The sequence below is a fragment of the Cyrtonyx montezumae genome, unplaced genomic scaffold, assembly GCF_038088225.1.
Source record: "Cyrtonyx montezumae isolate F1298 unplaced genomic scaffold, pur_monq_1.0 scaffold_3, whole genome shotgun sequence".
Taxonomy (NCBI): Eukaryota; Metazoa; Chordata; class Aves; order Galliformes; family Odontophoridae; genus Cyrtonyx; species Cyrtonyx montezumae.
Window position 1 is genome coordinate 52,936,844 of NW_027072034.1, and position 142,318 is coordinate 53,079,161.

Below are 142,318 nucleotides of genomic sequence, written 5' to 3' on the forward strand. Positions count from 1 at the left end.
TTCATGGTTTGTTTCCATAAAGCCCAATGCATTATGCATTATCTCATTCAAAGGTAAATAGTGGATACACACATGGATGAAAGATTAAATCCTGGAAATTCTAAACAATTGGCAGGAGGCATAACCATGGCAAATTGATTCTGCTACCCCTCTGCAAAAAAGAAATGAAAGAATATTTGTGCATTTTTTAAATGACATGTAAGATTTTAAGACATGTGGGGCTTGGTTTCTTTGATTCTTCTTCTTATTTTTTTTTAATGAAAGTACACAGTGATTATCAGAAAGTTCCTTGAGTTCAGAAGATTATTTTAAAACAAAACCTGTGTCAACTTCTCTCACTGCCCATCTACAGCATTACCGCTCTAAGTACCTGAATAACAATGACTGTATACATCACAGCAATAGTGCAGAGCGGCAAACAGTGGGGCAAAGAACTCCATGCAGAAAAGAAAACAGTCCTTAAAGAAAACTGTTTTGCCACAAATAAAAAGGTTAATTTAAATACGTAGGTGGTCTTGCTTGATTGGTTGGTTTTGTGTCAACCCTGACCCTACAGTAACCTCAGTCTTCCTGATCAAAGGGATTATGCTGCAGGCTCCGGGGCTGTGTTTGTAGTCTCTGTGCATTTCCTCTCATGAAGCGGTAGTTTGCTGTCTGAGGACGTCAACACTCTTTCTGCCCTTCATCTGGACTCGAAGGGGTTTAAGGTGTCGATGTGCAGCCTGATGGCTTAAGTCATTATTTTCTGTCCCGTGTCCCAACCTGGCAGCAGGAAAACCAGTCAGTGACAGCAGCATCCACAGAGAAAGAAAGGGGCTCTGAGCACACCAGGTATCAACACTGCTCCACCTGCACAGATTTGATGTGAAGTTGATCAAACAGGCAATTTTGGTAGCTGTGCTTCTTCTCTACCCAAATGTTGAGTGCACCCAGTGCACAGCGCTAAGAATAATCACTGTAACAAAAGGCTCTGCCGCTACCCGTGTTAGCCAGTACAGTAGCAATTCCATTTCGTGGCCACTGGGGCCAGGCAAGCCTTTTTATTCTGTTGCTGTTCTCCAGACTGCGTGTAAGCACGCGTATGCGTATAGGTGTGTACACGAGCTCATGTTGGCTGGAGGGAGGTGCAGATCCACTACTAGAGCCACTGTGCTTCCCTGTAGGCAGGTACTTGCACGTGGCCAGGCCACCTGCAGTCTAATTCACCCTGCATCTCACCTGATGCCATCCTTCCCGTCCCTAAATAAAGGAGCTGGGCAGCAGCAAGGCACTGAGAACCAGCTCCAGGTCACACTAGATGTTAAGCGGGCTTATTCCCCCCGTGCTCTCCCATACTGTCCCATCTGCACAAGCTGGCATTCACACCCTTGCTTCCTGTTGATCACACGTACCTCAGTGACCTCGCTGATTGCATTCATCAACCAGCCAAAGCTCTAAATGTCTCCAGACAGCACTTATTCCAATTCCATAGTGTTACTCCAGAAAAAAATTCTCAGCTCCTCTCTAGATAGCAGTGGTACCAAACACATTCACAACAAAATAAGGCCACTGCTAATAAAGTAACCTTACTGAGGATGGATTCACACCTAGCTGTACCCTATGCCCTTTCAGTTTGCTCAAGAAGGCATGTGGCTTCTCTGTTCCTGTCTAAACACACAGGAAACCGTCCAGCTGCATGATCTGACACTCTACATTTGAGCAGCATCTCCACTGCTTCATCCTGCCGCTGCAGAGCAGGCAGCGAGCACGCACCTGCAGCTCCGGTTTTGCCTCTTGTTGAGGTCACCAGTTTGTCATCCGCAGCCCTGAACACTGCACAGCAAGGAGAAGCACGTCTGCGAGTGCATTCCTGCAGAAGAGGGGAAATGCAGGGTGGAGCAGTAACCAGCAGCTGACACTGTTTGCCACGCACTTGCTCACCACGAGGCTCAGGACGCTGCCCGCTCCTTGAATGTTTCCTTGATTACTTATTCCCAGCATACTCACACACACAAACGCCTAGAAGGATGGGCTACCAGGGAAACAATAGCATTTCTCCCACTCACAGCTGTGTGACATTTGTTTTTGTTTCTCCAGGTGGCTTTTCTGTGCTAGCAGAACATCTCACTCCTCAGATTTTGGCTTCTGTTGGCTCTTCTTGTCAGTGTTGGACACAGCCATCAGTAGACACAGTTCAGAGCAATCACAGAGGAAGGTCAGAGAAATGCCCCTTTTCCCTCTGCTTGCTTTTTCCATCTGGAAGCTGTCAGCAAGGCCTCATACATCCCTCTCTTTGAATTCGTACAAAGATGGAGTTTGAACCTCTTCAGACCTTTAGTACCTAATAATAACTGGAACACTGGTCACATCTCAGCCCACAGAGTGGGTCTGTTCTTTGCAGATTTTTCTTATGCGTCGTGGTAACTGTGTCAGAACTCAAGGCAGTCCCACTGGTGTTCAGGTTTCATCTGCCATTCCCAGAGGATTTCATTACTCCCGCAGAACCTTTTTTCCTAGCAAGATTTCACATCACCAGGTAAGTTCCTCCGTTGTCTGCAAGCACCAGAGTCTCATGTCCCGCAGCTGCTAAAAGAATAAAGTGGCAGAGTGATGGGGTCTGTCTGGTCGTTGTACTGTCACTGCATTCATTTTTGAGCCAGTATCCTTCTCATTGAAAAATGTTTTTTTTTATCCATCGTCCCAGAATGATTGTTGAATTCAGTGTGGACTTCCCAAATTGCTTTCCTGGAAAAAAAATATCATGATTATATTCACAAAGCTGAGAGGAAGACAGCCACTTTTTATTCACTCATAAAGGATGTGGGAGTCCTGGGTTTAATTTCCTCCTCTGCCTGGGGGAACTAGAACCAGCATCACTTATCTCCCAAGAGAATGCCATAAAGTTGTGCTGTGCTGCATACTAAGGTGGGTTGTTCTTACTCCCCACCACTTATGTGTCCTGATCTGTGCAGAAGGTCTTCCCAACCCTAGTAGAGACACTCATGGACACGATTCATCTGGCTTCCCCAATCAGTTCTAATGAGTATTGCACTATTAAGGAATGTGAAAGTGCCATTGGCAGAGTCTCTCCCAGGATACCCCTGCTCTCATAAGTGTGGTATTCTCTTGGAAGAGCAAAGGTAGACAGGGATGCAGAAGAGGGCATTAAGCACCCTACACAAGCACTATATCAGGCAAACACATGTACTAAAGTTCACAGAGGTAAGAAAGTGAAGCTCAGTCTGCTGAAGAAATTTGGAGAAGTCAGCACAAGTTAAAGATAGGAAGACCAAATTAGTTCTATCAGAAAGTATTCCTAATATTAACCAAGGACTGTGATTAGGTCAGGCCTGATGTACAAGATAAATGCCAAAATCAATAGACCAAAACTTGTGTGCCAGGAGCTAAACCCAACCAGTGACTGGTGGCACATTTGTCATCCTCTGGGGTACATCCATTTTGATACTGATACTAGAATAGGTGGACAGAAAGGAGAAATGCTGACAGTTGTCGTTGTCAACTTGAAAACCTAAGTCTCCGCTGTGGCAGTGTTGGCATTTACTTACTTGATCTGTCCAGACCTCCTGGTGAGTTTCTGGTGAGGAGATACGTGGAAGTCATTGCTTGTCCACCAATTTCAGCTCAGTCTTGGAAACCCACTTGGAAGAAAAGATTTGGGGTCCTGAAGTCACCCTTCTCTCAGTTACTTCGCAGTCTTTTCACATGCTTCTCTGCTTTTTCTTTCTTTTACCTTCCTTTTAATCAAACTATCCTAGATAGGAGGCTACAGATTGTACAGCATGGCTGTGAACTGCAATCAAGGAGACAACTAAAAGCAATGTCTAAATGAGACAGACGCTGGTATAAATCCCCTTGATCACAGAGGGGCTGATAAGGCCATGTGTTGTGCTTGTCTTTTTCTAGCAGTGAGGCTGCAAGTAAAAGTCAACACATGAAGAGGAAGTCATATTTTTTTGTCTTTGCTCTCCTTTTGTCTCCCCGCCTGCATATGTGTGTCTCAAAGCGAGCAGAGCGGAATCCCAAAATGAGTAGCAACAACAGATCGAGTCTATCTCAGTGAGTGTCTGTCTTTCCCCAAAAACAGTGAGTGCTGCTATGAACTTAAAGGGAGGTAAGCATTGCTTAGCTGATGACAGCTAAGGGAAGAGGAGTAATGGACACTTTTAAAGCATAAAGTCTCATTTTTCAAGTGCTTAAACTATTTTTCCTCCTTTTTTTTGTGTATCTTTAATTAAAGGTTAAAGGACTTCTATCAGTGATTGTTTGCCACGGTAACCAAGTAGGCTGAGGTCTCCATATTCAAAACCCCAAATCTTTTTATGTGTTTAATGTTGCAGAGTGTCTGGGTCATGCTAGCATCTTCCACTCATTGAGCCCATTCCTTCCCCTGAACTGAACAGCACTGCGCCCTACTGGCGGGGACACCAGACTAGAGGCACAGCCTCTCCGCTCCGCTCTCCCCCTGTGAATGGGAACCCTTCCTCTCACTTCTCTTTCAGATGTTTGAATGTTTCATTTTGAATTAAATGCAATTTTCATTATGAAATACGGCTATTTCGTTGCACTTTTTCAGTGAGAGAAATAAAACCTAACCAAACTCATCTGTTCCGACTGCAGTGATGTTGTCTTCTTTCCTGCTGAACCCAATAGCACTTATTCACACCTTGCTGCTATTTTTAAGAGTGGGGCCCAGCTGTATAGCATTCAGAGACACCGCTAAGACTTCAACAGCCGAGTACACATCATAGTACATTCTGGTTAGAGAAATGACTGGCAGTCATTTTTGCAATGAGTGCTGTCTGTATCGATGCATGTGTGCGTATTTATTACATTAGTCACCTCCGCTACTAGAATGACTTGCAATTAAGATTGCTGTAGTACCTGAAATGTCACATTGCTTGCCTTCCTTCGGAGAGGGGCACTGCCTTAACCAGATAAAGCAAAGAGAGACACATGAGGGCATGACCAGACTTACCCTTATAACCACATTAGAATAGCTAGAAATGTTACCACTTCTCAGCAGAGAAGTATCTTATAGCTGAGACAGAATCGCTGGCCACATGTATGCTCTCAGCCTCTTGTACTGCAAAGCAAGATGAGTTTCAGATGCTAAAGGAACTAAGCCATTTTATTTTGCGTTTGCCATACATGCCCATACGATTCTCACATCTTTGCTGAGAGATGATGATCTCCAGCCACAGTGGCACACATTTCCTACATTCTTGTAGTGTGACACAAAGCATCATCTAAGCATAAGCTGATAAGCAAACAAAGCAATTAGCATAGGAGTACCCACCTGGCTGATGTGCTGCATCCGTTCGCTTGTGCTCAGAGGTTGGTATGAGCTTACATTTTATCTCACCTGAAGCGTGGAGCCAGGATCTCCCCCTCCAGCAGGTTGTGGCATGTGGCCGCTGCTTGGGCTTCCCAGGAACTCCAGAAGGTCACTAAGGATCACAGTGCAGGGCACCAATGCTTCCCCTCTCTTTGGCTGTTCTGCAGATCTTCCATTGCCTTCTCACCAGCAGAACAGTCCTGGTCTTTGTTCACGGTGCCCTTTCCTTCATACAGCACAGAAAAACAATTTGATCACTTACTGTCAGTGGACAGCATTGAAATCTGAATATTGGGATGGCTACACGGAATAGACAAGCCATCCAGCTTACCCTTTTGCTCTTCTAAACTAATCAAATAGATAGTCAAACTGGCACAAAAATACAGTGTTCTGTGTGTGTTTCTTTTCCACAAGGTCCATTTGCTTATGTCAATCAGCTCAAAAAAAGATCAAAACCAAGTTTCTGTGTATGTGGGTCTCCAGGAGAGGAAAAGGCATTGAGTGTGTTTCCTGCTATCTTTTTTCCTTTAAAACATTTTTATTTCATGAATTACTCTTGCCACAAAAGTTTTCATAGTAAATGTAGAGGAAAGAACGTGATTACCTGCTTTGAAGGTCGCCATACTTACCGATTTGTACAGGATCTCATCTGCCAGGTGCTGGAAGAACTCCTGTGGAACTACACTGAAGAACCCAAGCCAAAGGTTTGGACCATTTTTCTGAAGGTAGTACTTAGGGTGACTTATGCACTAGTTCAGGCTGCTATGTTGGTTTTGGATAAGACAAAATACTCTTTTTTTTTTTTTTTTTCAAGATTAAATTGTCTTGTCAGTTCCCTGAAGGCCTGCTCTGCAGGGCTCTATGGCCAGCTTCACTACCGTTTTAAAACAACCTTCCAAACGCTCACTGGCTTTCACGTACCTTTTATTTTGTAGTATAAAGTTTGGTTGGTTGGTTTTTGGGTTTGTTGTTTTTTTTTTTTTGTGGCTGTGGAAGTCCTTAGTGAATGTCAGTGGTACTGTCTGAAAACACCTGACTAAGTAGGAACCATCTAACCCTTGGGAGCTATTGACTGCTGCCTCCAAGGGCGTAATTAGCAAGTGGCAGAACTTGCCATGCAGGTCATGTTTTACAAGATCTCACAGTATCGGTATTGATTATGATTAGATTAGATTGGATTGATGGTAAATGCTTATTTATGAGATTTTCAGGCAAATAGTGAATATCTTGTCATGAGCATCACCAAGTATGCTTTTCACACAACTTCAGAATGAGTTATAAACTTCACATATGCATGTGTATAATACGAGAGAGAGGGCTAGCCATGGAAAAGCCAGGATCCTGTATTTAATACCTTATGAGCTAAAGGCACAAATGAGTTCAACATGCTAAGAGATAATTTTACAATAAAAAGAGTAGCTTATGAAAACCCCTACTCTGTGTATGCCTGTTGGTGGCACGTATGTGGAAGATGGCAGCAAATACAATTGGGCTGGCACACCGTGTGTTATTGCCTTGACACTGATTCTAAGGAGATTTTCACAAACTTGCACAAGGGGGAATTTTATTTTTCAGTCCTTCAAAGCATGTCAGTGGTTTTCTGAATCCTTATAACTCCATGCATCTGTTAGACAATTCCCATTTTATTCTGAGACGGTCTTGCTGTTCAAATCAGGGAGCTTTCTACCCATTAGATGTGCTGGAGCATCCACAGCATCTGCATGCAGCTGCGGACATGATGGAGGACCTAACAGACACCATGCCTTTGTAAAGCTGCTGCTAAAGGGAATTCTGAAGTATCTCATATATCTCTTCTTGCCTACGGTTAGGCAGCTGAATCCTACCCATTTTTTATTTTCATTTCCACTTGGGTTTCCTCATGTTTTCTTTTCCCTCCCTTTTCTTATTCCAGCTTCTTCAGCAACGAAGTGGGAAAGGATATCTCTTAATTTTAGAAGGAATCAGAACTGTGAAAAGTCTTACCACAAAATAATTTATTTGGCTTAAAGTGACTTGCACCTTTGTGTTTTAACCTTTTTTTCTGGTTCTCACAACACCAGTGCAGGCTGGAGCCTCCTCAGTGGCCTGCAAGACAAGACAGAGAGCCACGAGCACTGATGCTGTTACTGACTTCCTGCATGGCCTTGGTAGCCCCACTTCATCTTCAGTGGGACAGCAGAACAAAACCCAGTAGAGTTGCTCGAAGATCTGAAGTATTTTAAGTGCAGGTCCTCCTATCTGCCTGTAAGAATTATTTCAAAACCTCATGTAAGAGAAGAGCTGGTTTCACTGGCAAATGAGCATAGAAAATGGGAGTAGAAATTGCCCTTCTAGCAAGAAAGACAGCAGATCTTCAGACTGTGAAGTCTGTGGGTGTTTGTGTGTGTATGTGTGCAGCAGGGGATGAAGCAATAATTTACTGCTTTCCAAAAAGCAGCAGATGGATCTAACTGCCTTGGTATTGAAAGCACGCAGTCCCAGAGTCATCCATTTGGCTAAGCCCTCTTTCCAGCCATGGCTCAAGGTGAAGCCATGACCACAGTGAGACCTGCCCCTGGAGGTAGCTCTGGGAACCAGAGGATCTGGGGCTCACTGCTGGCCAAGGGCCGTGCATGCCTCTTCCTAGGAAAGCTCCAAGAGAAGGTACTGTACTGCCTTGAGAAATTAGGCCATGGAAAGAGAAAGAGGTTGGGTTCCCACCAGCACTTCAAACCCATGCATGTTCTGCAACATTACAGGCTCCAGAAAGGACATTTATGCAGTTCACTCTGATAAGGAAAGCTGCATTGTGAAACTTCTGTTGCTGCTTTCATATTTTATGACCTTTAATTTTCTTTTCCTCTGAGGTTTTATCTTCTCACCAGCATGAGGCAGTGCCAATTCTCAGGTGCTCTGCCATTAGGGAGGCCAAGCTTTGACGGAAACACCTCGCTCAGATAAAGCTGACACTGAGGGCCCTCCAATGCCCTTCAGGCAAAATGTGACAGCCCTCTGTTTGCCGCAGGGTTGGCAAAAGAAGCAGTCCTGGTGATGGGAAAGGCTAGCAAAGAAAGGAGCTGTGGCTCAGGTGCTGATGACAGGCCAGATGTTAGGGGCCCCCTGCTGCCTCACCCACTATGAAGGTCTGGGCAGATGTGAAACAGCAAGGGAGCTGGACACTCATCTCTGCCCACCACCTCCACCACCCTGCAAGCCTACCAGTGACCCTCCAGTGCTGCTGCCCAGCCCTCACAGACCTCGTGCAGAGAAGAGTGGACAGACATTTTTCTTCCCCAGCACTGGAACTTCAACCAGAGTGTGTCCTTCAAGCTGCTGTAATCCCATCTCTGTCAGTGCCTTCTCACAGTGTGAAGCCTGGGATGGAGCAGGTGACACCAAGACCCAGCTGTGCTGTGGTCCATACAGCTGCAACCAGCCACAGGCTGCTGATCCCACACAGCAGGAAAGAAAATGGCACAGCCTCTCTTCAGCAGCACCTTCGTGGTGTCACCCGTAATCCTCCACACACATGCTACCAGGCAAATCATCAAAGCAGAGCTGTGAATGCCAGTGAGGACTCTCATTGGGTGCTAATGTTTCGCTGTTTTCGCAGACTACCCTCCAGCCAAGTTTATGAAAGGAGGCCAAGAGCCGTCCAAGAGTGAGCTCAGGAGAAAAACAGAAACCGGAGGGAACAGACGGAATCTCTCACCCAGCCAGCAGGCCGCACGGGACGCAGTGTGCATTTTCTCTGGCTTTTCCCTGTGAAGTCTCTCCACTTCCAATCCTCTAATGCAATTCTTTCTCACCAGCTGCAGAAGGATCCTGCTAATCTGCCACTGTGACCTATTGACATCAACTGTGTTCTGCCACTGAAAGGCACCAGCCCCACATTAGGACCTGCTCTGGTCAGGGTGAGGGCTCCCAGTGCCAGCCCTGGAAGTTCATTGCTCTGGCAGCACTGGGCAGGATGGGGTAAAGCAGGGGGCCAGTGCCTCCCTGCCCCTCCTGGCACTCCCCAAGCAGAGATGTTTATCAATAACAACCACACAACTGAGAGAGCCAAAGAGAGCCAACCCTGCAAAATGGTGCAACAGTTACCTGCCAACTGAACCCTAGCAGCAGCGACAATAAACACGGTGCAAGTAGAAATTATCAAAGACAACTTGGGAGGAAACCACAAGAAATGGCAGTTGAGCCTTATTAGTGCCATAAATCATAGAACGGGTTTCAGTTCCTGCAGCTCCTCGTGAGCCGTGTGACGCTGCCTCTTGCACAGCAAGCCATAGGGGTCTGCACAGCCTGGAGGCACAAAACAAAGCAGGCGGGGAAAAGCACTGCTTTTTACCAAAGTAATTCTTAATTTAATTGTAAATCAAAGGAGGGGGGCTTCTGCTGCTGTCTGCAAGCAACGGGGAACAGAGTGAAACGTGTAAGGTGTGAGCAACGTGGACTTTCTGGGGTTTGGAAACTTCTTTGAGCACATCTTCCAGGCACACTAACAAGACTATTCACTTGTTTACTTATTCATGTAAAGATTTACCACCAATGCACTCTGCAATTCTTTGCTTGTCCTTAAGTCCCTCCTGGGTCCCAAGATGTTTTTTCCCTCCAGGGGTAATTCCGACATCAGGAGCTGCAGCATTCGATTCCTCCTCTGACTGGAGTGGAAGGGGCAGAGGAAGGGTTAGTTCCCCTCACTTCTGATTTTAACAGTGTTTGAAGCTTCTTGAAGGGCACGATCGTTTTGTAGGTGGGATGCTCCCATCCCCAGCCATTGATGTGAGTCATTGATTATCTTTCTTTTCCTTCAAAGGAAATTCATTTCGTACTGAATTCCACACGGAACGCTCTCAGCAGGACTTCAGACTCACCAATAACCACTGTTATCTACCTGAGCCAGTGAAGCAACAAACCTAGGAATTAATAATAATCACTACTTATTTTTAGCATTATTTAAGGGACAGCAATGTGCTCAGCATGGTAAGAGACCACCAGGACAGTATGGGCCGTTTACAAGGCACCCATGTGGCACTGAAATACGTTGGAGCTTGCCTGTGTCCTCTGGATGTCTGAAATACCTAACAAAAGAAGGTGGGGTAAATACCAGGCAGTATTTTTGCCCTACCCCGTGTTATTTCCCAGAATCATTGAATGGTTTGAGTTGGAGGGGACCCCCAAAGGCCACGTGGTTCAACTCCCTCACAGCAGGGACACCTACAGCTACATCAGGGTACTCATAGCCCCCCCCAGCCTGACCCCATTTGGTCCTTGATGCCATCACTTCAACTGGAGATGTCCTGAAGAGGCCAAATGTCAGACAGGGAATGAAACCATAGGCTCTGCATTGCCAGCAGTGCCCAGAAGGAAAGGCACAGCCCAGGTGGACTATTTCCAGACCATGGGAATTGCAGCTGGGGCAGAAGCAGAAGGCTTCTGAGCATTAAGCTCATGGTTCGAAGCGTTAAGCACCCAGCAGCAACTGGCTGATGCAGAGACATGCTCTGCACTTGCTGAGCTGCAGAAGCCCATTCAAGATGCAGGCTTGTGTGAGGCTGGGTAGCAAAAGATCTGCAGCCCAGCCCTGGCAGGGGCACCACAGTTTGGTGATCATACACTGAGCCACCTCCTGGCAGACTGAGCTGTCCCAGCCTCTCTGCCTCCTGCCACCAGCTCTCACCCTGAGGTCAGCTCCCTCTTTGGCTTCACGAGAACTGATCCCACACACACACTCTATTTTTTTTTTCTTGGTTAATTTTAATCCAGACTAATTCCCGCATTCAGGTCACTGTGCGGCCTCACATGCTCCTGCATTCAGCGAGCGAGAGCTGGGAGGCAGGAGAGGGCAGCCAGCAGGAGAGCTTTCTTCTGCTTACCACAGCAACTGCATACTGCCGCTGTGGCTTTGGGGTTTTGTTGGGGTTTTTCAAAGGGGAACTCTCAAAAGAGGGCAGAATGCTCAAGCTCTGGCTCTGCACTCAGGACTCCAAAATATTCTCAGTGACATTGTTCTCCAGACTCAGAAAAACTCATGTGAGTTTGTCTCAGATATGGAACAACTGGGGCTCTGCTTCTGCGCTCCACTGTAAAAGATGTGGGGCATATGATAGGAACCCACAGTCTTGCTGGGCGCATATCCTGTGCTGACTATGGTGCCCTGCCAACTTTCTGGGTGTAAAGAAAATCTACCTCATTATCTCCAGTACAGGACAGCCTGGATTCCTTGCAACTGCGCTGCAGGACAGCCTACAGCAGTGCATCGGGTGCTAAAACACAGCTGTTGTTGCCAGCATCTAGCAAAGCAAAGAGTAATGGGATACTTGGCTTGGTTCTGACTCAGTCTGGTTGCTCTTTTGCATGTGGGACCACTTCTTTCAGTAGTGGTACCCATTCATGCCTGCTTGAAATGACTGTGAAGCTCAGGCTTTTTCTGTCACCGTCTTGCTCAGGGAGCAACGCAGTTTCTGAAAAATAAGCACATCGCACCTAGAGTTACCCAAAAGCACACTGCTTCCTTTCCATCAGCAGGCCCTGAACTTTAGCTGCTTCTTCCAACACCTTCTAATTCCTGCAGCACCAACCCCAGAGCCTGGAGGCAGCTGTGTGCCAGGCCAGCTGCCTGACCATAGGGATGCGCCAGCATCGATAGCATCTGGGTAATGAGGGTTTGCAGGCACCAAGCAGCGGGTGATGCACAGAGCATCATGAGAAGCTGCTGCTCCTGGCCTTGTCCATAACTCAGCACGGGATATCTCCCTCAGGATATTTCTGGTGGGGTGGTAGGGCTAGTGCATCACCTAATCACACATTTATTTTAGCCTACTGCTAGGGCTTGCTTCACTTGCCTGAGGATGAACCAGACTACAGGATGTGAGGAGAAGCACACGTGGGTAAAAGAGGAGGGTGTCAACCCTCTCAGCGAGGGAGGTTGCTGGAAGGAAGGATAAGGATATGATATTCAGTAGCCAAGGACCAAGTACACGGCTGGTCCATAATCCCTAGAGCCCCCCTGTTCTTCAGGCAGTACAAGGAAAATACTTATGATCAACTCCCAGACTCTGTTTCTGCTTTTCTGGCTTCCTCCATCACTACGTTCCCTTCTGCAGGGAAACAGGCTGCAGATTTTGACACTGCTCCATTACAAGGAACCAGGAAATGATTAGACCCTCCGAGTAGCTTTATCTTCCCACCCCTTTCATTACTCGCAGCTATTGTGAAGACAATAGATGATCAGATGTGCCCAGGGAAACAGCTGGGGTAAGCACAAGGATAGAAAAGCTAACTTAGGAGAAAAGGCACCAAGAGAAAAACAGTGAACCGCACTTTCAAGTTTTGCCAGCATAGCAAAGAGTGTGGGAACAAATTACAACCGTTGGAGAGATACCTCTGGCAATGAAAGCCCCAGTTTCTTCCGGAAACTGGTAACTTACACAGGCAAAAGCTGTATCTCCGGGAGGGGAGCTTGTCAGAAAACCCTTCCCAGGGCAGGGAGACCCAGCAATATTAAAAGGCAATAATATAGCCCAGCTGTAGGAAGCTTCTTTTCACAGGGAGAGTTGTTTTCCTGTGACAAGTCTCAAGCAGTTAAGCTCCAGAGAGCTTCACAGTTCAGGCAGAAGCTTTGTACATGTTCTATATGAATATGTATTTAATTATGGCTCCAGTGCAGAACACATTAACATAAATAAAGAAGAGAAATAGAAAGCAGGCAAGGAGAGGGTAAAGGTCTGGCTTTCACCTGTCTGTGTTAGCAGCAGCTCTCATTCTTGCCATTCTGAGGAAGAGCTGTGCTTGGATGGTGCAGCATCCCCATTTGCTCTGGGGAGCTGGAATCAGCCTCCTCAGCCCTGCTGGTCTTGCTCAGGGCACAGAACACATGGGACTGTGCTCAGATAACTGGGAACCAGCATGACAAAAAGGCTTAACCTGCTGTGGGGTAGAGGGTGTTTTTCTCTTCTTTTGAGGCTGCCTGTAGACCCACAGAAGAGGGCCTCAAGGACACAGCCCTAACACCGAGCTGTCTTTTACCCACCACCTTGCATGCCCTTAGCTGTAGCCTCCCACTGCTGTAGGAATCCTCCCTCTCTTTTGCTACTGATTGGCAAGGAATATAGCACACACCCCTGTATTCCAGCTCTCCTCCTGTTTCTTCATCCTCTGTCCACAGCAAGAGCCCCTCACCAAATGGGGTCAAAGGGATATACAAATGAGGACAGTGGGGCAGGGAGAAGAAAAGCTTTGGCTGAAGATCCAAGCAGAAAGCTCCCCCTCACTCTACACCTTGTCCTGCAGGACTGTTCTCTCACATCTGCATGAGCATCAGCCACCATGCCAGTACCCAGACCATCAGTGTTCTGAAGCAAGTATATCATGTCATAGATGACAGCAAGAGATTCCTTCAACTGAGACTCTGCCCTGACTGCTCCAGACCAGACCAGAAATGAAGACCTCACATTAATTTCCTTTCCTTCTTTCTCTGTTTTTCCTCCCTCCCTCCCTTCCTCCCTTCCTCCCTTCCTCCCTTCCTTCTTCCTTCCTAGTAGAGGCTTTTGTCAGAGACCAAATATTCTCCTGTTTCTGTAGCAACACCTCCTGTGCCCATCTTCAATGGGACTTCACAACATCCTCAAGGATATGCCCAACTCCCAAAGTGTGCAACACCATTCGATATTTTGCTGCTATACTTCAAAAACACTTTGTAAGAAATAATACAAATCTGAACCTTTGACAGAAGTCCCTCCCTTTTGTTTGTTCTAACTTTGTTTTGTAATCATGTCCCAGCATTGCTAGCAGCAGTTGAATTCTACCTGAGTGCTCAAAGGCCAAGCAGAAACCAGCTGTGCCTGGTTTGTTTCTAGGAAGCACTCTCACATGAAACTGCTCAGAGCAGACAAAATCCAAACAGCTCCTTCAACACACATGGCTGCCTGGTGTCACAGGATTGCAGGGTCACAGAATGAGCTGAGATCCCTAGATCTGGAGATGATCAGAGTCAACCTCTGCTCCAGCAGAGGAAGCTTCCAGGAGGAAGCTCTCCAAGCAGGAGACTCCACAGCCTCTTTGGGCAAGTGTTCTGAGAGCTGGAAAGGCCTGCTGTCACCACTGAAGTTGACAGGGTTAATAGCAAAAGGACTTTTTTCTTGGAAAAAAAAATCCATACTGTAGACAGGGGCAGCATGTTTTATCCTCTTGTGGTCAAGGCTGGCTGATCCTGGTGCCTACGTTCAGGGCCGCCTCAACAAGTGCAGGGCTGTTTAATTATTGACAAAGAAGCAAGACCTTCAACCAAACTACATTTCATTTTAGAAAGAAAAAACAATCCCATCCAAACTGGCCATGCTTGAAAAATTTGCTTCCTTGCATTTTTAGCGTTGGTACACATAAAGAAAATATAAGGCCTGGCCTAAACCTTAACTGGAAGTGCTTAATATTCTCTTGGTATAACCTAACAAATCAGTGCATGTATTTAAAATGTCATTGCACATCTGTGTGTTTGGTGTGTGTTGCTGCAAAACTGGTACAGGAGGGAGAGGAACATGAAGAACACAAAGATCTTGCACGCTATATCTTTGCATCATGACTCAAGTGGCATTTGCTGCAAAGACTAGCTACTTCCTCAGTGAGGAAGAGTAGGATCTGCTCCTTCCATACATCCCCAGTTGGTTACTCATTGCTCATTTCAGCAGCACATCCATAGAATAACAGTATCATTAAGGTTGGAAAAGACCATCTAGTCCGACCACCAGCCCACCCCCACCATGCCCACTGACCACGTCCCTCACTGCTACATCCACACATTCTTATAAACATCTCCAGGGACGGTGACTCCACCTTCTTCCTAGGCAGCCAGTGCCACTGCCTCACCACTCTTTTGGAGAAGAATTTGTTCCTCATATCCAATCTGAATCTCCCTTGGTACAGCTTGAGGCCATTCTCCCTCATCCTATCACTGTTAATGAGGAGAAGAGGCTGACCCCCCACCCCTCCACAGCCTCCTTTCAGGTGGTTGTAGAAAGCAATAAGGTCTCCCCTGAGCCTCTCTTCTCCAGTCTGAACAATCCCAGCTCCCTCAGCTGCTCCCCATCAGACTTGTACTCCAGATCCCAATGGATCATAACAAACTTTGGATGAGATCTGGCTTGCCAGAAAAGACAGCATCAGGCACAGTTGCACACACCAAACCACCCAAGCCCTCTGGGAGAGCAGTTGCTTTTGTGGTTGAGACCCTTCGTGTCTTCCCCAGCTGCTCCCAGCAGCCTGACATACTTTGCTTGTGTTCCTGGCACAGAACAAACAGCGATTGAACAGAGAGTACCAAAGTCATCCCATGGTGATAGGCCACCATGTGCTTTTCAAAATGGGAGCGGAGAGACATTCTGGAGAGAGCGTACTGCTTGTACTGTCCAGCTCTGGAGATAAATAGAGGACAAGGCTCTGTGGCTGCCAGGCTGGCACCTTTCGTGGGTAATAAAATACACTGAACACTTTTCAAGCTTTTCTACAAATAATCGGAACTGTTTGTAACTATGTTGAAGGAATTAGGGATTTTAGACAATGCTGGAATGATTAAATAGAGGCCTTTCTTTCAGAGGGGCATGCAATTTAGCTGAAAAGCAGGGTTTGTGAGTTCTTCTCTGGGCAAACCAGCCAGGACAAGCTGGCAGGAAGGAAGGCAGGCTCTCCAAGAGGATGGGTTTCCCCAAGTGCTCCAAGCAGGAGCACACAGCCCGCTCAGCTCCCTGCTCTGTCTGCCCACGTTGCTGCTGCGTGGTATTGAGGAGACACATTATGTCCTCCAGGACGTGGAGGAGGCTGTTTGCAAATCCCACCGTGGAATGCAGGAGGAGAAAAGAAAAACTGGAAAGAAGCTTTAAATTCCCAAAGAGAGGTGGTGGTGGAGCGGCCAGAGTATGGGCTGAATGAGTAGTGCTGGGGAAATAGATCTGTGAGTTGTCAGTACAGAAATGGTCGCTGAAGTGTGCGGCAAGATAGAAGCACTTAGGGACAGAGTGAGACTTGGGGAGAGGGACTGAGGCGATGAAGGCTTACAGAGGGGAGGAGAGAAGCCCACAAAGAAGACAATGCAGCAACACCTTGAGAGGTAGGATGAAAACCAGGAGCGTGAAAGGCTCTGGATCACCTCGGGAAGAAAGCTGTTAGATAAAGGAGGAATGATCCACATCAAAAGCAGGCAACTGGCTGGGATGGAGGCTTCAGCATGCCAGGAATAACAACTGCGCCTCCTCTCATAGTGTTTTCTTTCTCCCCTGTAGCACCATCCCCTTCTTTACATTTCATCTTTGGGGCAGGGACCTGGCCCTCCTCCCTGCTGAAAAGCTCAAGTCATTGTTTGTCATTTGCACCAAGAATACTGGCTGAGTGTGCATGTGTGCTTTTAAACATAGAAGGGATATTACCCTGAAACCTCACTGCAAATTATACAACATGATACAAAAGAATAAACTATCCTGATTCTATGAATTATTTTGGCTTCTGTTTTTTCAGTTTCCCAGAACCATCCCCAACAGAGATGCAACAGTCTCAGTGTGAAAATTCAACCTTAAATATCCCCTCTGTAATTCTGCAGATCTCAGCTACACTCTCTTCATTCGTTTCTGCTCTCCTGCTGCCACAGAAATCTCCTTTCCCATGCTGGCTATCTGCCTCCAGCACTCCCCCATGCACCCCAGCTTGCAACAGCAACTTGCAAGATCCCAGTTCTTCCAGCCCCTGCCTGTGTAGTCAGAGCTGTCTTCAGCCCAGCGAGCCTTTAAATATATTCCTAAATATTTATACTGTAGTTAGCGCTGATCCTGGAAGGAATGTAAGTGTTTCTTTGTGTGTCTCTAGCTCCAGTGGCACTTTAAGCATGTACATAAGGGCTTTGCTGAACGGGAGTGGGCCTTAATGCACACTTAATTACTTTGCAGCCTGGGCCCAAATGTTTGCCGATATTGCAGCGATCAAGCTCTGTCTCTTGATTTCCTGTCTGCAGTACAGGGATAAAGAGAGCAGATGATGATGTGAGATGGAGACTCCATTGGCCTGACCTTGGGATTGCCGAATAGCTCGTGACTGGCAAGATCCTGGATTGATTTCAGTTGGATTTCATAAGGCATGAAGCTGGAAAAACTGTCTTTTTCCCTCCTTGCTATATGGCAATGACTACCCTCGCCATGGCTCCTCACTCTGCATTTGGTATTTCTCATGTCTGAGGGGATGCCAAATACTTCCTTGCTGCCAGTGCTCTGGTTTTCCACCTTTTCTAATTTTCAGATTCAGCGTACTTTCTAAGGCAGATGTGGCCTCCTTTAGAAAGACAGAAGTCAAGGGGTAGAGTTTATGACAACACTGAAACTAGTTCTTCTTGCTGCTTTCTGCGGACCCTTACAGGCAATCTGGAGAGGTCTGCAGAAAGCAGACTGCAAAGCACTGCCCATAACTCTCTCAAAGACTTTCTTCTCCTCACCAGTATGTGAAAAGCACTGTTTGGATTTAGAGTGGAACGAAGTCCCCGTAAACCAAAACTTGTTATTGTTTTGCCTTTCCCGTTCAAGTTAACCTACTCTTTGTGCTCAGTAAATCCAAATTTTAATGCTACAGATTTTCTGCAACAGAACGCTGTCTTAATAATCATCTAGTATGCAGAATTGGAAGCCATTGATAGTAAGCAACAAAGAGGAAGGAAGATTACTGCTTTTTAATCTTCCATTTAATTACTTAGACATTATGGCCAGTTACCATTACTTGCTAAGTTTCACAGAGCCCTGTTTCTAAAGTCTTACTGGAGAGTAGTATAGGAAGCTACCTATCTAATATGAGTAAATCACCTCTGAATGTACGGTCACAGAAACCCCAGCCCAGAGGTAAAGATTTTAATGCACCTGCCACTCACTGAACCCAAAGAAATTCAAGCTCTGCTAATGCCCTTGCAAACGTGGATCCTCATGACTACTATGCTTGCTGTCAAGTGTTACGATAGTAGAAACTTGAGATGAAATTACAGCCTACATCCACTTATACAAGGGGACACAAGCTGTTTCTCTGAAGTTGCTTTTATTTTTATTTTTAAACCAGAACTGCAGGACAAGCCCTTTCTTTCCATCTCTGTAGTGTTAATAGAAACCTTATTTTCAGCTCCAACAACAGCAAAAAAAAAAAAAAAGGGGTGACTGACCAGTTGTGACTTTTTTGCACAGTATCAAAAGCCACGACATGAAAGATGTAACATCTGTGTGCTCAGCTGCCATTTCAGGGAGCAGAGCTCTTCTGCCAGCGAGAAGCCCACAACCAGGCTGGTGTGAGCAAGCCAGAGCTGGAGTGTGGCCATGGCCCAGCTGCGGGACCCCAGCAGCATGGCTATTTCTGGCTCTGTGACCAGCTGGGTGAGCACGAGTGGGTCCCTCGCGGCAGCCAGCGGGGATGAAAGCCTTTGCCAGCACAAATCATCCTCTGTACATCCTGCCTTCACATGGGATTTGCACAGTGGGTGGTTTCACCCATGCACGATCCTCCTCCAGGCTCTGTGGGCTTTGCTGGAGCATCCTGCCCAGTAGAACTCAGGTCTGCTGGTTCTCCAGGTAAACCTCAGGTCTGAGGTTTATTGTATTGGGGAAAAATTTGGTATCCATTTTTCTGAGCATGTCCACTCATATTAGCTCACTCTCACAGTCTGCTTCCATCTCCCACACCAGGAGGGATAAGGGTGGGGGCACTCCAGCTCTAGCTGTCACTCACAGTGGGAACCCAGGTCCCCTGAGCATCGTCCCAGACCCTCTGCCATCCCAGCATGGGTGGGAGCGGGGCCCTGGGTCACTTCAGCATTGTCTCCTCTTCCTGCCACGGTGAGAGGACACGGTCCCATGAAATCAGTCAGACCCTCACAGCCACTGCTGTGCTGCCCCACGCCATCTCCTCACAGCAGACGTGGAGAGCCTTCTCTTGCTCAGCCTTCATCACTGAGGTCTCCCAAGCCTCTGGGCTTAGGGACAGGGTTCAAGAAGGAAAACTACTGGCAAGTGGGAGGGTATTGAGTGAAGGATAGCCTGAGACGCAACAGTTGCATCCAGAAGTGCCAAGGGAGCTTGCCTGTGTCCTTGCAAGGCCTCTCTAGCATCTTTGCAAGTCTCTTTGCAAGCAGAGGTCTCTGACCATTGAAGAAAGGCAAATATGAGGCCTGCTCACACCTGCAGGAGAGCGTGCATGGCAGGAGGACAAGAGCTGAGGAGCACGCACTGAAGCAAGGCTCATTCAGACTAGGTCCAAGGAGAAATTCCCCCTGAGGACAGTCCAGCAGCACAGCAGTCTGCCCAGGGAGGCTGTGCAGGCTCTGTATGGGGAGCTCGGAGCCCCAGCAAGTCGCAGCCCTGAGCAGCCTGGTCTGGCCTGAGGCTGACCCTGTTCTGAGCCTCCCAAGTCCCATCCAACCAGAGTTATTCTGTGATCCCATGCTGAGTTGAATTGGACAACAGCAGTAGGAAATTAAAAATACAGAAATATAATCCTACTGTTGACACAAATATCCCCAATTCTCCAGACTGCTTTAGTTCTCAGACTGCAATGACTTATGCAAGGAGCCAGATTAGCTCTCAGCCAGACCAGCAATACAGATGTGTCCTCGCTGCTCCTTTGCCTATGCCAGCCTGAAGGCTGGAGGCTGCTGCTGCTGTTCAGACTCAGATGCACACAAAGCAACCACAGAGGATGGCTGTTCCTGTAAGGAACCAGTCGCTATCACCTCCACTCCCTTTTCATCCTTCCCCTCTCCCATTGCTCCTTCAGTAAAAGCAGAAACCAAGTCCCCAGGACTAATCTTACAGGCTCTCTCTGTCCCACTCAGCTTCCTAAACCCAGAGGTACTTCTGCCAGGCCACAGCTCATCTCCTGGGGTAGCAGCCATGCCCTCCAGCAGCCACAAGTTTAGCTGCCTGGTGATGTTAAAGCTCCTTTCACCCTCCCCAGCCTCGTCTGAGGCTAAGCACAGCTCAGCGAGCTGTGAGGAACAGGAACCTCATCACGACCAGGCCTGGCCAGGGAGAAAATTTGGAGGGATGTATACGGCAACCTCATGCTTAGAAAAGATGCTTGAACTCCCCTCCTCGCTGGTCGTGGAAGCTATTTTCATCTTCAGCCACTGTAGATTTGCTTCTGAGATGGTGGCTGCACTGAGTGGCTGACACAGACCTGGGAATCAATCAAAAGTAATTGAAACAGAAGAGGCTCAGCAATCAACCTATTAGGTTGCTGGAGCCAGAAAAATGCTGCTATGAGGAGCCAGAGAAAGGGGAACTGACTTTCCTTCTGAAAACTAAATGTGAGGAAGAAGCTATGGCTGCACCCTTTTCTTATGAGAAGAATGGAAATCTGTGGAATTCTCTTTCTGTGTATTTTTGTCCCTTTTAATGGGAAGGGGAGAAAGGAAAGAAACCATTAAACCGTTAGCTGTAAAAAATACCATCTCATTCCCTTTTCTTCCCCTCATTCCCCCCCTCCACATGCAATAAAATGATTCTTTGCTCTCAATTGTTGTCTGCTGTGGCAGTGGTTGGAATGGGCTTTGTTTTTCTTCACTTCGCTGCTCTTCACCAGAGGACTTCTCTGGCTGCAGCAACCTATTAAGCTGGCTGCTGGCTCTCCTATGTCAGAATGAGAGTTGCTGGCAGTGCCCAGATACTTGCAAACACCTGCATGAATCAGTTCCCACAAAGTCAGGCTGGGGGGTCATCATCAAAATCACAAGACAAAATGTTAGGGGGCTGCTGTCCCCCACTAATTTCAAAATCACCCAGCAGATGCCCCAAGGGGAGCTCCAGAGGTGAGCTTCAATTTTTCATCTAAATCATCAGAGCAGAAAAGAAAAATGTTATTAAAAAAAGAGGAAAGCTGAACCGCCTGCATTCATGATAAGAGATATGCAAAGAGAAAACGTAGCACCAGGATTCTGGATTTGGAGAGAACCATTGTGTATGCCACTAAGCAACTTCTTATCAGCCTTCTCAGGGAGCTGGGGTCTGATGGCCACAGAGCCTTCTCTCCTACACAGGTAGTGTTCTGTGCCAAATTATTTTGGTTACAGAGGATGAACTGACTTGACCCTGATCCCAGAGACTCTAGTTGGCTCTGAATTCTGCACAGCCCATCCCAGGTGGAATGTAGTTATGAAGCATAATACTCCCTCTTACTGTCTGGATGTCTTGCCCCCAACTCAATTTCTAATTAATTCAAAAGGAATTAAAATAGATTTTCCCCTTTCCTCCTCATCCAGGCAATATAGCGTGGCAGGGAGGGAATGAGATTCTGTATTACAATCAAGGTTTGTATTTTGACCTTTGTGGCAGCAGCTAACCAGCTGACCAAGGAGATTTGTCTTCAGTTCTGGGGTGTCTGATTAGGGCCGTTCTCCTTTGTTGACACTATGGAGAGTGGCACTGTGGAGATCCTGGATGTCCAGCATTGTAGGTGTTCCTGGAAGTCCCCTGCACCAAGAGCTTTACGATGGGCTGATCCACTTTAAAGAGAGCACTTGCATTGGTGAGTTTTACTCAGGTGGATTCCACGTGACAGAAGTCTCATAGGGTCAAAGGGAAATATTTCCTGGGCTCTGCAGAGCAGTGGTCCAATTTTTATCAGTACTTACTGTTTTCTGAGGCTATCTCTGAAAATAAGTCCAAGAAAACTGTAGATCTGGGGATGTTAGCAACTTATGCCTGCATCCAGCCTGTGTCTGCACAGTGGTACAAGCAGTGTCCAGATTACCAACAACCACAGTGTATGTGAGAGATGTGATCTCCCTGTGGGTTTAAGCAATAACAGTCCAAACACACCTTCAGAAAGCATATTGCTTTCATGAGTTCATATGAAATAGGGGAGGGGAAGAAGAATGAGGAATTGGAGTCAACATTTCTCTTTGCTGAAATTATGTCCTAATACTGCTAAGAGAAGAAAAATCAATTTTCCCTGCTAACCCCCTACAGGAGTGCTAGATTCAGTATTACCCTCCTCCTAGGGAGCAAAGCTGATGGTGCCATGCACTGCTCGGGCAATGCTGGAGTAATACAGAAGCTCATAACCATAGGACAGCCGTGTGCTAACGCAAACCTCCCCAGCAAATGCTGAGTCATCAGAAGTGCAGTGCCCTTCTTCCATCATCTGCAAACAGCATCTGAAGGAGGTGGGATTAGATCACAAAGTTTGAAGCTGGGAGCGTCCAAATTCTGATGCTGGTTCTGATATGTCCCTCGCATGCGCCTGGGGAGAGCTTAATAGGGCTCAGATGTTCAGATATTCTTAACATCTGTCACTCAAAGACCTTCAAATGCTTCACGGGTACTTAAATATGCCAAATAAGAGTTAACTTCTAAAAACAGTAGAAAAGGAAATAAGGTTACCATGCGTAATGTGCTTTTAAGAAGAAAAAGGGTTGAAAATTACTTTCAGTTCTTCATTGTTTTCTGCAGTAGATATAAAAACATACAGGGATGAAAATGAGGATAGGACAGATAGTACTGGAAGTGCTGTTGGGTCGTCGCTGTTTTATACAGGTACCTTTATCGAATAAACTCCTGGATTATATGTGCCATGAAGAAATCATTCTGGACAGGTGATGTTTATTCCATCAAAGGGACACTCTTAAAGGACACACAAAGTCCCCTAAACTTACTAGGATTAGCAGTGAGTGACCCAGTATCTCCTCCCACCTCTGGTGCCTAACACTTTACAGAAATTTATGCACAGAATGTGACAACTTGTCATGAAATGCTCAACTCCATGTATCCCATTTTCCTGTAGAGTTCTCTGCATAATATATAAACAGAGGGGGGTGGGGAAAATCTCCCTGAAAGCTCCTGCCAACTCACATCTATTTCATTCTTTTCTTTTGAAAAGAAACCTATTCCAGATGGTTTGTCGTTAGAACTTCTAAAATCTCTGACGCTATGAAAAACTGGGGAAAAAATACATAAGATCAGGTCTAGCATGGCCTGAACGCACTCCAGAGAGCTTTCTGTACTGGATCTGTGCCTGTAGATACATCTGCACCGCGGGAATCAATGGACTGCCCAACGTAGCCAGCCTTTGGGTACCACTGCGGGGCAGCATTTGGGCCAGCCTACCAGTGGACAATCTGTTCTCCTCTCCTTGGAGACCTTCCTCTTTGCAGGTCTTGGGCACTCACGGTACTGCATTAGAAAGCACACCCGGAGCCATGCCAGCAAAGCTGTCCTAGCTGTGCCTCAGGCAGGCTGTCCACGTGGCTCCCACAACAGCAAACAGGAGCTGTGAGATCTCCCTGCATCGCGTGACCTCTGGGGTGTCGGGACTGCAGCCGGGCTGACAGCCAGCGCGATGAGGGATGGTTTAAGCCAGGCCTCAGAGACAAACCCCTGCTTTCAATGAAGTGCCACAGGATCTTTAATGCCCATGCAGAGCAGGCAGCTGTTACCCAAAGGACATTCTCCACCCTGAAATTACATGGAAATTATTTGCCTCTGAAGCTATGTTTAGCCTACAGAGATTCAAACATATAATTCTATGATATCTAGTTATTTGATTAAAATGCTAATATAGCCACCTAACTGCTAATGCTGCCAACCAACCACATTCCCTAGGGCAGCGTTGGATATTGGGTTTTTGCATCTCACTCTAAGCCAGGCTCTCACCCTAAACCAGGGGATTGTGATCACAGCCTTAAGCCCAGGGCTCACCCTCCCCAGCAGCGACTCAGCAGGGTAGCCAGCTGCTGGCAGATGAGGATGCACAGAGATTTGCCTGCTGCTTCCTTCCAGTCGCTTTCTCTCTCCCACTACGAGCTCCCATGCAGCAGCGGCTGCGGTACAACACGGGGTGAATTTATGACAGATAAATCTGAGCTCTTCTTCTAACGGTCCCCACAGTTTGTCACAGTCACCATTCATTTTTTATCAGACCCTTTCGCTGCGGGGGCACAGATGCACCAACCATCCCAACGATGCTCGTCCTCACACCCTGGGCTGGTAGCAGGCACTGAGAGAGGCTGGTGGTGGCTGCTTGTTGTGCCGTCCCCACCTGCGTGAGCCACTCACTGCCACCCCGCAGGAATCGGGAGAGCAGGGAGGGTGCTTTCTTCAGAGGAATAAGTAGGGGAAGGATGAGTGTACATGCCTGATTAGTTACAGGCAATTAAACACGTCTAGCTTCCCCTTGCCTCTCATCCCTAACCTCCAGCCAGTGGAACAGCTCAGCTAGCAGAAATTGAGTGCAGCCGTCTCCCCATGCATGAACCCTACATCCCTTCGTCTTCATAGCACGGTGCTTGAACTCCTTCAGCCCCCAGGCATGAAGCCATGTACACAGCTGAGCACAGGGCTGTAAAGAAGGGGCCACCCTTTCCTTGCCCACCAGTTCTGCTTCCCAACCACTGGCTGAACCCTCCACTATGCTCCCTGATGTTGCTCACCTCAAACCAGAGCTTTTGGAGACATAGGGTTGCAAGAAAATCCTGCTACGTTTTGGTACGCAAGCCCTGGGCCTTCTCTGGCTGAACACTGATCTGACTAAGGGCCCTTTCCTTACTGATACATTCAGTCTAATATAGCACCAACAGATCTGCAGAAGAGGGTCACAGATCAGCATGTCACAGTCCCTGGGCCGTGTAACTAGCAACAGGACTAGAGGGAATGGCCTCAATTTGTGCCAAGGGAGATTCTGGTTGGATGTTCTTCTCCAAGAGAACGGTCAGGCACTGGAATGGGCTGCCCAGGGAGCTGATGGAGTCACCACCCTGGAGGTGTTCAAGGAACATTTAGATGTTGTACTGAGAGACATGATTTAGTGTGAAATACTGATGATAGGTGAGAGGTTGGACTGGATGATCTTAGAAGTCTTTTCCAACCTTGGTGATTTCATCATTCTATGATTTTTGGCATCAGGAGCCCTTCCTACCCCAGCAGAAAATCCCATGGACTATGTCGATCTTTGCCTCCCTCCAGCCAACTTACTGCTGAAGCCACAGTGAGAGCCCAGGAGACCAGTTCTTATTGTAGGCTGGGCCTCTTCTGAACACGGGAGCTTGGATGGGTACTGCTGAGGAAAAGCCCATAGGACTGGCCATACTAAAGCACGTGACTGTTGCTGAACATGGTCATCACAAACAATTCACTTTAGTTGAACACATTTAAGCTTTAAGTGCAGGCAGGAATCACTCAGGATCCGTTTTAACCCCTGTGTTGCCAAGTCCCATCCTTTTACCAAAATTCTGTGATACTCCATATTTTTCTTTCAAGTCTGTGTTCCAGATTCATGTCTTTTTTCCACACATATTTCTTCATACTTCATCTGCTTTTTGTGTTCCTCAGGTTGCTCCCTGACTTTGAGAACCTTTGAGTTTCAAAAATCTCCTCATGAAGATGTTTTATCTCACAGAGAAGGGAGCAGCCGGATTCTGATTTTACACTAATTGGGCTCAGCCATACTGCATGAACAGCCACTCAAACACGGACAACAGGTACACTTCCAAACTGCCTTTTCCTCATCGACACTGAGCCAGAAGTCATAACTAATGTTGTCTCCAGTAACACAGCCAAGGCAATTGTGTTCAGATGTGAGAAAATATTGAGCTGAAGGAGCATCTTAGCACACAGAAGAGGGCTAAAAGGAAAAAGATAAGAAGCTGAAAGCATCCTTACCTTTTTCTAATGACTCTCTCCATGCCCAGCATGCCTGTCGTGGTCTTGATCTACCTCATGCAGCCCAGACTTTCTGTCCTGCTCTCTCTGTGTTTATAGCCATCTGCTGCGAGTTACTTTTACTCGGAATAAAGATCAGTTTTACTCCAAGTTACTTGATGTCAATCCAAAGCGTCAGCTCACTCTGTTTAACTGTGGGCATGTGGAACATTAGAAATGATTTCCCTAAAAGGGTACTGGAGTGTTATTTGATGCAGGGGTCATAGTAGAGGACATGGTCTAGATTTGACCAAGATCGAGCTTGAAAGTGGCCTGGATAAATGGGGCTTCTCTGTGGAGTAGTCAGGGTTAGAGGTCAGCCTTAGCCGAGGAAGGAGAAGAAAAGAGTACTGATCCAAGTGGGTAATTTCTACAAAAAGCAGACTTATTTATCAAAAGCTGAATTGATCTAGCTTGCACAACATTAAAGCCAAAGAATAAATAATAAACAGCACCTCTATTTGTCACATGGTAAAAAGAACAAAAGTGCACGACTGGGAAAATATAATTTGGAGAAAAGTCCAATACAGAAAAAAATAAGGCCGAGTTGCACTAGCAAAATAAAACCAGCTTGTGATTTATTAGTGACTATTGTGCGTTCTGCGCTGTGTTTCTTTACTCAGATAAAGCCCGGTTCAAATTCCTCTGAGATGACTTCTCAGCAGCATTTGAGCACGTAGCAGGGCAGGGCTCAAGAGTCACAAGTTCAAGACAAGACTGGCGTTCCTCTGTCCTCCAGCCTCGGACAGAGCTACAGGCATGACACTTGGCTGTGGCAGAGCTGCTGGAGGGAGGGGGCAGTCTGCCCTGAGCGTTAGCATCTCCCGTGAATTATCTCAGGATCAAGGCTGGTATAGCTACAGACCGAAGTGGCATTTCGGCTGTCCTAGCCTGCAGAGAAGGTACAGCTGATAGCAAGAAAGAGAAAAAAAGCAAGGAATAGAGAAAAGTGTAATTTTTGAGGGCACTGTATGAAAATTTGTAACTGCATTATTTGCACAGGCCAAACAGCAATAAAACACAAATGTGCTGGAGTAGCTTATTCTCCACTGGCTTCAAGCAATGCAGGAAGATCTGCTGTTAGGTCTCCTGATGCTGCTTTTCCTTCTTTTTTTTTTTTCCTCCCTTTTTTATTATTAGCCTCCTACATTCTCTCTGCCTTTAACGGTAAATTGCCTTCCAATCAGCAGTCTGTGACAGGGCTAACCAGAGGCAGTGGAGCCCACGATGTGCAGGGCTCTGGTGGAAAGTGATGGCTCCGATTCACAGCAGGAGCACCTCCATGCTATTTTTCTTACCTCCCCCGACCCTTTGAGATCAGGGGGCCCTGACCATGATGCTCAGGCGGTGAAAAAAACACAGATCCTACTGGACTTGCAGCTGGGGGAGAAACAACCTCAGGAACTGGGAAAGGAGCTGTCAGCCTTCATTATTAATATCCAGCTGTTAATATTTAATGTCATAAAACCGCGGCTCCCTCCGCAGCCTAGTCATCAGACATGCAGGGGTCACACCAGCTAGAATCCTTTAGACAGATGATTCAACGTCCCTGCGCTTCAGCTTCATGCCAGGACTGCTAAAGGTGTTCTGGATGCATTTGAGATGAAATGCTAGAAGCACTAATAAAGCCTGAAATTTAAAAAATAGTAACAATAATAAGGAAAAGGAACAGAAGTCCTTCCTGCCCCCCCACCACCACCAGCTCTGCCTTCCAGCGCTGACCCCTTCTGCCGAGCCAAAGGGCACTGCAGCCAGCAAAGAGCAAGCAGTGATGGCCAAAGCACGAGCACATGCCAGCCCAGCACGGACATCAGCAGGGCCGAAGCAGCGCCCTGGGTCCTGGCGCAGAGGAAAGCTTTGAAGGCGAGGTCAGGGAGGGCTGACACTTCAATCCTTGAGACTGCAAAGGCCAGCAGATGCTACGGTGGGGCGTCCCCCCACCGACTGTGGGCTCTCCCCGCAGCGGTTCCACCTGCTCTGCCAGCGCTGCCACTAAAGCTGCCTCGCAGTATTAATTTTTAAAGACTCCTTCCTCCTCCCGGGTATAGATTCAGAGGCAGCTCCAGCAGCCCGCACAGGCATGCATACCAGTGCCGCGCGGCAGCCAAACACGTCAAACGAGATTTTAAGGGAGAACGGGGGAATGAAAAGTGCAGCCAGAGCGCCTTGGCACGCAGCGCGGAGATAAGTGCGGCGCCTCGTGCTACAGCTGCTGCTTCTTGGCCTGCCTTGCTCTCCTGCTTCCACCTGTGCGCTCGGCATTGATTTCCTCCTTTCTTTCACACGGCACTGTAGTCAGAGGGGCTGGAGCCCTCCAGGCGATGAAGAAACATAAGTAATGAGGATCCTCCGCGTGCGTTAGTCAGCGTGACATGAAGACAGCTGAGAGGGCCCACAAAGCACGGGTCAGATCCAGCAGAGCTCATTAGCTCTGGCTTGGGGCTACTGCTGCCAGACCTGGGGCTGCGCGAGGTCCCAGGTGCCTCTGAGCTGCACGCTGGGCTCCGGGCTGCCACACTGCTCCAGCGCAGCCCCTCAGCCAGGAGAAGCTCTGCAGGAAGCGGTGCAGAGATGGCTCTGCAGGGGAAAAAAAGCACGCAGCAGTGCCCGTAGCGAGGTGTGAGCCAGCTTTATGCAACGCCTGCAGGTGCCTCAATCCTCCAGCCCCAGAGCCTGGGTTTTGGAGCGGTAACCCAATTAAGCTGCCTGTGGAAGGGGAGGAGCTGACTGCAGGCTGGTGTTGGAGCAGGGTGAACGTGACTGCAGTGGTGACGTGCAACGAGAGGCACGAAGCGATCCTCCTCTTCCTCAGCACTGGGTCATGGTCAGAGTGACCACGTGCAGATATCGTCTGGATGTCTGTGCGTAACAGCAGCTTCAGACAACTCCCGCAAACTAGGACAACAAGTGAACTCCAGCAGTTAATTATAGTAAATATTTACATAAGAGCTGGGCCCTTCAAATTTAGAAAGAATAGTTAATGCAAGGACATGCCCTTTAACCATCCCATTTTATTACACAAACCACCAGGGAGCCCAGCACACTAAGATTTGCAAATGAAGTGTTTGATATTGGCTGAGACATTAAACTACTTACCTAGCGCTATAAAATGCATAGGTACAGTACATCATTCTTTTTGCAGAAATTTCAACTCCATTTACCTTCCTTAACTCTTCCTGTGCACTCAGTGTTCTGTCTGCTGCAAAGAAACACGGTGGAGAGCCCTAAATAGGCCTGGTGCCGCAGCTCAGCAGAGTCTGGCTTAAAATAAAACTGTTTTCCCTGTTGCTGTTACTAAATTTGGCATCACTTATGTAGATTCTATTGATGTGTCTAATCTACTTAACATCCACGATGTTCTCCTATTAACTGGTTGCTTTGGAATTTGCTTTACATGAAATATTCCACTGTGGTTGTCCCATCCGCTGCTTATTCCACACTTACACTGTGTAATTAAACCAGATTCTGTAAGTGGGGTGGCATTTTATCATCCAAAATGATTTGGTTCTGGTGAGCACTGCAGTGAGTCCTATAACAGCAAACACTGCAGGTGCTGGCACTGAAGGCTCAGCGTGGTTTCCAACCAGGATGTAGTTTCAGAAGGATCACAGTCAATGTTTGGGAATTCATGTCAGTGGCAAGCACCCTCAGCTGGCAGAGATCCAGAGGCACCTTTGGGTGAAGTGTGATCTACTCCAAGAGCGAGACGTGACATCGGTGATACTCAGGAGCCACCAACTGCAGCGAGTGGCTGGAGGGCTCAGAAAATATCTAAGGACAGAGCGGTGAGCTGGTCCTCTTCAGAGCTCAGCATGGAGGGAAGAGGGAAGTAACAAAGCCCAAAAAAAACCAAAAGACATTTCTCATTCCCCACCACAAAAAAAAAAAAATTTGGATTCCCGGCTACACAAATCAAATACAGAAAAGGGTTGCCCACAGTTGCATTAGACATAGTTTTAGGTGGTCCATAAAATTGCTCTTCTTACTGAAATGTTATCCCAGGTAGTATTTACTGCTCTATGACTTCCTTTCCAGAGGATTTTTGTGTTACCTTGGGGAGGAAAATGATGAAAGGTATCATAAGTCAAGGTGCCAAAGTGCATGGTGTAAAATTAGCAGAGAAGAGAGGATGAAGTGGCCCAAGAAACGGTCAAGTTTAGCCAAGGGACAACTGCTGCACAATCAGAAGTCTAAAGCAGTTAATGAATGCTTTGCATACGTCAGAAAGCTTCAGCCAGGCAGGCTGATTTATGTGACTGAGGATGAACCCTCCCTCCTGAGCTGGCTCATAACATTATGGGTTAGGCTAAGAGGGTTACTCAACGTTATTACTGCTGTTGCTGTTGCTTATTTATTAATGCATCCGTATCAGAGCCCATGGCTGATCCTGGGAGTCTCGCTGTGCTACGTGTACGGGATGCAGAGCAAGGGGAGCAACCCCTACCTAGGAGCGCTCCACATGCTCTCTTTCCCCAGAACTCAGGGGCATGGATCCCCCCTTCGCACCGCCATGTTAGCCACTTATTATTTCCCAGTATGAATGTGTTTTATAGAGAAATAAAGTCTGCAATTCTGAAAAGGGAGTGCTTTCACAGACCCGCATCTCATCTATAAAGGGCCATGATTTGGCATTTCAGGTTACAGTATGAAATTATGACACCAGAATTGACTTTAGGAGTTTCTGATGCTTCCTTGGATGATTGCTTCTATAACTTATAGAGACAGGGGAGCGTTTGTATTCTAGTGAACACATAAATTAATATCCATGCATGAAAATGATGCGGAGAGAGTGGGGCTGGGGCAGGGATGAGTTTCCTGTAGCGTCTAACAGCAACAGAGGGCTCCTCAGCTGCGGTTTCTGTTGTATTTGAAGTGTTGTGGTGAGACTCTGCAAGTGTAACGAAATAAAATAAAAACAGTTTATACTTGACTTTCTAAAGCAGACGAGAAATTTATGGTCTTTTCCATCATCACGCCGTTTTGTGGGGGAAGGAAACTACTACTAAAAATAAATATACAATTTGATTCTTGTCAGTAGATACAAACCAGATTGTCATATTTTCACATGTGCTCCATATACTTTACACCACAAACAGGGCAGATAATTTTTTTGGGAAAAGTAACAGATGTAAAGGTATCAGAGTCTGGCCTTATCACACAAAAGAGACAAGATTCTAGAGTTTGTGCTCTCTAAAAGCTTTAATTTAGTCTGTCATGGCAGAGCTAGAACTATTTGGTTTTGCTCCTTCCCTACATTTCTAGCAGCAGCAATATTATTTCAGTTGAAATTACTGAACAGAATACACAACAGGATGCCCCATACCCTGCACACCCCGTAGACCTCAAGATTTGTTATATGCGTGTCAGCAAGGCTTTAAAAGCAGAGGGGCTGAAAACCCTAGCCCTGCTGAAGTCAATAGGAAGCTCTCAGTGAGGGACAGGAAACAGGGGGGCTAGATTTCACCACATCCCCGACACCATCTCACATTAGAAACAGCAACCAGGATGTTTCCGTTTCTCTCACCCTGACCCAAATCTTTTTAAAACTTAACATAAAATGTTGTAGATGTAACATCAAAGAGCTCACAGCACAAGGGAAGCCTCAGCCTGCTCCCAGCCTCATGCACAGGCAGCGGGTAGGATGGAGCAGGAGCACAGCTGCGTGACCTGCACCAGTGGCTGCTCCAGATGGAGATTTTGGAATCTGTGGCAACATTGGAGCTCCCCCCAGATCCGATGGCAGCATCACATGCCAGTTTGTTAGACTGGAGAGCTCAAAAAGATCCTGAGAGAAACCTGTACTCCACATAAATTCTCTGGAGCTGATGGATGGCAGAAGCCTCAACTATAAAAATCCCGGCCAGAAACATGATAAATAGTTGCATCCCCTTAAAAATAGGCAGCGGAGCAGCAGTCACACACACTGGCTGAACAGGAATGCCAGTCAGTGACTGAATTGCCAAGGCATTTAGGCGTTCAGCTTCAGAGGATGATTTCAGGCTATTCTTGTAAGAGAACAACCTCTGTAGTACCCTGGTTTTCAGTCCACATTGAATTTCCTCTGGATACTGTAGGAGCTGGCAGAAGCAAGCCCAGAGGAATGTTTTGGTTGACTCTGGTTTTTATACGTAGCAAGTAGAGAAGCCAGCTTCTCCAGGCCAAAACCAAGATTTTCCCTGTGGGCATCATTTGGATTTGTTTGCTTTACCACCAAAACCTTGTTCTGTATAAAGTACTCAAGAGAAAAAGTTGCCTCCCTGCCTCCTCCACAGTGTTTCTGCATTTACTGTACCAGCAGCACATTTGCATGGCGCCTGCTGCATTGGAGATTCAGACTCTCGTAGTGTATGTAATAAGTAAACACTATTCTGAACTTTCTGGAGCAACTCTCTCCTTCGTAAGAAGTTCTGTAAAACAAGTCACTAGGTCATAGAGAGAACAGCAAGCCTTTTGAAAGATTCTCTCAACACTTCAAACAAAGTACATCACTCACCTCTTAATTGTTACATATGCAGGAGAACTAACAAAACCTTGAAAGTTTGGACCTTGCACCCCAGACCTTTATCAGCTATATCTCTTTATGATACTTCCACTGAAGCACCCCAAATCCTTCCCAAGACTGCAGTATCCAGCCTGCTACAGACTCTAGTTTCTCCCATGTTCCTGAAATACCCAAACTGGGTCATCTTTTTATCTCCACAGTGCCCTCCTTTTGTCCTGTGTGACTCCTGTTGAACCCTCATAAAACCTCACACCACTTCTGTAGCCTCTAGTTTTGACAAGAGACAGCACAGGTTGTGACTCAACCAGTATTACATAGATTTCATTGGGGGAGATATCAGCTGCCAAACAGCATGGGTAATGTCTTATCCCCAGCTTGTCTTTGGTAGGAGTACTGGCTTGGGTCTTTCTCCTCAGCCATCACCTCTGCCATCTGCCAAATTTGATTCCACTCTGACCAACAGAGCTCAAAAGCTCATCATCAAGGACTAACAGACAAACAGTGTGTTTGCACAATTTTTGTGTTGTTAGGAAGCAAGGCTAAGAACAGCAATAAGAGCTATATCCTGTTAGCATGTTTACAGATATCTTTCTTGCTAATATTTTGCACTGAGAGTTAGAGTAACCCTGTGCTAAACAACATATAAATATATAGTAAGGTATGGCCTCTGCTCCAATTAAAGAAGACAATTAAAATATGAAAAAACGATACTAATCAGCTATTAAAAAATGGTTCTTGTAAATATGCAGTGAGGAATAAATTCCACACGTGGGGCAGACACACAGGGACAGCTTCAGGCTGGAGCAGTCCATATCTGATCAACTGCAAACACAAATGGAACAAAATTTGTCTTATCTGAACCCAACTTTGAAAACATATTGATAACGGCTTGCAAAAGGCATTCACAGGAGCCCAACTGCTAAATATGCAGCCCATTCCATTAGTCAGGTGAAAATGCTAATGAAAAGGGTAAGACCCAGACCCATCTCATGGAGTCAACTTCCCAAGCTTAGACTGGCAACAGAAGTTTATCCTCTTTAGAGACTCTACTGCTTCATCACTAAACCTTCCACCATATCTTCCTCAACAGCCATGAGTTCTGAACACTTGTTGGCAGGAAAAATGGTTGTCTCAGATCTCCACTTGACCCAGATGTGATCCTCCGTGGGTGCAGTTTCTCCTCATGCTTATGTTTCACATAACATTTCCTTAGAGCAGAGACTAATTTTGATCCTCCTACAGTTCAGGGAGATGTTCAAGCCGTAAGACCACAGAGGTAGCAACCATGTTAGCCCTAATGTCATATCAGCCTGTACAATCATGATGGCATCGAATCAGAAAAAGTCAGTTGCTTGATGGTCAGGCTGCTTCCCTAGGAGAAGCACTTAAATCTGCCCAAATTAGGCAGGGTGGGGCACTGAAAACAGGTTTTCCTTCTATTAAGAGGCTGCTCTACCCAATAGATGGTGGGTGGAACTTGCCCACAAGCTTAGGAAGTAGCTAAATGAGCAACACGAGCCTCTCAGCGCACTTAAATGGATGCTTTAGCTGATTTGTACTTGGGGCCTTACTTTAAAACTTTGCTCCCTACCTGAATAAAATCAGAGTGAAGTGGTGTTTCACTAAGTCTCTGAGGATAAGAGGACACTCAAACATCATCCGTTTTTCTTTGCTACATCAAGGAGTTACACAGCTTTAAACTCTGCTCATCAGGGAACACAAAAGACTGAGCCCTTCCCAGAGTGTCCCTTGGCCATCCCGGGAAGTTCTAGCATGTCTGCTTGGCTCAGTGTCAAGCCTCTAAAAGAGCTTGTGTTGGTTAGCGACGTCAGCAGACCATGATCCGAGAACCAGGATTCCTGGTTTGCAAAATGCTACCATGAAACATACTGCAATGCAAATCGGCATGCATAGGTCCCCTTCACTGGTAAATTTAGTTTAGTTTTGTTTTTTTTTGTACTGGTTCGATTTGGGTTTCTTATGGCTTTTTTTTTTCTTCTTTTTTTTTTTTTTAAGGAAAAAGATTGGGAATTAGTGTAGAAGACTTACCAGCGAAGTGTAACAAAAGCAAGTCAAACAAAGAAGCAGTAAGGACCTCAGTTTTTATATTTCTAGTCTTGAATCCCAACTTTCCTGCAATTAAGTTTATGAAGAGGGATGTGGGGAGGGGAAATCCACACTCATTTATTTATGGAAGTTAAGACGAAGTCATTATGGCTTGCACAGTATGTTTGCTATTATAAAGCTGTGAACAGAGCTACTGAAAGAGCATTTAGTGGGAAATACTGTCAGCTGGCTGTCTCGGGCACTTGAGTACCCTCCATAACACGCATAACGGAATCAATTTAAACCCAGTAAAAGGGACATTGTCTGATAAAGTAATTCCTCTTTGAACACAAGATGGCAGCCTTAAATAAATGCAACCCCACACAGCTTTTAATCTTACACATCATTAAATTCCTAATTTACACATTATGTTTTCATGGGCCAACCCATAACTCATTAGTGTTGAACTCATGAGTTGTAAAGACCAACACACTAGACAAATACAGGTCTCTTTATCCGCTTTTCTTTGGGTGGCAATTCTCTCTTAGTTTACCAAACTTCAAACTCAACAGTAAGAAAGCATTCTGATCTTGTGTGCTTTCTGCATCCTTTACTCTAAAGAAAAATCTCTCTGATTACTGCTCTGCACCCACAGATTTTACTGATAGAATGTGGAGCAGGGAAAGAGGAATACCTGATTCTCTTCTCCTTATTCAAGATACTGGAGTTCCTTGCAAGACTATTTTCTGTGGGAGGATTTCAAAAGTGACTTGAAGTCCAAAGTAAAAAAGGACAATGAAAAGGGTAGGTTTTGGAGCTGATCTTGCTAAATTTCTACAAAACGTGGTATACCAAACAATGTTTTTATCTTTTATCTTTCCATTCTCTCGACCAGGCATTGCCTGAAAGATGACCAAGCACAAATGCCATCTGAAGAGGAGGAGCTCCATAATGCTTCAGTATCATGACACTAGAAATAACTATAACAGATGGGTAGCAATGGTAAGAGAAAGGCTGCAATTGCTTTCATTGTCTTCAAAGCCATGGGTCCGAAATTGTCAAGCACAGAAGTCTTTGCAAGAGACCTAATGTCCCTACTTTAATACCATGTATAAGAACATAAATGGCTATTGGAGTAGACAAGGATCCTTTCAAGCATAATCTCTGTTTCTCTATTCACAGAATCACAGAACTGTAGCGGTTGGAAGGGACCTCTAGAGATCATTGAGTCCAACCTCCTGCCAAAGCTGCTTCCTAGACCAGGTTGCACAGGTATTCAGACAGTAGTAGTGGGGTTGTATGAGTTATGATGGGGAACCAAAGGAAGCAGGACTGTAAGTTAATACTTGAGACTGTTTTATTCTTCATGTGCTGGGTTGCAGTTCAGCATGTCCCCAAGATCACCACGCTGCAAGAACAACTTCTTTGAGTAAATCAGGATTCTGTGTATCCTGCTGGAACTGGGCTGAGGTTCTCCAGATGGCTGAGAACGCTCTCAAAACATGAAGTTCAACATCATCCCTTTCCACCACAATTGAGCAAGCTGTTGGCAAAATTCAACTCTCTTCAGTGGAATGTTCTGCTGTGCTACTGCCAAAGAAAAGCAAAAGCCACAAACCTAAAAGCAAATAACATCAATGAACATAGCGGAAGAATATTCCCACCTCGAGTGAAAACAGTTGCATGATCCCCTCCTCATCTTCAACAAAACCCTGCTTAAGATGGTCATCCACAACATCAGTGGAAGAAATGTTGAATAAAGGCCCAATCTATTCTCTTACAGCTCACAAAGCCTCCATCACTAGGCACCCAAAAGACACCTCGAGGGAACGACAGTGCTGAACAGGTCACCTGCTCAGCAAATCCATCTAGCCAACTTATGACTCTTACAGCATGGATGTCTTCACCATCATCCAAGTCCCTCTTTCCTTTTGTTTTATTCCACAATCACTTATCGTTTCTGTTTCCTAATCTCTCTCTTAAAATCATACTCTACACCTCAGTTTGCTTCTTGGGGGAAAAGGTCTAGAATCTGGGGTGTTTGTGCAATGATTGCAGTTCATACTCCTGCAAACACACTGAGACTTGGAGACCCAAGCTACATTCTGTTCTTCCTTCAAATCTTCATCTAGAAGTCTAATGCAACCTCTAGCAACATCTGTGCAACCTCATGAGGACATAATTTAAAAACAGGGATTGCACAAGCATATCAGGAAGGGATGGATTCTTGTCAGGGTTAAAGCACAGCAGGAGGCTCTCAAAGATTTAGGTTCCACTCCTAGCTCTGCCCAATAGTTTGAACAAATCACTTAATCTTTCCAGGCTTTCAATTCCCCTTTATAAAAAGGGAACTGCACTTAGTGGAGATGGCTATGAGGATTAACGTACATGGATTAAAGGGCAGGAGGCTGTATTCCTAGATGCGTAACAGGGAGTACTCTCTCTGGCTTGCCAACTCTTCTTTATTCCTGCCAGAGATGGGACACAGCCACCGCTGGAGGTGGCGATTACAGCACCACAACGTATTGCAGCAACATGTGGCACAGTGCATGGCCACCCCTCCTTGGCAGGATGCCTTTCCAAACAGGGCTGAGCCACACCACCGCTCCAAGCAGGGCAGTGCCACTGCAGGCAGCCCAGCCCTGCTCATGATTCTGCATAGACCACAGAGCTTCAGCAAGCTGCAGACTCCAACAAACCACAGAGCCTGGGCAGGCCACAGAGCAGGGCAGGCCACAGAGCTGGACAGGCTGCTGGCTTACTGTCCACAGCCTCTGGACCAGCACTCTGCTGCCTGCACACTACCTTGCCCATGTCCCCCTGCTGCCCCACTGCCCTGCTGCCTCCTGTTAGCCTTTGCCCCTTGCATGCAGCTCAGGCAGACCTCTACTCGAGGCCAGCCTCTGCGAGTCTCTCAGAACACAAACAAGACTTACCCTTCAGCTACATGCTGCCAAAGACAACACCTCGCACCGTATGCAGCCTTGCTCTCTTTTGGCCTCCTCTACATACCACCAGTACATCCAAAATATCCCATATGGATTTTCACGCTGTCCAAGTCAATAGTGCTCTGCTTGCTGGGCAAGTTATATTGTGGTTGCCAAATCAAGAAACAGATCACTTACATCTTTTTTAGAGGTAGATGCAATCTGCTCAGAATGGAAACTCAAACTACTTAGGGCTTTATTCAGCCCACTGCCCACTAATATTTAATGAAAAAAGCCATTGTAATATTTATTTCTACTTTTGCAGTAAAACATACATCAGGATCCCATTGTGTCTGATAATCTATGAGAACAGATTAAGAGCTGACCCCCACACCAAAGCGAATATATTCTAGTAAGCAAGAAGGCTTACTTCCAGCAAGTACTGGAGATGATGACATTACGCACAGCTGTTCTCTCCCCCTCCTTCCCCTCACAAATTTACTTTCACAATCTTGTAGCACCCTTAACACTGCAGTCAACTGCTTCATGCCTTCCTGCACTTTTCCCTGGCTCCCATTTCCCATGTCTGTGGCCATGGGTAGTTCCTCTGGTAAGGTTTTGTGCCATTTTTTGCCCACCTCATGTCACAAGGTCAGGTCACTCCTTTGCAAGCGGTCCACTTCGTGGTCAAGGTTGTTTTCCTTGACCTGTTTTACTGCCTTTTAGACATTCTGGTGTTCTGACTGTTTCTCAGGTTGAATGCAGGATGTTTGTTGCGCTGCTAAGAGGTTAGTACTGTGAAGCCTAGGGAGTGATATATGGACGGTTCATGCTTTCTTTTGGATTTAATTTTTCATCCTCTGGTGCGCTGTGGTGAAAGGAGTATTTGCTGCTTGCCTAGGGAGACACCTGACATTTAGGCTTTATCTTCTGTAAAAGCTTGGGCCAAAATTCTCTCCTCTGACTTTGGGAGTGGCAGGAAAGGACACCATGCTGAAGCAAAAGAGGGGACAAAGAGGGACTTGTGCCCTTCTGATCCCAGGCTGCAGCAGGGAACTTACAGCCCTCTGACAAAAATCATTCACTCCAAAATAAAGGAGGCTTACATTGCCCAGGCACCTTGCAGTTCACACTGCAGAAACAAATGAGCCGCATGTTACTCCTGGGCCTTGTATGGCAGGAGGAGAACAGAAGAGCAACTTGGGCTATCGTGTCCTGCTATAATGTCCTCATCGGGGGTGTCCCCAGCGTGTGCTTTTGCAGCTTTCACAGCCCCTGCGCACCAAAGGATAATACAAGGACCAAGGAAAAAGGAAAGAACCTTTCCCTTGAAAACTCTGTGCTCAAAGCACTGACATGCAAGGATTTTTTTTTCTTTCTTTTCTTTTTCTTCTCTCATTTCTTTTTTGGCTGAGACCTAATTTTGCATCGTCCTAACCTGATTTGGCTGCCCCTGCCTCTGGCAGTAGCTCATATCCTGAGTCCGTAATGTTGATTTAACAGGGACATATCTGACATATCTGACAGGAGTAGAAAGAACAGGGAAAGGAGGCCTTTTTGAAGACAACCTTCCAGCATAAAATAGGTATGTGAACCCTCACATCTCCAGGAACACTGGGGAGCACTAGCATACAAGAGCACTAACCTGCCAAGAACAGAGCGTGCTTGCTTTCAGTGACTCTCTCCTCAACTGCAAAATAGGTGGTTTACTAGAAGGGGCTACTACCAAGACATGCTGTGGGTACAGCTGGTCTTCCCACAGCTTTTCTGTTCCTGACTTTTCCTACTCTAACCAGCTGCAGCAGAGCAGGACAGTTCTAAAAGGATAGCGCTGTGGGGCATGTGAATGGTTGATCATGGGTCAAAGATGTCAAGAAAGCTTTCTCCTGTGAATGAAAGTTTGAAGGTTTGCATTCCCCACCCCTAAGATACAATTGTCATGTGAGAGTAGGTTTATTTTGTTGCTTTCACCCACACCTGTGCCTTCCCAATCATTCAGATGTCTGAACTGCAATGACTGATGGTCCATTAATAGCTAAAAAGCCCCCTTGGCACAGGTGCTAAAAGAGGTATGAACTTTCTGCAAATGGCACTGCTTTATAGGAATAAATGCTACTTAGCTGGTTTCCCAAGTTTATATAACAACTTTGTGCCTCCTGTGCTGTGCTGCTCAGTGTGAAAAAAAAAGACTATTCCACTTGCACTTTGTGGTTGTCACTGGTGGCCTCGTGCATAGTGGATAAGCAGTAACTCGGCGTAACTACCAATGATCTTCTGCAGATATGTTTTATTTCATCAAGTATAGGTTGTAAAAGTTAGACCTGCTGTTTGTACTTTTATACAAAAAGACAGAGTTATTCTGTCCAGACCCTTTTTTATCATTTCACTGATGGGCTGCATCTCTCAGGTGGGCTCGTCACAGTTCAGAAGCACTGGCAAGCTTTCCTTGTCGTGCTTTGGAAGGAGGCCTGAATGTCCTTGGTCCTATAGAATTTAGAGTGTGTTTAATTTCCACGTCACTGAAATAAAATAGTATTTGTTTTAGAGATTTTGTGAAATACTGTTGTTGTTTTCTAGGCTGACCTTTAGAGGCTCTGTATTGTCGTGGCAGGATGTTGCTATGGGGATCACCTCACATGGGTGAGAGCACGAACCAGTACATGAAGATATACTAGGTGCTTTATGCCAAGCCTATGCAATGGTGCTTTTGAATTGGAAATGGCTATCAGCAATCTGGTAGGCTGGCTCAAAAACACATAGGGAGAGCTTGCTTCAAATTACATCCCTTTTTTCCTACATTTTCCCATGTTGTTTGCTGAGGATAACTTTTTCATAAGTTGGCTTATGTATTTTGTTTTCTCCTAGCAAATATAACTTGCGGCAAACTGAAGATTAGTTCTGGAAGAGTCAAGTAAAGTCACAGAAGTTGAGGCTTTAAGCTCTACATACCTATGATGTAACCAAGTACTTTCTTCCTTTTTTTTTTTTTTTTTTTGTGTGTGTGTGGGGGGGGTGTTTTTTGTTTGTTTTTAATTTTTATATCACCTGTAAGGTAAAAGTATCAGTGGTTAACTCCTCCTGGATAAATCTAACACAAATTCAGAAATACTTTGTGGTTGGACAGATGGCTGTAAAGAAATGATTAATCTACTAACCTTGGATTTAAGAGATACAGATTCAAGTCCCTGCTTGCTGCAGATTTTCCATGTGACATCGATGCATAAATATCCTAGAACTTGGCTGCTTGGGTTCACAGCCTGTAAAATAGCATTGCCCTGCCCTGTCTTCTGGGGCCAGGTGAGAAGAACGAAGGCATGTGGCATCAGTTAAGTAATCCTAGCTTCAGTACAAGCAGGGAGATTGCCAGCCCACAGCTGCAGAGTGAGCAGAAGATGACCAAGACAGTACTTGGAATGTGTGTGGGAAAAAGGGGATGACAAAATGTTTTGTTACAGTTCTGAAGTGGAATACGCATATATTGCAAATTGAGGCTACTGGGTGCTATGGGGATGGGTACCATTAAAAAGCCTGGCAAAAGCAAAGCTATTTTTGGGAAGCTAGAACATAATTTGCAGCTGCTCATGCTGACACAGATTTTTCTATAGTTTCATGTCTTAAGGACACTTGTGTTCTGTATGGGCATAATTAGTGCCAGTGACCATCTCCCAAGGGAGTGTCTGAACTGGATTGCTGCCATCCTGAAGACACAGTATTACAAGAAGGTTATCTGAGGAAAACAGGCAAATCCTCCTAATACTCCTACCTGTTCTCTTTCTCCATGCCCATATCCCCTCTGTACCCTTTTTTTATACAGACCCAAATACCCATCAGTTCCTCCTTAACTATACTGAAGGACAAATGCAATACTAGCCAAAAAGCTCTCTCCCTCTTTGGCAATATGAGACACTTCATAGGCTGGCTACAGGCACCACATCCATTCCCCCAATACCCCTGTATAAATCAAGTGCACAGGTCCCACAAAGGAGTCTGCACTTGGAATACCCTCGTTAAACACGTGTGATGGCCCCTTCAGTGGCTAACTACAGGGGAGAGTGGTTCATTTTTGCTTCTATACGTGCTAGCTTCAGATCATCCTAAAAAGCAGAGGTGACAGGACACAAATTCCATGTTCCATGTAGTCTCTTGTACCCTGCTTCTGACCAACAGGCATTCTCTCCACATTTCTGATGAAAAATCCATCACTGAAAGTCCTTACTTGGTTTAAGTGGATCCAGAGACCAAGTCCTGGAGATGCTGTCTTTTGCAATTTCCTGAGCCAACCGCATTTCTCTACACAATTCATCATTTCTTTCCTTGCGCTTTGCCTGCTCTATCCACAAGAAACATTCAAAGACATTGTGCACAGGCCTAAGGAAGTACACATGCCTGCACATGGCTGTCCCCACACATCCTGAGGCTGTTCAGGCTGAATTCTCTAGGATTTGGAGCTAGGGGGAGGAATGCATCGAGCAGATATGTCGCAGGCAGGGAATGGGAGAGAGGTATCACCAGGGTTGAGAGTAAAGGTCAACGTGTTGGAGAGAAAAATCACAAACATTCCACAGCAAGTGAGATTGTGGTCCATCTCCAGCAAGGGCTTCACATCTGGGAAGAAACTGCCTGTGGGTAATTGCGTTGCTAGAGTTGCCTCTCTAATTAATTAGTGATTTGACTTGGAGATTGGAAATAATAGTTGAAATGATGGCATAAGCACAGGGGCATTGGGGCTGCTTCTCCTGTACTATTAAGAAAGGACTTTCCTGCATGGTCTAATGACACTATATGGCAGTTTGAGGAATGTGAAGTTGTTTGCCCAGGAGACCAACAATGTGATAATATTGGCATATAACCTTCTAGTATTTGAGTAATTAGTTGCTTAGCTACTTTGGATAGGTCATTATTTTGCAAACTGGAAACATTTGCAAGTGGTGATATTTTCCTCGGTATGGTGAAAGAGCTAAACCTATTCTGGCAGTGTTCAACTCCTAGAAATATATATGCATAAATTGTTTCTAATGAGACCATCTGCCTTTTATAGCCCCTTTGGAACTAAATAGTACCCAAAGACCACTCTGTCTTTTAGATATCTGTGGTCAGAAAGGCTGCTCCTGGCAATAAAAGTATATGTTGTGTTTTTTTTATAGATAGAAGAGTTTTTTGATTCCTACATTTCAAGAAGTATGTTTGTGTGTGCATGCATGCATGATACTGCTTTTATTTGTTAAAATTATTAGAAATCGTTGGCCCGAATCTCTTAGAGATAGCATCTGGTTACTCATCTGCTAAATTAGTATTTCCAAAGATAACAGATATTCTGATCTTTCAGTTACAGGGCCGGGGGGAGTTTTGTAAGTTTCCTTCGCCACATCCCAATCTTCCCGCACTTTCAGGTGATACAGCTTCTTAAAGGAATGCTCTTTATTTAACACGGCAGCTCGGTCGCCCAGACTCAGCACCCCGTGTTGAAGTTCTTGCATTTTGCCTCTGGGAGAAAAGCTGCACGACATGCAGACGTGGGTACTGTATAGACACTACTTCCACGGGCCTGGCCCACAGCTGTGCAGGCTGGGACATACGAGGGCTTCTCCTGGCTGCTGTCATCCTGGAGCCCAAGGAACAAGTTCCTGCTTTTACTGCTGTTTATAACCAGACACCAATTACTACAAAAATAATACAGTACCCTGTAATTCAGTGCCTGCCTCCTCCTGTGCTTCTCTCAGCTGGAGCCGGCCAAGTGAGAGCAGGAGAGTCAGGTGCTTTTCCCCACAGCTAACCCTCAGCCAGTCCCCTTTCGAGCTCAGCTGCGGTAACACAGCCCTTTAAAAAGCCTCCACCACATGTTTGTTTGTTTATTTGTTGTTCAGCTCCGCAACCACGTGGATGTGTCAGCATTCTGAGGCTGCATCAAGCTGTGCTCCATGTGGTTCCTCTCTGAATGCTTGCTGCGGTTCCTGCTGGAGCAGGCCTCCTCTGCGCCGGCTCTGCCTAGAGCAGGAGGTCCTGCGAGGAGATGACAGCCAAGTGCGGCCTGGGTGGGCTATGGGCAGGCCAGCCTGGCTGGCAGGGGCCTGGCCAGGAGAGACCTGGCCTGGAGAGATGCAAGCAGGCCTGGCACACCTCTGGGAGAGCTTTGGCACGTACAGGAGGAACTGTGAAACCTCATGTAGGCGCTGGCACGGGTCTGAAAGCAACTGGGAGGGTTCCTTCAGGGCATACCTGGTAGGTGACCTGCCCTGAGGCGGTTGGATGTTTCCGTGGTGCACTCTCTTGGATTAAATATTACCTGCCAGGTCATGTTAATTAACGTTCCAGCTGTCATAACACAGCAGGATAGTGAGCCTGGGGTGGGGGAAGGAGGGGGGGGATAAACACTTCTCTATTCACTACCTGCTGTTAATTAGCGGAGGAATTAAATAAAAAAGACGAAAAAAGAAAGAAAGAAAAAAAAAGCTGCACTCATTTTAAGTGATGGTGAATCAGTGCTCCGTGGTAACAGAGCTGCTCTGTGCGCATCTGGGATCTCAGCTATATCCAAGATTAATCCAGAAATGTAGCCGGTGAGCCCAGAGCCTGGCTTGCTTAATTGCCAAACTGCACACAGCTCGGGACGGATGCACAGGAGAGCTGGGTGTGAGCGTCTGCAGCCACCAGCTCTGCCCCCTGGGAATAAAAGAAAAATATAAAAAGCCCTCTCTTTGAGATCCCACTTGTCCTATTTCCTTGCAGAGCAATTTTATTTTATTATTTTTCTGGGAAGTATGATAAAACTCCCTCGGTGTTCTTGAGAGCGATGGTGCTCTGAAATACATCTAAACATTACTATTGAGAACTTCTTTCCTTTTTTTCTTTTCTCAGCTCAAACACCCTCTGCAATTTCTTGGTTGTGTTGTCTGCCTAAGAGAGGCATAATAAGACAAGTTAGTATTTTATCCTATTCTATTTAAATGCAGTGAAATCCCATTTTCTGTTCTCAAGACATGTCCAGTCATCACCACATAATCTGTTATTTTACCTATTTTACATGTAAGTGTTTATATGAAATACTGCAGGGGATAGTACAGCACGTGGCCGTCCTTACAAGGTACCTGGCTCTACACTCAAGTCTTCAGCAACACAGCTGTGCCAGCTGTGAGATCCTGGTGCGAGCCAGCCTTATGCAGAACTGTACACACTGCCCCTCGGGCAGCCATAGTTATCTTCATGGCTGCTGAAGCTGTTTGTTTTTGTCTTTGTCAGGTTTGTTTTTATAGCTTTATCCAGCCAGGTTTACTGCTACATCTGCATTCACAGTGGGAGAGCTTTGCCAGAGCAGAGCAGCAGTGCTCCTCCACCCACAGAGCACCCTGATGTAGATACCTTGTGGCTTAGTGCTCAGAGGACAGCTCTGACAAAGGGCTTAGTTATTGTTCATCTTTGCTCCAGAGATAATGGGATTTTAAAGATACGTGGGGTGGGGTGAGAGTTTACTTGGCTTTTGAATAGAATGGCTGGACTTGGTTGTGATATGGTTTCCAGTGAAACACACTTAAAAATTGAATCTTTTCTTTTCCTGACAAACTTGTTTGTTTGCAAATACAGTCTTTATCGGCTGGCCAGGTCTACTGCAAATATGTGTCAGTGTGGCTAAAGGCCATCCCTACGCAGAAGTTACCATCTGGTTTGTAAACCACTGCCACAGGGTCAGAGTGAGGCTTCCCTTGCAGCTTTTGTCAGAGCTCCAAGATGCCTTCTTCTGGACTCAGTCACAGCTCTGAGCAGCAGAAACGTCATTATGCATCTGTGTGTGTTTCAGCAGAAACGAGCAAAAATTCACATCTCGGATAAGAAAAGACACTAGCTATTATAGTAAATCAACATGAGCAAATTGCTTCTGTTGCACTGAGAGCAGTGCGGCCAACATCACCATTGCACACATGAATGGAATGTTGTGTGCTTGAAAAGGAGGTTCAACCACAGGCAGGAAAAATAAAAGTTCAGAAGAAAATGCCAGGTGTAGTCAGAACGGGGTCCTCCCTCCCTTCCTATACAGAAGTGGACAATCAGAGGTCAATAGCACACGAGGAGTGAGGATGTATCCATGGGAAATCTAGCAACGTGCTGGTTTTAGTCTTTTTCATACTAATTGTAATTTGCTTGAGTGATAGAGCCCCTGGAGAAGGAGAGAGAAGGAACAAGACAAATGGCTACATCCATTTTCATAGGCTTGGTCACTGAAGGGCAGAATAAAAATTTGTGAAGTAATTGCTGTCTTACAGTATTCCACAGGGTAGGGGCACAAGCAGGAATTTTTACTCCTTACTATCTGCAATGTGAGGTGGACTCACCAAAAAGTACTTCCCAGAGTGTGATTAAACCAGAGGTGAACAAGGTGATTACGTTTTAGAAAATATTTTGTCTTTGGTTTGCCACGTACCTCATCAGTAATCAGCCTGAGATTCTGATAGGGACTGTTGTGCACTGATGCTCTTGACTAGCAGGCCAGATCTGGCCATGCTCTTTGGACTGTGACGTGGGCTCACCTTCCCACCTGCGAACCAGTGCTGCACTGCCTGTTCAGTGTCACACCTGGTAGCTGAATGCTGATGGGTGAATCCTTGGCACTAGAAAAGCAAGATCCTGTGTGTCCAAGCTGTCTTCAACACCTCTCTTACCGAGACCTATATTTCAGGCAGCAATCAAAGCACAGTGTTTTTATACAGAATACAGTTCAGCTTTGCTAGTTGGCCAATTGTGACTACCTCAGCCAATGCAATCACAATCCCACTAGCAGCATTAATGGGAAAATGTTCTTGCAATCAGCTTTCTGAAGGTTACACTGGTAATTTTGTGTCTTCTTTCCAGACATAGGTGAACTGCATGAGGGTATGCTCGTGCACATCTACACATCGGAACCAGGCTTTCCTTTAGCATTTCTGCCTCAAGCATCCTTGCTTTGACACGAATAATGTAACTGGCAGCTTTTCCAAAGAAAAATCTGTATTTATTTCAGGCATCATAATACAGTCAGGAGGGAAAGCACGTTCATCCCCACCTGCCACTGCAGACAGCACTCGCAGATTACTAGAAATAGCAATCCCTCCAATAAGCCTTGGTGGTAAAACATTACCTACAGCACAGTGATTGGTGGGATCCTCTCTTTGTATTCCCTTCTACCTTTGCTTCCTTGTCTTCAGTTTTAGCTCTATCTCACTACTGCTGCTCCAGCTTTTACTGATTTTATTTTATCCTCTTTTCACAGAATGTTTTCTTTTAGAATGTCGTCCCTATTCCCTGAACTATTTTTAACAGTTCCCCCTCTGACTCACTGCTGGGAATCCTCCCTTGGATCTGTGCTCCTTTCCTTGTCCCCACAGCATCGCTCCTTCTCTGCCAGAGGTCAGAGCATGCTTCTTCATTCCTGCCTTTCAAAAATGGGATGTCTTAGAAATCCAGTGCCTAGGGCAGATCCAGTGTCATTCCTTCCAAAAGCAAGGCAAAAGCTTCCCTTTGGCTTTCAAAGGTCTAAGCCAAAGTTCTCCTCACTTGTGACTGCCAAATGGCTTCTGTGCTGAAAGGGTGAGTATCCTGAGCATTTCTGCTCAGTCTGTCCCCATTGTCCTTCAGATGCTGAAAAGGACCGGGCACAGAGAGGGAGCTGGCACGCTCTTGACCGTGGCGTGGTTGGAGGCAGGCTACCTCCTGAGAGCAGACCTCCTTCAACGGCAGAACTTGGGTTCCTTGCCCCTGCCACCCGACATTACGCATGCGGAAAGTTGTTCTCCTCTCCCTGTTAATAAATTTTTTAGGAGACAATAAATCTCCACTCCGTTTAATAATTCATTTTCATCAGACCAGAGTCCAGGTGGGTGTTTAGGCTCTCGCTTTCTCCCGGGACTAGGCGGATGGCAAGGAGTCTGTAAACCGCACCATTTAAAAATACCCATGCGCACACACCTGCTCTCAGCCTCCGCATCTGCCCGGTAATTGCTAGCTTGGCTGCCTGGCCGGGCTGCCTGTCAGCAGCAGCGCCGGGAGAACCTCTGCGTCTGTGAGAGCTGCAGCCTCCCCTGTGCCAAGCCTTTGGGGCTGTGCTGCCCTCCCCCGGGCCTCAGAGCCTCACTCTGCAGGATGTCAGCTGTCCTCCTCGTCTCCTCCCTTCAGCGGGATGGCTTCCTCCGCTCTGGCTGTGATAAGAGTTTGTTTTCTTCTCCAACATACCCTGGGTTACTGCCGCTCTCTGCATTTTTCTGCTTTGATACCTGCATTTATGTTCTGATTTCTGTCTCTCTCCTGGGGCCATACTGCTTTTCTTTTCTCACCCAAAGCAGCTCTGTCACGAAGTCAGATGTAACTGATAGCGCTGGGCTCCATCAGTGAAGTGGAGTTCAATTTACCTTTTGCAGAGATCGCGGGGAATCGGACACAGGCAAAAACGTCAGGCTGAGATTGATGTGGGACCATTTGCCTAAACGGGTTCCCAACTTTCTTATTCCCATGGAGCAAGGAAGCTGCCCACATCTGCTCCGTGCCCGATATTGCCTCTGATTCTACCAGTGGCGACTTTCCCCACGAGCCAGCAGCAGGTACATTCCCAGCTTGAGGTCAGACTGCCCGCGGTGGGCACGAGTGCAAAGGGGCTCCTTGCTTTGCTCAGGCACCGAGCGTTTTGGCACTGCCGTCCTCCCCGGGGAGAAACCTCATTGTGTTTTTTCATTGCTGCTGTTGTGTGGGATTCGAGATCTGCCAGGGAAAAACAGTGCTGCTCTCGCCTGCGCTGCAGCAGCCCTTTCTCCTCCAGGACAGCGTGCAGCTACTGGCAAACAGGCTCAGGGCAGGCTCCTTGCCACGGCATGCCTCATGGCTTTGTGGCTGAAGCCAGACTCCAGCGAGCCGCAGACCCGCAGAGACTCCTCTACACCCAAGCTCCAATTAGCAAGAAATCCCGTTTTATGCCTGAAAGGGATGTATTTTATGGTTTTCCAAATGTGCTCAAAAGCTCCTGTGTGTCACACGTGGCCTCCTGCACGGCCGAGCGATAGATGTGGGATTTCACCGCTCGGATCCTCGTGCCTTCAGATGCAAGGGGACATTTGCAATGGTGAAAAATAGGCTGACTTTGTGCTCGCCCCGTAACAAAATAAATCGAGGGGAATGCGTTAGCATTTGTTTTATTTAACTTTGCCAACTTTCAAGTCAGCTCTCAAGCACCCAGAAGGTTTTAGAAAATGTTTAATCTAGCTCAGACAATTTCCTGAGCTCCCTAACTGGACCACCCCATTTTCTGAAACGCTGCCAAAAAGCCTTAGCCACTCGCCGGCTCTGCCGTGCTGCTCTTTCACAACTCTTTGCCGTCCTCTAACCCCCACCCTCAAGCCGTTGCACGCTCCTTAATATAGTCCAGAAAGAGGAACCTCCTCGACCTCACTGTAAATGCCTGATTAAGCAAGCCCCTCCAGCAGCCGGCAGCGTGCCTGGCAGGCAATGCCCAGCATCACCCTTCTCCTCCCACCACTGCCAGACAGGGAGCAAGGAGGGTCACATGCTGCACATGAGGATGCTGTGCTGATGCCAGAGCCTTCCAAGGTGCAGCTTTCAAACCTCAGCTATATATATATATGTTTTTCGTGGTTTTGCAGCTTGCTGGGTTATGTTTTTTTTTCACTTTCCCACTAAGCATTGTGTGCTGTCTGGGGGCTTGCTCTTGTGTCTTGTTATCACGTGATAAAAGTTTCCTCCCCAGTTTCCTGCTCTTCTCCCGTGTTTCTCTCTGCTGTCCACCCACGCCACTGGCTCCAAATAAGGGCAGCGATCTCCCCGGGGCTCCCCACCACCTACTCATTATCCCGCTGCCCTTCCTTCCCTTCCCCTTGGCCTGTCCCTTCCTCATCACAGAGGAGGTAGGAGGATGAGAATAACTGGCTGGGCTTTTCCAGGGACCTCTGGAGGGATTTGCTCTTTCTCTCCCTGCACATGACTGGCCCACCTTTAGGCCTCTTACTGGGGAAGATGTCGTTCAGGGGAGGGGGACCGACTTTTTACATGGTTTAATAGTGATAAGGAGGAATGGCTTTAAACTAAAAGAGAGGAGATTTACTTTAGACATTAGGGGGAAAATCTTTACCCAGAAAGTGGTGATGCGCTGGCACAGCTGCCCAGAGAAGCTGTGGTGCCTCACCCCTGGAGGCACTCATGACCAGGTTGGATGGGGCCCTAGGCAGCCTGGGCTGGTGGGGGGCAGCCCTGCCCATGGCTGGGTGGGCTTTAAGGTACCTTCTAACTTAAGCTATTCTATGATTGTATGATTCTATGATTCAGAATGAACTAAAAAAGACGGGGGAAAAAGATAAAGACAACAGTAGCTATTAAGAATTGAACTGCTAGGTTCAAACGTTTTTCTGCAGCTTCTTGCTGGCTAGAAGTGGTGGAGCGTTATCAGAAACCACTCAAATCCTGTAGGCACAGTTCAGCCACAGGGTGTTTGGTCTCAGTGTGTACAGGAAAGGGATGGCGTTCCAGGCTGTCCCAGCAGTGCTGCACAGAGAAATGAAACCCCCCAGGGCTCAAGTTTGCCTCCCCTCTCTCACAGGAAGCAGCTTCGCTGCAGGGGAAATGCTGCCAGTAGGGAACAGCAGCATCAGCAGCTTTCTAGAGGCAAATCTGTGCCAGGGGCAAGGGGGCTTTGGGGACAGTGCTGCTGGCGCTGGCAAGGCTCTGTTTCACAGGCTCCATGCTAGCTTTCCTCCATGCCCTGACATGGGAGATCAGGTCTCCTGCTTTCACTTGCTTGAGGTCTCTGCTCCAAGCACGCAGGGTCTTCCACAGCTTTCGAGTCAAGGAGTTATTGCTCAGAAATAATTTCCCTATCTGTCACAGAATTATTGCAGGAGGGAAAGGATTAACAGGTATGCAAATCTCAGCGAGCTGGGGAGGGAGCAGGAACGATGCTGAAAAATTGATAAATGCCCTAGTGGTATTGCTGCTCAAGCTCTCGGGTGCTGTTTTAGAAAAACGAATGTGTTTGCAGGCTGGCTGCAGGCCTGACGGGAGCAGGGAGCTGGCTCTGGGCACAGGCTCTCCTGCACAGCTGAGGACAGGCAGCCAGCCCCTTGAATATCCACTCATACGAATACATTGTGCAGAGCTGCAGCATCTCCTTTCCGTGTGCTGAGGCCTGAGGAAGAGCCACGGCACAGCTGCAGGAGGCTGTGAGAGGGCAGCCAGGGCTGATGGTAAGCTAGAGTGATTTGAATGAACCCCTCAGTGCCCAATCTGAATTTCTAAATAAATCTGCTTTAAATTACATTGATTTATGATTCACGTCTTTTTATTTGATCAGTCGGTGATGCTGCAAAACCTTCAGGCTCTGAAGGTGTTTCTCATCTCCCCCATGGTTTTGGATGGACGCACCCCCTGCAGAAGGCATGTTTTTAACCCCTGACTCCACCAGCAGCTCAGCCAGGCTGCGAGCACCCACTCCAAAAACAGGTGGCAGCCCAGTCCTAGCAGCAGGCCATGTCCAGCCCTGCTGCTCAGGCATCTCCCTTCCTAGCTCTTGCACACCGTGGTGCTGCAGTGAGATCACTATGCAGCTTTCCAAGCAGCTCTGGGGTCCCCAGTTTCCATGCAGAGTCCCTGGGATTCTTCAGTGAATCTGGAGTGAGGATATTTTGGACATTGGCTGTGGCCGCACACATCACTGAGAGTCTGCATTTTAACATTTGTACCAAGAAATCAGTTCTCCTGGTGTCACAGGGTTAGACAAATACCTGATAAAGAAATAAACCTGTCAAATAAATTTACTTTGCAAAAAGACAGGGCCCTGCAGAATTCTCAGTTGTGTACTTAAAAAAATACCTTACACCTTCACAAATAGATTGCCCAGGACACTGCATTCCTGCATGCTCCTGAGCTAGCAGCAGCAGCGGTGGCAGCAGCAGAGAGGTGTGCATGGAGCTGCTGTGTCACAGTTGCAGCCCTGCAGCAGAGTCCCTCTCCCCCTCCTCCAGCCAGCAGCTGAGCGAGTGACAGCTCTTGCACCCTGCTTTGCCTCCAAAGCAGCCCGAGGGTTAGCACAAGTGAGGCTAAGGGAGACGCTGGGCTGGAAGGACATTCATGTTGTCAGGAGCTCAGCCGGATGCTCAAACACGGGCTGAGCACAGAGCTGCATGTTTGAGCTGACGTCTGGCTGTGGAAATAGCCTGGAAGGGGCATTCTGGATGTGTGTCCAGTCCGTTCGGCCCCTGGCATGGCCCCTGCTGTGCTCGTGAAATACCCCAAACGACGTCGCTGCATCAGGGCAGCTGCAGGGGTGAATGGTTTCCTTCTGCCGGCAGTTGTTGCCTGCCACTACCCAGGGCATTGCCTTGAAAACTAACAATGCACCTTTTTGATGCAGCGTTATTTGCATCTCTTTGTTGACTTTGCTAATCAGGCTCACTTCTAAGCCTTTGAAAACAGAGGTAATCAAAGGCACGGGGCTCCCTGGGCACGGCAGCCACTTCAGGCGAGGTAACCCCTTGGGAACCAGGCACTTTTGGTCGCTGGGCTGTTAAGGGCTCCACTGGGAGCTGGCGGCTGTGCTGAGCATCCAAGGTTAAGGAGGCAGGTGATACTGCCATCCCTCCGTGCCAGCTGAGCTAAGGCAATGCCACACTGCCACCAATAGGGCAAGGCTTTGCTGTCTGGCCCTTCCTCCTTGCCGTTTGCCCAAGGCTAAGCACATGGCTCTGCCAGGTACATGACAGTCACCAGTTCGTGGGGGAGCAGGGAGACCACCACCCTCAGCAGTGTGAGGGCGGCTGCAGCCATCACCACACTGAGCTGGCCCTATAGTGAGGGGCTCCAAATTCTCCATGCTACTGTAAAGTCATCCCGTGACTCAGAGCTGAAGAGCAAAAGGGTGAGTCCTCACTCTGCACAGCTCCCCACGCCAAGCTTCTGTCTGCATTTCCCATGAAGTAGCATGATTTTATTTCCATCGGGCTGTGCAAGACTAGACAGTGTGCATATCTAAACCCTCTTCAGCTCCCTGCTACAGTCATAGTTTTCATTCCTTTCTGGCTCTTCCAAGAATATGAGCTAAGCTAAGCCCAACTCAGAAAGAGGATGTTTCTTTTTTTATTGATTTTTGTAGACTGGTGCATCTCAAAGACACTTAAAATCAATATTTTCCCTAAGATGCCATAGCAAGATATCCCATTTCCAACTGCTGGGTTTGTTCCAGCGTTGCTCTCTCACTGGTTGCCCAGTACAGTGGCAGCCCCTCTCTGTCATCCATGGTGGTATCTTGAGAGCAGCCAGGCTGGGCTGTCCATGCAGAGCCCCTCCAGCACACACTCTCAATTTGCATACTGCATTTGCTATGAGTTATTAGTGTTGATCAGTGGTTAAATAATCTGCCCTTTCCGTTTCAGGAAGCCTGTCAGAGCTCACCTTTGCATAGGCTGTACTTAAGTGGGAGCTTTGTGACACTGGAAAAGGATTTTCGTTAAGGAGCCTTTTCCCCAGTATTGCAACAGCTAGAAATACAAAGCACCGTCTCTGATGTCACAAGTGTCATCCATGCATGTTGACATCTCCGCGTCCTCAGCACATTGAAATGGTTGCAACCACAAAGCAGCAGAGACCAGGCTGCAGACCTAAAAGGACCTGATATCAGACACAGTGCTAAGGACAGATCCCACATCCTGCCCAGGGAGGTGGTGCTGTCACCATCCCTGGCGGTGTTCAAGAACTGTGTGGATGTGGCACTGAGGGACATGGTCAGTGTGCACGGTGTGATGGCTGGCACTTGGACTAGGTACTCTTAGTGGTCTTTTCCAGCCTTAATGATTCTATGCAAATAGAGTTATCTTGTGATAGAGAAGGGATCGTTCTTGCAAGAGGGATGGCTGTGAGTCACACAGTTAACAGCAGGAACAGTAGGAAAGGGTCAGAACCACATTTGGTCTCATGGTTAGGCAACACCTCTGGAAAGTGGAGCCAGGAAAAAATAACTTGAGGGCTGAGAGGAGCACTGCAATGACCAGCTGCTTCCTGCACAAGCAATTATGCCCACTGCCTTGAACACTGCTAAAAGAGCCAGAAAGGAATGAAAAGTATGAATGCAAAAAGGATCTAAAGAAGGGCTTGATACACAAGCTGGCTAGTTTTGAACAGCCTGACAGAAAAAAATCATGCTGCTTCATGGGAAATGACCTTCATGGTCAGAAGCAAGGGAGCCAAAAATGTACTCCAGAGGAAGAGCCCCACTCTCTGCATCCCCTCTTCCTCCTGCCCACAGCAGATGCTGAACTATGGGGGCTTTTCCCAGTTTCTTGAGCACGGGATGAGGCATCCTGTCACCACTGTCCCCAGAATCCCCACAGATGCAAAAAGTTAGAATGGATTAATTGATTTGGGCAATAGGTTTTCCCGCTTAGTTATTGGCAGGTTTGTTAATGGATTGCTATTTAAACGATTCTGATATTTTAAATTACATCTTATTTCACAGATGCACACTTATTTTAAAGAAGAGCACCCTTTGCATCTATTAACCTATTAAGGAGAAAATAAAACATCCAGGTTGATATAATGTACAATGTGGCATTACTCTGGGTGCTTCCTAAGCTAGGGAAATCTTATTTGTTTAATAATAAGTTAGTCATGAATATGCAAATCTGCTTCAGTGCAGTACCTCACTGCTGTCACTATTAATGAGCTGCAAATTAATGTGACAACAAAAGGAAAATCTATTTAGTGGCAGAATTGTACTTCATACCTGGCTCAAGAGAGCAGCCAGCCACCGGAACTTCGGTCTGCTGGAGCAAAAAAGTGCATGCCGTGTGGAGGTTCGCTTCTGGGCTGGCAAACCAGAAATAACCACACGCTGCCTTCACTCCAGCCCTAAGGCAGAAGGCAGCATTGCTGGCAGTACTTCAGCACACACCTAGCCTGCAGGAGGGTGCAATCTGCAAGCAAGGTGAAGCCATGCAAAGCACACTAAAGGGTGAAATGCGTAATTAGTAAGACCTGGGTGGGACACTTCTTAGGTTGCTTCAAAGAGCTTCATCTTCTCATATGTTTGGGGATTTTTTTCACCTACAAGCTCACTTCCAGTCACTTTCTTCTCCTGAATCTCCTCAGCAGAAATGCAATGGTGATTGAGAAAGGAACCAATATACCTCTTCCTGACTCTGACATTCTGCTCATGGCATGCCAAGCCTATTCCTACCAACACAGGACCCACACACAACTGCAAATACTCTGCACTGCAAGCAATGCTATAAGGATGTTCTGTTTTTCAGTTAGTTTGCATTTGCACAAGTTTAAAGCAGCACTGTGGGCTTTTTTCCAATGCGAACAAAGTAACGAAGCTGAATGTCGAACAGCAGTCCTGCACGCAGAGCCTGGGAGGAGCCATCTTCAAACTGCTTCTGAGGGTGAGTCTGGCTGCTGGGCGCACATCTGATACGATTTCCACTCTGCTCCTGTGATCCTGCAAAGCAGAGGCCACACCGGGCTTCCAGCGGGTGCCTGGGCTCAGCCTTCGGGGGATTGCTCCACCGGGAAACACGTGGGTTATTCAGCCCAAAGGGGACACATCCTAGCAGAGCCCAGCCCTCTGGGTGAGGCAAGGAGTTCATACCTCAAGGCCCATGTACTCAGGGAAGCCTCCCTGCAAGGCCTGTAGGCCTGGCCTATTCTCCTCTGCTCTCCCAAGCATGCTGCCATTACAAAATAGCACATCCCGAGGATAAAATGGTCACGTTACATCAAGGGACTGCACCGCGGTCAGGTGTCCCTGCCACCACCCTATTTTTAGAGTGCAGGCGTGCCTGCATGACAGTAGCATGCGGCTGTTACTGTATTTGAGCACAGGGCCGACTGCCAGCATGGAGGAGGCCCAACTGTACCGGGCATGGGGAGCACGCAGGGCTGACTGAGGGGAGATGCTCAGGAGGACATCTCAGGATCCCAAGGAGCTGGGCAAATGAGGCGATGTGCCTGTATCCTGCTGGCCTGTGGGGTAGGGGGGAAGCAAGGTACCTGCAACGCCCTCCCAAAGCACTGCGGTGTTTGTCCGAGCCCTGTGAGCCCAGCTTCTTAGATGCAATTTCCTGAGCTATATGACATCAAGCTTCTGTTCCCCGAAAAATTCTCCCTTTCGGTTACCCCGAAGTGTGCACATAGCGCTTTGTATTAAATGATTTACCCTTGTACTATTTTCCTCCCCTCTGCAGACACCACTGAAAAGAAAATTCAGTCAATTCAACTTAAAAAGATGACAAAGGAGGAAAAATAATTGAACCTATTCACAATCCTTTAACTAAAAGGCCATGCAGAAAGTATTGTGAGCACTGCTTTTAAGCCTCTGTCCCATAAAGGGCTCCCAATGTTTTCTTGTAACCTTGAATTTAGAAAGTCAATGTAGATTCTACCTCAGATTTCACAAACCACTCTCGAGCACCTGTGCCTGCTCAGCTCTGCTCTGCAGGAAATGCACGCAGAGCCTCCTTTCATAAACATTAGTAAGTCAGAGCTTGTTTCACAGTCATGCACGGAATTAATGGGAGTCGCTTTAGCATCTTCATTTCTCAACAGTTTTATTGCCTTTAAGAAAATTTTTGTAAAATATAAATACAAAGGCAGGAGATTTACTTACAAAGTTAAAACACAGATCTCAAACATAAACACACAATTCAGAAAATTTAGTTTATGTACAGTTTCAAGCAACTTCAACATATGTTAGTTTTTCAATATTTTACAAGGTACAGAAAAAATAGTTCAAAGTCTTCTTTAAATAAAGAGCATAAAATGTTTAAACATATATAAACAATCCGGTTTGATGTGTGAAAACTAAATTTCACAGCTTTTAAATTAGGATATAAAAGTTCTTACAATTAGTTGATGCGTATGGATATGGTTTAATTTATATTACAAACTATTGAATTATATTCAATAGTGCTTACCTGGCCAAAGCAGGTAATTCTGTAAACAAAAAAACAAAAATAATATCACCAAGTGCCTTACCGAATCCTATCTCCCAAACAAGCCACACGACTTTGATCACATCACCTATAAAAAGTATGTTCTGTGTAATCAGTGCTTTGTATGAAACAAAGTCAATGTGTGGGTGTGTTCTCTAAAAAAAAAAAATGTTCCAAGTAATAACAAACTTATCCCAAAGCCTGTGTGCATTTAAAGAAACATTATATAACAATTTTGTAAAAACTGACTGAAGTTAAAAAAAAATTCTTCCAAAATCCATCCAACTGGAATTCAGATCTCTTATATAAAGGAAAGATATTTTCATATTTCATAGTGTCCTTTCTTTACAGAAACAATTGCATTTGAACACATATACATAAAGAAGTAACTGTATATAGCACTGTACATTAATCGGCCTGTTGGTTCACCAAAGGATGTCGAAGGGAGGGTCCTCGTGTGGATGCAACCAGTGAAGCGAGGAGCCCAGCAAAGTCTTGAGTTCGCTTGTAAACTCTACCAAGTCCAACAGCTCTTTGCTTTCTGGGTTAAACGCTTCAAGGTCCGTAGCACAAGCGAACAACTGGCTGAGAGAAGTCTGTTTGTAAAACTCTGCCTCCGTGATGGTGACGACTTCCAGATTGGGGAAGTTGCAGCGGAAGATGCGAGATGACATTTTTAGCCTCTTCACCACGTCCGAGAGCAAGAGCCAGTTCCGTGGTCTATGGAGGCGAAGGAGAAAAAGGTTCCAACAACCGACTTGAAGCCACTCAACCCTACACCACCCCACTGCTGTGTGACAGAGCCCTGCCCACCCCACACTAACAAACCACTCCCTCCAAGCCAAGAGCTTCGCCCCGGGGCACACCGCAGATGCAGGTGCTGGAGCCTGCCAACCTGGGCTTTGTGAGCATGTGTGAAAGCAGCCATATCAACGTCTCAAACTTTCACCTGGCAGCAGGTCAGGGGATGGACAACAATTAGAACCTGAGTTTCAGCACCTCTGACTTCCAGAGGTCTTGATTTGAAAAACAAGCCATTGGAGGGCTGTTTTTCAGATTAAGAAGACAGTTCTTTAATTTTATCTTCCTACTTTTCTGCTCAGAAAACTTGAGTTACATCAATCACCCAAATAATGAGAACGTGCTAAAACCTGCCCTCCTGCATGATTAGTATTTAGAACTACTTTTCCCACAGCTGTCATCAAAATGGTGCAAATGACAAATGGTAGCTGTTTACTAAGCTAATTTATATCTTGAATATAATACAGAATAAAACTTTTTAGGTCTTTGCTTCCGATTATTATCACAGAATCTTCTGTAAGGTGTTTGTGTCTGACCTCATTCAGAGTTGAAACCAGTTCTGCTGCAGCACCAGCAGTAGCGCTGTCACGTTGACAATCTCAAAAGCATGTACGCTCAGCAAAGCAGAAAAGTCCATTAAATAAAATTAAGAACACCTTACAGACATTAATGCCAATTTAAAGCACTAGAAGCACTTACATTTGGGGATATTATACCAAGGTGTCCAGCTGGAACAAGGGGAGGAATTTGTATTCAGATGTCATTCACTCTGCTACGCAGCAGAGACGAGCTGCTGCCATCCCAAGCCCAAAACCTGTATTTGTTCTTACCCCTGAGAGAGACACACTTGTATGTTGTAACACGGCAAGGGAGGCTCATCTGAAAATTCAAACTCAAACACATCGCTGAAGCCGTCTTCATCTTCCTCACCGGGGCCAGGGGGGTTTGCCAAGACATCAAATCCAGATTCATCTTTCGGATCTAAATAAAATTGAATAAAGAGGCCGACTCAGCATTTAAGAGCCCGCTGCAGATCTTGCTTCCCTTCTAATAATATAATCTGTAAATAAAATTGATTTGCTTCCTTCCTAACTTCCTCTGCCACAAAAACGGGCCAGCCTCCACCCCCACCTGCTGCATGCTTTGGAAGTCTCCACATACAAAGAGATAAAGGGCAACATTTGCTTACCACACACAGAGCTTCCATAGAAATCCCAGTACAAACCAGGGTCATCAACACTTCGACCTTGCAGGTCAGTTAAATACTCTGGAGAGGAAAAAACAACAACAAAAGCATACTGATGAGAACAAAAAGCTGGCACGTTTAGCAGACTGTGTGTCATACAGAGCTCCACCATGCATACCTCAAGCCTTCCACCAGAACAAGCACAGCGTATTCCTGACGCACGCACGCACACGGAATACGTCATGCACACGCCATCCTCACAAACATGCCTGGAATTTGTTTCTCCCTGCATCCCTTCTCCCATCACATGAAACCATGACCATGGATAACCGTATGACATCACGTAACCACCCTGGGTCTGACAAGGATGGACTTGACCTTAAGCTGCACTGACAGTGACCTTTTATTTCTGTGAGATGCAGCATGTGCCATGCTTCTTGGCCTGCCGTTACTATGGGCATCGACTTGGGGGTGACACACTGGACACAAAGAAACTGATGGAGAAGGTTTTTCCCTACAGCTACGTTTAGTAGATCCAAGTATGCTATACAGACATAACTTGTGGGATTTGAACCTTGAGTTGTGAAAAAATACTGGAATTCAAGACACCAAGAAGTCTACAGTACTGGTGTCCTAATACAGGTGTCTTTCATCAAAACTAATGGGAAAATGCTTAAAGTATGTTAGAACACGGACAGAGTCTGAACATGGACATAGTGTTATGAGATATGGAATGAAGCAGAACTTGGAAAAAAAAACCAAGTAATACATGGAAAAAAAGCAAGACCATGGGAAACTTGTCTGTGCTTCTGCAAACAAAGGGGAGCTCTGCAAGCCCCCTTCCAGGAAGCAAGGAGTAGGATTTCCTGGGGCTGGGAAACACCACCCCATGGCCATGTGCACCCAGGAGCTACCCACCTGTGAGGAAGGTCTCCATAAGCTCGCTGTGGGTCATCTTCACAATGGTCCTCCCCGAGTACGTCGCAAGCGTTGGGTCAGCACCGTAGGACAACAACAGACGGACAATTTCTAAGTGATCATTTTCTACTGCGTCATGGATTGGTCTAGGAAGAAGGAAAAAAAGACTGTGGCGTTACACTTTGACTCAAGAATTATGCAAATGCATTTGAAAAGAAACTTCTGACTTCAGACCAAAGTTATTTATAGTGAATAACGCTATTAATACAGCTGTCAATCGTCTCATTGCCAGTTTCACTCGCGCATCGCTCCTTCCCCTCTCGGTTTTTCACAGTCAGACCGCTCGGGGCAGGCATTTCTGTTGCAGCTATTCATGGCCTCATGCGTTTTGAGGGCCGGTACAATAATTACAGCCCTGTAACAGAAAGCAGGAGTTTGCACGATGCCTCACAAACACCGTTTTGCCGCAAGTCACTCTGCCGCTCCAAATCTCTGCCCATTTAGCAGCGTGCTGCGCAGCACAGGCCCATTCAGACTGCCTTTAAAATTTATTATACGTAACGGGGAGCAGTCTGGAAGCAGAACCTATCGTCCACCAAGTAATGAAGATGTGCTAAGCTCCGTCATTTCCCAGGATGGTGAGGAGCAGGGAACTGAATGTTGTGAAGGCAACCAAGCCCAGGGGGGAGCAGCCACAGCTACGGAGCTCAGCGCTGTGCTCATCTCCCTCCCTTTAGCCTGCTGAGCAGAAAAGCTGCTGCGCCTGGCAGATCACAAGTCTAGAGAGAGAAGGATGGCTGCAGCCAGCACTGCGTGCTGCCTGCCTGCAAAACTTGCCGAGCCACATCGCAAGGAAACCTCATCTGCAAGCAGAGTGAGCAAAGCCCTCGGTTCTGTGTGCCAAGTGGTGCTGGCTGCTCACCAGGGCCGAGCCCCCCGCCACACACAGCAGCATCTCCACTACGTGAGCACTGCGTTGGTGTGGGCTGGCAGCCAGGGATCAAGCTGGGAGTGGTGGCTGCACGGAACAGCAAGGGGCCAGGACACAGGAGGGGCAGAAGGGGACAGCCGCTGCCTTCACATCTACTACAGAGTGTGGCTGGCGGGAGGGAGCTTTGAGATGTGCCTTGCAAAGAAGAATGTTCCAGGTGTGCTTATTCCAAGTGCCTCCCAGCAGGCTGTGATGTAGGATGATTAACACTGGGGACACAAAGCACTCGCACTTGCTCTTATCCCACTGGAAAGCTGTGCGCACTTCTGCTGCTAACATGCACAAGCTGCACTGACATTAAGAGGTAAACATGGCGAGTGTGAAGCTCGTTCCTTCCAGAGAGGGCTCACTCTGTGCCAAGGGTCAGGGCACCCCTCATCAAATATTTCTAACATCACACCAAAACAACATGATGCCCTGAGAAAGACCATACCGCACTGCCCTGCACCCCAGGCAACCCTCCCCACCCCCCCCCCCAACACTCAGTGCATATGGAGCAGCAACACTCACCTGCACCAAAGTGCTCCCATCCCTATCAGGCACAGAGCACCCCATGCCAAAAACCTGGCAGGGCACAGGGAAGGGCGCACGCAATGTTCCAACACTGAGTACACTTCTATTCCCTACTCCCTCACGTTGCTGCAGTTTTTAATGGCGAGCTGTTTTCCATTTTATTTCAGAATTAGGATCTTCTGGTTTTATACAGAGGGGGGGGAAGGACTGTGGGTTTATTGGTTTGCGGGTTTTCTTGTTTGTTGTTTTTCTGTTTCTTTTTTTTTTTTAAACTGACTTACCTAAATGGCTTTAGAAGCAGTAATGAATTCAAGATGATTGCTTAACTTATTAAAAACAGCATCTCAATCGCTGCCTGGTGCTCCCATCGATTTAACAACACCCAGCCAAGTTTATTAAAGAAGGAAACCCTGGGAGGGAGCCCCTCTCCCCTCTATACAGCTCAGCAGGGTGCTGCAACAGGGCAGCAGTGGGATGGGGCAGCCCCATCTCCGCCGCCCACAGAGCACCTGGGCATGAGAAGAGATTTTCTGAAGGCAATGATAAGGCTGTGCAGAAGGAGGAAGAACGATAAATAGGAGGAAGCAAAGGGAGGAAAGAAAATGTTGGCAGAGAGAAAAAAAGGAGAGATTCCCGCAGATAAGGCAGTAACAGCACACTAACAGGCTCCCTTTATGGCTAGCACAGCTTTTTGGCAGGCTCACCAGTGGGATCGTGCAAAGGATACCCATGTTTACCTCTCCCACTAGGGCAGGCAGAGGAGGGAACGTTTTTCTGCCTTGGCAGAGTGTACCACCACCTTTGTAGGATGCAGAAGTCAATGCTGGAGCTGGGAACTTTCTGACACAAGAAAAAGATCCCTGCAAGTCTTTTCCTATGCTCCTTTACCCATATAATCTTCTCTGCCCTGAGCACAGGGAAATAAAACACTCTTGGTACTGTTAACAGCAGTACAGCTTGTCTTTAAAACATATCCTTCAAAAGGGCCCCAAAAGGGTCTGGGGACATTCAAGAGCAGCAATATCCCACAGCAGACGCGCATCTCTGGTGTACTGTCCAACCCTTCCTACTATTTTTACTGCTCCTCGAGTCAGGAAAACATTTTGTTGGGGGTTTATCATTCCACCACCCAAATTATAAACTATTTAGACCAGCCGGGGTTTGCTTGCAGCCTTCCAGGCACCATCCAGATTTCCTCGCTGCAGCAAGAGGACTCGTAACTCCTGCCAACGCCAACCAGAGGGCACGGGGAGAGCCACCTTGGCATGCTGTCTGCTCACAACAGCTCGGAGTCCCCCAGCACACAGTCAGGGAAAAAGGCAGAACACCGCAGCCTGTTTCCCTGCACAGGGAAGCACAGCAGCACAGACACAAGCATCAGGAGCCAGGACCAAACTAAGCCCCCCTGACACAATGACTAACGGTGACACCGCGGGCTCACGCTGGCTGCCCAAGCAGCTTACTGAATGAGCTCACTATTGCTGCCCAGGGACTCAAGAGCTCCCAGCGCAACCAAAAATACCTCTGGCTGCTGAGTGGACTGGGGAGGTGGTGGAGGGGACAACGAAGAGCATTCAGTGCAGTTACAGAAGCAGGGGTGGGGTGTTAAGTCTTTGATGATGGGGTTTCTTTTGCTTGTTTGTTTGCTTTTAACACATAAATATCTTTCCAAGGGGGCAATGCATTCAGGAATTCAGCTGCAGCTGTCCTTGTTCATTGCAGGGGAGTTGGTTTAGATGGCCTTTTCCCTTACAGCTCAAATGATTGTGTGAATCTATGAATTAGAATTTGAAAAGCTGAGGAAGATTGACACTGCTTTCCATCCAAAAATTCAAGGATGAAAACTGGTTAAGGCTTCGAGTTCAAAATGCAATTTATCTTACAAACACCAGGAGCTGCTCCAGGGAGATGGACAAGGCTGGCCCTCCCCATCAAAGCCTCTGCTATCCGTCCCGTTGGTTGCTGACACTGCAGCATCAGGCTCACATGTACTTGGGATTCACAATATCCATGGGGCAGCATCTCAAAAAAACACTAAGTGCCACCACAAAACAAAGGGAGGCACAAGCTGAGCTCTGACAGAACCATTCGGGATCAGATCATCATTACATTCACTGCTAAAGCACATTTTCCCCAAAATAACTTTCACAAGTCGAGTTTGTTCCTGGAAAATCAACTCCACCTCTGAACTGAAACCCAATGCACACTCCCAGGTGGCAGTGACAGCACAGCTCCGGGCTGGTTTGCTACCAGAGCTGCTCAGTCAGTGGGATGAACAGCTCTGGGGTCCATTTTAACGGGACACTGTGTGCCCCTGGAGGGCTCCTCCAGCCGTTGCCTTGGGGCAGCCATCAGGGCCCTGATGGACCATCCCCACAGCCCAACTTTTGTTCTGCGGACTCCTCCCTTCCCCAGCTAATGCATGAAGAGCTTAAAAACAAAAGCCGCAGCCCTTAGTCATGCTGATTTTCCCTCCCCGGCTATTGGGATGGTGATGGCAAATGTGATAAACCATTTAAGATAACAAGCAGCAGGAGCCCAGTGGAATACAAAGCGACCTGTCCCCAGCACGAATAGCTCCGATCAAGTACTGCATATTCGGGGGAAAAGTTATCCCAAGGTCAGCCCCGCAGAGGTGGCCAAAGGCAGCCTTAGAGGTCGGGAAGGACTTTCTATCAGGAGATAGACCAGGAGTTTAGAAAAGATGCCAAGCCACATCCTCTGCATCCACAAAGCAAAATGGAAAATACAAAACAAAACCAAGCTCAATATCTATTCCATGAGCACCCCTACTATTCTCTGAAGAGAAACAAAAGCCAGCGCTGGCTCTAAAAAAATCAATCCAAAATATGCAACACGCAGATAATATGGTTTAACAGCTAAGCAAAACTACATTTTTATAAAGCACATATAGGGCCTGCACACCCAATCGCTGCAAGAGCCTGAAGTGCTCTTAAAAGTAACACCACTAACAAGGCAAAGACCACTCTTTTGGCACAACTCAAAGGACCTGGAGCACAGACAAATGGGGCTGCAGCTCAAGTATCATTCCTTCCTGCCCTGCAGCTGGGGATTTCACAAACTCTTAAAAAAAAAAAAGACTTGTTAAAATTCCCAGGGGAAAAAAAACAAAAAACCAACAAACCCACACTATGCTGAATCTGAGGCACAACAATTCCACACCCCCGGCACTCCATCAACGCCCCAACAGCCAAAGACAGGAGGGCAGAGCAGCGCTGCAACCTGGGGGGCTTCACACAAGCCTGAAGGCACACGGGGAGCAAAAAGCAGAGGGACAAGGAACATCCCCATGCAGCTGTCACGGTGCTGGCTGCTGCTCACCTGGTTCCATCCTGCGCGCTGCAGTTGACGTCAGCCCCGTACTCGAGGAGATGCCGCACGATGCTCAGCCAGCCCCTGGCACAGGCCTCGTGCAGAGCACAGTAACCCGCGTTGTCACGGTGGTTGACATCGCAGACCTTGTTTTCCAGACAGTAGAGCACTACTTCCTGAAAAGAGCAGAGGAGGAAAAACAGACACACTGTTATTTGTCACTGCCGTGCTGCACGGGTTTCTCTCCTCTAAGGAAGAAGATGCTGGAGGAGACAACACACAATCACTATGATTAATACATGTGTGGGGCTAGCAGCAAGGCTCTGGCCCTTACACCTGCGTTTTTGAGTGCAGGATTCCAAACATGCAACAGCATCATGGCTGGTGTCAGTTAGACTGTAAAAGGTAAAACCGCGTGACCTGATACAAAACACATTTAACACATAGAGGACAGTTTCCTACCAGGAAACAAAAAAGCCTGGCTCTATCAGCATCAGGGAAATCCCATCTTCACCCACGCTGATTTCTGGGTGGAACCCAAGCTGGGCACCATCGCCCAACAATAAACCTACTGCTGCAAACTCAGCATCATTTGTCTTGCAGTTAGTGCACCGTGGTGGAGTATGACCAAAGATCTGGGGTGATGCAAGTCTTCCTCAATTTTGGCATAAAAAAACAACCCAACTTGGAGGGACCTGAGAGCAGACTTTCAGTATCTAAAGCACCCCTTTAGATACTATGAGAAGGGAGGGGTCAGACTCCTTAGCAGTCTGCTGTGATAGGAAAAAGTGAAATGGTTTCCAAATAAAAGAGGGGAGATTTAGAGCAGATATGGAGAAGTTTTTCACAATAAGGGTGGTGCGGAACTGGCACAGATTGCCCAGAGAGGTGGGGATGCCCCATCCCTGGAGACACTCAGGGTCAGGCTGGACAGGGCTCTGAGCAACCTGATGGAGCTGTAGGTGTCCCTGTTCGTTGCAGGGCAGTTGGACTAGGAGGCCTCTAAGGGCCTTCCAACTCAAGCGATTCTATGATTCAATGATTCCACTATTTCTGAGTGATGCTGTAGATACAGACACAACAACATGAAAGCACCAATTGTGCATTTGCTGCTCCCAAGGATTACAACGTACATCAAGGATCAGGGGGGCCCCTTGCTTTGTCAAAAGACAAGAATTCAGCAACACCACGCACAACGCAGATATTCCTCCTGGCTTCAAATCCAGCAGAAAACCCACAATCAGCCGTGCTCCCAGCATCCCTGACCTGGGGACTGGTATCCAGGATACAGCATGGAGCTTCTCGTAGGCCCGCACCGACCAGCCTGAGAGCGGAGCAGCCAGAAGCCATCCCGCCCAGAGTCTTGGTTCCCATCATCCCACTCACTGCCCCAGGGCCAAGAATTGGCCCACAGAGGAGGATGCTCTCACCTCGTGCTTTTCCAAAGAAGGGTGGTGTGAAATTATACCCTAAAGGCACGACTTTCCCTGTGCACCAGGCCTCCCTGCCGGGCAGCCGGGCACACTGTGGACGGATGGCTGCAGGCAGCAGAAGCCTGGCTGTGCTCAGCACTGCTTTTAGCACACAGTTACCGTTTAAAATAGCTTCTGCAGCTCAGAATAAGAAAAGGGCTTTTCAACTATTTCTGCGGAAGGAAAAGGCTCGTTCCAGGGCAGAGGACCCACCGCTGGCCAACTAATTCTGTTGGGCAATTCTACATTAAGAGGCTATAAGAAGAATGCCATTAACCACAAAATGTAACCATAAAGCCCATAAAACTCTACATTGTTAATTAATTAAATGCCTCATTAACTTTTTTTTTAAACATGATTTATTCAATTCACAAAAAAATTAGCCATCGCCTCCAAACGTAGGGACACGTGGTGCCACGTGGTGCCACAAACATGCTTTGGGTTCCACAAGCATCTCTCGCTAACACTGGAGAAAGGCCATGGAAACGCAGCAGGCTCATGCAAGCACCCTGCTCTGCTCCCAGACAAAGTACAGATTGGACCCTCAAAGCCCAGCGTCAGCGGAGAGAGCCCACCAGAGCCTTTCCTTCCCCATGCACTTATTGCCTCCCTGGATGGAATTTGTTCCCAAATCTAGCAGAGAACTGCCGGAGTCCAGGCACGGACTAAAAAGCAGTGAGCAGCACACGGCCGGGCAGCCTTTCTCTCCCGTCGCATTCATTACATGAACCGCTTGTAATTTTTTTTCCGAAAAGCCTTTATGCTCCCTGTAATTCCTCCTCCTTCTCCCCCCACCCCCTCCACAAACAGTAAATTACAGTTTTAAGACTACTATTATCTCAAGTCATTTGTTTCAAATGGTGAAAATGTAATGGATTCAAGCACGACCGCAGGCTGATGCGCAGGGCCTGGCGCAGACTCCAGCCAAGGAAGCGCACGGCTCTCCTGCAGCCCCGGGTTAGCTCTGAGCACAGCCATGTGCCTCTGAATGAGCCACGGCCGCCCTTCAGCACCACCAGCCCTGCTGCTCACAGAGCAGCACCGGCTGCCGAAGGTCGCACGCTAGCAAATGTGCTTTACCCACCCAGCTTTCTTCTTTTTATCGGAACTTCTTGACCACTCCAATTTTTCCAGGGGATTCAGCTTCACACTGAGTGCAGCGGTGCAGCTGCTGGCCAGCAAGCAGGCCAGAGATCCCACAGCTGCTCCAACTACCACAGCCACCCCCCACTAACAGCTGCAGGGTTCTTCCCCTGCTGTGCTCCTGGGGAGCCACTCTCTGACAGCAAATTAAAACTCCCACCCAAACACAGGTCTGCTCATGGGCTTCAGGACCTTCACCCTGGCTTTCTGCAGCTACCCCAAATAGGGCTGTAGCCAGCTCCTGCTACCAGCAAAGCAGAAAGAGAGCCTTCAGCCCCTGCTCGAGCAGGACCTTGGCCCGTCACGGGTTTTTGGAGCAGCTCCTGTTGATCCGAGTGGAGCACAGAAATCAAAGCACCCGGTCTCACGGCAGCTCGCTACGCAACTGAGTGCTTGTCCTCGTAGATGCCAAGCAGGAAGAAAATACTCAAAACTTACAGCACACATCACAATATATTTTGGCTTTGGATCCATGGGAAATTTTAGATCCATGGGAACTTAAATAATTCAAGTGAGGAAGATTACCATAGTAACGTTGTAGCAACTACTGCTCCTCCTCCCAGCTAGAAGGGCCCCAAGCTGGAAACAGTTGTGCCCAGGGCATACACCACAGAATCATTAAGACTGGAAAAGACCTCTAAGAGCACTGAGTAAAAGCACCAGCCCATCACACCATGCACAATGACCACATCCCTCAGTGCCACATCTGCACGTGAACACCTCCAGGGACAGTGACTGCATCACTACCCTGGGCAGCCTGTGCTACTGCCTCATCGCTCTTTATGAGAAGAAATCCTCTCTAATATGCTACCTGAATCTCTGCTGGCACAACTTGAAGCTGTTCCATTCCTGTCCTGTCTCTGTTACCTGGAAGAAGAGGCTGATCCCGACCTCAACACAAGCTCCTTTCAGGTGGTTGTAGAGAGTGACAGGGTATCCCCTGATCCTCTTCTCCAGACTGAACAATCCCGGTTTCCTCCCTGCCCACTTTGCAGGCCTCCCTCTAGCCCTCGCCACACACAAGCCATGCCCAGGCTCCAACGAACCCCTGAAGTACTTCTGATGGTCAGGCTGATGCCTCCAGCGCTGAGGTTGAGGCTGCCCTTTCACCCAGCTGCACAGAGGCCAGGAATTGTGCACTGCAGCGCAAGGCCCGGCACTGCATGACAACACCGCTCAGATGTATATACCCAAATAAAAGTGTGCTCCTGAGCAGCTGAACCGCCGAGTGCATCACTCTCCAATTTCTGTAGGACCAGGAGGCTGCTCTGTGAGCAGGAGCAGCTCTGGGAAGCCCCGTGCTGCCAGCACAACGCACACGGAGCGCTCCCGCAGCACATATGAGCATGCAGGAAGGACACCGAGCGCTGTCTCACACACCCATCATTCCTCGGAGAAAAGAGGGAAAAACAAAAGCCCGCTTCTAAACCACCCGCTCCTCACCAGGGACAAAGGCAAAAATGACACGGCTCATTAGAGATCACCTAAAAGAAAAAAAGCCCTGGGTTCTGTTTGCAGATGGTTCGCATTTAGACAGAAGCGAGGGCTGCTAATAGGCCTTCACTCCGTGCTCACTGCCCTCCCTGCAGATCTGGGGGTGGGGGGACAGGTTCCCGCAGCACCCCAGCCTCCCACCCATCCTGCTGGATCACCCCCAGGCACAGGCTCACCTCGTAGCCCAGGCGGGCCGCCCGCTGCAGCAGGGTCTCTCCCGCGTTCTTGTTGACGATGAGGCGGCGTGCCTCGGGAGGCATGGGGCGGCTGGGGGGGGGCTCGGGCGGGGGGCTGGCCACCTGCAAGGCAGCAGGCTGGGGGGGAGGCGGGGCGGGCTGCAGCCGCTCATACAGCTTCTGCTCGTAGGGCTTGATGGGCGAGGAGTCGCAGTCCGAAGGGGGCTCCGTGCGCTTCCTCACCTTCCTCGGTACTGGCACCTGTCAAAACCATCACTGCGTTAGGCTTCTGCCTTTTTATTTTTCCCTCCCTGCTTTCACAGTGCAGTGTTTTGCCAGCGGAGAATTACACTTTTCCGCCGGCGCTGAATTTTTTTAAGCAGGATCCGCGACAGCTTTTAGACACAAGGCTCCTCCATCACCACAACAGCAGCTCGGATGCGGGCAGGGTAAGGAAAGCAAATGCAGAACGTGCAAAGCACGCACGGAAACGCCGGCACGGAGCACCGCTGCCTGCATGCACTCAGCACAGTCGCTCTGCACGTTAGCTCTGCGCTCAGAGCGCTAGTGGGCAATTAAGGCTAAATAAAGATACCTTATCTTCAGCATTTTCGATATCTGTGGTGTCATCCCCTGTCAGGGATGACCTCCTCCTCCTCTCCTGCAGTGCCAAGTGTTTTGTTTTACACTGACGTTTCCCTGATGGCTTCTCGCACTCGGCGTATTTCTGCAGCAGAGACTCAGGTTGGAAATCCTCCTCTTCGTCTGTGTACAGCCCATCTGTCTTCCGGCTTTCTTTAATTTTCTGCTGTTTGGCAGCCAACCTCGAGGCTGGAGTGCAGCTTGGCTGAGCCTGCCTTTTGCTGTTTGCATTGCTGGATGAAAGGCTCTTCATGTGCGGAGACACTGGGAACACAGGCAAGCCTAAACGGGAAGGAAAGGCATTACACGTTGCATGGCGCGTTAAAAGCAAAACATATTGCTAGCACTTAACACGAGCTCCTTGACTGCTTAAGAGATCTACCAATTACACTTTCAAATCATTAATATTTCAAGCGTGCCGCATTCCAATTGTAAACAGCACCCAGCAACCTAACGGCCACTAACAATCGCGACGCCCCGATGCGAAGAACTGCACCCAGCTCCCTGCTGCCAGCACCCAGCCCCCTGCTGCCAGCACCCAGCCCCCTGCTGCCAGCACCCAGCTGGGCTTACCTGGGCCGCCTGCTCCAGGTACCGGGAACCCAGCGCTCCGCACCTGCACCCTGCCGAGCTCTTCTGCCTGCAGGGCCAGGGCTGGAGAGGGAGAGGAAGAGGTGGGAGTGTGGGGGAGTGCGGTGGGACAGCAGTGAGGGCAGAGAGAGAGGGAGCATCCCTGCAGCGGTTTTAATTCAGCACAAGAGAGGACAAAGTGAAGAGAGGCCTGCGGCAGGATGCTCGCAGGGACAGGTCTTCGCAGAGGGTTGGTTCTTATGGGCCGAAAGTCATGACGAGAAAAGAGTGCAAGCGGGTCTGCAACAAGACAAGGACAGGAAAGTTGACTTTTTATAGCCCGAATTCCCCTCAGGAAGAGAATTGAGATGACCTCTAGAAACAAGTCCTTTGCAGAAGAGCGCGCTAAAGGTGGCTGGAAAGGAAGGGACACTTCAGCCTGACAATGCCACACCGCTGAGAGAAGGTGCAGAAAAAGCCCAGAGCACTTGAAAGAGGCTCTTCTCACCAAGGAGTCTCTGAAGTGATACTGCTTTCAGAAAAGGAGAGGTGGCAGGAGCGAACAAGGCACCAGGCTGCTCCCAGAACTGAAACCTTTATTTAAAGAGGCGCGATCCAGAGCCAGCTGGTAACAAAAAATCTAGAATGCTCTCAGAGGGCAGCTTCACACTTCTGCCTTCCCTTAAATAGAGCTGCGAAGGCAACTTGAGGAAGGCTTTCCAGATTAAAGATGAAAACAGAAATCCCTTGGCTCCTCAGAGCCACCTTCTAGAAAACAATGCCCATGGCGGCGTGCCAGCCAGATGTCGGGGAGTTTACGGGACACACGATGTGCAGATTGTGCACCAAAACCCAGTGAGGCTCCAGGCTCCCACAGCCGGGCAGGATGCCTTCCAGCTGAGGGCTGAGCCCACTGCTGCAGGGCTGTCCTTCCAGCACCACAGACCTTTCTGACCACGATGGGAGAGCAGCAAGAGCAGGCAGGAATATCCCTTTAATATCCATGCAAGTTAAAAAACCCAGCCCCATGAGTGATGTGGCTTGTGGTGAGCTGAGTCAGAGCAGGGCCGGCTCCCTGCCCGCAGGCTGCAGGATGCTGCTGACGGCATCGTGGGCCGTGGCCGGAGTGCTGCAGGAGCGTGACTCTCAGCACGGCCAGCACGTGGGAGCAGCCACAGAGAGGAACAGTCAGAGAGACGGTCTGTTCATGCGTTAGAAACACCTGCTTGAGGCCAGAGAGAGAAATTTGAGGACAGGTCCCAGGTGAGAAGGAACAAGCAGAAGTCTCCATCCTGGCGTGACCACCACACAGTGAATGCTCTGTTGCACAACAGGGACAACTTCCCCATCCTAGTGAACTAGGAGGCACAGGCTTCTACTTCAGTGGGTCCAGCAAAGTGACCCGAATGGTTTCGAACATCTGCACACAATGGCCACCGAGGCACAACTCAGATGGGTTTATGGTTTTACATGAGGCTTCCAAAAACAGAAGGCTTTTCATAGCCACAGGGCAACTGAATCTGAATGCCTCTGGGAGCAGGGCATGAATGGGGAGGCATCTTTTTCCCGAGGTTATGTGTTAGAGAAGACTGCCACTGCCTTGGGAGGCATTGCGGGGGAAAGCGCACAATGCACCTCCTTGTTAGTGACCCTCGTTTAATCTCTACAAGATATCTCTTTCTGGAAGTACAAAGGAGAGCAGGTGATGGGCAGGGATGTCTGAACAGATACCACGCTCGCCAAAGCAGCGCATAAAGCAAGGAAAGAAGAGTCAGAGCTCCTTTTAAACTATGTCTTGATCTTCTGCTCCATAAATCCTTCTGGAGAATCTTCCCCAACAATAAGCATCAAAGTTTGGGGTTTTCTGTAGTTAGATCATTGTAACAAGTGGAAAGATGGGCAAGAAGCTTTAGGACAGAACTGAAGCCAGCAGCTTTGCCTGCGACTGCATTGGAGATGCCACCCAGGAACACTGTCCCCGGGGAGGGGTGACCTAGCTTCAGTCCTGCCCTTGATGTAGGACAGCAGGACCCCTTCCTTCTGCCTCTCCCTTTTGAGGGGGTCTCAGCAATGTCAGCAATGCCACCAGCTCGATGAAACTTCCAGCCCTGGGGGAGCCTAAGCATCTGCCTGGGAGCTGCCCCACCACGGCCTCTCCCCAGGAAAGGGACTGAGCAGAAAGGAGGAAAGAGGGCAGGGAAAGGGGACACTGGGGAAGATGTCAGAAACCAGACAAGGAAATGGGATGACCCTTCAGGAGGTGACCCCACAGGAGACAGCCTAAGCACCTGCGGCTGTGGGGCTAGGAAGATGCCTGGGGCAAATCAGCCAGGCACCTCTTGGGGAGGACAAGGAGCCCGGCTCCAGCCCCAAGGGGAAGAGGCAGGGAAGCTCAGCAGTGCGCAGGGTGATGGAGACGCTGGGTTCCCAGACACACTGCTGGTAGCTGTCCTGATGCTGTCTACCCCACCCCGCCCCGATCCCACACCCAGACTGACAGCCTGCTCCCTCCCCGTCTCCCCCCATCTCCTCTAGAGACACAAACTCCTATCTCCACGTTATCTATGAGAGGGTTATTTAAAGCCAGAAGGCACACGCACGCACAAACACATAGTTACACACACATACACAAACACATTTGCTTGTCTGCCAAGTATCAGCTACGGTGCAGCTCATACAGAGGAGGTGTCAGTGCTTACACAAAGATAGAGAGATAGATACTTTTAAAATAAAGCTCTCGACAGTTCCTTAACATCGGTGGCAGCATGCGTCACTGTAAATGCTAAAGCCAGCGGGTTTCCCTAGTAGTCTCTGCATACCTTGTTCATTGTCACTTGTTTTGAGGGACTCTTCAGACCAACTTCTATTGCTTTTGGCCTCTGACCTTTTCTTGGTGTGCCTTTCTTCTGTGAAGTCTTTGACCTTTGCAGTGGCCTCTGGCTGAACAGCCTCAGCTAAATCTTTCCTGCTTTGCCGGCCCAACTTGCCGGACGGGGATCTCTCTGGTGACACCTGCTGCTCCCATAGTTCCCTAAGATGCTGCAGGTGACGCTGCTTTTTGGGATGGAGCCCTGTTAATTCAATGCACACCTTCAGGTTGGTCACCTCATTACAATTGGGCTCTTCTAAGTGGTTAGAGGAATTGTTTGTCATTTCCCTCTCAGGCCAGTCATCTAATGGAAAAATAACTAAAAATTAATCAAAAAGCCCCCTCAACTTAAAACAAAAGCTACATTTCACTTTCGGGGCATATAGTCTCACCGCACTATGCATTTTAAAGGTTCGCTCGTTAAGGGTTACATGCACTACAGGAACTCGCACTGCTGTGGCTACAGTGTCCAATGACTAGTGCTTTACCCGTGTATACCAGGGTTTTTATATATACGTATATATATATATATACACGCACACATATATATACATATATATAATTTTAAGTGAAATGACAGTGCTCACATTAGTAACTATCAAGTTCAAAAATGGAAACACATTAAGCCAAAGGGATGTTCCTTTCACAAGACATTCCAAGAGAGAGACCACAGCAAAATGCCACCTTACCTTTGGAGCTCTTTTTCTTTTTTGCCTTTGATATAAATTCATCCTGCAGCTCGTCCACCAAGTCCTCACTTTGGCTGCCATCGTTTTGCACTCTCTCACCAGAGTGCTTACGCTTCCTGTCCAGACGTGGACATGGATGTTGGCCAGTCTCTTCTGTTGGCTGGTCTTCCGCCTTGTCATATATAGAATGTCTCTCTAAATAACATTTCTCATTGGAGAGATCTTTTTCCTCCAGAGCTTCGAGAAAGTGACCTTGGTTGTTTTCTGCACTAGCAAAGTTACCTAAAAATAAAACAGAATGAAGACATAGTAAGTGCATAGGAATTCGTTGTGAGAAAGCTGCGCTCTCTGATCACTATAGTGCCATCTCTACCACGAGTTCAGGTTTACAAGCCATGCAAATAAACACGGAATCGTACTTCGGAACGGCTCTCTGGCCAGCCTAACCCAGCAGCTTTCTCAGCCGCTACACACAAACCCCCCAGTAGTATGACTCCCACTGCTGTTTATACACCAGTTGGAGAAGTACAAAACTCACAATACTTGTAGCCATAGAAACATCACAATGTATTTTTTAAAATAAAGAAACATCTTTAGATATCGAAAGCACAGACCCTTTTCAGCAAGCAACCTCGCCCCCAAGCCTTGCTAAGTAATAACCCGAGCTTCACTTTGCAATGACTTTCTTTTCAAAAATACTCTCTGATTATAATAACGCATCATTTTTCCACTAATTCATAATTGTTCCCTAACTTCACACATCAAAATGTAGATTCTGGCTTAAAAGCATTCGTCCCTTCTTCTGGAGATGTAAGTGGGAAACGGCGCACGCACACTCAGACACGGGAATACCACTAAGAATAGCGATGGTATTTTGCAAAAAGCACTACTTGAATCCAAGGTTATAAAAAGGCTTCCTCGCATAAAGCAATCAGACAGTCACCGTGTATCTCACGATCCTTAGCATTTCCTTTAAAAAAACAAAAAACTTACTCAGGGAGGATTTCCAGGGATTGCAACCTGGTGAGCACTGAAAAGCATGCTAGGACGTGGCCTGGCAAAGCAACACAGAAACGCCGTGCTGCTGTGCTTGCTGTGCCTGCTCCTCTCCCCCAAAATTTAAGGACAGCCAGAGTGATTTTAAAAGGATGCTTGAATCCCAGGCCCTTCCCCAGGCACCTGCAGCCCCTGGTGCAGACCGAGCTCATCCCTCCTTATCCCCAGAGCTGCAACTTCCTGCAGTTCTGCCAACACCCACTGCTTTCACTGTGTCCTCCAAATGCAGAAAGGGCAGGTGGGGAAAAAAAAAAGAAAAGCCAACAACACCTCCCTAGTAAGATTTTTCTTCACCACAACTTGGAAAAGGCTCCAAGCAGCACCCAGCAGTTTGCAGGCACCAGGAGACACCTCAGCATTTCTTTACACCTGCAGGGCTGTTGTATAAAACAGAAGACGAGATCTGGCCAAGAAAAATCACACACACAAGTTGACTTTTTCCATGCACGTGTTGGGATGTTCAAGCCACTCCGCTATCCAGCAACCCACCTCCCAAAACAAGAGTGCATTCGGGAAGAAGCCAGCAGGCACCTCGCAGCGCAGCCCGCACACGGTCACAGGCAGCAGCAGCCTGCGGAGGCTTTGGTCGCTCTTAATCTTCGGCCTCGCAGGAAGCAGCGATCTAATTCCAGCCTGCCGCCACCGCAGGCGACCGCCTCCGTATTAATTCCTTCTCTGCCAGAGGAGGGAGGGAGGGCCTGGCACGGGGAGGCAGTGCCGAGATGTGAGGCAGAGGGCAGGGACGCCCAGTCCGTGCTGGCTGACAGCTCTCCCCCACCGGCACTGCTGGCGGGCTGCGAAGCAGTGACACGGCCAGGCCCTTGTGCTCGCTAATCTGTGTTGCATAACCGCCCCGCAGAGCTGAGCGGGGCCACAGTGCTGCACAGGGCTCATCCAAGCTCCCTGTCAAGTGGGTTCCCGCAGCTCGTGAGGAGCACTGCGAGCACCGAGCCAACAGGAGGCCCAGCAGTACTTGCGTGCCCAGCAAGGACAAGGAGAAGTTGTTTGCCTTTGCACCCTTGCTCTGCCTCCCTGTATTCAAATTGAGTATTAGGGAGAATTTCTTCTCAGAAAGAGCACTGAAGCATTGGCACAGGAAGTGGTGCAGACACCGTCCCTGGAGGTGTTCAAGAGTCGTGTGAATGTGGCACTGAGGGATGTGGGCAGTGGGCATGGTGTGATGAGCTGCTGGTTAGACTAGACGGTCTCAGAAGTCTTTTCCAACCTTCTACAACATCCTTTTCTCTGCCCTAGGTGGAAAACAACAACAACATGCTTTGAGCTTTCCTATCCTCATTATTCAACCAGCTAAGAGGTAGCCAGAAACAGAGGATAAATGCTGAGTTCTCATAGCAACACACCTCTATGAGCAAGGAGATTAAACTCTCAAACGTGTTCCTGCCTCAGCCCTCAAGCATCGCAACTCTCACACCGCACTGTCAGAACCAGCACCAACACCTCAAACCATCACTGCCATCCTACAACGCTACGGACGAGGGGGCTCCTTCACACACAATTTCTGCCCAGAGCTGCATCTCAGTACACTGGCTCACAAGAAGCAGTTCCACACACACAGCAAAAAAGCCACGCAAAAACTTTCCTTTGTTTTTTTTCCACCTTCCTGTTGCCATCGGCTGTTTGAGACCAGGGCCTCCCATGCAATGCAAACAAGGAAACACATCACCGTGTTTGAGCTGCAGTTCTTTTGTTCAAATAACATGGCAGCTAAAAACAGCGTTTCCTCTTCCCCGCAGCTACCGCGCGCTGCACTCACTTAGGCAAGGCAGCCTTTATGCATGCCGGTGCCTTAATGACAGCCTGAGTGTTGCAACCCAGCATCCAGCACCCGGATCACGACAGTCAGAAAGTCACCCTGAGCACTGAATCCAGAACATCCCAGGGATCACGGGAAACCCAGATGGTTTTGTGTCTTTTTTCTCCAAGCATCTCTGCTTGGGAACTTCCCAGATCCATTTCCTCCTGCTCCAGCAAACAAGCTACCGCTGTCTCCCTGCACAGCCATTTTCCCACCTTTTTTTTGCATCATGTGAAGGCAGTACCTGAGCAGGGCACGGGACACAGTCACTGCTACGACCTCCCATTTCTCCAGGTGTACTCACAGCCCAGCAGAACAGACGAGCTGCTGCTGGGCTACGTGCACAGTGGCTCCGATACTGCCCATCAGCCAACTGCAGCTTTCACTTTCACACACAGATACTGCTTCAACTTTTTCCTCACGCCTTAAAACCAGGTTTTTAACCTATCAGGTCCTACTCTTCCCGGTTAAGGATTAAATGGGCAATGTCTTCCTACTATAAAATGAGATGAGCGGGTAATTACGCTCCCCGATGAGGAAATTCATGGCTTGCGGAACACATTCAATCTTCCACACTCCGGTATGATTTTCAGCATCACTCCGAGAGCTGTGCTGCGCGCCAACATGCGATCATCACATGCCCGTATTGATGCGTGTGTCCATGCCAATAGCTTAAATCACTTGATCTCCGAACAATTCTCTGACTCATGACATATGCATCCTATAATTTATCGTGTTTGTGCTATGGAAATGCACCGAAGAAGCATTGCCTCAGCAACATTTACAAGTCACCTTGGCAACAAAGCAGCTTCGTTGCTGTTCTTGTAATGCCCAGGAAAACCTGAACAAGATGGGAGAGAATCAAAGCACCCCGAGTTTAGTCCTCAGCTTAGATTCCCCCGTACTGGGGCAGCACACCGCCCACCTAAAATTAGGCACAAACCTCTGGCACAGCACAGTGTCAGTCAGAGTAAAAGTTGAAGGAATCAGATACTGCCTTCATTTGCCTCAAAGATAAGACAGCATGCGTGCTGCACACGTAAGCAAAACAGCCATTCCCAGGGGCACCTTAACAGAAGAGCCTGCATCCCGTCAGGTCCTCCCCGAGCACTGCCTGTCGCGTTACCCAGCAGCCTGCTGCCATTGCACCAGCAGCAGCGAGCCGCCCCGCGCCACAGGAACGTTAGCGAGCTTTCACGCCAAACACAACAGCGTGGTTAGGAACTGGAGGAAGCAGGAAGCAAACAGCATTTCTCTCATGCTCGCAGGTGACAAGCAAAGGAGCGCGGTGCGCGTGGCCCCGCTCGGGCAGTGGTGTGCCGGGAGCTGCAGCTCCAGGCGTGCTGAGCCGCAGGCAGCCGGGGGCCTCCTGATTTATCTGCTGCTGTCCCCGGGGGCAGGAGGTGAAACACCACGATAAAAAACATACTGAGGGCTGAATGTGCACTTGTAAACACTGTCGGTAGCACGGGCAAGCATGCTGGAGAGGAGCTCTGATGTTAGGGGCTTATAGCTTCAGCCGAACTCTGAAATTACCCCCAAACAAGGGAGGAAGAAACTAACAAGACTGAACACACTTCTGCCTCAGACATGCTGCAGCCAACAGACATGGGAGCGGGAGAGCTCTGTGCGTGATGGATTTAAGGACGTGGTGTGATGCCGGCCTTTGGTGCGGGCAGCACCGGGGGGGAGGGGGGGGGGGGGGAACAATACTGTGCGTCTTTTCCTCCAGGATCCAATGGGGGGAGCGCAAGCAGGGTGCTGCCCTTCCTGCCCGGCCCCCACAGCTCAGCCTCCTCCACACTGTGACGGCTGCTCCGCTCCAGCACTCAGACCCACCCTCACTGCCTGGCCAGGCCGACCCTCATTCATGCTGCTATTTCACGGCAGCAGTGCCACAGTAACTTGATTTAGGTGAGTAACGGAGCAAGCACGATTGACCAGTGTGCTCTCTGCCAAAAGCATTAAACAAAGACCAGAACAATAATTCAAAGTTATTAAATTGCCTGAATACATTTCCTACTGGACCTACTGGCGTATCCCTACCCATGGTAGTGCACAACGCACACCCACCGACACACCCACTGACACAGGCACCACAAAGCCCACGCCACGCTTCCCCTTGTTTAGCAACGCTTTCCGCACAGGTTTTTATTTTGAAGCAGTTAAAAACAAAGTAGCAGCAGGGGGAACCAATCCTTTCCTTAATTACTTCGTAAAAGAAAACCAATTTGGAAACTGATGGAAGCCAGATGCTTACCAACAGTTCCCAAAATAAGAAGTGATTTTGCCCGCGTAACGCAAAAAAAAAACAAAGCCAACACCAGCTATTTATTGTCGCTTCCCCACCACCGGGCTGCCAGCACTCCATCCCCAGCACCACACGCTCACAGGGCTGGACAGAGCCACGAGCCCTGTGCACATGCCCTACGCCGACCAGTGAGACACAGACCTCGCCCCACTCCAGCAGCTCTGCCCAAGCTGCCGCGGCACAGACACACAGACACACTTCTGAAAGCCATCGAAACGCGCTTACATCTGTCATGGTCATTTTGGTCAGCAATGGCATCTTCCAGAGCGACAGGCTTTGGCTTCTTTTCACCGCTTCCTTTCAAGTTTTCCCAGTCTGCCTGGCTGAATCTGCAGACCTCTGAGTCTTTGGTAGCTGTTTGGCCTTCTCTCTCTTTCATCTCCAACTCTGAGAAGCGCATCATTGCACGCTAGAAAGAGAATTGATATGAAAAAGAAAAGTCTTGCGATAAAAGCGCCTTCGTTCGCCTTACCTTCTATGAAATATTTCCAAAGAAAAAGCTGAGCCAGACAGTTAGCGTTAGAGTTTTAAGCACCTGACTTGTCAAACAGTGTTCTAGCATCGATATGCAAACAGCCACACAATTCTTTCAGAGATAAGCATATATATATGCATATATATATATATATAGATATATATATAAACGTGTACTGTATATAAAACAAAAACATTCCAGTTTGGAGGTAAAAAAGAGACGAAAACAAAAAGAAATAAAAAAACAACACAAAACCGTACAATGAATAAAGACGACCATGGCCCACAAACTTCCCTTTGTGTATTTGGAAATGAAATTTAACTCAAAGGTTTATGTAAGAGTCTAGTAATAAAAATTTGAAGAACTGACCTCACAGTAAGCAGCAGGTAGACATAAAATACTGTCCTCTTGTAATCCCTCCATCTATGTAATTAAAATGGGCACTCAATGGATCATTTAGATAATTTCATCCATTTTTATAAGCATCAACCACTTCTTTTCTTAACAATGCAAAACAATTTGGCTTAACTCATCCGTTCATTAAAAGTAAAATACCTTAAGGCTATTCCTACACAGTATCTCTCTGCCATCCCTCAGCATCAGCCTCAGTGCTGCCCCTACTCCTGACTACTTGCTCGCGTGGTGGAACCGTAGCGCAAGCCCCACTCCTCCATGGCCGCTCTCCTCTGCACGGCACGGCACGCCTGGCATACTAATCACAACTTGGGACACACTTTGCTAGCTGGCACTGCCGGCCGAGGCAGAGATTACAGCCACCGCTAGCGCTGCCACAGCATGCATCGCATTCCTGCATTGACTCCCCTCCGCAACTGCTAACACATTTCATACATACGTTAACATTTCTAGCAATCTTATTAAGAGCCCTTTAAAACTTACTCGTGCATACATACATGAAAGTCATACATGCTACTCTTTACGTAACCTCGCTTTAATTAACAGGCTTCTCCGCTACATAAAACCATTCCTGACCAGCACGCCCTGGCGAAAGAATCCCTGTTATTTCCCCACCTGCGCTGCTGATACCAACTGCAATACTTGACTGCGACTTACTGCAGAGAAATAACGGCAAGCGCCGCGCGTTGCACCGCACGACTCACCTGTAGCGCCCGCTGCTCCCGGCTGAGCTGACTTGAGTCCGCGTACAGCTCGGTCGTCACGCACTTGAACCGGTCACCTACATAACCAGCAGAGTTTGCGATGCGTTTCGCCAGTTTAGACGGCTTGGGTTTCAGTATTTTGCCATCAGCAGAGTCTGCGTCATCGGGTCCATCTTTGGTATAGGTCTGGTTGGCTTCGAGGCCGGGCTGCACGCTGCTCAAGCAGAACTGCTTGGCGTCGTCCTGCGCTTTGCCAAAAGTCAGCGCGGGGCCGTCGGTCTCGTGGGCAGCCTCCAGGAAGGTGGGCGCGGGCTGGAGAGCCACTCTCTCTTTGCCTTGGCCAGCAGACAGGTCTTCTTTCCTCAAGCCAAACAACGCCGAGCTTGGGGCTTGCTTAAAACTATAGCTGTCGTGCAGATCGCTATTCCTTCCAAACTCAATAAAATCTCTGTGCTGAGATGCCTGCTCTACCTTGTGCTTCGTTGGGTCGTTAGCCTGACCACCACTCTCAGCAGCAAAGCCGGCTTTAGATAAGCTCGCCTCACTTTTAGAATCCTGCTCGTCCCGTAGGAGCTCTGGGAAGAGGTGCTTGTCGCTTTTGGTGGAGCTCTTGCCGTGGCCAGAGCCCTGGTGCAATTTCCCCATCTTATCACTGGGCGCAACCTCATAGTGCACCTTGCTGCCCGCCTCCAGCAGCTCAGGAAGCCTGCCGCGCAGCGATGGGTCCTCATAGCGTGCCCGCTCGTGGGACCGCGACCTCCGCTCCGCCTTCTCCTCCTTACCCATCTCCAGCGCCGAGTGCTGCAGCAACATGGGGTGCACCATCCCCATGCCCAGCGCGTCCTGGTAGGTCATGAACTCACTGCGGCCAGCCGGGAGGCTGTATGGAAGGCCAGGCTTGGGAGCCAGATGGCCAGGGTAGAGGCTGCCATTGGGCAGCAGCACTGGGTGTGGGTAGACGTGCCCCTTGCCATGCAGAGACAGAGGGCTGATGGCCAGGCCCTCCGGGACGGGGTACGGAAGGTAACTCCTGGGGTAGGGCAGATGTGGGGAGCGGAATGCCTCGTTGGGCGGTAGGAAGATGGGGCTGGAGGCCAGGGCGCTCTCAGTGGCCTTGAAGCCAACTTCCTGACCACACGGCTTGGTCACTTTATTGCTGTGCTTGGCCGAGGCGGCCAGGGGCTGCCCAACATGCTGGATGACTGAGGCTGCGCTCTCCGCACCACTCCTGGATGCCTTGGCACAATCTGCATTGGCATTGGGAGCTGGTGAGGCCGAAGCCGGCCGGCCCCCCGCCGGCACTGTCCCCGACACACTGCCCACTGCCGCCTCCGTGCCACCCATCCTGGGACAGGAGGAGCTCCGCTGCTGCGGGATCACCCAGTCCAGTGCCTTGTTCTTCAGAGTGACACTCTTGCTGCTCTCCTCACCGGGGCCAGGCCCGGGGACAATCCAAGAGGAAGGTGCCGTGCTGATGATCTCGGGTCGGTAGATGGGACAGCTCCCAGGGGAAAGGGTCTCCTTCTGGGCATCACCCCCAGGCAGCAGCGGCCCGCCTCCCGCCCGGCCATGCACCAGTACAGTCGGCGGCATTTTTTTCACGTGCTCTGCTTTCCCAGCACCTTCAGCATCGACGACCTTCGCCGATAAGTCCAGGGGCTTGTCAGTGACGTCCTTGGCTGGGGCCTGCTTCTCAAGCAGTGGGGGCGAGCGGCCGTCCTTCCGCTCATGGCTGGCCTTCCTGGCATGCGGCACCGCCTGGGTTGGCCCCTCGGCAGCCTCGCCAGCCTTGGGCAGCTTGCCGTTGGGCAGCCGGGCGGGTGGGAAGTCACCACCTACGTTCAGGTAGGGCTTGGGGAGCGGGACAGAGGAGGAGGGTGACGTGGCGATGCTGGGGAAGTGTTTGTGGAACTCAGCATAGGCATCCCCCACCTGGGCGGGCAGCGGGAGGCGAGGGGATGGCCGGGGCGAGTGGGGCAGCAGGAGTGCGGGGTCGGGTGCCAGGCCGCTGGGTGCTGGCTTGGCGGTGGGGACACGAGGCTGCTTGCTGTTCGGCAGGTGTGGGTAGGCGTGTGCCTCGACTGGTGCACTGGGGCTGACCCCCATCTTCCACGACAGACCCTTGTCCGGACAGTGCACCAAAGGCGGGATGGCTGGGGACGCCGAAGCGGCCGAGATCCTCATGGGTGAGGCGAGCGAGGAGGGGATGTGTGGGGTAACATAGTGGGAGGGGGGCAGGTAGAGGAAGCGCTCGCCATTGGTGCAGACGGGAGAGTAGGCCAGGTGCTGCGGCAAGCCGTAGGTGGACTGCTGAGGTAGCAACGCCTTGTACATGTTCAACGAATACTTATTTGGTGAGTCAAGAAAAGGGTAGATGGTGGGCGTCGCACCCTCCATGTAAGGGTTCACCCAGGGGAGCCGCAGGTAGCTAGCACCATTGACACCCAGAGGGCTCTGCTTGTCGCTCGTGGCTCGGTCCAAGCCCAGCGTTTCTCCCGTCGGGACTGAGTTTTTTTGTATTCCAGGGGGCGTTTTGTAGATAGCGCTGAAGCCATTTGGGCCTTTTCCAGAGACAGCTGCATTTTCTACTGCCTCGGGGGCATTAGACTTAAACTGCATTTCTGGATTTCTTTCAGGAGTAAATCCAAGACCAGCTATAGAACCTGTAGCATCCCGTGACTTTTCAGAGCCAAGTCCACACAAGCTGGAATAGACAATGCTACTGGGGACCCTGAGTCCTTCTCGCATAAGTCCAGACCTGTCCATGCTCAGAGCTGCCAAACTGTCAATGCGATGGGCCGTACTTGCATCCACCTTTGCAGAAGAAGAAACACGTTACTCGTGCACTCCGATAAAAAGGCTACTGCATAAACTACAGATACACCATCATTTTCAAAGGAACCACCACCAAGGCAAGCGCACACTGAAAACACACAGAGGACAGCTACACTGGAGTACATGAGAAGCTACAGAACTAACAGACCACCACGAACATCAATAAAGACCTCCCAGATCCCCCTGCATCCCCAGTTCTTTGACCAGAACCTAAGGCTTGATGTAAAAATCCAGAACCCAAACAACAGCCCAAATGGGCCCAGAGTCGGTGCTCAGCAGATCTCAGCTCCCAGCCTCTGAGCCCCACCAGCTGAGGAGGAGGTTGGGAGCATGGAGAACAGAGATCAAGGGAGAGCTGGGAGGGTAAGAGAGCCTCCTCTTTCCTCCACCTTTCTTCCTCCTCCAGGAGCTCTCCCTCCTCCGCAGCTCGATCACAAGGCATCTGAGCACGCAGAGCAGAGCCAGGTTAGCCACTGCTTGACAACTTCTCCTCTCACTGCTCCCTGCACGCTCTCAGAGGAGAGAACTGTCAGCTCTGGTGCTCAGGGACCACATGAACCGTTTGTGGTAGACGTAGCGGTGTGCTGCGTGGCATTACTCATAACGGAGGGAGAGGAGGATGAAGTCATACAGCAGCGCACATTACAAAGTCAGAGCCAGGAGGCTAATGAGATAAACAAGCAAAGTCCCATTGCACTGCCCCACAGAAACAATCCCTACGTGCCCCTGCAACAGAGCAGTGTTTGAGTCGCCTCTCCACATGCAGCATGCAGGAACACCTGCAGGTGGGGAGGACAGACGTGATAGCAATAGCTTCTTACCACACTGTGATTCAGGTGGTTTTCTTCCCTCAACTCCAGTCTGCTTTTTGGTGCATCACCATCGTTAACTGGGATTTTCCTATTAAAAAACAGAAGCTTGTTACTGGAAAGCACCCCACGCACTTTGTTATCAGCCCAAGGTTGTATCCTACAGCAGCCCCATCCCATACTGTATTTAACTGTCTTTGCACAGTGACTGCTTTAGCGAGCAAGGATCATTTGAGAAAGAGAACACTCTGAGCCCACCTCGGGGCAGTCTCTTCCAATGCCCACAGTTGTTCCCAAGGTTTCCCCCCCCCTTACTTTTTCCTTTCCCCAGGGAGAAAATATACTGTTTTAAACATGCGCTTCCCACATACCACCCATAAATGCTGCAACGGAGAAAATTAAAACACACACACTAATGTCATGCGACCATCAGCTGTTCCATGCTAAAGAGGGGGCTGCACATCTGTGCCATAGCAGTGCTGCAGCGCTGGGACTTGTTATCACAGAAAGCACCAATAAAGAATATACCTTAGTGCCAAATTTCAAATCCCGGGGATAAAAAACCGCTGACGTGCAGCAGAAGGAAAGTTTCACCATTACCCTGAAGAACTCACTTCAAATCAAAGCACTTAAAGGCACACATCACTTCCATCAAACATCGGCGCCCGCATCACCGCTGCCCTTGGCACCCAGCTGATCCCCGTGCAGGAGGCAGCGAGCACACAGTGAGGCCTTGGCTGCGCAACTTGCAGCAGCTTAAATATTTACCTGTCCTCATTAATTCCACACATGCGGACCCTTTCATTGCTCATCCAGCTATGAACGTTGCCATACAGGGGGGTTGCAGAAAGCATGACGTCTTCTTAAAAATCGCTGCTTTTCTTCACGGTTTTATACTCTATTAGAAAAGGAGAGGGGGGTGGGGGGGGGGGAGGAAGAAGAAAGTTGAGCAGATTTGTCTGGGAGGAAATGCAAACATTAGAGTGGAGCGGGCGGCCTCCCTCCGGGTCATTAATAATGAATGCCGCGTTGGTGCGGGGAGCGCGCTGCCTCCGCCAACCGCTAAGGGAGATACCCTGCAATAAAGGAGCAAATTGAGGGCATTTATAGGTCAGAGGAGATGGATCTTTTCCCCAGCGCGCGTCCAGAAAATTAAGTACCATTCCAGGTTATCGACAAAGAAAACTTTCCGCAGCGCGTTCAATCGGTGCGTGCAGCGGTTCACATCGGCACCCAAACACCCACCTCAGTGGGGCCGGAGCAACGGGCTCCCCGCAGCGGGCTGGGGCTGTCTGGAGCAGATGAGAGGATGAGAGGCAGCCGCATCCCCGCACTCAGCAGCGAAGGGAATGCCTCTCCCTCCCGCCGCCACCTCCGCTCGCATTAAATCCTGCTTTGCTGCATGAGCGAAGTGTCAGGACAAGCTGCGTTTTATTAACAGGATTAGCGCGGCGCATGATTTATTCCGGTGCAAGATTTTAATTGCTCTTCGGAGGTCGAGTCGCGTCGCTTTCGACTGCGCTTCAACCCGCATCCTGCTGCCGATCGCTGGGTTAAGAAGTAGGGGGAGCCTTAATGCATAGGATATCCCTCGGCTCTTCCTCTCCCGCAAAAATAGAAGCCCGCGAGCGGGCAGCACGGCGCTGCTGGGCACACACAGGGCTGACCGCGGGGAGCTTGGTGTGTAGCATCTCCCACCGCATGCAGCTTCCCCGGCAAACTCATTTCCTTTGTTAGGCTCCGGGATATGCAAATGACGGCTGTGGTATTTAATGGGGAAGAATCCCAGATTGCGCCTTAACACAATACTTTGCACACGTGGGGAGGGATGTAAGGGCCCGAGCGGCGTTCGCTCCCCAACACTTTCCTCTCCCCTCGGAGCGGCCTTTTGTGCAGAACTCCGCGTCTGGAACAAATGTATATTAATGGCACGGTGCCGCGACCCTCCTCTCTCCAGCACCGTTCGCTCTCCATAATGAAGCCCACAAAAATTGCCGCGAGGAAACAAAAATCTGCGGAGATTACAGACCGCGCTATCATTCAGAAGGAGTTATTTCACTGCAAAGACGGTTTCTGGACAGATTTACTGGTTTCCAGATGCGCCGCTCGTAATGTTTTCAATAGAGGCAGCAGCAGCATGGCTGGAGTGATTTAGAGCTTTCCGTACGGCTGGTGGCCACACTGCTGGGAGCCTCGCACCCCGCTCTGTTTGGGGCCAGCTCTGAGCTCCCCCCTGGACATGGATCACTGAGATAAGATGCAGCACCCGCACTGGGGCAACGAGTGAAGCACTGAACTGCACTGGGGGGACAAGAGCTCCTTTGATCATAAACCTTTGGGGTGTGGGGCCACCAACTGCAGCCCTGTCCCCTAAAGCCGCCCCAGGCACACACGTGTGTTCAGCACCCCGTGAACTCTACACGAACCGCAAGAGGTCTGCTAGTGCCAGCCCTCATGTCACTGCAGCTGCACCTCTACTCACACCCCTTCGTCTCCTCCCCTCCAGGGGCCGGGGCCGGGCGCCCTCAACGCTCCGAGGAGGGCAGCGCTCCTTTATTTACACCCGCCTTCCGCGGGGGCGGCCCGTTACGAAACCCCGACGGCAGGGAGGCAGCGCGGTGCGCGGCAGGGAGAGCAAGGCCGCGTCCCTCCCTCCACCCCTCCCTCCTCCCACCCTCTGTCCCTTTCCTCGTCCTCTCCCCGCTGCGCACCGCCCGTCCCGGAGCTCCGCAGCCCCCGGAGCGCGACCGGCATTTCCTCCGGGAGGTGCTTGCCCGATAGGGCCCTCCGCGGCTAAATATAGGCGGTGATGCGCGACGGGGGGAGGCGGGGGGAGCGAGACGCACACGCGGTTCCGCAGCGCTGCCGCCGTGTGAAACCAGCTGCGAACAGAGCCTGCAAGCACTGACCTGCACGCAACTCCGTGCCGAGCCCAGCCTGGAGAGCCCGGCCCCGCACCGCTGGGGCAAGCAGGGGCACACCGCGCCGCTCGGGCGGCGGATCAGAGCGGGGAGCGTTCGGGTCTCCCTCGCAACGTCAACAGACTTTTGGCAGCCGTCGACGCCAGCAGCGGCACCAAGTTTTGCTCACGCGCTCTTGGCGTGGAAACGAGAAAAAACCCAGTGGCGGGAGGCGGCAGGAGGAGGAGGGCGATTCCTCGCGGCCCCGGGAGCCGGGAGGGAGCGGGGGGCGGCCGTTGGGGGTGGGGGGGGACAGGACGGCCGTCGGGGCCGCTGCGCGGGGAGCCAGGAAACGGGGCGGGGGGAGCGGCACAGCGGCGCACGAGTTCCCTTCTGGCGCCTTTCCTCTTTCCACCTCCAGCCCCGCCTGGCTGCCCGCCAGTTTCCACTGCACAACCGCGGGGCCGGCGGCAGCGCTGCGGCGGGGGGGGGGGGGAGGAGGAGGAGGAGGGAGGGAGGGGGGAGCGAGGGCTGCGCCGGGGGCACGGACAGGCGGCAATCGGGGGCGGCCCCAACGCTCGGTTCCAGGCCGCTGGAAGGATCATTGGTAGATTTGCGCAAATCCCGGCGTGGGGAGCGCGAAGCAATCGGGGACTCGTAGCGATCTCCTTCGATTAGCCCTCATCTGGAGTTTGATTTAAAGGGCAGCGCTCGGGCGGTATTTATAAGCTTAAATGCGGGCGGCCGCTCAGAGCTGTAGTGAGCCGCCGCGTTCCTACCGCGGCTCTCAGTCCCCTATCGCTGAGCCCCGGCAGCAGGCAGCGAGCTGGCATCGGCCTCGTGCTCAAAGACCGGAGGGGGAGCGGGGGGGGGGAAAGAGAGGCTGCGCTTTATGCAAAATAAACAAAAAAAAATATCGCCGGTAATTTGTTGCAGCCTCCCTCCGAACGGCATCCCCGCCAGCCACACGTTCCGGAGCCGGAGGAGGAAGCCACAGGCTCGAGAGCCGCCACTCGGCTCCGCGGATTAGAGCACGAGTGTGACCTTTACCCGGGACGTGTGGCATTTCATTTAAGCGCAGCGCCCAGCACAATGCGCCAGCGAGATCGCTAACCCGATTGGAAATCCACCTCGGCTCTGCTGCGGGTCCCGATGTGAGGGTTCCTCCGCAGCCCCCCCATCTCTCCCCCGCACCATCACGTGTCGGACGGCGGCCGGGACTCGCCGCCGGGTAAACACGGGGCTGTCCAGGGGGAACACCGCTCCGCGCCCGGAGGAGATTCTCCCCCACCCCACCCGCCTCCCAACACACACGCACACGCGCGCGGTGGCCCCGAGGAACGGGGGGGGAAGGTTGGGAGGAGGAGAAGGAGGAGGGGCGGCCTCCCCCCCCGCGCCGTCTGTCACGCCTTGGCCCCGCACAGGCAGCGCCGGAGCGGCAGCAGCGCTTTCCCCTTTCCCATATGCCGCGAGGCGAATCGTCGCGCTGCTCTCGGCGCCGGTTGCAGCCAAAAAGGGAAGGGAAAAAAAAAAAAAAAAAAAAGTTTTCAATTAATGATAAGCCCAGGGACTGGGGAAGGGGGGCGGGGAGGAGGCCAATAAGAAGGGAGAGGCAAAATGGCTGCGAGCCCTCGGGCGGCCCTGCCCGCCCCCGGCCCTCGGGGAGGGAGCCCCGGGGAAGCCCCGCTCCGCTCCGAGGAGCGGCCTAGGGGCGGGGGTCCCCAGCTCCGCGGCGAGGACCGCCTGGGGACGGCGGGGACTCCGCTCCGGCAGCACCGCGCCTGCAGCCACGACACCCCCGGCACCACGGGGGATCCCCGCTCCAGAGGAGGCGGGGAGGGGGAGCGCGGATCGGCGAGCCCCGGCTCCCCCCTCCCCACTACCCTGTAACCCCTACCCTCCCCGGCAGCAGCGCGGCCCCCTCCGGCCGCCCACCCGCCGCGGCATCTCCCCGCCCGGCCGCCCGCGCCATTTTAGAGGCACACACACGCGCTCGCCCACGCTCGCTCGCACACACGCACGGAGCGAGGTTTCCGCTGGAGCCAACGGCACGGCCGGGCCCGCGGGGGGAGAGAAGGGGGGTGGGGGCTGGGAAGAGGCGGGGGAGGGGAGGCGGCGCGGCGCTCGCACGGCCCCGCGGCACCGCAGGTAACAGAGGGTCGCGGGGAGGGAGGGAGCGCTGCCCCGCGCGCCCCCGCCCCATTAACCCGCCGCGCCCTCGGCGCCCCGGGAGCGCTCATTGTCGCCTTTATCCCGGGCGGCTTTGGCTTTTCAGGAGGGCGAGCGAGAGAAAAAGGGGGTGTGGGGGGGGAATAAAAGAGAAAGAAAGCGAAAAAATAATAGAACTCCCACACCCCCCGCAGACCCCCCGAGCCAACCCCTTTCCCCCGGCTGCCCCCATTGTTCCACCGCGGGAGGCCGGGCGGTAAGCGAGCGCAGCGCCGGCCCCCCCCCCAGCGTCTGTCACAGCAACTTCAGGGCTGGGGGAGATCCCTCCCCCAACCCCCACAAATAAACAACTCCGAGAGAGTTGGCCCCGAAGGCCGCGCTCCCCTCCGCAGTGCTACCCCCGGTACGCGGCCCCGCCACCCCCTTCGCCGCACCCCGGTGCCGCTCGCGGCCGCCCGCCCTTTGCTCCCCCCGGGGCCGCCCCGGCTCAGCGCTGCCAGCCCCGTCCGCCGCACGGCGGGGGCGGCCCCCCCGCATCCGTCGGGGACGTTGGGAGATATTGATCACGGACGCCTTCATTTTGCATAATTGCGGCTGACAGGGCCTGTGGTTCCCTCATTTACGGAGCAACAGCTTCGAGGGGCTGATGGATGGGGAGCGGCTCCCTCCGCTTCCCCCCCCCCCCCCCCCGTGCTCCACAGCCCCACCGGGCCTCCGTGACTCCTGCGGCAAATGGCCGGCACGGCACGGCTCAGCACAGCACGGCTCGGCTCAGCTCAGTGTAACAGCTCAGCACAGTACAGCCCGGCTCAGCATAACGCGGCTCAGCACGGCACGGTGCTTTCCCCGGGGCCGGCTCAGGCCTCATCTTATGAAAAGTGCTTGGGAAGTTGGGGCTTATCCTTTTCTCTGTCTCTCTTGCTCGCTCTCCTCCCAACAACACACAAACAAACAGCTCGCTTTCTCCTAAACAAGGCATGAGAATTAGCCTAGCCTCGAAGTTCAGGTCGGGCTCACGGCGCTAACGTTTCTCCCTGCTGGGAAACGCTTCCCGAGCTCTTCTGGAAGCAGTGGCCGTGGGAGCAGCATTACAAGCACCTTCACGAACATCCTTGCAGCCGCGTATCCCAACCCCACATCACCTTCTGTGCCATTCTTCAAGCACAGGAGGACCAAAAAAAAAAAAAAAAAAAAACAATAAAGAGCAAAAGTTGCCCTGCGTGCCGATGCCCCGCGGTGCAGAGCCCCTGCACGGTGCCGGCCCCACTCCCACTGCGGAGCTCCGTGCCGAGACAAAGCCGCGAGCGGAGCGCGCTGCAGATGGGCGGCAATGGGTTTGTGCCGCCGCTCAGAGCTTTAATTACTCGTTCTTGATCCGTGGGACTACGACACGACACCGCCAAGGTTAAAATGCCCTGAACGGCTCTGAGCAGATGTGAACGAGTTGGCAGACGCGCAAATGAGGTCTGCCTCTAAGCATGATAACAAGTGACTAATACATTGCATATCGCTGAAAGAAAATTATTTTTCTCTAATTTGCATTAGCTTTTTCTCTTTCATTTTTCCTTTTTTTTTTCCTTTTTTTTTCTTTACGCCGGCGACATTCCCCGCTCAGAGGCGGCAGCGTAATCCTGCACGCACCGCTCCACGACTTTAAAGGCGGCGGAAGGAGGCAGAGATGGCGGTGTTGGGGCTGTGTGGCCCTGTTTATCTCCCTGCCTTTGCTCCGAGGCAAAGTGAGCCTTTCGCAAGCGGTGTCCCTGCACATGTCACACCAACACCCTGACAGAGCAACAGGGGCGAAAATGCTGCACGAAAACCTGAATACTTTCACCACTAACAGCACGGCATCACCCACGGAGAGTCATGGGGACGGCCAAGGCCAAAAGGAAAAACAGTGCAGCATAAAAGGGATTGGAGAAAAACAGATAAAAGAGCGGGGGAGTGCGCATTGCATTCCCCTCCCTCCTCGCTTCCCACCCCAAAGCTGCCTTGTCAAAAAGAAATAAAAAAAAAAAAAAAAAAAAGGCCGTAGTATGTGGAGGTCACCCGCAATATGGAACAGAGTGCTTTGGTAGGGAGCAAAACGGTGTCACGCACAAATCTAGGCCGGGACCCAGTTCTGTGAGCTCCCTTGGGTTCCCTGAGGCTCTTCCGCGAGGGCCGGGAGAGCACTCCGGGTGCAGAAGCAAACTTCAGGAACAGGCAGCATTTTGTTCCCAGTGCCTCAAATATACGTGTGTATGTAAACATGCACGGAGCAGCGGGCAGAGTGGAGGCTCCAATGAGCACCCCGCTGCTCACGCAACCGAGGCTGCAGCAGCATTTCCCCCAGCACCGCTGGCTGCGGGGGTGCGGCCCGCCCGGGTTATCTTGGCTGCAGAGAGATCCCAAGAGGCCGACGCAGCTCCTCCTCCCGCAGCACGTGCTCCGAAGGCAAACACGCACTGCACCGCCCGCTCCGCTCCCGCACGGCCCCGCGGCTCTAAGGCTTTGGCGAGGTCGGCTCCGGGGGCAGCCGGGGATTTCCCGGCTCCGGGGGGGGGGTGGGGGGGCGGGATCTGCCTCTCTCCCCCCGGAGCCGCTGCGACCGCGGCAGCGCTTTGTGTGCGGGTGCCGGAGAGGCGCGGGCCGTTCGCGCTCCAACAGCTGTCACATTATTTGCGCTGGCCGTAAACAGCCTTCGCGTTCCCCCCCCCCTTCTCCCCCCCATTCGCCACATAGTTAAACCCAGACTAACAATCCGCAGCTCGACATCAAACCAACAACAGCAACATTGTGTCCGCCCTCGCCGCTCTCCCACCGACTCCCGCAGCTGGGTCGCTCCGAACAAGGGACCTCTCCGCCCCCCGCCCCGAGAACCGAGCGGGGGTCGGGCGGAACTTTGCCTCCCCCCCCCCGCCTCTGGCAGCAGCCCCCGCTCCCCGAAGGCACCCAAGCTCCCTTCCCTGTGGAAGGGAGACGACAGCAGAAGGAAAAGCAGCGCCGACTCAAAGCGCGTGGCACCCCGCACCCAGTGCAGCGGAGGCGGTGCGGATGGGGCCGGGGTCTAACCACCCCCCTCCGTACCTCCCAACCCGCGCTCACGCATCACTCTACATCAGCAGCAAAAGTTGGTGAGGTGGAACTCGCCGAGCAGCAGCGAGGGGAAAATAAATCAGTTCCAGGAAGTGCTTCCTTGCCCGCTCTGACACTAAGCATTGCCCAAACTGCACATCTCTACGAGGAAACTGCAACAGGGCCAATTTCTCCGAAATGCGCCCATTGCACCAACTCCTGGCACACACTTTCTTGGTGTTCACGTGCAGGTTTGGAAATGGCAACAGCACAGGGAAAAAAAGCCAGCTTCAACTCAAGCACACTTCATCCCCTCGCCATCCCACACCAGCGTGACGGGTCTCCCACCAATGGGGCACATCTCCCACCAACATCCTTTGCTGGATCCACCGCCCAACGCTGCCCACACACAGCCCCGGCTCAGTGCCATTGGCTATAGCTGCTGCCTCTCCGCAGCGAGCAATCTGCTGGCCTGGTGGAAACCACCGCTCACAAAACAATGTCAGCAAAGGCTGCGCCACGCTCGTGAGAGAGCAGCGATTCGTGCTACCGAGGTTCTCTCAGCACAAAGGCTTTTAGAGGAAGAGGAGAGCGAGAGAGGGAGAAGGGGGAAAGAAAGAGGGAGGGCTCTCGTGTTTCAGGGCCGCTGTCCCCTGGGAACCCAGAACCAAGTGTAGCTTCAATCAAACGCTGACTTCTCCTCCGGGAGCTCGGTCGGAAACCTGATCTCGCCAGCTCCTGCCTGCCTCCGCGCATATAGGCTGCCTTTTCTTTCATACCAGCAATTTGTATAAAGAGGAGAGCCAATACGGTTTATTGCAAGCGAGACTTCGTGGTAGCGGATCTAGAGAGAGATTGCTAGAGCTAAAATAAGACAACCTTCAGCCGCCTGCTCAGGGCAGGCCACAGCGCTGCCTCCCCAGCTCCCCAGCTCCGGCGCATGGCTCTGCGGCACGGCACGGCACGGAGCAGCCTCCCATGTGCCTCCCAAGCCCCGTGTCCTCCAGAGCTGGCAGCAGCGCCCTGGGTTGGGCTTTTGCACAATGCCAGGTTGCACTTCCATTCAAACGTTCAGCCCCAGAGGTCGCTTCCTGCTCGCCAGAAGTGTTCCGGCTTCCCCTGCTGCTGCAACTTCAGGCGGAGCAGATCCTCTCTGTGGGAGCGCCGCTGTGCCCTTGGGCACAGGGCTGCCCTGGCACTGCAGAGCATGGCACAGCACAGCATGGAGGTGTGCCTGGGGAAGGAGGATGAGCCCTCCTGGCACAGCGTGGCATAACTTCTCACCAGGCTGCTTCATTCCGCGCAGGGTTCTGCTCATTCCCTTTGCGCCTGACTGCTGACATGGGGGGCGGGGGGGGACTGCACAGGAATGGGGAACTAGGAGGACCCCAGCCCTGAGCAGAGCTTCTCCCAGCACGGCTCAGACTCCTGCTGCTAGGGCTGAGTGGCAGAGGCTTTGACAAAGCACAGCATACGGGGGCGTGGGAGCAAAGGGGACCTGCCTGGAGCTCAGGGATCCCTGTGGCATCTCTCCACAGCCAGGGGCTTCCATGTGGAGAAAGTTTGGTTCACGGAGAGGATCTGCACTTATAAAGACGGGGAGCCCTGCACATCCCTGTGTCATTAGTGAGTTTTCTGGGAATTTTGCTCATCCATCCGTCCCTGCCTCAATGCACAAATGCCACCTGGAGCCGCAGCACCCCCAGCCCTCCCACAGACCGGCAGACCCGCGCCAACCACCGGCCTCAGCGCTCCTACACGGAGGAGGAGATCTGACTTTTCCACTCCATGATGCAGGCCCGACTGTTTTGCAATATGCAAATCCCAGAAGGCGCACCGGGCCCCAAGGTGAGGCATTCCCCAGCACTGAACGAACGCTCGGGGAAGAGCTGGGGCAACTCCGCTCAGCCAGCACCACACGGAACAAAACAGCAACCTACAGCGCAGGGCAGAGCAACACCACACAGCAAAGCAGCAGCTCCCAAGGCACCGAAGCGCACTGCACCCCATGCCTGCCCGCAGCACCCGGAGCAGCACAGCAGCAGCACACGGAGCTCTGGGGCAGAGCTGAGCACAGAGCGCAGCCCGCGGCCGCCACTCGCCCCTCCCGGCGGGCGGGCGCAGCACAATGCTGGGCCCCCGGCCCCCCCTCCCCAGCGGCCTATTGAGCACACTCGGCTCTTTATCCTCCCGATTCCCAGCGCGGCTGGTGGATTCTGTGCTTTCCACTTTAATTGTCTTATCCAAATAAAGCTTTGTTTTCCTTAGCGCCACAATCCCAACATTCAGCCCCAGATTTCCATTGGACAGAGGAGATATTTTATTCGGCGATTGTTCCGCCAGTCGGGGCTTACGCGGCGCAGCGCTGGTTGTGTGCCGTGCTCACAATGGGGCTTTGCAGCCCCGCTCCGGCCCCGTACGGCCGTTTTCCAGCGCGATCGCGACCGGAATCGCTCCTCTCTTCATTTCCAACTCTACCCCAGACTTGAACAAGTCTTTCGGTTTGCACCTAGACAATAAATTTCGTTTAATTTAGCTTCCGGTCTTTAATTTTAGCAGGTCTTCTTTTTGCATGCAAATCAATATGGCAATTACCATCTAAAAGCTCGCCCAGCCCCAGGTCAATGTAAATTGATCATTGTCCGCCTTCTACAAAATAACACCGGGAGTCTGCGGTGCATAATGAGATTATACTGGAAACTGTCTTTCAGATCACCAATTATATTTCGAGCCGGCAGGATCCTCACCGAGCGGACCTGAGCGGACCTCTGAGCACGCGGCACCGAACCACAGGCTCATCGGGTGGGTTTGGGGGCACAGAGCCCCACTTCATCCCAGCACCATTTTGCAAGGCTTGAGGGCAGGTGTGCCCACGCACTCGCTTTTCCAGCGGTGGAAGTGTAGAGGGAAAAATCCTCCTCTCCGCCAACAACTGCTGTCCAGCAAACAAGGGAAAATGAATTCCCCACTGGAAAGCAGAACTTTCCTCAATCTGCACTCACTGTGAGCTCTTGGCCTCCTCCTCCCATCCCCACCTCAGCTGCTCACCCACCCAAAGCAGCGCTGCCAGGGGAGACGGCCCTGTCCTCGGGCCAAGGGACAGAGGGAGGAGGGAGGGAAGGTCGCCCTGAGCAGCAATCGCTGGAGCGAAAGGCCGCGGAGACGAGCCCAAAAGGCAGGCAGCTGGCAGCCACGGGAACTCCCCCTGCCTGCAGCCACGGCCTCGTGCTGCCTGCTGCACGCACGGCAAGGCACGGCACCACACAGCTCTTGCAAAACCCAGTGCCAGCAGCAGGCCAGCTCCGGCCATCCGTTATTTCCAAAGCGACACCGCTCAAAGGAGGAAGCACTCAACTCGGCTTTGCTCTTCCCAAGCCCACACTACAACAACGCTATCTACTGCAGCAGGAAAGATAGTGCTCTGAGCCCCAGGCACAGAGCCCTACACCTCTGTCCACACCTGCAGAAACCAGAGCCACATCCTGCCCCGTGCTGAGCACCCAGAGCTGCGTCCCTGCCACTGCTGCAACCACACATGCCCTGAGCTGGAGCCACTGTGTGGTGGGAGCCCTTCAGGGGCAGCCCCGCACCACGAGGACTGCTTTGGCACATGCAGCACTCTTAGTTTGGGTTGCAGTAGCCTCAATCCGTTCTCCCCACAATGGAGACCTGAAAGCACACTTCCAGCATAAGGCACAGTGAGGTGCTGTGCGGTGGGTGAGAGGGGGGCAGGGACAGAGCCCGGGGCAGCCATGGTATGGACCAATGCAGCGTGCGACGCAGTGCGGCTGTCCACCCATGCCGGAGCACAGCCAAGGCGCCAGTATTGTTCCGAGACCCAGTCCATATTTGGTCATACAGTTCACACATTCTAAATATTGCTTTAAATATTAGAATGGAGACATTTGCCAATGTGGCTCAGAATGCACTCAAATGGGAGAAGTGATTTCTGGGTGTTCTCGGATCAGCAGCTCGGTGTTCTTGGCCTTTATTTTTTTTGGGGGGGGGAGGAGGGGAGGAAGAGAGGGAAGCCCCACTGGGTGTGTTTGTGCCGGTCCCTATTAGATATGCAACAAATCTGCCATTTCCGGCGCGGCTCCTATCTCATTAGCCGTGTATTTAGATGTGACGTGCGAATGGCGCTGAGCCGCTGCTGCCGGGCCCCGCGGACGCTCGGGAGTGCTTCCAATAGGGCTGTAGCGCCCGGAACCGGGGCTCAGACAAAGAGCAGTGGGAATGGTCTGCGCTGCAGGCGAATCCCACACAGCCAGCTTTTATCTAGCGCTCCAAAGCCTCTGCTGCTTTTAATCTGTACCGCCCAGGCTTGCACGGCACCACCGCAGCTCATCCACCGCGAACATCTCGCTACAAAGGGAAACGCACACACGGAGTGCAAACAGCCCCAAAGCCACAGTGGGGTCACCGCACCTGGACAGCGCTCGGACACGGGACCGACCCACGCTGCACACGCACGCGTGGCTCCAGGTTGATGGGACTTGCGGGAAACTCACTGGGGTCCTCCACCACGGAGCTCCCACGGCAGCCTCAGATGTGAGGGTCACCCCACCAACCCAACGTGCTCCCTGGAGCTTGCACAGGAACCTGCTGGGAAGGCAGCGCTGCGGCGCTCACCCACTGAACTCTTTTCCTGATGCAGGAAACCGCTCTCAGAGAGCGGCCGGACAGACGGACAGGGGTGAGCATCGCTGCCAGCTCTACTCCAGGACAGAACCAGTGGCTGCAGTCCCCCCTCAGCTCTAAGGGTTAACAGTCACCGCCACCACCAATGGAAAAAAAGAAAAAGCTATCGCGGTGACCTTTTCCTCAGCGACTCCCCCACTCTCCCTTTCAGGCTCCGGTTCCGCAGCTCGCGGGGAGCCGGAGCGCTGTCTAGACCTATCTATCACAGCGGCCAAACAATACCGGGGCGGCCCCTGCCTGCTCCCCACACCTTGCCGTGGCCGAAGTGATTGCCATCCCATCCCGTCCCACCCCATCCTCCCGCGTATTTACAGCCTGCACGCAGCCCACCTTCATGCCTGACAAATGAGATTTTGTCTGCTCTCCCCGCGTCCGCTCCAATAAACACACACACACTTTGTTCCCCCCCACACACCCCACCCCACCCACCCCCGCCCTGTGCCTGTTTGTTTTTGGGAACATTCCCAGCGCATCCCTCCGACCTCGGAGCACTCCACGCCTGAGTGGGGGTGCTCCCACCTGGGAACCTCCACACCCCCCCCACTGCCCACCCCAACCCACCCCCCTCCCCGACGGGAGGGACGGAACACGGAGTGGAGGTCCTCCGCTGCAAAAGGCCGGGGAATAGCTAATGAGCTGTGCAGCCCATTGATCCGGCGCATACTTCCTAATTAACTCTGAGTCACCTATTTGTGACAGCGATTCAAAGCGCTGCGCCGGGGATCAACCGCGGCCCCGGCGTGCGAAGGCAGCGGGAGGGGGGAAGCGGGGGGGGGGGGGGGAGGAAAGGAGGGGGGGGGGAGGAATTTGCTCCTAATCCTCCTAAAAGCAATTAGGGGGAGCGGCGCGCTGCATGCCCCTCGGGAAAAAAATGTATACATATATGTATGTATTTAAAAAAAAAAAAAAAAGGAAAGAAAAAGCACGCAGCAGCTCCGGGAGGGGAGAAGCGAAAGGAAATGGATCGCAGCGTTGCGAGCGGAGGCACCGCGCTGCAGACAGCTCCGCGGGGCCGGAGGCGGCGGCACCGGGCACGGCGCGGGCACAGCGCGGGCGGAGGGAGGGGTGGAGGGACGGAGTGGGACGGGGGGGGGGCCACCCCGGGCGCCGCGGGGCCACCGCCGGGGGGGTGGGGGGGTGAGAGCAGCCCGCCGGCCCGCGCCCCTAGCTTACCCCCCCCACTCTGCGGGAGGGGAAATGAAAAAAAAAAAAAAAGTTAATGGAAACCTTTGGGAAATGCGGGCTACGGGGCGGCGTGGTGAGGGTGGACCGCCCCCCCGCCCCCCTTCTCCCTCTTTTAATACAAACACGAATACAAAAGCTGCAGGCTCCAGAGAGCAGATGAAAGCAATGAGCGGAGTTTCTGGAAAAGATTCATTAGTGGGAATTAATGCTGCGAGGCGGTGCCATTAGGGCCGGTCCCGCACTTTGTCACTCGTGCACCGCTCGCTGCGTTCGGGGCTTTCTGCTCTCGGGGCGGGGTGGGAGGAGGGGTGGGGGCGGGAGTTCAGCGACCCCCCCATCACCAACCCGAGATCCGACAGACATCGCGGAAACGAGAGGGAGGAAAACAAAACACCAAAAAAAAAAAAAAAAAAAAACCCAACAACCGCACGCACACACACACACCAAGAAAGAAAGAGGAACGCGAACACTCCGCAGCCCTCGCCCCCGGACTCGCTCCGCGAACATCAAATGCTCATCTGCTGCGCAGAGCTCGGCCCGGCCCCACAGAGCAGCCGCACGGCCCCTTCTCCTCCGAGCGGAGACCCGCCCCCCCCCCCCTCCGGGCCGCCCTCCAACTCCGCACGGCACCACCGGGACCGCACGAACTTTCGCGTCCCGCCGGACCTCGCGCCGCGACGGCTCCGCGCACGGGAAAACCCCCGCGCCTCCCTCCCCACGTGCGCGGGCGGAGAGGGGGGAGCGCGCCCCGTCGTCGTCGCCGTCGTCCCCGTCGGGGCACGCAGCGCCGCGGGCTCTCCCCGCCCCTCACCTGCCCGCGGTCGCCCCGGGCGGGGAGAGAAGCGCAGGGCCCGGTCCGAGCGCGACGGGGGCTCCCCAGCGCCTCCCGAGCGGGAGCACCTCCAGCCCCGAAGGCGGCCCGCCCGTCTCGCGCGGGCATTTCGGACGGCGACCGACCCTCAACTTCCCCTCCGACGCGGCGCACCGGGGACCCCGCGGCCCCGCGCCGTAACTTCCCTCCCGCGGCGGCGGGCCCAGGGCAGCCCGGAGCTCCCGCGGGCGGCGGGCGGGGAGCGCGGCACTGACCTTCCTGCCGCGCCGGGGCTGCGGCGTGCGCCGTCCGCGCCGTGAGTCCCGACGCCGTCGACCCGCTTCGCCGTTCTCCCCGGTGCGGGGGGTGGGGGGGGGCAGAAGAAAAGTTTCCCGACCCCTTCCCGCCGTCCGTGCCGCGCCGTACCCCACGCGGAGCTTGCGGGGGAGTGCGGAGCGCGGCCGGCGCCGGCGGGGCAGGTGCCCGCGGGGAGGGCTCCGCCGCTCGGCGCGACTCGGCTCAGCGGCGGCAGCGGGAGCGGCAGCCCGCGATGCTCATTCCGGCTGCCGGCTCGGCTTTGGCAGCGCCATGTTGCTGGCTTGCTCCGGGCGAAGTTCCTGTGCTGGCGAGCGCCGCGCTCCCCACATCGCGCCCGCACCGCCGTCTCCCGTGCCCCGGCCGCCGCGGCTTTGTGTGTGTGTGGCTGGGGATTTAATTCTCCTCCTCCTCTTCTCCTCCTCTCTCTCTCTTTTTCTTCCTCCCCCCCCCCCCCCCCCCCCCCTTCAGTCCGCCGGGAAAGCCGCTCTTCCTCACCTTGCCGCTGGGAGACCGGGCTCCGTCTGCTGCACGCTGCGCTCCCCTCGCATCCCCCTCCCTCTCTCCCTCCCTCTCTCCCTCCTCCTCCTCCTCCTCCTCCTCCTCCTCCAGCCGCCGCCTCCCCTCCCTTCCCCTCCCCCCGGGCAGGCTGCACCGAGGGAGCCGCCGCCAGCAGCACAGCACAGCGCAGCGCAAAGCAGCGCAGCACAGCACAGCAGCAGCGCCGCCACCGCTCTCTCCCTCTGCAAGTTTCCCCCTCCCCTGGCCGCGCTCCCTGCCCAGGCGGGGCGAGCCCCGGCCCATCGAGCCGCCTCCTCCCGCAGCGCCGTGCAGTGCCGCGCCGGCGGCCCGAGCCCTCCGCGCGGCCGCGACCCGCGGCTCCCGGGGGCACCCCGCGCCCGGAGGGGAGCCGCCCCCGATCCCCCCCTCCGCCCCGAGCTCGCTACCCAGAAGGCCAGCGAGGAACCGCAATTCCCAGCCAGCGCCGCTCGCTCCGCTCCTCACCCCGAGCTGTCAAAAGCCCGGCGGTACGGTACGGCACGGCACGGCGCTGCCACACGGAGCTGCGAGGCTCCGCGATGCCGCCCCCGGGTCCTCCGTACCGCAGGGGCATCCCTCGGCACGGCCCCCCCGTCCTTCCCCCCCCCCCAACCCCCTTCTCTAAAACCGGGATGGAAAAAAAAAGCCGCGGTTGTCAACGTCTGCATTGCGCGGGGCGGGGGGGCGGGGGGGCTTATTAAAGCGCGCTGCCGCCTGATCCGGCTTTGGAAGCCCTTAACGCGCTTTTTACAGCGTGCGAACGGGGTGGCAACCGCGGGCGGGTGCGGGGGGTGGGTGGGCACAGCCGGAGCGCGGGTCCCCCGGAGGCGTTTCTCCGGCCGCTGTTAAGCTTTGTGCCCGGGTTCAAGAGCCCTTTAATCTCCGGGTTGGTACTTATCGGCTGCGTCTATTTACTTTGGCACGGCAACTTTTGGCTCGCCGAGCCCGCCTCGTAAATTTCACGTTCGCGACGCCCATCCCCGCCGCTCCTCCCGGCTCCGGGATCGCAGAGACCGCAGCGCTGGGGCTCCCGAGGCGGCCCCGCACACCGCCCGCACTCCGTGCGTCGCTGGGAGCCGAATGCGGGCACCCACGTCGGGAAAGTCGCCAGCTGCACGGCGAGGGGGCACGGAGCAGGCACACAACGCGCGGAGATGACCCCCCACCTCCGTTCAGGACCGCGGGGTTCCGCCGCGTTCCGCACATTGCCCCCTCCCATCCCTTTAATCACCCCCCCTCCCCCCCACGCAGCGGTGCTTCGTGCATCGGGCAGGGCCCGGGAGGGCGACAAGGGGCCGCGCACCGCCGGGCCGGCGCGCCTTGTTTTCATCTCCGCTAACAAGCGGAGGGACACCTGGCCTGGGCCGCTGTAAAGCTATTTTTTATAAAGACGTTTTAGGGCTAGACATTAAAAGTTATTAGAGCGAACGCACGTGAGTTACAGACGCACAGCTGGAGGAAAGGCCTCTGCTGCCTTTTTCCACCCCCCACGCCTCCCCCCTTTCCTGGGGAAAGCCTCATTAACATCGCTCCTTTCGAGAGGAGAGCGGAACCGCCGCGGCTCTCGGCTCTGTCCGCGCAGCTCCGTCCGGAGCCCGCGGTGCCGTCGGGCCGCGTTCACGGCGCAAAGTCCGCTCCGCGCGGGGCCGCCCGCAGCGCAGTGGCGTGGGACTGATGCTGACGCTTTTCTTTCTTATTTCTTATTTACTTTAAATAAATAAATAAATAGATAGATAGATAGATAAACCCTACTGATGTCAAGTGAACCCGGGGAGAACTCGCGGCATTCCTGTTCCCCCCCCTCCCACACCCTCTCGGCCAAACTTACTTTCTTTGCGAACGCCATTTCCTCCGCGGCGGCGTGGAACAGACCGTCGCTTGTTCGCCTCTGTGCCGTTTTGTTCCCCGATCCGCAGCGGCGGACCCCGCGGGCACAGCTCGGCCCCGCGGTGAGCCCCCCCTCCCATACACATACACACACACCCCAAAGTCCCTGGGGGCAGCGGAGCAGAGCCGGGAGCGAGCCGGGGGGGCCGCGCAGGGCCGCTCGGTGCTTCGCGGTGCTGCGGGGATGCGCTCGTCCAAGCTGCTGCCCCGCTAATGGTGGGCGCTTAACCTCCTCGTAAAGACAAATCCAGCGTTAACGGCACTGCGGGTTTCTCGCGGGGGCTTCCCAATGGGACGGCCTTACCCCGGCTCTCATTTACCCTCCTCGCGGAAGCCCTCCCCGCCCCAAAAGTTGGGGATGAAGCCCTGCGGGGCCATCGTGGGCCCGGGGAGGGAGGGGGGAGGGGAGCCGGCGCCGCGGAGGTGAAATGAATGAATGCGAGCGCGGTGCTCAGAGCGCCCGGTGATGAGTGCTGGGAAAAGCCTATAAATAACAGATCAGCGTCCTGAGCTCTGAATTGCCCGGCTTGAGTGTGTCTTAAATCAGACCTTTATCATTGCTTATTGTGAGGCTGCTTTTAATGGAAGTGCGGAAATCTGAATAACAAAACACGCCGGGCCCCGGCCGGCGTGACGGGTCCGCAGCGCTCCTGGCGCTGACGCGGTGCCGGCACAGCGCGACCCCCCCGCAGCCGAGGGGGCTCCGCGCAGCCCGAGTGCTGCGATCCCAGTTAGCACTTCGGGGCTGCTCCGCCGACAGCAGAGCCCGAGACGCGATCGGTTCCCGGAGCGAGCACCGCTCTCTCCCTCATACAAAGAGCGAGAAACGCCCTGGACTCGCCGTCGGGACGGACACACCGACGGGGCGGACGCACGGACGGGGGGCGGCCCAGGCCGAGCAGCCGCCGCGCTCCGAGTTTCGCGGCCGAGGAAACCGCCACGGCTCGAAGGTGTGTTCGTGCAGCCTGCAGCTTGTATGTTAATAATTGGATACAGTCGATGAATCACCTCCGTCCTCCTTCTGGTTTTGTTTTCGTGTTGTGTTTTGTTTCAGAGGGGGTGGGGAGAGAAAAGCAGGAGACGCTACGCGGCTCGGCCCTGAATACCAATGCCGCGGCTGGGTTCGCAAACACTGGGGTTATTCACTCCGCCCCAGAGGTGACAGCGGGCTCCGGGCCTCCAGCAGCGGCCCTACGAGCGGATGGGGGTGGGGGGGAACGGCGGCACCGGGCGGGGGTGGGGAGGGGCGCGCACGTGTGCGTTCTCCTGGGAAGAGCCCCTCGTTTCTCCGCTCGGATCGCTCGTTTTTTTCCCCCCACCCTACCCGTGCGGCACACACACGCGGAGATTCTTCAGTCCCGTACTTAACACTTCACAGTGTTTTTAGCAATTAAGGCGAGAGGGGGGTGGGTATAAAGATAAGCCACTTTTTCGCCCTGCAAGTGTGAAAGATAAGATAACAGTGAGCCGGGGCACAACGTCTGCTTACAACCTCCCCCCGGCGATTCCGATCGGTCACCTCTTATCGCGGAAAATGTTCATTTTGAAAACAGCCTCGGAAAAAAAGAAAGAAAAAAGAAAAAAAAAAGGGAAAAAGAAAAGTATTTTCAGGTCTGAAAAGCCATTCAGAGCCTTCGCGCCCCGCACAGAGCGTGGCTTTCCTCCCGACACGTTGACGGTGGCACGGCCGCCCCCGGGCCGGGAGCAGAGCTCCCGGGAGGGATGCGGGCTCCGCTGTTCCCCGCCTGCCGGGCAGCTCCCACGCCGGCCGCGGCCGAGGCCACCCGCTGCTCCGCCAGCCCGGGGCCTGCCCGCGGGGCCCGGAGTTTCCCCCGCCCGCCGTGAAGATAAGTCGAGATCCCGGGTACAAAGCGCTTCCCGACACCGCCCCGAGGGCGAGGCGCGGCGGCGCCGGGTGCCCGCTGCCGTCGGGGAGCTCCGCGCGGCCCCACGCGGGGCACCGCTCGGCGGGGCTCCGTGAGCCGCACCGCCCCGACGTGCCCAGCGGGGCGGCCCCGGCCCCTCCGCAGCTGCCGCTCCCCCCCCCCCCCCACGCACACTCCCCCCCCCCTCCCGCCGCCCTTCTCAGAGCCGCGTTCTCGGAGTGACTGGGTCCGCAGATGATGACACGGGGAAAAAGGAGAAGAGCGAGCGAGAGAGGAGAAAAAGCACCCTCGCGGCCCCTCGCCTGGGCGCGATTACTCATCCCTAGAGTTCCCCTAAGTCGCAGAAACTTGGCCAGGGCTCAGACCGAGCCGTTAGCACGAGCCGGGGCTCCCTGGGCACCTCTCGCTGCGGGGACACAGGGCCGGGCCATGCCGTGCCGCGTGGATCGCGCGGCTCCGTCCCTCTCTCCCTCCCTCTCTCCCTCCTTCCCTCTCTCCCTCCTTCCATCCCCCGCCGCCGGCGCTCGCGTTCTCGGCAGCGTTTTATCTTCACAGTCACATCGGCAGCTAACGAGGCTCGGCGGCTGCAGCCCACACGACTTCGGTTCCCCGCATTTATCCTTCAATAAAAGCCGGTTCCTTTATTAGAAACAGGAGACGTGTCTCCCGCCGCCCCTGGCAGATCCCGAGAGCAGAGGCGCAGCCGACACCTCCCCCTCCGGCCCCCCTTTCCATACCCGGAGGGGACGCCGCCACCACCTCGAGCCCCCCAGACCCCCCACCGCGAGCAGCCCCGGCCCCCCCCCCCCCCCGCCCCGGTCTCCGCCGAACCGATCGCCCCCGCCGAGCGCACCCACCCCCACCACTCCGGTTCCCTCGCGTTTATCGCTCAATAAAAGTCGTTTCCTTTATTAGAAACAGCGGAGCCGCTTCTCTCACCGCCCTCACCTCGGGGGGCTGCAGCCCCCCGCCCGGCACAGCCCCCTAAAAATAATAACAATAACGCGAATAATCATCGCAATAATAACAGCCGCCGTCCCCGGCAGCCGCACAGCCGCCCCCCCGCCCCTCCCCCGAGCCCAGCCCCCCCCCCCGCCCCGCTCCAATCCCTCACCGCCCGTCGCAGCCGCCCTCCCCCCCCTCCTTTCCCCAGGCGCAGCCAACGACCCAGCAAATCCCCGCGCCGGGCACGGCTCGGCCCCCGCCCGCCTCGCGGCCCCCCCCGGGCACACGGCAGGTCCCTGCGCGGGGCCGCGTGTGCCGCTGCTGCCGCCCGGGGATGGCTTTCCCGGAGCCGCAGGGAGAGCCGCTGCGAGGGGGGACGGCAGTGCGATGTGTCGAGCCGGGACAAGCCGAGCCGAGCTGTGCAGAGCCGACCCGAGCCGCCCCCTCCTCCGCGTTCCGTTCCGATCGGAGCTCACCGCGGAGCTTTCCCGGCGAGGAGGGGCCGGGCCGGGGCGCGCTGTGCATGGCATTAAACGCAACGGCCTGGCCCCGGCGGAGGAGGAGGAGGCAGGTGATGCTGCCCGACACAATGAGGGGTTTGAGCGCTGCGGAATAAAGCGCCCTTCATGGGGCTGCGGGCGGTCGGATCCCGCTCCGCCGCAGCAGAGCGGGCGGTGCGCGCCCCCCCCCACACTCCCCCGGCCGTGTGCCCGCGGTGGCACGGTGCCGCTGCTCGGGAAGCTGCGGCCGAGCCCCGGCGCTGTGTCGGTGGCTGTGACATGAAAAGATGGCGCTCTCCCCTCCCCCGCCTCCCTCTCGCCTTACACTTCCTCCAGACAGCGTTTCCCTCCCGGATTTAAAGCCCTCTTTTTCTCTCATGTCCCCCACCCCAACCTAAGCCCCTCTCCTCGCCGGACGCTACGAGCTCCGGGTCCGGCGGTGCTCCCCCCGTGCAGGCGGCAATGCCCTCATCGCACGCCGCGTCCTGGCACCGCGATGTTCGCCGCTCCTTTTTCCCGGAAGCCCCGCGATATGCCTCGCTCCGCTGTGAACTTCTGTTAATGGGAGAAGGAGGGGGGGGAGAGGAGGGGGGAGAGTGAGGGGGCACGTACCCAGTCGCTCTCCTCTCCTTCCCCCCCCGCCCCGTTTCCTCCCGCTCCCCGAAGCAGGAAGGCAGAACCGTGTGCGTGCCGGGGGGGCGGGAAGCAGCCGCCGGGAGCCGCCCCCCCACGCCGACCCACACCGCGGGAGTGCCCGACGGCACCCGGGGGTGTGGGGCAGGCGGCGGCGGGGCACCCGTGACCGTGTGCCTGCCCGGCGATGTGCTCCGAGGCGGGAGGGCTCCGCCGCCCGAAGCCCCCTCCCGCCTCCATCGGCAGGCTGCTCCGAGCGGTTTTTTTCCCCCCTTTCTTCCTCCTTCCTTCCTTCCTTTCTTTCTTTTTTCTTTCTTTTTTTAAGACTGCAAATTAAATTCAGCGCGGCGCTCTCCTATTTTAGTGCCTGTGATGCTAATGGCACTTAGCGCCGGGGCGCCGCTCGCTTGGGATGCGCGAAGGCCTGGCACTGCCCGCAAAGCCCCGGGGGCACGGGGGGCCGCTCCGGCTCGTCCCTTCTGCCGACCGAGCCCGTTAAGCTGCCCGCATGTTCGTTTCGGGAGCATCGATCTCTGGCTGCGAAGCTCTCCGTCCTAGCACTGCGCGATGCCCCGCAGCTGGTCTTTCGCCCAGACAAATAGCGGCGAGAACGCGAGCGTTATTAGCCACATAAATAAATCATTACGCCGCGCACCGATGTTATTTCAGCACAACTCCCAAGCAGAAAATAGCCCGGCGGGGCCGCACGGAGCCGCGTCCCGTGCCCGTCCCGACGGGCGCAGCCCCGCAGCCCTGGGAGCCGTTCCGCAGCGCGGGGACAGTGGCGGGGCCACCAGCGCGTCAGAACCGGGGCTCCCCCCGCCCCGCTGCGGAGCGGACGGGCCCGGGGACGGCGGGGAGCGGCACCCCTCGGCCGGAGCGCGGCGGGTGCCAGCAGAGAGCAGCCCGGGAGCCGCGCCAGGAGGGCTGCCTTTGATATTCCGCACCGCGGACGCCAGCGAGCTCCGGCAGTCTCCGTCATAAACGCCGCGCACGTTTCTCCGGGTTCCCGAAGTAAATACCGGATCGGGGATGCGGAACTCTCCCACTTTTCTGCACTTAAACAACCTCCCGAGCCGGGCTGCCCACCACCGACCCCCGATCGCTCCTCACACGTTCGCTCTGCAGTTCAAGGGCAGAGGACGGGAACCGAGCGAGTGCAGCCCCGCCAGCGGAAATCTCCCATTCGCAGCGCTCCGCTCCGCCGCCACAACCGCCCCCGAGCACCTTTGTTCTGCGTGCAGCTGCTTTTAGCCCCCCCACACCCCCCACCTCACCCGCACGGCCGCACCCCCGTCCCCCCCCACCAACCCCGGACGGATCCCGGGTGACCCCGGGGGCGGCGGGGCCGGGGGAGGGGCCGGGAGCGGCTGATGCAGAGAGGCACCGCCGGAGATAAGGGCCGGGCGGCGGCAGGGCGGGCGGGCTCGCTCTGCGGGGAGCTGCCGGGGCCCGGGGGCGGTGCTCGTCTAACCGAGGCCCCGGGGAGGGGGGGGCACGAGGCGGCCCGCGGAGCCTGGCTCCGCTCCTCCTGCCGTGCTGCGAAACGCGGCGATCCCGCGGACGCCCGGGACGTTCTCCCTTTGAGCTGAACTTGCTCAGGGCGATCCCTTCTCGCTGCGGAGCACGAAACGCCTCCCGGACACGGAAAGCGGAGCGCGGAGCTCCTCCCGTCCCCTTTTGTTGCCCTCTCGCCTCTGGAGCACGGCGTTCCCGAGCGCCGCTCCCGGGGGCGGGCGCGGCCACAGCGCTGCGGGGGCTCGAAGCGAAGGAGGGAGGGAGCGAAGGAGAGAGGGCTGAGGGTCCCCCAGGGGCTTCAAACTCCACCTTTCGCGGCCCTCGCTGGTGAAGGAGACATGAATGGTGAACGAGGCACGGAATGCATCGCAGGTCCGGCGCGCCCCTGAGCCCGTGGCCGTGATTTGCGAGCTGCTGCAGCCGGGGTTTGTTGTCAGCACCTTAGGCTGGGGGTGGGGGGAGGGGGGGCGGCCGTCGGCGTGCTTATCGCTTCCCTTCGAAAAGACATGCAGAAAGTTTGTGTGCTGTCTTGACAACTAACACCATCTACCCTCCCCCTCCAGGGTGAGAAAAACACGCTGCCCGTTTGCTGGAGGCCATTTTATGAGACCTCGGGGAGACGACTTTCAGGAACACCGGGTGCCTCCTGAAGACCCGCTCCTATTCCCCACTGCTCGTTCAGCCAGGCCACGGGCTCAGCGGGACAAACGCTCCCGCAGACGGACAACGGCTGCCCACCTGCATAGGGCTGTACCCGTCCCCTGCTCTGAGGTCGTACAGTGCGTGAGGAACGCCGGTGACATACCCGAAGGGAGGGCATGGGGACTCCTCATCCCATCCCATGTATCTCGCTGGAATGTCAGATTCTGCTCCGACAGCCACCAGTACGCACAGCGTTAATGAGATTGTGCCGCTGCAAAACAAAGCCGAGCAAATGGGAGAGGGAGAAATTGTTAAAGTGTTTAAAAATGCTGTCATGTTTGTTAACAGCTGCTTAACTCCGGTGCCTAACAAACACTGGGGGGGGGGGGGGGGGGGGAGTTATTTAAATGAAAAAAAATAGGCACTACCACAGCTTGCATACAACTAAATGATGACAGCCTACAGTGCGTTCCTTTGAGACCTCCAGTAATACCACGGCTCGGGAGACCTGAAATACCCAGTTCATGGATTTTTAAACCAAAGAAGTGCTGTTACGATCGGTGCTCTGACCTGCCACATATCACGGGCCAGCGAGTTTCAGGCAGCCATTCCTGTCTCAGACTCATAAATCCTGGCCGAGCTTTTAGCTTGGCATCCAGACTCGCTCGGAAGACCTGTAAGTAACAGCAAACCCTCAGCTTGCCTCCATCGTATTGGTGGCTATGTCCCCTCTCTGGTTTTCACCTACTTCTGCTCAGAATTCACAGTGCTTCATTTTCCGACATAGGATCTCATTATGCCTTTGTCTGCCACATTAAAGAGATCTCTGCTATCAGAAATCTCCCCATAGAGACACTTAGGGCACTTAAAGACTATGATCAAACCGAGCCATAGCCTCCTCTTGGATAAATTAATAGATGAGATTTCTTTCGTCTTAGGCAATAAGATGCGATCCCCAGACCTTGAATCACTTCTGTAGCTCTTTTCTGATCCCATATTAATTTGCCAACATTCTTCTGACATGGGAACACTGCCACAGGATTGGATGCTGCATTCCGGTACAGGTCTCACTCAAGTCATAAGTGCTAATGGCATCATTACGTTTACCTGTTTAAAATCCTATGCAGATTACCCTTATAGATGGCCTTAGCGATAGTGACTTTATTAAAAACCCATTTAAAAAGTCGCCTGTCTCCACGCAGACTGGTGTTGTTCATCAAACTCACAGCACCAAGCACTGCCTGGCCAAGCTGTAGAGTAGGCTGAGCTTCTCTGGCCAGGGCTAGAAAGCCTCTAGAGAGGCCGTGTTGGCATAAAGCACCGTCAAGGTGAGGGCAGTGTGGTGCTCAGTTACACTGCCTTTGTGCACATCCCCTGACTCACGCTCTGTGCCATGCTGTCATACCGTGCCTGCCCCTTTAAGCTGAAATTATCTGCTATAAAATTATTTTTCCCATGACACACGGCACAGCCTGCATGTCCGACCAGCACAGCCCTCCCTGTGCTTGCTCTTCCTACATGCCCTCCTTTTGCTATGAGTCACACGCGCTTGCCCTCTCTTCCTCTGACTTACACTTTCCTACCTCAGAGGACGTGTGTCAGGAGACAGACCTGATGGCCCTGTTTTGGATCTGCTCATACACCCATTAAGGTTGGAAAAGACCACTAAGACCACCCAGTCCAACCAGCAGCTCATCACACCATGCCCACTGACCACATCCCTCAGTGCCACATCCACACGGCTCCTGAACACCTCCAGGGATGGTGACTGCACCAACTCCCTGGGCAGCCTGTGCCACTGCCTCACTGCTCTTTTGGAGAAGAAATGGTTCCTATTATCCAACCTGAACTTCCCCTGAATAAATGTAGTTAATACTTTCAGGAAGCATGAATCACTCTGACATCCACCCCAGTGTGCTCCAGGACAGGCTGCTGCTTCTCACCCCAATGTGCTCATGACTGTGCAGCCCTGCTGCCCCTTACATCTTTCTCTGCCTCCTGGGATGCTGCAGCACTGAAGTCTGCTCTCCACCTCTCTGGGGGCTTTGTCATTAGCTTCCACAGAGAGCAGAACGGGGCTGAATGTGGAAAACCAATATTGACATTTCCTTGTTTAAATATCATACATCAGAGGGGGTCACAGGCACCAAGGCCACATGGAAGGGCTCTCCCATGAGCTATTATTGCCTTTTAAGAAGCAACGAGTACCTTACCCCACACACCTGCCCCACTCCACAAGTGCTGTTGGTGCCATTGGGCCAACATCAATGTTTATGTCTTTTCCTTCACTACGGGTCTCACCCACTGCTGTGCAAAGGCCTTGCACTACATGAACGCATTTGAGCCCTCTTCTCAAGGCTGTGGGAAATATGCTTCCCATACGCGCTCACCTCTGTCTTTCCTTACAAAAATACCCAGTGCTTTCCCATCAAATGTGAAACAAATAGCATTCCGACTTATTTTAAACATTAACTGAACCAATACATCAACAACTTCCATGTTTTTCAGAGCCTGCCCGGCCCTCGCTTGGGAAATGAAAACTGCAAGAGTCATTTTGCATTGAAATCCACGGAGATCTCCTGGTGTGGGCACCAGGCTGCCTTCCTCCTGGCAAAGGCCTGCAGTGCTATAGGGCTAGAGAAGAGCACAGCCCGTCGGGTGTCCTCCACCTATACTGCACTGCTCTCCCTGAGGGTTGTGGGGGAGGGGGGTTCGTGGGGGTCCATTAGTACCACTCAGTGGAGATATGCCCCTACCCTGCAAGGGAAGGGCTGCAGGATTTCTCATTTTATCTAAACCCCCGAATGGATTTGCCACTGAAAGAGAGATAATCCACATTATGTAGACACAAAACTACATTCACATGAACACACGTGCACAAACACGCGCTGTTCTCCTCTGACAGTGGGATGCGGGCAACGGGAGCAAGGCCTCGAGGAGCCCAAACTTAACATGGGGACCTCGTTGGCTTCAGCATTCCCCTCCCCATACTGCTGGAAGCAGTGTGTCACAGCACACCTTCCCTTACTAGGGCTCCCAGCACCGTGACAACACTGCTGGGTAACGCGGTACTGGTGGACCCGCAGAGATGGAGCATGGCTGGAATGCACCACTCCAAGATTTCTCCCCTCTGTTTTGTTGTTTATGTGACAGCGCTGCTGCTGTAGTAGCACTCTCGGTGCTGTTCCCGCGGCTTAGTGATCGCCCCTGAGAGCACTGCCAAGGAGATTTTACAACGCCTTCAGGGCATCGAGGGACAGCAGCGGGAGGACTCTCTGCACCGCTCTGGTCCGAGGCATTCCGACTTAGATCCATCTAGGCATTAATTCAGTGAAAGCCAGACAGGATCAGGCTGAAACAGGCATTATGCGCTGCTGGAAGCAAATCCAATTCACATAGTTTTAAGGGCATGCAAACCATTTTCTGTGGGGACCTGGAGTGCCTTACAAGGGCGCTCGAGGGACCAGGTGACTGCTCGTGCAGTGCACTGCAGTGGTACAAGCAGGGCTCACGGCCCTCCCTGAGGTAGGGATGGCTGCAAAGGCCAAGCCACAAACCTGAAAATGTGGGTTTTTTTTGCCTTTCCTCCTGCCGCTGTCCTTTTTTTCTGCTTCTCGTTACGCAGCCTGCTGTAGGGGAAAAGCACTGTATTCTCATCACTGTGACACAAGCCCACGTTTTTCTCTCTGCAGAGATGCTAATGGTACCCAGAAAAAGAAGAGCTCTGTGCAGGACCCACAGGGAGTGCAGACACCACAGGGCCAATTGTTGGCAGCTGTTCTTCATACACCCCCAAGGCCTCGCTCCTACCTGAAGTTAGTGTGCATGGGGCACTGCACTGTGCACGGCCCAGCAGGGCCCTGGTAAACGGCCCCTGTGCTGGTTTGCCACAAACATTATCCCAAATACAAAAGCAGGACCACTGCTAAACCAAAACGAGACAGTTGTACGTGTGTCGGCTGCTGCCTCGCTCTCACTCCTTCAGATGACTCTTTGCCACAGGGGGTGTCCCCAAGCCCTCACCCACATGAACCTACTGGACCGCTTCCCAGCTTCAACCGCCAATCAGCGCTCCCCAGACATCTGCTCTGACATCCATTCACTCTGACATCTTCACACACACGTACAAACAGAGATCTCTGTGAGTGTCACACGTACCACTTTCCCTCTCGGGGCTCCGCCACGCACCAGCAGCACACCTGGATGCCGCACCGCAGGATCTGGGGCTCTGGCCCCATCTGCGCTCCTCCGCCAGCTCCAAACCACCGCTTGAGGAGCGCTGAGGGTACAAGAGTCCCTGCTCTCCACACCAGCCCTGTGTGCTCCGCTCTGCTCCGTGGGGTGACGCAGTGCTCTCACTGCCTGTTCCGAAGCGATGCTCAGAGATGCTCACGGATTCTCCCCCTCTCTCTGCCTTCGGAGCACAGGAGCGGAACTCCGCTGCCGGCCTGCTGTTCTCCCCCCATCACCCCCCCTCCCCCCCACGTCTCTCCGGGGCAGCTGACAAGCGTGACAGCCGCCAGCCCGCTCTGCGCGCGGGGGGCGGGGGGGCGAGGTGACACTCGCGCGACCCGGGGCCGCCTCCCGGCCCGCAGAGCCCTCCCGGAAGCACCGGGGCGGCCCCGCCCGCCGCTTCCAGCCCGCCACGGCCCCGACGGCGCGGCCTGGAGCCCGGGGCCCGCGTGGGGACAGCCCGCGGTGTGCCGGGGTAAGGAGGGGGGCGGGGGGGGGGAAAGGGGGAGGGGGTTGGGAGGAGTGCGTGCTTGGGCTGCGTCAAAGGTATTTGTTCCGATTGTCCCTTGGCTCCGAGTTGCGTCGTTGCTCTTTGTTTTAGAGCTGCACAAGTTTACTCGCAGAATTAAGACAGATTTTGAGGGGAGGGGGAGGAAGGGGGTAGGAAGCCTTTGTTCTCCGGAGTGTGCTTGTCTTACTTTTGTATCATGTGGCCTGAGCAGCACCCCCTCCCCGCCCCCGCCTACCCCCCCCCCCCCCCCCCGTCCCCGGTCGTATTTACTCTATCTCAAGCCGAGTCCTTTGAAGGAGAGGGCAGAGGCGTCGTTAACCCTCTGCGCGCCTCGCGGGGCCCTCCACCGGCTGAGCCCCCCCCACCCCCCCGGAACCCGACTGCGAGGGCTGCGGGTGCCCGCTCCCACGCAGGGACACGCACACCGCTCCGGGAGGGGAACGGGCACCGGGGGCCTCTCTTGAGGGAGCCCGGGGATCCCCCCGCGATCACTCTCAGGCTTAACACGGGGTTGGAGATGCCGACAAACTCGAAACAGCTGCCGGGCTCCGCTCCGGCCTGCCTGCTAAAATACGCCGATCTCCTTTTAATCTGTTTCATATTCACAAATTAAGCACTTAGCCTAGGTAATAAATCATGAGGCAGTTTACGAGGCTAGCAGGAGACAAACAAGTGGAAAGGGAAAACAATCGCTTCCAAGTGCACGCGATGCGACTGCAGAGACACAGCCCGACCCGCGCTGCCCTGCGAGCCCCGGGGGAAGAGGGGGAACCCGCACCGCTCCGCCCGCGGCCTTTGTCTGCCCGGCCCCGGCTGCCCGCACCGGCCCCACCTGGGAGAGCCAATCCCGGCCGGCAATCCACGCGTCAGGCCGTCGGCAGCTTCGCCCCGCACGGCCACACCGCCTCGGCCGGGGCGCGGGGATGCCGCGATGCCAGCCGGCGCCGGTGTCCGGGGGCGGGGAGCGGTGCCGCGGGGCTCCGCGGACACGCGTGCGGCCGCTTCGCCCCTCGGCTGCCAGGTGCCGTCAGATGGAAAGCAGCGCTTTGGCCGCTGGAGTGCCCTCCACGGGCCCCTTTCCGGGGCTGTTGGCGGAGGGGACGCTCGGTCCGGTGGAAGGCAGCCGCACCGACCCGTCGGGCCGCCGTCGCCGTCACGGTCACGGCGCGACGGGGCGGCCCCGAGGGCAGGGCTCGGCCCGACTCCCTCGGAACCAAGCGGCGCGGGCTCGAGCGGCGCTACCCGCGGGGCAGCGGGGGCATCCCGTCACTTTCGGCGAAGGCTCCGCGTCGGAGAGCCACACGAGAAGGCCCCGGACAAAAGCCCCGTCGCTAAGACCCCTCCTGGCAAAGGCGCAGCCCGCCCCGAGTGCTTCGAGAAGAGACTTTTCTCGCTCCGCGCCGAGCTGCGCGGTGGCAGCGGGGACGCGGGCGGCTCCGGGGCGGTGGGGGGCGGGAGGGAGCGCGGGGCTGGGGGTGGGGGTGGGGGTGGGGGTGGGCAGCAGTCCCGAGAGAGGCGAAGGGGAGCGGAGATTTAAAAGGACTCCCGAGCGTGGGAGCGGCACCGACCTGAGTCCGTCCGCCCTCTGCGATCGGAGGAGCTCCCGGCGTGTGAAGAGGCGCCGTCAGAGGCGATTTATCTCCCGCCGGAGCGCGGGCTCCGCTTCCCACATCGCCTGTGAGTAACAATGGCAGCGATCAGCGGCTTTTCACGCGCTCCAGCGGACGAGCGGATCGCGGAAGGTGCCCGCTCCCCGCTCGCACGGCCGCGCCGCCGCATCCCTCTCGGCCGCCGCCGCGCCTTGTGCCGCTCCGCCGGGAGCCGCTCCCCGAGCCCCCCGCCCTCCCCCGCCCGCCCTTCCCTTCGCTTTTCCATTCTCAGGACTTTGGCGAGCGGCCAGCAATGTCAGGAGGGGGATGAAACTCGACGCAGAGATCTCAACCCGGAGCGATTTCCTCCTCCCCCCCTCCCCCGCCCTCGTCCCCCCCAGCCCCGAAGTTAACTTTCAGCTACTTTGGCCGCATTTCAGTTCGGAGAGAGGGGGAGACTGCAGGTCTCCGCCGCGTTTTGTTGTGTTTTGTTTTTAATTTAAAACTGTGCACACCGGGGCCTGAAATTCATCTGCGGCCCGTTAACCCGTGTACGCCTCGATCCGCACCGACCCGGGACCTTGCACCCGCCCTCCCCGCAGTGCCGGGGGAGCGGAGCCGGCAGCGGAGCCGCGCTCACCCCGGGAGGATGCCTCAGCACTTTCTGTGTTCCGCGCTTCCAGCAGAAGGGAAGCTAATTCCTCCGCTGAGGGCCTCAATCAGGCATTTATTTGACACTCATGATGCATGAACGGCTAAACGCTCGTCTGAGCGGGGGATCAGCCGCTGCTTTATAGCCCGCGAGTTTTTTGATGCAGGTGAATTATGCTGATCCCTGAATGCCTCCTATTCCTGGGGGGAGGAGAGAGGGCGGGGGAGAGGCAGAGTGGCGGGGGGGGGGGGGGGGGAGGTATGAAAACACACAGGGGGGACGCGCTGGGGAACGCGCTCCTTGATTTCAGCTCGGTATACCCGGGAAAGTCTGGGGCTGGGAGCTGGGGGCCGCAGCCCTCCCACCCACTGCCCCTGGTGACTGGCCCGGCCCGCACCCCACATCCCTCCGGGCCGCCCCGTCCGCGCTGCCCCGGAGCCACAACATGGAGTGGGGAGTGGCAGGGCGACAACATGGAGGGGGGAGCCGGGGAGGAGGAGGAGGGGAGAAACCATATGGAGCGGCGGGGAGGGAGGCGAGCGAGCCGGGGGAGCCGGCGGAGGCAGCGCAGGGCCGTGAGGCCGCGGCCCCGGGAGCACGGAGCTCGGGGGCGGCCCCGGGGTGGGGGGGGTTTGGTGCGGCCGGAGCTGAGGGCGAAGCTGGGGGGGCTGCCTCGCGTCTCTGCCCGCGCTGCGAGGCCCCGCGCTCCGTGCCCATCTCCCCCGATCCCCTCCGGGGAGGTTTCTTCTTTTTTTCAGCTTCTCCTTCTGGCCTCTTTCCAACTGTTGTTCCAGGACCGAAAAAAATAACAATTAAGTAGGAGGCATGTCTTGTGACTCGCACAATCTCTCCTAACGCCCGAGTTCAATTTTACACAACATTTAATACAAATATTAAAAATCAATATATCAAGGGGGCTGTTAATGAAATGTTACAGGGAGTGTGTGCTGCCAGATAGGATTCGGTGGGAACGCGTGTGATGCAGCGAGAGCGGGATGAGGCCGTCTGCTTAATCCCCTCGCTAAAAACAAAAGATAAAGGTGTTCATTAAATCATATCGAATCGAATTAAACTCTATCGGCGGGGCCTTCCAGCAGAACAGGAGCCCGAGAAGCAGCGGATGGAGAATGAATCTCAATGCGGCTCCTGACAACGGAGCGGGAATCGGAACGCATTAAAAATAAATCAGAACGCCGCTGTAGGTCACAGCGCGAGGATAGGACGGCGCGGGATTCACGGGACGGGCAGAGAGCCGGGGGCTGCCCGCAGGTACATCCCGGCACACGAAGGGAAAAGCGGAGCGCTAGGACCGATGCTCGGCCGGCCCTTCCTCGGCTCCCGGGGTCGCAGCGCGTCCGTCGGCGCTGCCAAGCGGCGTCCCGCTGGCTGCCGGCTGCGCCCGCCTTCCCCCGCTTTTTGCCCCTCTCCTCCGCCCGGGCCGCCCCCCGCTCTCCCCGGATCGGCCGCGATGCCTTCCTCCAGCCCGGCCTCTCTCACTGCCCTGCGATGCCCCCGACCCCTCGCAGGAGCCCTCCGCAGCCGCCACAGGGCTCGAGGATAGGAGCACGGTGCCGGCCCCGACGGCACACCCGCTCCCACCAGCGGTGTCGGCGCCCATCTGCGAGACGCAGGCGGGGGACTGCGGAGCTGCTGTGCTCTCTGCCGAGGCGCGGACGGGAAACGAGCTCCTAGGGAAGGCCGGGCCGCGGTTCTTGCCCGGCGCCCCGCAACCCGAGCCCAGGCCGTGCTCTGCTCTGTTAGAAGCCGAGGGCAGCGCCCGCGGTGCCAGGGAAAGGGCTGTGACCGCCAGGCCTGCCCCCGCCGCGGGGCCGCGCTCCCCGGGCTCTCCTCCAGCTGCGGCTCAGCTCCCCGGGCTGCCTGGGGCCGCCGCTTGGACTTCGCTCTCGGCTCTCCCGCTCCGGCCCCCTGGGCCCCTTAGCTTCGCCCCCTCTCCCGAGGCCGTGCCGGGCCCTTCCTCCTGCCCCCGTAGCCCCTACACGACGCAGTGCGGTCCGAGGACGGCGGCAGCGGGAGGCAGAGCCGCTGTAGCGCCAGTTCCCCCGGCTCCCAGCGGCACCCCCCCTCTCCGCACGCTGCCTGCTGTCAGACGGTTTCACAGCACTTCGCGATCGCTCTGCTCCGCTCCCCCTCCCCCCCCCCCACCTTCTCCCTCCGTTCCCCGGGGCCGTTCGGTGCCGCACGGCAGCGGTTACGCGTGCGGCGGCTCCGAAGCGCGATAAACACCCCGGGCCCGCGCTGGCCCCGCGCCCGCCGCCCGCTGCGGGGAACAGCCGCGCTGCCCTCGGAGCTGCGCACTGCGGAGCGGGGACGGGGGTGTGGGGGGGGGGGAGAAGGAGAAGGAGAGAGGGGGAGGGTGGCGGCGGCTCCGTGGGGCCGTACCGCGGGGCTGCTCTGCCGGGAGCGCGGCTCCTGCTCCGACCTGAACCCGCCGCTCCTCTGTTTGTTTATTTCCCGGCCGCGGTGGCCGGCTGCCAAGCACGCGGACCTTTCCTATTAAAAACCCATTTCTCTTGCCCTGCGCGGAGCAGCACTTCGCTCGCCGCGCTCAGTTGTGCCGTTAACGCAGCGCTGCGCGGCCCAACCGGGGCCGAGGGGGGGGTACCGCAGTCCGCTGAAGCCCCTCGCTCTTATCGGACGCCGTTCCCGCAGCACGGGGCCGGCGCTGCCCCTCTGGCCGGGGCTCCCCGCGGGGCGGCTCCGGGCCCTTCTCCTCCCTGGGGGTGCCTATCGGTCGGCCGATCCAACAATAAAGTAGATTGAAATAAGTCTGCGGTTGGTGAGTTTCCAGCGATACTTAATGGCACTCGCAGTAAACAGTCCCTCTCTGTGCTAGCGGGGAAAATCATCCAGACACAAGCGCATTCCACCCCCTTTAGGGCTCCCTGGCTGTTATTATAGTTATTGCATTACTCTGGTGTAAGCCTTTTGTAACTAAGCTTCTATAAAGCCCCGCTTACAAGCGCCCTGATTAGAATTTTCCTTGCCAGCAACCAAAGGCCACCCGCTTTCCAGTGCTATACAGAGGGAGCCGTCAGCAGACACCCCTCTGAATGTGCGCTTTGTTCCTGCCAACAAGGAAACGAGTGGGCTTCCACTGGGGAGAATGCGGCCCTTCTGTCGTGCGGAGCTGGGGGGCACCGGGCCCGACGGTGGCAGAGGGGTCACGGGGCAGCGGGGTGCGGGCCGCCCCGGGCCCGGGAGGGGAAGGGAGGAAAAGGGGAGATGCTGGGCGATGCTCTCCCAGCGCCCGGCCCCAAAGCAAGGGGACGAGGCGAGCAATGACCCGCAGGCACGGCGCCGCGTCCAACGCCGGCGCCAGTACCGGGGAGCCGGGCCGGTACGCCGGGCTTTCACTTTCACTCAGGATGTGTGTAACACGGAGCATTTCTCAGTTCGCCTGAATTTAACTTCCTCTAAAACCTCTCTTTTTTTTTTTTTCCCTCTCTGTTCGGAGAGCGGCAACGAGAGGCCGGGAGGAAGCACGCTGCTGCCGTGCGAAATGCAGACCATGTGTGGGAGCGATGTGCCCGGCGGCAACGGGGTGACAGGGCAGGGCCCGGCCGGGCCCCACTGCTATCTGCAGCCGTCCCGAGGCCGTCCAGCACCGTCGGTCCGATACCGACTCATGGCCGCGCGCCATTCCCGTGTAGGTTGGGATTTTTTCGGTCTGAGGCTTTCACGATGTGCTTTGTGTTCGCCCGCCTCGAGGCTCTGCGGGCAAAGGGTTAAATCTTCGAAGCGTTGGAAGGAAGCAGCCGAGTTTCAGGGAAAAAAAAAAAAAAGAGAGAGAACAAAAAAGAAAAGGAAAAAAGGAAAATAAAGGTGAGGGAGTAAAAAGGAGTGGGAGTGGGGAGAGGCAAGGGCCGCACGATGCCCTGATCATCCCTCTGGCTGCTGGAGAATAATAATTAATCCCAATCGTAACCCGCAGCCTCTCTCTCCTATTGGGCTCTGCCAGGAAGCGCCTCCGGCCCTGGGGCTCCCCGTTCCCTCTCCACCCCCCCGCCGCTCCCCGTCCCTTCCCCGGGCAGTGAGAGGAGAAAGGGCCGCGCTGCCCACCACCGCCCGTGCTCTTCCGATCGCCGCGCACAGCTGTGGCAGCGCGGTACCTCCTCCACCGTTCGCTCCGCTCTCCTGGCTCCGGAGAGCAGCACCCTCCTCCTCCTCCCCCTTTGTTCTCCCCCCTCCGCCTTTCCCTCTCTTTAAATAGATTTCAAGGCGCTGCCTGGCGGAGAGCGGCTCTCCGGAGAGCGCAGCTATCGCTTCCCGCAGCTAACCTCCCCCCTTCCTCCGCTCTCCGAGCACAACGCGATCCCTGGGCCGAGCAACCTGCGCTGGGAAAGATAGAGAAAAACACAACTCCCCCCCCCCCCCGCCCGTGCATAACCACGTGCAGAGGGAAGGCTCGGTTTGATGCTCCCGAATGAAGAGGGGAGCTCTTCCCAGGCCGTGCCCCCCCCACACTGCCCCGCACCCGGAGCACTCCGGGAGCGGAGCGGAGGGATGGAGGCGGCGGGCGGCCGAAGACTGAATGGGGCGGGAGGAGGCGAAGTGCCGCCCGGAGAGCTGTTGTGACAGATGCTCGGCTCTGCTGGTGAGAGAAGGAGTTAAAAGCGAGCGAGCTGCTTGTCGATCGAGCCGCTTCCCCGAGCGGCGGCGGAGCGGCTGGCTGGAAAGCCGTCCATCAGCAACCAGTCCGACCTGCCCGTGATAATATGCGATCAACACCAAATCACCCCCGCCAGGCACGATCCATCATCGCCGCGACGCGATGGGCCCTTTTATGGCTGTGTCTACGCGGGGGGCGGGCGGAAGGGGGAGGGAGCGGAGAAGAGGGAGCGGGAGCGTGTGAGCGGGGAGGGGGGCATCCGCCGCAATGGGAACCGCAGCCCCCCCGACTCCTGGAGCGGCGGAGCCGAAAGTTGCCGGGCCGGGGCTGCGCTTAGCAGCGGGCCCCGCCGCCTCCGCCTGCCATCAGCTTCCCCTCCCCTCCCCCCGCCGTCTCCTCCGGGGCGAGCTTGACTGGCGTTAAATTAATAATTAATCGGGTGAAATTGATTAAAGGGCTCTGCGCGCGATGGGGCGCAGGGAGAGCCCTTCCCCTCCGCTCCGGCAGCGGGGAGCCGCCGGCCCAGGGAGCTCCGGGGGCACCCGGCCCGAGCAGGAAGGAAAGGGGCGGCGGGGAGCGGGGCGGGGAAGGAAGGCGGCGGCTGCAGAAGCAGCAGCAGCAGCCTCGCTGGTGGCTGCCTGCAAGCGAGAGCGGCGGCAGAGGCAGCAGCAGGCGAGGGCTGGCCCCGGGCTGGCTCGGCTCCGCGCAGCTGGGAGTGCGTGTGCGTGTACAAAGCCGGAGCCCGGGAGCTGCCCGAGGGCGGTGCTCGGCACCACAACGCCAACCCACCCCCCCTCGTCCTCCCTGCCCCCCCGCCGAGATCAGTCTCTGCCACGGAGGGAGTGGGGAACCGCAGGGGACGCGGCCGGGCCAGCGCACGCTTCAGCTGCAGCCCCGCCGAGGTGGGAAAGGGTTAAACGTTGGCGGGGGCCGGGGGATGGGAAGCGAGGGGAGGGGGCTGCCGAGCGCAGGGAAACCACAGCGCACCTGGGCTCGGCTCGGGAGCCGGAACGAGCTGCCGTCTCCTCCTCCCTCCTCCCTCTCGCCCCCCTCCCTCCCGCGCGATGCCCGCCCGGCCCGGATCGCGGCTCCATCTCCGCAGCAGCGGAGCGCAGCTCCCCCGCTCCTATCGGCCGCTCCTTCTAACCCCAGTGACCCAGATAACGAGGCGGCCTCGCCCCCACTCCTGCCCCGTAGCGGACCGGGGCACCGGGCCGCCTCCTCCCGCCCTCCCCGGGGGCTGCGGGGACGGCCCGGCGCTGCCCTCCAACCGCAGCACTGCGGTGGGGCATCCTCGCCGGACCCCGTTCCCTCGGGCCGGGGCGGTGCGGCCCCCTCCCACCCCGGGCCGGCCCGGGGTCATTGTTTGCCTGCACGGTGCCAGCCCGCCGTCAAAATACCAATTAAAACCCAAACAAACACCCCGAGCCGGTCTTTCCTGGACACGCGGGTCGGAGCCACCGCAGCCCCAGCGTTGTTATTCCTGGGCTGGAAATAGCCCTGGCTCCGCCCTGACAATCGCCTGTCAGAGGCCTCTCCTCTCCCCTCCCGGAGGCCCTGCCCTGCCCCGCTGTATTTACTTTGGAAGTGTGTGCGCGGACGGGAGCGGCGCGGTGCCTCCTGCCTGGCTCCCCCGGCACGCGGGCTGCGGCGGATCCCGTCCCCGCTCCGCGTGACCCGAGATAACCCGGCCGGGGGGGGCACCGAGCAGGGCCGAGGCCAGGGGGAAGGGTGCGGAGAGCCCTTCGCTGCGGAGTGCGGAGGGAGTGAGGGGGGACCGGAGCCCCTCGGCTTGGGGGCGGCCCGTGCCCCGCTCGCCCTGCGGGGGGAGGGGAGGCGGGAGATGGCAGCGGGGCTCGTACCGCCACGAGGGCCGAGCGGCGAAGTTATCACCAGCCGTGACCAAAATAAATGCCTGTGATAAAAAAGCCCTGACAGCATGATCCATTATGCGGGTGTCACCGCGTACAACGAGGTTCAATCAGATACGTCGGTTGCCGTGGACAACGGGGGAAGCGGCGGTACCGGGCTGACTGCTTTGCTGGAGAGGCGGCTGCGCTGCCCTAATGGGGGTCACACGGTGCCATCTGCGCTGGGGTGGCCCGGCGCCGCGGGGAAGGCACGGAGCGCGGCCCCGCGGGCGGCCCCGGCCCCCACGATGGCCCGGGGTGGGTCCCCGGAGGCGACCGCGAAGCCTCCCGTCTGGGCGGCCACGGCACGGATCGGCTCGGCTCCCCGTGTCCCTCCGCAGCCCGGGGCGCGCTGTGCTAATCACGGAGCGTTTGTTCCGTGCGGCGCAACCACCGCCTCCCGAGCGCTGCCCTGTTATTAGCGGGGAGAGGCGAAGGGGGAGGGCTGCGCGCTCACTGCGGGCTCCGCGCTGCTGCACGTCCTCGCCTCCGGCGGAGCCGAGTGCAGGTGCCGAGCGGGGGCCGCGGGGGCCCCGGGGTTAACGAGGGCTTAGGGGCAGCGGGGCCGGGCTCGCCCGCCACATTCCTGCGGAACGCCTCCCCCGGAGAGGGGGCCCGCAGCCAGACGGTGCCGTTCGTCCCCGGCCCCTCTCCGCCTCCCCCGGGGGGCAAGGACGCGACCTCAAGGCACAAGGGCCGACCCGCGGCGGGGCGTCCCCCCCTCCCTTCGGGCTGTTCCCCCCCCAAAGCGGCCGTGACTGGCTGTGCTCAACGTCCCCGTGCGGGCGCCGTGTGGCTGCGCTACGGTCCCGAGCAGCAGCACGATGCCGCGCCGCTCCCCCCCCACCTTCTTCGTCACGATTTAATGCTTTCCATGTTCGTCGGCAACTGCGCTTCCGCAGAGGATCCCCGGCGCGCTCCCGGCCCGGCGCTGCGCTGTATTGTGGCGAGCGAGGCGCAGCCGGAGTGAATCCATTACGCCGCGATCCGACAGCACAGGTTTCTGCGGATACCCTCTGATTTACATTTAAAACAGCGCTCAGCCATTGTCTGCCAGCCGGGAAAGAAAACACAGCCCCGTAACTTCCAATGACCTTCAAAGAAACGCAATTAACTGCTGCAATTATCGGTGCACGCCTTGTAGGAAAAAAATAAAAAATAAAAAAGACACAGGTGCTCGCCTCGCTGCTGTTTCACCTGGATAAGCAGCCTGTCTCCTTCTCTCCCCCCTCCCCCCCACCCCGAAACGCATATCTCTGCAGCTCCCAAATGCACGTTGCCCCCCCGGCTGAGGACAGCGCGGCTTCGTCACACGGCCGCACGCAGAGCTTCGCTGTTCGCAGCCTCCGCTGGATTCTCTTCGCGGTTCCACAAAGCGCAGCCCGACTCCCTCCCTTCCCCCACCGCCCCGATACGGAATTCAGGTTAATGGGGTGGGCACGGAGCCGCGCTCCCCTTCACCCCGAATGCCACCGATCTGCGCCCATCGACTCCCAGAGATAATGCACCGATACCCCGAGCCCCCCGGCCCCGGGAAGCACCACCACGGAGATCGGGGCCGGGGGGGGGGGGTGGGTGCTGCCCGTTCCCGGTTCTCCCCTCTTTTGCACACGAATACACCAAATAAATAAATAAGGAGGCGGCTGGAGCCATCTGGGGTTGGATGGCTTCTCATCTCATTACAGAGCATTAGGAGAAACAGGCAAATATACAGCTATTAAAATTAATCGCCTCGCGCTGTCAGCTGAACATAATGGAAATTATTTATAGGCTGCCTGCGATGCCGGGCTCGTCACGGAGGCGCGGTGCGGAGCGGAGTGCTCGCGGCTCCCGACAGCGCGAGGCGTGCGGGGCCCGGCCCGGCCCGGCCCGGCCGAGTGCGGGCGGTGGGGCAGCGGAGAAGCCGCTCTCCGCGGGTTCGGGTTTTTCGGCTGAGCGGAGAGGATGCAGAGTGGGCTCGCGTAACCGCGGGGCCCCCACCCCCGGCGCAGCGTCCCCGAGGCCGGGCGGGCCCCTCCGGAGTGAGATCCCCCCCGCGTGGGGCTTTGGGGGCTGCGGGATGAGGGGCGGCACCTCACGACGATCCGCCTGCAGATGGGATGCTAATTGGCGGCCTTTCCGCCGCTGCCCCCGGAGCGGCCTTTCCGAGCTGTTGGCTTCTGCTCGGGGGGGAGACGGGGGTCTCTTCCGCTCGGAAAGAAAAAAAAAAGCAAAGCAAACCAATGGGCTTGCCGAAGAGCCGGCCTGCTTTTCCGACCGAGAAACAGAGAGCGTTACGGAAGCAGGAAAGCGCTGCCCGTGCATTTCCCGCTCCGCTCGTCCCCCCTTCCTTCCCCCCCCGCAGCCGCGGAGCGCCCCGCGGGGACCCGGAGCCGCCGGGCGGGGGCAGAGCGCAGACGGTGCGGGAGCAGAGAGCCGAGAGCGCTGCTTCGGCGGTGCGGGAGGGCAAATGGCTGAGCGCAGCCGTCCCTGCGCTGCTCGCTCGGGGCTCGGGCGCCTCAGCGGGTAATTGACAGTCTCGATCCCAAATTGAAACATGTGTTAACAACAACGCCGCGCATCCTAGGAGCTGCCCGGGAGACCGCCACCTCACGCTCTTTATATATGATTTGAATCCACCGGAGGGAAGCGGCATGGGGTTTGCGGAGCGCGTTTCCCCTACCTGTAAATCAGCGCTTAGCAGCGCGCTCGGGCAGCGGCAGCTCCGACGCACACACAGCGGGAGGATCGGAGCCATTCCTCCTCTCACTGCCCTGGCAGCGCTGTTTCCACGCCGCCCCGAGCTCTCCCGTGCCCCCCCCCCCCCCCGGCGGGACGGCGCCGGCCCACGCGTGTCCGCTGGAAACCCCCTCCCCCGCTGCCCCTTTAACCGACCCTCCCTCAAGCGCATTTGCCGTCTCCGCAGCGCTGATCGGGTCTGGGCAGGGAGAGAGCCAACTCGTGCCGGAGAGGTTGGACGTGCCGAGGCAGCACAGCGCTGGCAGCGCTCCCCGGGAAGGGCTCCAGGGCCTCCCACCGCCAGCCGCAGCCCTTCCACCCGCAGCTGCCACCGTCCCCTTCCCGCACCCCGAGCAGCAGCTGAAGCCCCCGCGGCGCGACCCTGCCCCGGACGGAGCGGTGCCACCGAACTGGCGCCGAGGTCACAGCGGGACGGCCGGCACATGGAAAATCCCCGCTCCTCCCGCACAGAAACACGATGGGCTCGGCCAGAGCGGGGCCTAGGCACCGCGCGGGAGGGAAACGCCGTGGGATCCTTCCCTCGTGGCCCGCCCGCACCGCCCCGGGAGGTCCCTCCCCTGCGTGGGCTCGGCCCCGCGTGGGGACGGAGGCGCCGTCGGGAAGCGGATCGCGAAAGACGGCCGCGGGCCGGGCTCGGGAAGGGCTGCGGGGCACGGTTCCTGCCCGGCCCCGCGCCGCGGCTCTCGCCCACGCGTGAACTCGCTAAAAGTCACGCGGGCGCACCGCCCCTCCCGCGTGTCGCGTGTCACACGCTGCCTCTTCTCGCCAGCGCCGCGCACACAGTCGATGTCACGCACGCCGAAACCCACGCACACGCACCGCCCGCCTCTCGGCGACACGCACCCAAGGGCTCACACGCCGCAACCCGCACCAGCACCGATCCGCACCCGCACGCGGGGCCGTGTCGGGGCCGCACCTGCCGTCGGGCCGCCCCGCCCTGGGGCAACCCGTCCCCTTCCCCTCGCCGCAGCCCAGCCCCAGCCCGCACCCCGTGGCGGGTGGTCTCGGCGGGGCCGCGCCGTGCGCCCGGCAGCTACGACGTGCCGGAGGCAGCCGGGGAAAGGCCAGCGGCGCCCAGGGCGCGGGCAGAGGCCGCGGCTGATCTCTTGGCAGAGCCGCGAGCGGTTTGGCCGCCGCAGCCGGGAGGCCGGCCCGGATTATTCATCACGGGCGGGCGAACACAATCCTTTCCCCTCCCCCTCCGCCAGCCCCGGGTATTTTGTCCCGGCCGCGCAAACGATATTTAACTCCTGTCCTCTTCCGCGCCGGCACCGAGGAGCCTCCGGCCGCCAGAACAAGCCCAGCGCGGCCCACGGCAGCGTCGTCCCGGTTCCCGGCGACCGGAGGGGACCCGGCGGGGAGCGACCGCTCCGCAAACCGCACGGCCGCGGCCCCCGCGGGGCGGCACGGCACTCGCGGCGCGCCCGTGCCAACGGCAAACCGCGCTGCTCCGCGGGGCTCGGCGGCCCCGGCAGAGAGCCAAAGCTGCAATAAAAGCACGCTCCGCACATCCCGCGGCTGCCCGGGCGCCGAGTTGCGATTGTCCTCGCTCACCATCCCCCCCACACACACACTTTTCGCCGACCCCGCTCCCGCGGGGGCTTTTTCTGCGCCCGGCTCGGCCGCCAGCGGGCTTCCCTCGCCCCCTGTTGGAAAGCACCGCGCGGTGCGGGGCCGCGCTGCCGTCTCCCGCGAGCGCAGGAAACGTGTCCGGTCCGATCCGCGAGCAGCTGCGGTTGACGCGGCCCCGCGTCCCTTGCCCAACCCTGTCCCTGTTCCTTCCCCATCCCCGCCGACTCGGCGATGCAGCCGAGCGCATCTCGCTCTTAAGACAGGATATTTAAAGCTTAACTCCCGGTTTATTTTCGTCCCAGACCAAAGGCGCTCGCTGCCTATTCGGGCAGCTATTGAGACGCCTGCCCCGGCCGAGCGCTCAGGTTATTAGTTTCCCGGGGCCACTAGGTGCCTCCGCCCCAAGCGCAGCGGGACGCGCGCTCCGGCGTCGTTCGGGGCCGGGGGATGCGGCTGGGAGTCGCGCTGCTTCGCAGCGTTTCGTTACTACGGGAGGAATCTGTCTGCAGATACACAGCGTCGTTACGCAGAGCCGTATCGATTTTCGAGCAGTGCTCCCCACCGATTTAATTGTTTTTAGGAATGTCAATTGCAGCTCTCGCGTTCCCTGAATTCATCAACGCTCGCATGACGAGCCCCATCGTCATCCTAATTCACAGGGCTTCCCGGCCCTTGGGGCGCGTTCAGCACAGCCCTGCAGCGCTCCCCCTCGCCCTCCCCTCCCCCAACCCCCCCCCCTCCCCCGGCACACACCGCCGGCCCATCCTGCGATACGGTCTCAGAATGAATGCACCGAATAAATACTCCCCGAAATTAGTCACGGTTCCCGGTTTCGGATTTACAGCTCAAAATCCCCATCGCGAAGCCGAGAGGACAAAATAAAAAGCAAAATAAAATAAAATAAAAAAGCAAACCACACTCATCGAGTCTTTAAATTAGGAAGACAAACAAGCTGAAGCTGGGATGGGAAACCTGCGCCGAGAGCCAGCGGGCTCCCGGCCCCACGCCGTGCTGGGAGTGCCCTCCGGTTCCCGGGCCGAACGACGCCGCGAACACGCGTGGGCAGCCGCGGGGACTCCGGCCGCAACCCCCGGGTTTCCGCGGCTCAGAGCGGCACTGCGGACGCCCAAAGTTTCCACGAGCGGAGCCGAGCGGCAAACTCCGACCGGGAGAAGCCCGGGGCCGACCCTCCGCTCAGAGCCCACGGGCACGGCACCACCACGCTTCAGCCTCCCTCCCCCCCTCCTCTCCCGACGCTGCCCTCGGGACGGGGGTCGGGATCGGGCTGCGAAAGGTCGCGGTCGACGGAGGCGGCCGTACTGCGGTTCCCTCCCGCTGCTCTGCCGTCCCCTCTCGGCCGTAGCCGGCACTGCATCCCCGGCCTCCCCCCAGCCCCCGGGGAGCGCGCCGGGCCGCTCCTTCCTGCCACGCAAAGGCGCGTGTGTGCTAATCCCCGGCCGCTGCCCGCCGATCGCAGCTGTCGCCCACACGCCGTGTCCCCCCCCCGTCCCCACCACCCCCGGGCCGCTGCGCTCCATTCCGCTCCCGGCAGCCCCGCCGCGGGTCTCCATCTCTCCGGTGCTGCGCTCAGCGATGAGAGCCGGGGGCAAGAAATGTACCCCCCCCCCCCCGATCCCGGCAGCGCTTCCCCAGGCGGAGCTGCGCCCCCCGAGCAGCCGCCTCCCCCGGGGGCCCGGCACGGTACGGCACCGCGGTGCCACCCGGCGCGTCATCGGCCGCGGGGAGAGCCGTGCCGAGCCGAGCCGAGCCGAGCCCTGCCGCGGGCAGCCCTCGGCTGCTGTTTGTTTTGTTATCAAATCAATTAAGCTGCCGCTCTAGAACAGGGGAGGGAGGGGGAAGAGGAGGAGGGGGGCACACAGCGAAAGCACGGCCACTCCTTTGGCATCGCCTCAGCAAAGCGAAGAGCTCCTCCTGTTGGAGGAAGGCTTTCCTGGCGGATGGGAACCCCCGAGCACGCGAGCAATTTCGCGTTTGTTATTGCATTTCGTGCTGCGTTGCTTCACTTTGTGTTACCCTGCGCTGTTTTATTGTAGGCCGCCCGTTGGGATGGTCCATGCGGGCTCTCAGGGGATTCAAATCTGCCCTTATGCGGGGTAGCCGCTAACGTGGGCGCGGCAGAGCAGGGCACGGCAGCGGGGCAGCTCCCAGCGGGCACAGGACAGATGCAGCTGATACCTGGCTCCAGCTGATCGCTGGGGTCATGCACACGTAGCACTGGGGTAGCACAGGGTACTGCTGCCCATCGCAAATATCGACAAAAGGAGAAAAACAGTGCTCATGCTCCCTGCATTGTAAGTACTCTGAAGATGGACAGTCTTTGCATCTGATGGGATGTTTTCAGAAATAGCCACTGGTTATGAAAGCATTCGTTTTGGGGGCACTCTCTGTTCCTTTCATGGTACCTTGCAAAGCCCGAGATCTTCACGTATCACCTCTCTTTCCGTATGACCTCTTCACCTGACTCTTTTTCCCTCTCCATACCCAGACCATGCCCTGGGCTAACACTACATCCTCTCAGTCCTAGAGCCCGTACCACCTCTTTCCTTCCATTTGCTGACATCCCTTAGCACGGCAGCACAAAGTGTTCGGACACCACCTGACAGATGAGGTATTCAGAGGGAGTAGGGAGCAATGAAGGTTTATAACTGCAGCCAGCCAGGCTCTGGGTGCTGTGATTGCGAGGCACAGGAGCGAGGTGCTGCAGTGCAGGTTTGTGGTGTGAGCCAGAACAGGAACCAGCCCTCCCCATGAGCAGCAGGCTGCGTGCTCTCTGCGCCCGTACGGGGCCGGCCTGTTTATACAGCTCCCGAAGGAGGTGATGGATTGGGCAATCTTTTTGCTCCGTACTTATGCTAAAACGTTTCTGGCCTCACCTTAAGGAGGAAACTGTGTGTTTGCCTCCATCGTCAGTGTTTTGAACCACACAACCAGAGCCAGGTAAAACACAGGTCTGAGCCAAATCACAATGAATGTAAACAGTTATGACAAATCATTGGAGTAACCTTTTTCCCTCTCTCTCGACAGCTTCATGCTGCTGCAGACCTCAGCCTTAACGAACAGGTAGGCACGGCTTAGCTCAGCGTCATTTTAAATGCCAGGTTCAAAACAATGTTAAGCTCCAGCGGGTCGTGGGTGACCGGGCTCTCCTTTGTCAGAGATTTCGTACTGAAGACAAACACCGGTGGCAATTGTATCTAAAAATACCTCAGAACCTGCTTCTTGGGGGAGAACGCAGACGCCAGGCGCCTGACCACAGCCGTAAATTGCTGTCAGTGACACAGCTCGGGCGTATTTAGGGGACCCGGTTTTGCCCTTTCCTTGACAGGACAGCAGCTCGCCTTGGGGTTCGTCTGCTCATGTCACTGTCATCTGTCATGACACACTCGTACGGGACCCAGCTGCTTACACTGGGAAAGAAGAAATGTGAAAATAATTGGTTGGTGCTTATGTGGCTCCTTAGGCTACACCTGCACAGGCCTTTTCGGGGCTCTCTATTTGAAGAATCATTAACCTTACATATACATACAGCCCTGTATCTCAGATAATGTGCCCTTCTGCTGTTAACCTTTACATAATGCAAGTGCAGAAAAAGCCTCATCACCACTGAGCGCATCCTGGTACAATTTGGCCGCAGTTTAACGACGATACTGAACTGATGCTTCTGAGGTGAGAATGATCCTCCTAAAATCTTTTCAACTCTGGGTTTTTAGGAATGTAAAAAAACAAACAAACAACAAAAAAAAAAACAGCAAAATGCCCGAGGGCCAGGCTGTGAACACAGAGTTGCTCTGTGTTGCCAAGCAGAGTGAGCGCAGTGAGCACCAGCTCCAGCACACGCAGGGCTCTGGCTGCTGCCTGTGCTCAGCACAGCACTGCCTCTGGCTTCTTCCAGCAGGGCTGGCAGAGCCTCAGCCTGGGCTCAGTGCTTGGCCGTGTGTTGTGCTGTGCTGTGCGTGCAGGGGGTAGGCTTGGGCAGCGTGCTACCTGCATTATGAGGGATTTAAGGGGGGGAGAGAAATGTGAGTCCTCAGCATAGGAGTCACGCAGCAAAAAGGGAAAGTCCTGTATCCCTGGAACACGAGTGCAGACATTGTTAAAGGGTAGAAAGGCAGTAACTAGGGCTGGGGACAGATCACACTTTGTTGCCAGAGGAGATGCTTCTCACCACGGATACGCAGCCAGCTCTGTTTTACTCTATCATTTCTGTTTTTGAGCCTGCTGGAAACCTCGGAGAAGTGAGAAATAGGACTCAGAAGTGTACAAGAGAAGCTACTTCTGGGCAAAACGTCATTCATCAGGGTACCACTTACAATGTATTTTGGTAAAAGTCCCCAAATTACAGTTCTTCAAAACTAAAATGAATATCAGGCGTAATACAAGCAGCTTGTTTCTGGATTTCACAGAGCTCTCATCTATCACTGCGAGCAGGTTCTAATGCAACAGTGAAATACACATTCTGCTGTTTTGCACCAGGTTTCTTGTTTATAAACATACTGTGTTCAATGGGGAGCTTGACTTGACTGTCAAATGGCATTGCTGTATATGCAGCCTTTACAACCACCAGCCTGATTGATTCCATAGATGAAATCACACTGGGCAGGTGGTGTTCATGCAGTGGGTGCATGTTGCACTGGGCCAGGCCTCAGTGCTGGGATCACTGGGGCCTACTGACACACAGTGCCAGGCCACAGTGCTGACTCAACACTGCTTGCAGAGCAGGGTGCTCCAAGCCAGCACAGGCTGGCACAGGCACCTAAGGCAGGCTTAGGGTTTGCTTGGCTAGTGAGCTTGGTCCATGCACTAGCAAGTTCCTCTGCCTTCCCACAGCCCACGAGGATGTGCTGCCTGGAAGCTCAGAGTAGAACCAGGTCACCCTGAGCACACTTGAGCATTATTTCCGAGTGGAAATGCTCAGTGTACAAGAAAGAAACACTGTGATGCAGAAGAACTTAATAAAAGAGCTGAGCTAGAAATACACTCATTACCTGAGCTGAACCTCCTGTCTGTATCATCTGAGCCTTTGCTTGGTTTGGAACACAGAAGCCCTTTGTCCCAGCCTAGAAATAAAGAGTAGCAGCTCTTTGGGATGTGAGCTGTCTCCAGTTCTACAGTTAGAGCTGCAGGAGCACATTCACAAACCTCAGGCCCCCGGAGCACTGCCTACTTCCCTGGGGTGCTGCCCTTGCTCAGAATGGGCCCCACCTCACTCCTACAAACTGGACGCTTTTCTCCAGAGGGCTGTCCACAAACACTGAACTGTTCATTGAAGCCATTGTGCTCACAAGGAGAAGTAAAACATCTCCAAAACATCAGCAGGGCCACTCCTGGTATAAAGTATTACACAGGGTCATGCTAGTACATTTTCATGGAACCTAGAATTGAGTTGGAAGGGGCCCTTAAAAGTTATCTAGTCCAACTCCCCTGCAATGAACAGGGACACCTGCAGCTACATCAGGTTGCTCAGAGCCCTATTCCACCTGATGTCAAGGGTCTTCAGGGACAGGGCATCCATTGCCTCTCTGGGCAACCTGTGCCAATGCCTCATAAAAAAACATCTTTCTTATATCCAATCTAAATCTCCCCTCTTTTAGTTTGATGCCATTTCCCCTTGTCCTGTCACAAGAGACCTTGCTAAAGATTTTGTCCCCTACTGAAATTTTCCCTCCTCAGGGAAGAAATAAATTAATGAGATGGCCAACAGCAGCAAAACTCAGTGACAAGGCTGACTCATGGGACTGAGGTGAAGGTACTTCCACAGCATTCACCTTGCTGGCATAGACAGGATCCTGGAGCAGTGCTGGGAACCCCGCACCCCCACGGCAGCACAGACCATTTACCAGCACCCTTTTCGTGGGGTGTTTCCCAAAATCACTGCCCCATGCTCCCTCATCTGCCCTTGGAGGCAGTGGGAGGGAGCATGCACGGATGGTAAATGCCACAGCAGGTCCCCCCCGCGCAGGCACCCCCGGCACTGCCAATTCTTGATCCGGCAGCACAGGGCGGATTAGCAGCGGAAGATTAATTCCTTCCTGTCATCTCCCCGGGGAGGTTAAATGATCTCAGGAGCAATTTCTCCTGCTGGGCACGCTGCAGTGCCGAGGCACACTGCTCGCTGCCGCAGTGTGTGTGGGGCTTTCACGGTGGCAGCAAGCTGAGGGAAGGGTCATCTGCCCAAGATACATTTATTTAATTAAATGGTGGTTTCTTGTGACCCTTATTTTTTTCATGTGAAAGGATCGACGGCATGGCAGAAGCTCTAGGAACAAACAGCCATTAGCTACATGCATCTTGTATGTGGATACAGAACTAGGTCTGCATTGCAAAGGAAGACTATGGGGAGGAAGCCAGCAGGAAAGACAATAGCTCAGAGGGCTTTGCTGCTGACCTGGTCGCCAGTTCCACCTCCACCCACTGGCAGTTAAGGCAGCAAAGCAAATACATACTTGGCACGTGAGCAGTTTCGCTGGTTGCAAAGGGATTGCTCAGCTGCCTTACAGGTAAGCGTAAAGCTGAGTGCTTTGCTTCACCAGTCTTTGCAAAAGCTGGGTGTGCAGCCCTTGCATCAGCACTTAAACAATACCCGGACACTGAGACACAGTCACTGAGTGAGGAGTGAGAGAAATGAGAGACATACAAGATGGGTGCTTTATAAACACATTGAGCAGGATGGAGGTGAGCTCCCTATGTGCTAACAGTACATTGGAATGGTTTATGTGTGCATTGCTCTCAGAAAATTGCAAGACTGCTGCTATCCCATTAGCCCAAAAAGCCAGTAGTGGCACCCAGAGGGGCTGATCGAAGAGTTTCTTTTGTCTCCCACGATTCCCCTCACACAGAAGTTAGCGTTTGGATGCAAATACCACTGTCTTGCTAGTACGTGTATTCAAGCCAGACAGAGCTGATCTGAAGCAAGGTTTCATCTGGAAGGCATCTGCTGAGTAACGATTGCAGTTCCTGTGCACAGAGGCATTAGCCTGCAAGGTAAAATGCTTAGGTGTCTATACAGCACAGGGCAGGCTGCACACCCATAGCATGCTGGCGCGGCTGGAGGACAGTGAATGCTTATTTATTCTGCAAGAGCACTAAACCTGAGCAAATGAAAATTATGCCTGTTGTAAGAGTTCCAGGACTTCCCTCCAGAGAACACTTCCCAAAATTTGCTGACTTTCAGAGCTTATGGAATTTCAAGAGCCAAGTGATCCACAGGAAAGTTAAAACCCAGCTAGTAAATGAAACAAGCAATTAACCAAACTGATGAGAGGGAACGTGAAAACCCCATAGCCATAGATTCTGGATCTTTAGCTTCTACTTTATTATATAGAAGGAAAACTGCATCTTGTGAAAGCCTAGTTAAAATGACCTGGTTTGTTACAGAATGATACATTCCATGCACTTAAAGCACATTTGATACTGCAGGCTGAGGCAGGGACTGTGGGACACATCACCTTGAGTTCAGAGGGGCTGGTGGATTACAGGTCTGGGCTGCAGACAGAGGTTTGTTGTCCCTGTTCTCAAGGCAAAGCCCTTCCTCACAGTGCTTTCGTCCTCCACCTCATCCCCTTGACATTTTGATGACAGTTTCTATCAACGTTTGTGGCTCTTGCCACTCCTCCGTTCCCTGTGTGTCAGAAAGAAAGAGGATGCTGATTCTGTCACTGTTCCCTCCAAGAGATAGGAATCCCGTGTGTGGTGGGAGGAGAGGCAGTGGCTGCATTCTGGATTCACTGTGCACCCAGCAGCACTCCATCCCACAGCCCTGCTCACAGGATCGCTGTGCCCTGCTGCTCCCAGCTGCCAGAAGCAGCCTTGTGGGGCCGAGCAACGGTGGCACGCATGTGACAGAGGACAGCTGGTTTCTGCTGGGCCTCCCAGGCTGCTGACAGCTGGTTTTGCCTGCGGCATAATGTTGTGTGGGCTGCTACAGCTTTGGGGAAGCACGGGTTTAAGAACACCTGAAAGCTTCGCTTAGAGCATTCAGACCTCAGTGGACCAGGAGTAATAGGGCAGTGGCAGACTTCATTTCTGTTTCAGCCAGTTTTTCACACTCCTTGCTATCACAAGGATGCAAATCACCAGCTGTACCCTTTCCGGCTTCTGCGTATGGCACATCACCTCTGTGTCCAACTTTAACTTCCCAGTGTAGGCTTCTTTCTCCTTGCACAAACCATATAACCTCTCGGTGCCTCAGCACTCCTACCAGTAAAATGGACACAACCTCTGGCAGGATTTTGGTAGCAGGAGGGCCATGCTGTGAGATTTCACTGTCTGACAAGCAATTTGTAGTCCTCCATTAAGATGTACCAGAGTAGTGTGGCGCCATCTTCATGCACCCCAGCCCTTCCCCACCTTCTCCCGAGTCAGCTCAAGGTGTGTACAGCAGGGTGCTCACTGTGGTTTGTTGCTTTCTATTGTTGCTGAGGCAGGTACACACTTTGGAGCATTTTCATTGAGAAGTCACACTTGTGTGTGACGTCTCGTGTTTGGAGGTGACTAAAAACACCTGTCAGGCACTGGCTGTTTTCTTCATACAGTAATCAAATGCAGAACTGATAAACTATTAATTCTACAGTATTTTTTTTTAAACCCCAGGAGTATAAAATCCAAAGAGAGCTTAATACAACTGTTCCTGGGGGATGGTGTTCACAGCAGTGTGGCCATATGGGCACACAGCTGGCTAACCACTTCCTCTACAGCCTTCTCCTCAGGAAGAGATTCTCAGGAGGGGCAGAAAAGGGCTAAGCTGATGGGAAAGCCAATCTCCCTGGCCCTGGGGGAAGCATAACTCCAACCATAAACAAGTTAGTGAGGAACAAAAGGATGTGTGGAGGGACCATCTCTGGTCTAAATCATCAGCTGAGACTAATTTATACCACAGAGAGACTGACATATATATTCAAGCCAGGAAAGACCAATAATTTAAAAGAAGAAAAAAATCCAATCTGTTCCTGCTTGCAGGAACACCTTTCTTATCAGAGCAATCCTTCAAAATCCAGTAATCACAAGCAAAGCCCGAATTCACTATCGATCCAGCTTCAGCTCTCATGTACCTTCCTACATCAGTATCATGCTGCCTTCAAACCCCCCCAGGCGCCTGTTCTGAGCTGCAGCCCCATCTAGCTTTTGGCATCTGCAGCCCAGCGTGAATCCCCACTCCTGGTCACTCTGCTATCCACTGGCATGGCCATGCAGACAGCTCCTGGGTGCAGGGGGACCATTCCACAGAACCACAACATGATTGGGTGGGAAGGCACCTCTGGTCCATCTGATCCAACCCCTACTCAAGCGAGGACACCCAGAGCAGGGTGCCTACTGTGACTCTGCATAAGTAGGAGCCCAGGATGTTCCACAGCTTTAAAATGCAATTATATAGAACTTGGCAGGCCCCTCTTGGGCCATCGTAAATAGAGAGGGACTAGGTTTTACATATAGGACGTCAACTAAGGGTCAGGTCAGAGGCTCGTGTAATTCATCTGATCTCCAACAGCAGCTGGCCACAGCTGCACAGGGAATCCAGATGGTAGGGGCAGGTCTGAGCTGTGCCAGGAGTGAAGGGATTCTGTGTTTGGAGCCATTTCATCCAAGACTGGTTTCAGAAGCACTCAACTCCTTGTCTCGGCGCGCCGAAGAAGGCTTTCATAACCTTTCGTCGTAAAGCCTGGTTTCTCTCATCATTCATTAGAGCCCTCTAAGATTTATTCGGTAATTGATAAGCAATGAACTTGCCCTTCTCTTGCCTTGTCTTGCCTTGCCTTGCCTTCCCCCGCATTCCCCCGCCTTCCCCTCCCGCAAAACAGCACCTTAACAGAGCCATTAGCCCCACACAATGCACTTGCAAACCTCACGCCAGGAAATGCAGAGGGAGGGCTCGCAGGACAATGTTATCTCTGCCCCGGGCAAATATGCGGCACTTTCCCATTCGCACCTTTCTAAGCCGACGATCCCCGGAGCAGACAGCCCTCTGTCCGTCTGTCTGAGCACCCGGCGTAAGGCGGGGACGGAGAGCAGCACCCCGCGGTTTCGGTCGGCCTTTAGAAACACCACACTTGAATGAAGCTGTCTTCTTCGCTTTTTTCCCCCCCTTTCTCTTCCCCTGGGGCAGGGAGGACCGGAGAGAGCTGCGGGAGTTCGGTGCTTTGTTTTGCTGAGAGCCACAATGGCTCGCAGGTAAATTGTCTCCTCATCAGGGGCTGCTTATTATTAACAGACGAAATAAGTAACTCTTAGTTTTGACTGAAGCTAGAGGTGGGAGGTCTCGTCCTCTTTTCCCTTCCAGCTTGCGCTGAGCACACAGCCGGCATGAAGGTGCCATGCTGAAGGATGTTAGGAGTGCTGGAGGAACAGTGGTAATAGAAGTGGCAGTCTGAGCAGTTCTGGCAAGCAGGGTAAACCCTCCGGTCTCTGAATGATTTGTTAAGCGTTTTGCAAATATATTTACGCATTGCAGATATACGTTCTGTGTGTGCGAATAACACGTGTATGGCAGATGGGCAGATGGGACAGATAACCACAGGACTGTTGCTCTCCCGGGATATTTATGTTCACTTATTAAAGCCACTTGGGAATTATCCCCCTCACCTCACTCCCCAGCATCACTTTAACTCCTCTAATGCTGCGCTGTGACCATTTAGGTAATCACTGGGTCTGGTTCAGCCACAAGGTAAGGGAAGCATGAATAGGGCACAGAGCAATATTTCCCAGCTTCCTGAGCTCCAGAGAGGATCTCAAAATACGAAAATACATACATACATAGAACAAAATGGATCATCTTGTTTCCTATTTTGCCAATAGAGAGCACGAAGAGAATAACCACAGAATCACTGTAGAAAAACAGAATAATTAATGTAGGAAAAGACCTCTAGGATCACCCAGCTCAACCACTAACCCGTCACACCATGCCCACTGACCATGTCTCTCAGTGCCACATCCACACAGCTCTTGAACACCTCCAGGGATGGTGTCTGCACCACCTCCCTGGGCAGCCTGTGCCACTGCTTTTCCTGAGAAGGAATTTTTGAACTTGGGAGGTTGGTCCCGGTCCCTACTTCCAACCCAGCCAAAGTCACAGGCAGATTTTACGTGCTCTGATGGAAATCTACGTTTTAGTTTTCCAATGAGTGGCTTTTGAGTTTAAATACTGAAAATAACATTTGTGACCTCGGGCTTGCATCCAGCTATGCTGCCAGCAGCAAGAGATGCATCGGGGAGGCGGTGGTAGCTTTGCTGGCTGAGTTCTTATGAATCCATGCACGTGCAACAGGTGACAAACACCCGTCTGCAGTCTCTGTCCCTCTGCCTCCCTGCCCCTGCAGCCACCCCCCAGGGGAAGCCGGAGCCTGGTGATCTCTGCACCTCTGGGCTATGAACCGGCACAAAGGACAAGCTTTCATTCCCATCCTGGGAATAGGGGGATTAAAATGACTCTATCTCCTGACTGTATTATTATGATTTTTTTTAATGTGGGCCCTATATAAACAGTACTCTAGTCAACAAACCGCTCTTATTAAAAACTGCTAATTAAACGAGGGCAGTGGCTTGTTTTATTTACCTAAATATTTATAGGCTTCCTGCTTTCTTGTGTTTTTCAAGGCTCTGTATATTTTGCATTTGTTTTTCCTACCCGCCCCTGCTTGTCCTGCTAACTATTGCTTCATAGGGCTGCTTTGTTGTTGTTTTAACCACCCTAAGTCAGTCAGAAGGATCCGCCTTATTTTAAGACTGTTATATTCTCAAAAGAACTTGTACAGAACACATCACAACACAACACATACAACATAACACAACAAATGCAACAAACTCAACATAACACAACATTTTGATGCTCGTGAAAAGCAGATGACTGCTAAATCTATTTTTTACAATGTGGTGGCAGCCAGGATAACATGTACTTTGGGATAAGACTTGGCTTTTTAATGCACGTTTGTCTATCTCCTCAAGAAATGGGGCCTTAAACCTTTCATTCAGTGGAGCTTATCTCTGTTAATTCAGGATGTGCAGTTGACTTTCAGATAAAGAAAGGCACCCAAACTGCAGGTCAGGAAGGGACTCGGATACATTCAGTCATCTTTCTGCACAACGTGCAGACTGCCATCCTTTAATTATTAGCACATACTGCTAATTCTGTGTAAATTCGGTCCACACAGGACCGAAATGACAAAAGCAGAAGGAAGATGATGTCAACTGGAGTGCCACACTACACAGTCCTCCGGAGGACTCCCTTGCAGTAACCAGGTTTGAGCATCACATACGTCAGCAGGAGAGTTTCCCTTTGCAGAGCACACCCCAAGGACCTGACACTGCTGCTGGTTACCATGGGAGCTGCAGGTTTGCGCTAGATCAACTTTTCTGAGTCTCCCACATGCTATATGCCACCCAACCTGCTTTCCCACTGAGATATGCTGAGAGGCTGTTGTGTGCTCTGGCCTCTACCTGTGTAAGGCTTTATTCTAGAAGGCACCAAAACCAGTTATCACTTTCCCATCACAACCCGGTGGGGGCTTCAGAGGGGAAACCCATGCTGTCATCAGAAGATGTGCTTATTGATCCTGAGCAAGCACTGGATGAGAACACAGGGCTATCGTTATTGGAGAATGCAATCAAATGGAATGGGAGTGAATATGATGCGGAGCTTGTGTCCTTGAAAGCTAATTTAAGCTCTCTTGGCTCTGGTTTAGTTTTAAACATTTCTGGTGGGATGAAGGAGACAAACAGAGCAGCTGCAATACAAAAGATAAGGGATGGAGCCTGATTGATATCTGTGTTTTGAAGGAAGAGTTTTTGCAGCCCATCTGGGAGTGATTTATTTGATACCACCGCAGACCTATTCCAGGCCAAGCAGCCCTCAAACCAATAGTCCTTAAACTGGAGTGAAGAACAGGAACAGCACTGAGGATAGTCTGAAATAATCACTCCAGTCCAAAGGTGAAGAACACAAAATTCCACTTTATAATATAATAGGAGGAACTGCGATGCTCACTGTATTCTTAAAAATAAATAACACTAAAAAGGCATTATAAAGAGGTAAACCAGCATCTAAGTACTAGGCTGAGCACCTGGCACAATAGCTCTGTTTCTTGAGGAGACAGGCAAATGTTTTATCCTCAAATTGATCCTTTCCTGAGTTGGAACATATGAAGAACTTACTGCTGGGTAACAAATAATCAGGTGTCTGCTGATCCATGGCAACCGTCCCTACAGACTCTTGCCATGGCATATGTAGGATAATTCAAGCTCTCTGCATCCTCAGTGGAAGAGGGAGGATGTCTCCTGATTCGAGGGATCTCATGTCTACTGCAGCTTAGGACATGTAGATGTGTAGGCAGCTGTGTGCTACCCGTTGACTGGTTCTGTTACTTCTTGTTTCTGTGGCTGAGCCTGGATGAATGTGCCACTGACTATATTTTGGCCACATGCTCTTTTCTTACTGCAATGCAGTCCTTTTTCTGTTTTTCCTCCCTCCACGAGTAACCAAGTCTCTGAGTTCAGTGTTGCTCCCCAACATTTTGTTCCTGTACAAAAGTCAAAAGCGTTAAGTGTTGTATCCTATAGTGATAAGTGATTTGGGGACCTTCTGATTAACAACCATCATGGTTTTGACATTACTACGATATCCTTTAAAAATATATGTCTCACATGGCCACTGATTTACCTTCTGTCTACTCATTCTGTATGGCCTGAACATGTTTCCTTATTGGAAACAAGGGCCATGAAGAACATTTGTTATAAAAATGGGAACCACACAAAACTAACATGAATTTAGATTTCATTACAAACATCAAACCTGGCAAAGATTAATTGAAACATTTGCCAAGGGCCAATCTAAAGTTTGATGAAATCAAAAGAGGACTTTAAACTGACTTTAATGGTCTTGGGGTCAGGTTGTAAGGCAGATTGGATACATTTCAAGGTCCCTAGGTCAATAGATTTTTTTTTTAAATCACAACCATGACGTATTATTAGTTTAAAAGACATTTCAGCCAACAACCATAGAAATCACTTGGTACCAGTCAAACAGGAACTGGATCAACTCCCACAGGCTGTAATGTCTGGCTCCTTGGGCATTATTTCATCTTGGAATTATATGCCTCTGGTGTGGGGGTGAGGGAGAAGCTAGCTGCTAGGCAGTGCAGGACTTGAAAGCCCCACACCTCACTTGAGGTGATCCATGGCCAGGCACTCTCCAGAGATGGCCATCTCCAGTGGAGCTCTCACTGCAGAAGGCAGCCTATAGGCCTGTGGGGGTACAATGCAAAGCCTGCTGTCTCTTTCCTAATGTGTTGGCTTGAGGGAAAGGGTGGGTGGGTTGTTTATTTTATGGGGAGGAGCTTTTTCCTTTTGACTCTAGGAAGAAAAGGAATCACATTGTGTGTGTTTACTGAAAGACCCGTGTGCTCCTGAGACATGAAGATAGGACATGTCCTTATAAATCAGGGTGGAGAAAAAAGAAAGAAAGAAAGAAATGGGCCGAGATTGCTGCAGAGACAGCATGTGTGCATGTGCATGTGTGCGCTCAGCCAGCAAGGGGAATGACACTGACACTGTTTCAAAGGAAGGTCATTGCGTAGACCATAAATCTCAAACACTTAGAATTTGTTTCATTCATCTTCGTTAGGCCTTTTTTTTTTTTTACATGGAGTTCAGCAACTATTGGAAAATTTTGAAATGACTATTTATTTCTGTGGTCCTGCAGCTTTTCATGGCTACCGATGGATGCGGCCAACCACAGCTGCATCCAGTGCTGTGGATACGAGGGCTATGCCCTCAGCAGGGCTGCTGATGCATGCAGTGGCTGTGTGGGAGTGTTTCCTTGTTGTCGTGTTTTCACACACAGTTCTGGGCACTCCTGGGACAATGGACTTCTGGGTTTGAGGGGACAGGGCCATTCTTAATTTTGCTGCTGTGGCTCTTTTGCTCAAGAAAGAAGGGACAGGGAGAGTTTATCTAATTGATCACAGTTAATGTAATTACTACTTTGCAGGGTTTTCTACCCGTGTCTCTTTACCTTTGAGACTTTCATTCGTCTTAACACCTCCTTCCTTTCTTAATTACTCTCAGTGAGCCCACAGGAAAGAACAGATACGTCATTCTCTTCCGTGATCATCTGTATGAAAATATTGGAAAGAGACAAACTGACCAGACAAATTCCAGCCTTCCATTAACTTGCTTGGTGGCCACAACAAGTTATTTAACGTTGCTCTGGGCTGCTTAATTCATATAGAAAATGGAAATAGCAAACCAAACCATATTTAATATCTAACCCAGCCCCAAACAATTTTTAGGAGCTAGGCTTTGCTTAGCTTAGCCTTGCTTGGCAAGTCTTTTTGAAAACGTCTTTCTGTTTTGAAAAATCCCTGTTAATCATACCATGTGGAGAGAAAATCCATTGTGTTGTTTAAATAAGCAAACCAAACTGAAGAAAACAACTGCAGTCTCCTCAACAGCTGAGAAGCAAATTCTGTAGGCCTATGAGAGCATGCAGAGCATCCTGAGCTCAGTGTGCTTTGAGGTGGCATCTCAATTTCCACCAGACCAGTAGACCACTTCCTTCACAGAATCCAGGTCCACCAAAGGTCGTAGAGGACCTCGATTTACAGAAGGTTGGATTTGCAGTACAAGAACTCCTTTCTAAGCAGATGGACACTTTGTATCAGCCCTTACTTGCTAATTAAGAGGATTAATGACCACTTTCCAGTTCCAACTAATGCTGCTAACCACCGACTGTCACGCTTCACTGCCTTTTTTTCCAAGACCAAGGGACTAGGGACATCTAATGGTTAACGGCATGCATAGCAGAGCATCTTATTCCACTGCAGCAGGCTGGCCTGTAAGACACTCCAACGTTAACTCCTTCAGTACCTCAGTAGTGTGTGTTTACAAAAACACTGAAATGACCACGAGTGTTCACTATTAATTCAGCGCCTGTCTGTTGCGGGTGTCTATCTTGGCTCGATTCCTTGAAGGGTATAAGAAGGATTTGAGGCAGGAAAAATGTGTACATGAGTTACTACAGTATTCATGATGGTATACTCACACCAGAAGAAATGCCATGGTCTTCCATGGAAAAGAAGGGGAATAAAATTACAAAGCCCTGGAGACTAAGGAAATAGACTTAATGAAAATACCCCTTGTTCTGCCTTCAGGGCTTCCCATGCAATGAGTGAAATGGGCTCATGACATTAAAGCAGCAAATCCCTGAGCATATACTCATGTGTAGCATTACATGCAGCCTACTGAGTGGAGAGAAGTAGGGGCTGTTGTGCAATTCAGGCAAAATGCACAGTAATAAGCACACCTTCAAGAATGTGCTCAGCTGGTTATTTGGTCTTTTTTACAGCCTTGTCTGGGAGCGAGGTGGGGATGAAGAAAAGGTTCTGCACCAGAGGGCGGTGGGCGTGTAACAGGCTGCCCAGGGCAGGGGGCACGAGTGGCCCCATGCGCTGGAGCATTTGAACAATACTCTCAGACAAAGGATTTAGTTTTGGGGTGCTCCTGTGAGGAGCCAGGAGCTGGACTCGATGATCTTTATGGGTCCCTTCCAGCTTGGGTCACTCTATGATTCTGTGATTCTATGGGAGTATCCCTCAGGAATGACAGAGATGATGATTCAGAAAGAATGAGAAATTCAGCACCAGATTTAGAGAAGAGCCTTTGCTTAGCAAAGGCAGTGATTTATGCACTAGCACAATGTTCAAAATCCAAGTCTCTTTTTCTTGTGAATAGAAAAAAATCCAGAATGGGCTAGTCAAATATTCAAAGATCAACTGATCAAATGATTCTGAAGTCTTGGAAGCCCCCATCTTTCACAAAGGAATCCTTTTTTTGTGTAGCCCTGAAGTCAAGGTATGAAATGCCTGGAGCACACTGCAGGTGCTCAGCTATTCTCTGGGAATGGTCCCTCACAAGCAGAGGTGGAGCAGGAGCTGGAGCAGCACTGCAGATTCTGATTCTGATCGTGACGATGGCCCCTTCGCCTGGACTGTTCCCATTTGTAGGATCAGAAGAGTGATTCCCCACTCAGTAGTACCCCTCAACAGTGCTTTGAGCCTCACCCTGCTCCACTGGCTTCTGGAGCACTGTCCTGTTGCTCTGTGTGCTCAGTGGCGGTGTCCTGACCTGCCGAGAAC

General features: G+C 53.0%; 1 protein-coding gene and 2 long non-coding RNA genes across 9 annotated transcripts; 2 read left to right on the top strand and 1 right to left on the bottom strand.

Annotated features, from left to right (window-relative positions):
• Positions 1 to 1,997: 1,997 nt before the first annotated feature.
• Positions 1,998 to 4,549, top strand: LOC136053275 (uncharacterized). The gene is made up of 3 exons (XR_010622619.1): positions 1,998 to 2,194; positions 2,354 to 2,515; positions 4,338 to 4,549. It is a non-coding gene; the product is annotated as an uncharacterized LOC136053275 (long non-coding RNA).
• Positions 4,550 to 56,047: 51,498 nt separating this feature from the next.
• On the bottom strand, positions 56,048 to 113,923 carry BCOR (BCL6 corepressor). Of its 7 annotated transcripts, none has more exons than XM_065741580.1 (15): positions 113,654 to 113,923; positions 84,421 to 84,550; positions 83,665 to 83,743; positions 80,009 to 82,822; positions 79,260 to 79,313; positions 78,641 to 78,824; positions 73,233 to 73,514; positions 72,494 to 72,847; positions 69,058 to 69,386; positions 68,463 to 68,723; positions 64,187 to 64,353; positions 59,341 to 59,486; positions 58,426 to 58,503; positions 58,067 to 58,217; positions 56,048 to 57,155 (listed from the first exon to the last, which is right to left on the bottom strand). In XM_065741580.1, exons 2-15 carry the CDS (start codon positions 84,504 to 84,506, stop codon positions 56,861 to 56,863), a joined length of 5,280 nt encoding a protein of 1,759 aa, XP_065597652.1. In that variant the 5' UTR covers positions 84,507 to 84,550; positions 113,654 to 113,923; the 3' UTR covers positions 56,048 to 56,860. The 7 variants fall into 7 exon arrangements, with proteins under 7 accessions (XP_065597652.1, XP_065597651.1, XP_065597654.1 ...); XM_065741579.1 differs by lacking the exon at positions 113,654 to 113,923 and adding an exon at positions 99,289 to 99,362; XM_065741582.1 differs by lacking the exon at positions 113,654 to 113,923 and adding an exon at positions 98,751 to 99,336 and having other exon boundaries at positions 72,494 to 72,745.
• On the top strand, positions 107,046 to 107,726 carry LOC136053276 (uncharacterized). Its single transcript, XR_010622620.1, has 2 exons — positions 107,046 to 107,124; positions 107,263 to 107,726. It is a non-coding gene; the product is annotated as an uncharacterized LOC136053276 (long non-coding RNA).
• Positions 113,924 to 142,318: the final 28,395 nt, after the last annotated feature.

Coding starts and splice junctions, on each gene's coding strand:
- BCOR (XM_065741580.1), bottom strand. CDS start 84,506: ATGCTTTCTGCAACCCCCCTGTATGGCAACGTTCATAGCTGGATGAGC. Junction 68,724..69,057: donor TCGAAAATGCTGAAGATAAG/GTATCTTTATTT, acceptor TGGTTTTGACAG/GTGCCAGTACCGAGGAAGGT. Junction 58,218..58,425: donor CTATGGAAGCTCTGTGTGTG/GTAAGCAAATGT, acceptor AATTTTATTTAG/ATCCGAAAGATGAATCTGGA.